Here is a 123508-nt window from a genome sequence, read left to right on the forward strand (position 1 = left end):
GGACTAAAAAAAAGTCCATTCCAACAATCGGTGCAGTGTGGGAAAATTACCAGATCTTGGTATCCCGGGCACTTACAAACATGAAAATGATACCTCAGGAACGCACGTGAGGAGGTGGAGACACTGGTGCATTCTAAAAGTCAGAATGATGTTCAAATACGTTGGAACGAGCAGTTTCTGGAATATTACATATGTAGACTCCACTCCAGTCGGACATGGCCCTTCCTATTGTAGCTAGAGAGTAGATGTAGTCACCTTAATTGCATTCCTTAGAATACATTAGACAGCCAATTAGTTCTCAATGACGTCTCCAGAGTCACAAGCGAACTCAATTCAGAGCTTTAGAAGACATCCGCACCTACTTTAGTCAGTAGTATTTCTGCAGCTGTTCTAGAATGCCATCACAAACTTGTAATACGTGTTTGTGTTTAGCAGACGTCATTGAGGTAGTTACACTATTCAATTTCCTATTTTCCCCACTAGACAGCCCAAACTCACGGAAGTCCACACCCACAATTCCCACACTGCACCTATTGTTGGAATGGACTTTTAGTACCCTGTCACGTACCTAGACCACATGTTTTCCTGCCTTAAAAGCATTTGTAAATAGCAGTCTTTTGACCCCTATAGATATTCCAAACGAAAAAACACTTCACGGAATGCTAGACTAATTTTAGAACGTTTAGCACTAAATAGTAGAGACACGGTTGTTGGAAATAGTTAAAAGTTTATGCGTAGGCATGCATTAGGCATGTCATCGAAAATATAATATATTGTATTATAAAAAATATAATATAATTAAATGTTGTTAATAATAAAATATATATGCAGCTTTCTACCAGCCATGGACAGTGACATCTGCTACCGACATCTGCTTAGAATATTACCGTAAACGAGCCACAAACGAAATTTTAGTGTAGCTAATCCGTCGAACTCATTCCGAGAGATACCGGCACTGAGTGCATGCAGGGCAGCAGTTCCTGTAAAGGGACACACCACACACATGCGCAACGTCTACACTGTCAACATGTCTAGCTAGATACGATGCAGTGCATGTACAAATCAAGTCACGACATCCATCTCTCTTTGGAAATCGTTCTACTCACACTACCGTGTATTTTGAACGCCAAAGCTCTCGCCTGGACGTCTCGCGCAGTGGATCTCGGTCGGCACCGGCCGGCGCTCGCGACTCCACCACTCAAAGGTACAGACCGAGTGCGCGGTCTCTGTTTGATGTCACAAGGCGCTCTCGCAATTGCGCGGTTCCAATAGACTCCATGCATCCGTACGGGTCGGTCTTCGACTATTGCTTTGAGATTCATGCGTGTTTCTAGACGCAGATCCATTATTCTAGACAGCCTTCAACATTTACGAGATTCCAAAATAGCTGTGCCTACCACACATCCATAAAACATTCAAGTCTGAGGTCAAACGTCTAGTATTAGAGTTTATGGTCTGCGTCTCTACTAGACTTGACCATGCACTTTGTCAAGCGACTTCCTCTATCAACCAACCACGCTAGCTACTTAGTTTCGACAAAAAAACACGTCAAAAACGAGCGTTTCCTTCGCCGCGCCTCGTTCTCTCTAAACTAGCTGTTTTGAATGCGAATGTAAATACACTATGTAGCGATAACTCCGTGTCAAAGCTACATGTAAAGCGACTCATCAACTATTCATGTGCAACCTAACCTACACGTATGCATTAGACACTAGATTTACACTAGATTTACACTAGAAAATGAGTCGACGACGGCGGCGCGAGTCGAGTAACGGAGACATCGAACTGTCAGACAGCAAAACCGAAACAGCAAAAAGGGTTAACATGTACAATTACACGACGCTAATGAAAATATGGTCACGTTACAATCATAATCAAATCTACGCATGCGCAGTCGTTCCGCGGTTTCTGCGGTTATTAAGTAAGTGTTTGCTAATTGCGGAAGTCCCTCCGAAAGCAAATAGTCATTAGATCTATTTTGGCAGTCGAAGGCGTGGCGCTGAGGCCTAATAGATACCAACACGGGCTTCACCTCTCCAGCGTCGGTCACTACAACCGCTTCACACGCGCTAGCGGCAACACCGCGACCTTCAGATTACAATCATCTCAACCCTAGGTACGCGAAAGCTGTCGAGAGAACACGTCCGCTCGAGTTGCGACGTCTCTTCGATACTGGATGCTAAATGCTAGAGCAATCCAATCACATAGACGGAATCACCTAATCTGCATCGTCATCCACTTACTCAGCAGCACCTTTGGAAAGTCGATGACATTGAATTGGTGGGCAGATGTGTCAATAAATTTGTTTATGTTATCAAGATGAAGTAAGTAAATTACAAAAGCACCCACAAAAGACTCTGAATTGCTAGCGGATCTAAAATCTAACAATTGTGACCGCGGCCTAGATTACGAACGAATGACGGTCGGGCATCGGCATTTTGCGTCTATTTCGAGACAGTTTCGATAACACGAGCCGTGTTTGAAGACCAGCTGCCTTTTACGATATCAGTTTTAGGTTCTTCGACCGGTTCGTTTGCTGCAAAATTTGCGGTTTCGCCCACGCCGCACGGGTTTCTTTTTGATGTAAATGAGGGTAAACGCATTTGCTACTCGTTCGGGAAAATATGCAGTAACCGACATCCTAGGAGCCACCCATAAACCATCGACCAATGAACGGTCGCGGTGGCTTTACGCCACTTGACACCATTTCATCCATCCGCTTTGTTAGCTAATAGCGCCTTATACCACTCGACTCGCATACTCTTTCATTACATCGCTCGAGCAAAGACGGTGACGGCACTTTCGTCGGCATGAATGCTCCTTCATTAGACATCAAACATGAGAAGTCGGAGAAGTCGTTCTCGATTAGCCATATTCTGAGCTTGCCGGAGAAGCTCGGATCGGATGGCGACGGGCGAATGAGTTCCGGGAGTCAAGAAGATGTCCTCAGCACCGATTCTACATCGAGAGACGAAGAAATCAAACCGATGGCAAACTGGATGCTTTCCAACGGTCAACCACACTCAGATTCGGAGAGTATACAAACGGAAGCCGGTAAGTCCACCATCTGATAGCTGCTGCAAGGTGTTGATAACGAGGCCATAACGAGCAAACAGTTTACCGCACGACTGTCGTGTCAGTCCAACGTTATTCTTCTTTTTCCGATTAGGCGAGCATAACAAGTCTACGAGGACTCGACCAGGAGATGTCAAACTCGGTGAGACGCAGAGCAAGAGACGGAAACCGCGCGCTCTCTTTAGCCACGTGCAGGTCTACGAACTCGAACGCCGCTTTCGCATACAGCGTTACATTTCGGCGCACGAGCGCCAAGAGCTCGCACGTCGTCTCAAGCTCAGCGAAACCCAAGTCAAGATCTGGTTTCAAAATCGGCGATACAAGTGGAAGCGCCAGCAGTCCGAGGAGTCTCAGATACTCGGACAATCGGGACTGCAAGGGGTAGCGACAGCGTCGGTCACACTACCTCACACGATGCAACCGTACAAAGACGCCGGCCTTCCAATGTCATTCATCGGCTATTCGCCGCACCTGCGCCAGAACGCATACACGCATTGTCCTTCGACCGTCAGAGCTTACAGCTTTTCTCTAGACCCTCGGCTGCGAACATGGCAAGGTGCCCATTGGTGGCCGTACCATTAAGTGTCGTGCGACGTTGACGTCCGGGACTGGCAAATACACCGCAGGACATGGTGGAAACATAGATTGTCTATTCTATATTCTATTCTAGTTGCCTTCAGTTGATCTGCTTGGTCAGACCGACTTGTATATACTAAATTCAGCGTCAGGCAGGGACTGTATCGGTATCATTTGTATATCTAGTGTGTATGTACACTTACTAAATACATCGACATCTTTTCCAGTGGAAGCTTTGCATCACAGTTCTGTGTAAAATCAAGTTTAAATAAAAGACATACTACACAGCTCGAGGGTGTGGTAGACGAGGTGCCGCTCTCAATCCGCTTTCAAGTCAATTTTGTTTCATCTAATTTACCCATCATCCAAAATTTGCCCATTGAAGGGCTACCACGTCAATTTGCGTCAGCTTCAATAACAAGAGTTTGCACAGCTGCAAAGATCTCGAAACAAGAAATTCATTGCCAAACTTCATGTCTCGATCGATCGCCCTTCCTAGGTCACCAACTGTCTGTTCTCAAGTAGAGCGGAACGGTGAGAACATCCAGAGGCAAACCTGCCTATTCACACCATAAACATACAGAGAAGGGCAGTATGTCAGTGTTTTGTGTTGAAATTCTTGCTTGAGAGTCAATAACGACATGTGTTTGAAAAAGTTGGCTAAACAGTACCAAGGATGCTATCACCACAAGGGACAACACCACTATGAAAAAAATATCAACATTTCTTTGAGTTCGCATGAAGACAAACAGCCACTGCCCAACACTTTCAACCCGCAAAACCCAGGGATTCTTACACCCGAAGCAACTAGAAGATGAAGAACAGCAAGGACTCACAATGCCTAATTTGTATACAACATTGCCTGTCTCACAGCTGTCACTACATTGTAACGGAGAAAATTCATACAAAATACATGGCCCTACAGCACCTCCAGTGGCCGGCCCTACCTTGAGCGACAAGCATGTCCCATACGATTACAGTAAGAACAAAGTAACATTTCAGTCGATACTAAAAGTCGCTCTCTTACGAGTAGCCGGTGTTGCTGATCGCCTTTCGACAACTTCCTTCACGTCCATTATTTCATCATCATTGATCTGACATAGAACCGGTGCCGATTCACTCCTCAACTTCAAAGTTGCCGAGTACTGTGCTTGCTGTTCTTCTTTCTCTTTGTCAAACTTTCTAGAGTATTGGTGTGGTCTCTTAGCTCGTTGAGGATCCCTACACCCAATAAATACTAAATCACACTGTACCATATCCTCACAATCGAGTCAGTCAAACACACCATTCTTCTTTATTCGCAAGAGCTATCGTTCTAGCAATATCCCGTTGCACCCGTCGAGCAAACATTGCAGAGTCCTCACCATCCTTCATTAGGTCACACAAAAGTGACAAGCCGGTTGCAAACAGATACTAAGCATTGTTCACCTGCATTCTTGTTGGTGGCAAGTACCATACTTCACAGACGAGTGCCCAGCTAGTGAGAATGTTCATCAAATGCTTGATCATTGACTGACGACTTGAGTTCCAAAACGGATCAGCAAACCGAGGATCATACTGCAACAACCAAACATTGCCCAATTTGCTTCATCCATGCAAGTCAGTCACGTCTAGACAAGTTATTCCAATACCATATGGATCAATTCCAACCCATTAGTGACAGGTCATAAATTCATAGCCTCGACTAAATCTTTGTCACTACCGATCACATGCAGTAAAGCTCGTCATGTCAGAGCTTGGCAGACGCAGATGCAAACAAACAAACACCACAATGGTAAGAAGTAGACACAAGCAGATTACAAGCAACCTACTAAAGTTACAATCACATGTAAACTAGCGCTACTACAAAGCATCAAATGCTTCACATAATTTCAGCAATCCCACACTTTATCTATGGACCCATACCAAACTAGCTACATTTGCACTCAGAAATCAGCTTTACTTAGTCATTAGTAAAACCACAAACACATGGTAGCACTTCCTGCTCATTACCTATCTGCTGCCTCACTTACACATGCTATCCTCTTACAAAATGCATCAGCTAGAAGAACCAACAGGCAAGTCCTCAGCCCACCCACTCAGGAACCAAAGGAGTGTTTACAGGTCTAACCACTACTTCCTATGGTTACTTTCTTTTCATACATAGTCTTGACAAAGACACACCATATGGCGCCTGTCCATTCATTACCATTCACAAAACAATTTCATCAGTTTCCATAATTCATTACTGTCAGCTATAAAGAAACAAAAATGACAACACCTTTCCAGTACCAACAAAATCCTAACCAACAAATGACACAACCCACTCTCAATGCAACAGTCCCTGACAACAAGACACACCAGACTATGCACCCAGCATCTCCCACTTACCGCAATCTCGGCTACTACAAGAAACCAGAGAAAAACATACCCACTTGGCTGGATGCCACAACCACTCAGGACAATTTAGGGTGAGTCAATTGTAACAGTATTGCTACTTCAATAAGCAGCAGTGTTGCACAAAAGGAGATAAGCATGTCATTTACATACACCCTAGATAAAGCCAACGTAATTGGATATTTAAGTGGGTACAGTACCTACCAACGCCAACACCAAATCACTCATCCTCCCTACCTTCATTGCCACTGGATAGACGGTTGCACCGACATCGAAGCATCCCTTCTTGAACATGAAAACGCCCTCATTGTTGATGCATGTACCTATGCGCCATTATGCAATGTGTGACCACAAAAACAACAATGTCACTACAGTGTAGTAACCCAGTGAGCATGCATGCAAACACACCTTCCGGAAATATCAGGATTGGGTTATTACCCGACGTGCTGACGTGCTGCTGCAATCTAGTATGCCAAACACACCCCAGACATTAGCCCTATAGCAAGGTTCCCGTCACCTGTTGCAAGACAATCTTACCTCATGGACACAAGACGTCGATCACTGGCTTCCGACCTTTCAAACCAAATATGAGACGGCTGAGCAAACAAGACAGCTTTCTCAAACAAGCCGATGACTCCACCCTGCTTTTGTCCCACCTGAAAACACAAGCTACCCTATTTAGTAGTCGATATGTTATGACCTACATTGTGGGGTGTGCACACCAGAGAGAAGTTATTGTCAGTAGCCAAAATGATGACGTCGATGGGTGACGTGTGATTGGCTACGCATAATCCGTCTCTCGCTCTGTTCTCTCTACAATAACAAGCGAAGTCGGTGTTGATATGTTTTCAAGCTGTAGTACAACCACGTGGATTACTTATTGTGTACGGTGATGGAGGCGGATAGAGCACGAGCGAACACACGAAAAAACAGTCTTTGACAAAAGTTCTGCCATTTCAGTTGTTTCCTATACAAGTTACAAAAAAATTGAGAGAAAGACTAATGAAAGACTATCAGACGACTAACCTGAGTGGAGGAACGATACCGAATGTGAACATGGTCAATACCAACCATGCGGCAGCCATCGTTGCTAGAACAAGTCTGCACGATCAAAAAAAAATGCAATTCGATTAGGTCCATGGTACAAACACTTGGACTGTAGCAGACCTCATTGGTAGAAGAACGAAGTATCTGAAGAGAAGACCGAGCACCCAGTAGAACTGTAGCTCCCACCTTGAGTACACAGTGAGCTTATTGCCAACGAAAACTAGACACACATTTTTACACGAGATACCCCAAGTTCTGGTCGTAGTGTTGCGTTCGTGACAACAGATTCCAGTATCTTAATTCTACCAACACAAGAAACGGTCAATTGTGAACACCCAGGCGCACTCTGGTGCACACACACACACACACACACACACACACACACACACACACACACACACACACACACACTGGCAGACTACTATAGCCATCGCTGTGCATGTTCACCAAGGTTAATTAACAACAATACATAAGCTCTACAGTTCCTCGTGTGCCTAAGTTCATATACCCCAAGATCAAGCAACCAGTTCAATTAAATCACCATCCACAACCCTATGCCACACATCACTAAAATTTTGTTACATTCCCATCATGCAAAACACTCACAATCTCCCTAAGCAATATACCACTCTGTACAAAACTACATTAAGCCGTACTACTATTTCCTGTTCCAAATGTATTTGTGGGACATGGCCCCATCTCGAGATACCAGATGCATCAATACAAGGGTTGAAAGCAATAAAGGCCGTCCTTAAATACATGCCACGCTATCACAAAGCATACCTACCGTTGTCTGTATTGAGAAGTAAAAGAAAAGTACTGTATTGGTATCCGTTTAGGTAGGAATAAAATGTGTCAGATGCTGAAGGCTAAAAGCAAACGCCACGATGTTTAATAAACAAGGAAATATGGTAATCCAAAAATCCCTAAATAGCTAACACTATACACACATCTAATTAATCTCAATTTCAGCAAACAAATACAACTGCAACCCCTCTCCCCAAAGCTACCAATTCATTCAATATAAGCCACACTGCTATACTTCACACAAGAAATCAGAGCAACGCAGAAAAATTAGCATTTAGAAACAAAATTCTTCCACAGCAGATACTGACACTCATGAACAGTTGATTGGGCAAACATTTCAAAGTAAGAAGGAAAAGAGCACAGAGAAGAGTTGGTCAATAGAGCAAGCTAACATCAAAATCATAATTCTTGATTAGCAATCCTTTATCAAACTGCCTCACAGACATCTCTAACAGCTGACGAAAGATATACTTGACGATAAACTATTTTATTAATATATTTTTACCAAACCAAACATACCTGAACAAGACTGTCTGTAACACTATACAGTGCACATCTACGGCGTATACAATTACAAAGAGACCATCGGATATCAAGTCTTCTTTAAAACCATTTCTTGCAAGGCAGGTGGGTAGATTAAAGCAACCTTCGTATTGCAAAATATCAAAATTTATCCAAAATCTGTCAACTATGTCCACGACTCGTGCCAGTATTAAGTATTCGTATAATGCTTTAATTTTAATCCACATGGTTAGAATCACACATGAAGATGGCTTCCTTCTTTTCCAACTTGGGAGTGTAATCTAGGACCGTAATCTAGGTTCGTACTATACTGTTACCAAGGCTCACTTGAAGCTGGATCCATCTGAAACCAGAACGTCCTTCGGTGAAAAAAGAAAGTATGAGAAAGATGACGTTAAAAGCTATTCGCAAAGGCATCTTCAATAGAAAGCCAAACAGACCTTGCACACACTGGTAGACCATTGTTTAACCAGTGCCCAGTAACAGACACGAGCATCGTTAGTATGTGCGATGTCCAGATGGCTGATGAGGCTACAGATGGTGAAGACGCCACTAAAAAATCAGAGCACCAAAGCTGCCAGTCTTCTTAGCCTGTAGCACTAGTAACGAGAGTTTGATTATGTTTTAGTGCAGACCTTGGTGTCTCAACAAGAGTTCTTTACGAAACAGCTTTACACGTCTTCAACATTTCTTGTTTCATATTTATGGGGTGGGTGGGGTGGGTAAACAAAAAAACATTTGTTTTGTTTGGAAAAGACAGTGTTATTATCAGAGACCCCATACCATCTTCATGACAAATATGTACATGATGTTACTAGCAAAATCAGCTGTTAAACATACTTGATTTACACATCTAACCATGGCAAGGGTTTCATTAAACATAGGTGCCATTGAACTACTACTACTACTACCCTAGTAGTGTTACATACAACAACAAATCTTAATACATCACAACTTCCATCACCTTTCACACTACTGACAAAACAATGAAAAATCTTACAACTGACATTCGTAATAGAGACTTAGCATGTTAGTGCATGCCTAAGTACAGCTGTCACTATCGAGTCTTGCATATCTAATCTAGAAAGCTGCACAAGAATAATCTGCCCCATGAACCAAGACCAACCATGACATGATTTCTAGTGTGTAACATAGCTGCTACCACTAAAAATTATTTGTAAGGTTGCTGACAGTCGCCAAGAACGACATCTAAACAGCTCTCAGAGAAACTGTGTTTTAACTGTTTGTTCTACATACAGTAGAAGGAGCTCACATTCAAAATCGTTGTCAGTTTTGAGACACTCCACCAATTTCATTCACCCTTTTGTGATGTGAGCACATCTACTCTGCTGATAATCGTGGTGTAGAAAGATGCACTGTTGCGTTTAACTAACACAAACAAATATGCCCACATTCTCATCTGTTTGATAAATTTAATATCGTCTCAGTTGTCCAACAATATTCATCTAGATATTTGAGGTAAAGCGGCTAAAGCAATAACGAATAGCTGAATCACCAACTCCTGAATCGGCTGCTAAATTCCATTAAAGAGTACTCTACAGATGGTCTGTGAGTCTCTGAGTGTTTTAACTCTTGTCACAATGGATCTCCCAACAAACACCTGCCTCATCATGGTCTCTCTAGTTGGTAGCATATGATCATAATCATTCCAAAATAGCTGTGGTAAAGATATCTTGCTATCGTAAACAAATAATTGCTGTGTAGAAAGTTTCCCTTTTAGACCTTTTGATTGCATATACATATAGCAGAATCTAAGATACATGCTCAAGACTCCAATAAACTAATGGTCACGTGCTAAGCAGGAAGAGCACCATTACATGTCGATGAGTCATGGTGCAGTGGTACACTGACCTCGCATAAATGTCTTCAACACTACCTGTACATTGGTAGTTATCTTCAACATACATCTCACACACCCAAATCTGTAACAACACCAACTGCCACTTTTTATAATACTTTGTGTTTATTAGACATATAAAGTTTTACGAAATTTTGCATTATAATACCTCTGATACCTCTGACAAATGGAACCTCATCATAAACAAGACAGTCCCACTTCTCTTGTCTTGATTCATCCTTAATTAAACCATTTAGACACCAGGCTCCATTATGTACTCAGACTAATACAACTATTCCAAGACATCTTACATTACCGTTAGCTGGCTTTGTCTGCCTTCCATTCTAGGGCTCTCCTCAATTAAAAACCAGTACCTTGCTAACTTACAGAAAGGATTCTAAAGCGGTTTGCCCCAAGGCACATTAGGCTCCAACTATTAATGCCACTGTTGATATTTTATGTCTTCACCAGATCACAAAAAGAGAGACTATCACCCAACCATACATAACTATTGAATACCACATAAAAGATATTCATCCACAAACAATATGAACTCCCACCAAGAAAGAATCGGTGATATATCCTACTATACAAACATTACACAAATTATCAGACCCCAGCAGTCCATTTACTATAAGTATCTATCCAAAATTATGTTTAGCACTGAATAGTCTTTAAATACCCCACTCTACCATTATTGCCTAAAGCAAACATCAACAGACTGTCTGACAACCCCAATAAGAGAAAACTGGCATCATACTGTCACAAATGTATTCGACTACTCGTTCCAATTATAGAACCAAAAACAATTATAATTGTTGAAAGTAAAGTGTTTCTAGCCAGACATCAGTTCTGAGACTAAACCTGAAATTTACTTAGGCATGTGTACCTACATGATACAGCATGGTTCAAGCTCCTCTAAAATTCGTTTCTGTACCAATCAGCAGCTCGTACCTTTCAGTTTGCCATATTGCATCAATTTTCTTGTCATATTCTGCTGGAAACTGAGAATAAATGTATGTACATGCTAAAATTTACTACAGATCTGCATTTGACTAACAAGATGAGCTAGTATTGTAAAATAGTCATAATTACCTTCCATAGACATTTCTATAGAAATTGCAATGAAAATTTTAATGAGCACCATTTCCTGTGTGTGGATGAAAGAGATTGTGTAAGCAAAAATCTTTCCTGTTCAATGTTGTGGTTTCCCCCCTGCCTTCATTCTCTTTAGTGCAGGTCTTATTACATGTAATGATGCATATAGATAATGATAACAATCATCAGAAATGCCATAATAGTATGATATGCACTTGAGAGTAATAGTAAGATCGACCAAATCCATGATGTCAACTAATCAAACATTTCAATGACATGATATAGTACTAACACAGACTGCTTGAAAAGCACATACCAGTATGAGTATTACTAAACATGTACACTGTTTGATGGGTACAACAGCAACATGCAAAAAAAGTTTCAGGTACAAAACCAGTTATCTTAAGAAAGCATCTACCCTAACAAAAAAAGTGAACTTAGGCTTCAGATCATCACTAAGCATGAAAAATGCACAGAAAAGCTGCAGAATCTAAAACTCTTCTCATGACTACCATATAAGATGAAACATTGGAGGGAATGTAATTTGGTGGTTTGCTAAGAATTTGATGGAAAAAAGCATTTTGGCGCATTTTGTTGTGCAGGTGGACGTAGCTGTCAGATTATTAATAAATGTACAATATTTCCTACTCACTAGTTAAGTGGCCGTGTCATGGAGAAATTTGCAATTGACAGCTGCATTCGTGGCCATCACATTTCCCTAACTTACTGATCTCCAACTACAGCATTGATAAAGAACTGCTGTGTAATTGCAAAGAGTAGCCCACATGACTCCTCCAGCTTCATTGATAGCTTCACAGCCTCATTCTCATGTTTAACTTCGCTGCTATAGACAGGGTATACTATAGGCACAACAGACGGCAAGCAGGGGATTACCATCTTGTAGCTTCATCAACAAGACATACCACCACATCACCAATAGATGCCTGCTCCATGAGGGTGACGACGTCAATACATCCCCTTGGCCAAATTAATGGCAGATTTTCTATCGGCGCTTGAAAACCTAACAATCCACCAAAATAATTTCCCTGCCAATATTTCATCTTATATGGTACTAGCTCACCACCCCGTTCTCTGCACAGGCAGATTAGCTATTAATATTACCAAATTTCTATTATTATTTGTTAGTTAATTAATTTAATGTTGTATGCAAATCTATATGTTGTTGCACAAGTATCCCGTTCTAAATTCTCATGAAGAATTTCATTCAGAGTTCTAGCTAGTATCCCATTGAAGACATAGAAAATGTAACGAAGTGTCCCATTTCCAAAAATCCCGTTGATTGGATTAGTGATTGGTAGTATCCCGTTGAAGCCTTTCGACAGTCCTGTTGGACGCCGAAGATGTTGCTGCTGTTGTGAGGAACAGGTGTATCAAACTTGGCATCCATTTGATGCGAATCCCATTTGGAAATATCCGAGCAGCAGGAACTTGGAAGTCATGTAGTTATGTACTCACCCAGATAATCTGTTCTCCGTATATATATCAAGTCACGACTCGTCGGACTCTCGCCATTTTGACAGTCCCTTCGTGTCGTTGACTTCGAAGATGTTGCTGGCTTTGCGGGGGAACAGATGTATCAAACGTGCAAGCTCTTCCACGAACGTAGACGGGCAAACAACTGTGGGCGTCTTTTTCAAGACCAGGATGACGTCGGGAACAGGCAAATTAAATTCAGTGGAGATCCCATACAACATTACGAAGACATTCTCACGAGAGCAGAGACGGTTCGAGGCGGGTTCCGTCCACACAAAATCGTGTCGTCGTTTCAGAAGTATGGAAGATGACGACAATCTCACTTTCGACCTATAGGGATTCAGCGTGCGCGAGCCAAATTCGGTAGAGATCAGACTCACCCTTCTTGGAGATCCTGATTTACACACATATACACATACAGACAACTCTCCTTTTATAGATGTCAAGATCCTATGACTAATGTAATGTAACAAGACATCAGAGTTGACATAAAAATCTCAATTTCTCTTTCATTGTGTCACAGTAGTTTCTCAATAAACGTAAGGCATTCATTATAATAGCCAACCAGTTAAAGTTTATAGCTGTCTCACATATTTGCTATCTTTGCCAAGTTTACATTGTAGACTAAGAATACAAGAATGACATTATTTGTGTGTTTAGAAATACCAACTGTTGCTTACATCTTACTGTCCTCTAAGCTTATCATAAATGAGAGTAAACAGAAGACACTTGAACCTCAGCCGTAAAGGTGCCTCAAATAGCACTCGGACCACAGTTGATCATATCCCTGTTTTTTCATACTAAACCAATTAAATTTCATAATGCTTGAATTTGCCGATCCAGGTGAAAGCTTGACCATGATAAAATAAAATTTGATGTGCATATGTGCAATGATGTTGTGCCTGCCATAGAAGGTATAGTAAAAATGTCCTACAAGCATATATATCAGTGACTCTAAACGGCATGTGGTCCAGTAACTGTTTCCCTGCTCTCTCAATGGCTCTTGCCATCTCCATCATACTTGGGCATGCTCAAAACATCATTCAGTCATTACAAAACATACCATTTTGCCTATCTCCTCCTTTCCCCAAAGCATATACATAAAATTGTTGACAATGACTACCTGTAGATATCAACATCTTTTAATATATTCAACTTTTACCAATAATCTGTTCAAGCTATGGGAGCATTGACACCAACTGGGTTCTCACTTCTAATGCAGACACATCTACATCTATACAGTATGTGCTTTGTGGCACGAATCTGTTTGAGCTTATGGCCACTAATTGACTGATGCTCTCACTGGTTTTATCAGGCATGCGTTTTCGTGCAATACTATGTCCTACTAATTGCACTGTAAGCTATCATAACCTGTTGACAAACAGATATTGGTACCATTGGCCTATGAATCACATCAAGCGGCTCACGGTGTCTTCCATTTTGCACTGATATGAAATCTATGGTACATAAAACTACGTCACACCTGCATCAAAACTACAATGTGTACTTGTTTGCATACTACGTGTGTGTACAGCATCATCAATGTCAACACCAGACTCATTGGGAAAAAAGCATGAACAGCATAAACTAGAGTTCATTGCAACTTCTGCACATGTAGGCAGAGCCTTCCTTTTCAAATGAATCTGGTGTTGACATTGATTACACAGTTGTACACATACGTCGTACACATTGATGTAGTTTTAAAACAGATGTGTCGTAGTTTTGTGTACAATAGATTTCATATCAGCACAAAATGGAAGAGACTATGAAACGTTCCATGTGATTCATAGGCCAATGGTACCAATATCTGTTTGTCAAAAAGTTATGATAGCTTACAGTGCAATTAGTAGGACACAGTGTTGCACCAAAGCACACCCCTGATATAAAACCAGTGAGAGCATCAACTAACTAGCGACAGCATCAACTAACTAGCGACAGCATCAACTAACTAGTCGACCAGACACAACAATACAACACAACAGAACTAACATTAATTAACATGGTTAGAAGCAGCCTTCCACCTCTCCCCTACGGTACCATTTCAGACAGAAAACATACCTTCATTAAATGTTAAATTTCCGACTCGTAGTTGGTCTGGCCTAAGTACTAAATCAGTCAAATGTTTTCATTTCACTTTGTCCAACAACCCACTTTTCTCAAACAATCACACAAACTATTAAAAAAATTTTTAACATCCTTATACATGTTATTCCTCCATACTGTGCTGTTGACACACGATGTATACACACAATCCAGTCCATTAATTAATGTCAGTGGAAGACTTAAACCTCTCAACAGGTTGTTTGCATTACAAAGCTATCAACAATATGTGCATTGTGGCTAATAAACACAGAGTTTATATATTATGTCTAGCCTACTCAGTCCAAGCAGATACTTTCATAACAGTCAACTCCTGAGGCCCTGGAATAGGCCAGAGACTCCTAATGAAATTCAAAGTCACCTCCCACAGTCAGTGACTCTCACGGAGTCTCTGAAATCTTCCAAAAGTTTTGCGTTACCCAATTTGACTGAAGTTGACCCGAGTCAATGACCAGATCAGGTAAGCTACATTGACATCCAGAATCTTCCACGAACATGCTGGCATTTCCAAACCAAAGTCAGGCGCAGATCTACCTTAAGGCCGGACGTGCCCGGGTACCAAGGTCCTTAAGGGGATGTAACTCATATACCCAATGTTTCGCAGTAATGGTTAAGCAGCAATCAAAGTTAGAGCATTTGGGATTAATTAATTAAAGCTATGACGCTAGTGTTGATAACTTTGCGAGGAAATGTCCGCATAGAATGGAATTTACAAATCCTTATTGATAAAGAATTCTTAATGGATGATTCTTGCTAATGGTAGGTGCTGTCGCATCCGATCGTTGTCATTTAATTGTAGTGATCATGAGATGTCTATTTCTGTATGCTACCGTTCCTCAAAGTTGCAAGCAACCGTTTGAGTGGCAACAATTAAACCAGTCTACGTAATACCTTACACAATGACGTTCAAATTGGCACACAGCAAGAATATCCTATGATTTGATTATCAGTGAAGAAGATTGCAATTACAAGTAGAAATGCTTTCCAAGTACAGCAAAGATTGTAACACTGTTCACTCACTTATGTCCCACATTTAAATGAAATGGTTTAAGCAGACAGATAACATAAAACAAATGACATTGCTGCATATGCACTTCTAAATTGGTCCATAAATTATATACTCTCCATGAGGGAATGTAAAATCAAGATGTAAATAATTTTTGTATTGGTACCAGAAGTTAACAAAGTGTGCTCATTATACCACTTCCTTGTCTATACTATTTATTCTATAATTTCATGCTCTATAGGAAGAGCTGTTGTTCCTAGCTAGTAAAGGAACGTCTACTGAGACTTTACGAGTTCAGGGTGTGACAATAAGGATAACACACTTTCATTATTGGCAAATTGCTGATCAGATAGCTATCTGTTCTAGTTGTAGTAACTAAACCCATTCTGACTGCACATCATGGCTTATTCAACAGTTCCTTGCAGTCTTCCTACCACCCCTTACTGTCTAACACAGCCACTTTTGACAACAAAGATTTGAGCACTTTGACATGCATTTCTCACACCCTCAGCTCAAACTTCACCAAGATGTCTGAACTGAGTTGCAAATACAAAGCACTATACCATCTGAACATACACCCTTTCATTGTTGCATTACCATAAACATGTCAGCAGTCCCACCAACAGAAAAAGCAGAACACCATTATTATGATAAACTAACAACTCCTCCCTTGACTAAACTAACACCAGGTGGTTAATTAATAAAAGTCAAATGATTAGACTAGTGGGAACTAATCATTTCTCATAGTAACAAGCTGATGATTAACTTAATTAAGTGACACATCATACTAATAGACGATATTGGGGGGCAAAGCTTGTAGAGCATGCGAAATCTCGAGGGTAACACGTGCCTTTCGCCAATGTCGCTGTACACAAAGTCCACGTTTCCTGGTCTGCTTCTGAACCGTAGATCATCTTGCCGTTGACTAGGCTTTGTAAGTAAGTTTACTACTTACCATTTGTGCATCTTGTGAGAGACTATGCCTGCATAGAGACGCATAGGAAGGCATTTCTTGAGTACACTGTACAGCTTCTCGAGGGTAAAGAGACTGCTGTTCAAGCTGAAGTCGCCTGATTCACATTCTGAACAGAAGCAAATGAAGAGGAAGCATGACTCTTCATTGCCTAGCAATGGATTAGTTTTGGCGAGTGAAATCATGCCACCTGGGAACCCATTTGGGGTAACCAGACATGTAGACGTTCCGCGTTGTTTCTGAGCAGTCTAGCTTGCTTCTGTATATATGTGATTGGCCAAGTCGAAGTTCTTACTGTGATAACTTGCACTTGATAAGTACACTGACGCGAATCAGAGTACAGTACATGTACTCTGCAGTCTGTTTACAATTAGCACTGCCAGTCTACAAGTCCCAGCAACAGTTATGTCTAAACTAACACAACACATACGCACTATTCCATAGCTGTAATGCCTAAATCAGAAAGCAGAGGCTGTTCTACCTCATCAACAGTTGATCAAGACATGTGTTTAGTAGTGATCTCAAAGTGAAGATGTTGATTGTCAAAAATGTCACTGTGGCGCTGAAGCTGATGGTTTTACGTCGGATAATTTGAACAGCAAGCAAATGAAATAGTGGAACTTCAAAACAAGATTAGAGTTCTCGAGCAAGACCTTGCATCTGCAGAGTCTAAGTTGCAAGGAAAGACATTCTCACTCAACACATACTGCCAAATGATAAAATCAAGTTTTACAGGTATTGTGTAGAGAAATGTGCTTGATACAGTATGGAGTTCGACTGAAAGCAGTCAAGACAATTACTCTGTATAGCAAACTAAGAATCAGGCCAAGGTACATCAAGTGATGTAAGCTCATGAGCTCATGCACCGCCTTCCATGACAAGTTGGATACTAGACGAATTATTGCTGACTCTAGTTCGACAAGATACATAGTTTCACAGTTCAAGAACGCTAAATAGGGAAAAAGTAGTCCTAGTATTCAGCCACACAGACAGTGACAGTGCGTCACGTTCGGTTATCCCAAACGGGTTCCCCTACCGCAAAATCTTCACCTAACAAAACTTCCATCACTAGACAATGAGTAGTCTGTCTTTCCACTCCACGTGTATCTGTTCAGAGTGTGACTCAGGCGACTTCAACTTAAACAGCCAGTGTCTTACCTTCGAGAAGCCATACTCAAGAAATGGCTTCCTACATGTCTCTATGCAGGCAAAGTCTCTCATAAGATGCACGAAATGGTAAGTAGTGAACTTACTTACAAAGCCTAGTCAATGGCAAGATGATCTACAGTTCAGGAGCAGACCTGGAAACGTGGACTTTGTGTACAGCGAAAGGTGCGTGTTACCCTCAAGATTGCGCATTTTCTAGAAGCTACACCCCCAAATATCGTCTATCTCAAAACTACTATACTGCATGGCAGCTTATCAATGCCTTAATTAGTATGTCCTGTCAACCCCAAAATGACTCTAAAGGTCTTACACAAAAATGCAAACAATACAGCTGACAATAAATATTAACACAATAGTAATGTATGCCTGTCTCTGTACTGCCATCTGAGTCATTCTTTAAATCCATCGTCACAACGTCAACAAAAGAAACAGAAAATAAATGTACACCTATCTAGGTAAACATGGCATGGGCGTGCACATAGAGATGGCAAGCAAAATACACGTAATTAGAAGAAAACATCCCTACCACTGTTTCTAACGAGTACACTTACTTTACGTAATATCTGAAACTAGCAACCACCTGATTACCTACCTGCAGCAGAAAAGTATTTTGTAACTTCATCTTCGACTACCGCCTAGGTCGAGAAATATTCACTTTCCAATAGGATATGACAGCGCTCCTGCACTCACGTTTATTCCGTTTACAGCGAAATCGCACGAGTCCGTCAAGTTGAACTCTCGTTTGAACGTTCCAAACGAGCGCGTTCGAGGAATCTTCCCAAGATCCGAGCGTACTCCTTCTTCTTCTTCGCATTGATTACCATCGCCCGTCTGATTTACACCATCGTCGAAAGACTCGGACTCTAAACAAGTCAAAGCAAAGTATTCTAAGCTAGACAGGCACACGTTCCAGCCAACACCAAAATCCTACCAGGTAACCTCTGCCGCTTTCTGATAACACGTTCTCTCTCCTTCTCCTCTATCCGTTTGCGACCCAACTAGATATGCGCACACAAACATCTAAGCACGTCGTAACTTTCCATTCCAGAGATGACATCCGACTGTCTCCCTCTTGAGGGGCCTCTCACTAACCTCGAACAAGTAGATTAGGGTCTCTACGTAACGACGACGAATTCCAAGAGAGAGTCCTAAAGCGCCTGTAAATACAATGGCTGCTAGAGCACTGGCGTACAGGCAAACGATTAGCCAAATCCAATCCGTCATCGATACCGTCTTACGGCAGCCTCGGGGTCCCACCGCGCACCTTCAGGTGAGTCCAGTGAGTAGCCATTCTGGGCGTCTGTCGTCGACTGTACGCAAATGGAGTGCGCTGATAAAAAAGGGGGGCTTCTACCAAACAGACGAAAGTCCGGCGACGTTTTTTACCAGCACGTGTTGCAGATACCGCAGCCAGCTCTACATGCACCGGTCATCTCCACATGAACCGGTCATCTCCACAGTCATCCATGATATGCATCGCAATCTTCAGCCGTTTATGAAAGCCTAATAGCTACAATTGATTGTTTCTATAAACGCTATACGTACGGTGAAACCATCTAACAAACTGTAGGTGTTTGTGCGGGTTATGCGCTAGCTAGCTGTTACAATTGAGTGTTGCTAATGGTATACAGTTGCTAATGGTATGCAGTTACATCCAACTTGTGAATGCTATTGCAAACAGTGAATATTAATGTTACACTAGTAAGACGTACGCGTCGAAAAGCTAAAGTGTAACGTCTACATGTCGCTTTGAGTCTCTATATTCACAATGCACGCGCGTTTGCCTGTCTACTGGATCAGTGAGTCTACCTCCGGTATCTTTGTCTTACTTGCGGTTGGTGAACGGCACATGTACATGACAATTATGGTAAGCACCAGAGTACCAACGAATGTTCCCAGGATGCTGCCAATCATAGCAAAGATTGAGACACGATCTTTGCAAGAGTCACCCTCAGGGTTGTCCACCAGATGACTTGCTTGCCCATAAAAGCCAGGCCGGCCACTTCCAACTTTATCACCGGCCGCGACTAAAGCAGCAGCACTCTGCTTTATTAATGTAGAAGAGCAAGACGATTGAGAAGCAACAGCATTGCCGACACTTTTGTACATTGTTGTAAGTGGGACCCACAATCTGGCAACGACTATTCTCGGCTTGAGCGTGTCTATCTTGCCTTGTCCGTTGTACGTCAACGGAAAGTAGAAAAGCTCTCTATTGAGAGTCAACTGATATTTATCCTGAAGCAACTGCACGGCCTCCTTTGCCACATCCGATACCGCTGCAGTCGTGAACTGCCAGTCGTCGTTCTCGTTCGCATCGATGTATAGTCTCATCGTTTCGACATTCTTCAAGTTCGTCTCCAACAAATCGAAGAAGTCGCGTCGGTTTGGGTCGAGATCCGGCCACGAAAATCGCGACGACATACAGATGGCTGTACTAAAACGATTGCTCAGTTTGAGAGCCGCATGACAGGCCATCATGCCGGCCAACCCGTACCCCATGATTCCCAACGATTTCCTATTTGTGTTTGTCCTATACTTAGTCGATAACTGGGGCAACACGACGTCTAGAACGCTACCGAGATAATGGTATCCTTGCCCCGGTACCGTCCATTTGCTGGCACATTTATTGATCTCGCGAAGAAATTCGAACTTATCGCACGGCTCGGTAAACTCGTCCGATAGACACTTGATACAGTAATCACATGTTCGATCGCCACGTTTCAAAGGACGGTGCTTGCATTTGAGAACGGGTGCATGAGTGGGTATAACATCACCTACGCTGTCCTTCACTTCCAGCCCAACAACTACAATTTCTTCCATCAGCCCTCGTCTGACTGTAGCGTCTGCTATGACTGTTTTCATCGACAGAACGGTGCTGTGTCCGTACGCAATCAGAGTCTTATATCTCTTAAACTTGTTTTCGTAGAAGCTAGGAGGCAGAAGTAGAGAAATCGTCCTCGCTCCGATGCCTTCCAGCTGATAGGACTTGGGCCGAATGACTGTACAGTTTCGTCCGTTAAACCAAGGATAGAAAGACACTTGTGGAATTTCGATGTCATTTTTTGGCATTAACGAACGAGACACGGGCAGATCGACACGAAAGTTTGAACCTAACATGTCCTTATTACCCAAGAAAACGCGAAATTCTAGATGTCGTTGCGTCGTTTCGCATTGAGATGGCACTTGACAGAGGACCGCTTTTCCGCCGCCGACGTATGACAGAGTCAGAAACCATTGGTTCCTCGGTCCCTTGCGTAGCTTCTTCTTCTTCTGCCAGCTCAGTTCTAGACCCTCTCCTACCACTAGCATTCCCTGTTGCCGTTCCTCTGTTGACAAGCTGTCTTCCGGATAAACAATGACCACCTTGAGCTTGAACGGCCGCTCTATGCTATGAATACATCTTGCATGAAAACAGAAACTGTCTTGTCGCCACTTCTCGGTCCCGCACGATGCACCCTCTCTCCTACCAGTGCCACACTCTTGTCCCAAGCATAGATGGATACAGACGACGACTAAGAGAACTCTAACAAATACCATTTCTACACATGGTTACACCCTGCCTACCTTTACGAATCCATCTATTTTGAGTGTGACGTCACACAGGCAAGTAGACAGGTAACTCTATATTGAGGAGTTACCCCACTGGCATGAATGCTGTAGGCGATATGATGCGGTGAGAGAGCCCAAACACTAAGCACGCGTGAACGCCCAGGTCTGTGTATGCGACTGTGAAACAAAGCTATCAAAGACTGTCAGAGCCAACTCGGCGGTCTCTCTGTTATTACAATTTAATTTAGACGTCTCTACTTCTCAAACTCTACGGTATATCTGTACAGTCACAACTTCCTCTAGTAATGAAATTGCTCAATTCTGTAATGACTCCAACTCAACTGATTGAGCCGGAGAACTACAGTCTGATGACCTGTCTGAGTTTTGCCTGTCACTTATGACTGACTCATTGACAGTTTCCAGTTCATCAATCTCCTTGCGGTCGACCTCGTCATCACCGCGAATCTTGGTCGCATTTTTCTTCTTCCATTTTGTTCTTCTGTTCTGAAACCAGATCTTTACTTGCGTTTCCGACATGCCCAACAACTTTGCCAATTCCGATCTTTCTGGAGCGGTCAGATATCGTTTTACCTTGAACTTTTTCTCCAGTTCGTAGACTTGGCGACTAGTAAATGCTGTCCGCGTTTTCTTTTTCCGTTTGTCTTTTCCAAAAAAAGACGAACGATCGTATCCTTCAGGTAGACGGGTCGTATACATCTCCTCCACCGAGCCATGATATCCAGCTAGATGATTGGAACCTAATAAGGCCAGCAAGAAACTATCAAGCAACCGCTATAGTGGGTCTGCGATGGCTTCCGCTAGATCTCATTAGTAACCACGCGTTGATGGCCACCAATACAAAGGCCACCTTGAACAGGTATGACAGCGCACGCATAAATGGTTCCACTCTAATAAAAGTAACAATGTTTGCAGGCAATTAATCCAATAAGTCTACTTCTTTTACAAATCGTGCCAGCTCTCTTTCCTAAGCAAACAAATGCTCACCTTTGTGTAGGGTTTCGTCTGCTCTCAGCCAGGGCGGCGTAAATATATTGTAACTGCACGGCGGCGGGGCTCCCGACGCAACCAAACGATAGGCAAGCGCCGCTGCCGTGCTCACGGGCGGACCGAGTCGTTGAAGATTGATGGGAGTGGGTTTGACGACGGCTGGCGTCGAAGACGAACGATGACGGTAACCGTTTGACCTCGAAGTCGCTTCCCGCGTTTCCTCATCGCATCCATGCCCGTCGTCGGTCAAAACCGAATCTCCGAGTATATCTCGAATCATGTGCGATCTCCTCGGTCGCTGCGAGCGTCTCGTCCCGGGCAGCTGACAGCACCAACTCGACCACAGACGAGCACGACTCGGTACGTGAGTCTGCTGAGGCAGCAATGAAGGCAACGGACAGTGAACTCGGTTTTCCATCAGAGCTTCCATACGAAACGCACCGGCGTGCGTCATGGAGCGAAGAGCGTCGTCGGGTGAACTGGCGAAAACGAGCTCACCAAAGAGCTTTTATCACCCAATGTGTTTGCGCGGTAGCAGCTATCTGGTGCTAATGAGTAAATCGAGTCTACGATTTGCATACTATGTACAACACACCATTGGCTAACGATAGGATCATTGAAACATCTGCGCTCCTTCCGATCGCCGCAGCTATTAACACTTCCTCATTACTCGTCGTCGATTGGCTACTTTCGAAGCAATCAATGTAGGATCGGGATGACCTAGGGCGATCAGTTAACTTCTAATCACCATCACTGGCCATTTAATCACAATCAAATAAACATTTGGTAAATCAATGCTTCAAGTACAGTGTTAGTTTAAGTACCAATTAGTCTAGACACGCGCAGTGGTTCGCGAAGCAGCCCACGCGGTCGAAAGTAAGAACGAGAAAAGCGCTTACATCATCGCAGAAAGCAAGATCGAGGTGACGAACAACGTGTCCTGGAGACGCCCGTAGAGCGTGAGTGCTAAAGCTCAATGCCATCGCAATCGTTAGCACTCTTTGAGCATTCATGACCTGTCCGTATCAGACCAGTCCGCTATCGGTTCCCCTCAGGCACAGTATGCAGCTGTGTGAACACGCGCTCCAATGACACCTTTACTGCAGTGGTCAGATGAATACGTCGCGATCGTCTCTTACTAGATCGTTAGTCTGTAGAGCCACCTTTGCGTGACTATTACATTCCACCTAATGCACACCCTCCCTCGCCCGAGTTGGCTCCCGACCCGGTGCAGACGACCGGTCTATTTGCAAAAACAGCGGATTCTCGAATGTTGCAATGCACTGATCACTTGCCGTAATTAGGGCGGGGTGATGAGCAATTAGAATGGATACTTATCAGTCTTGCTTGTTTACGACTTCACCTCAATGACTTTCTTAAACAGATGCTCGCTAGTTGAGAAGCGCCTTTCTGCGACATCCGACAGTGCAACTCGACACACAACCGTGGGGTACAACCGCATATGCACGTGGCGAACCCCCAACTCCCACCACGCACTTTCCACATCCTGCCTGGCAAATTCTCTAGTTTTCTCTTTGACTAAACCTACTCAAAGCACCAAAATCAATTTCTAGTACATATACTTACACCAAAATTTCCCGATAGCATACGAAAGTGACTTATGTGTAAACTAAAAGTTCATACTAAACTGCATGTCCCAACAATATGAATTAGTGAATTGCACTAATGATGAATTTATGCTTGATGCTAGAGACTTGGAAACATGGTGGCAAGCAGCACGGCCGAACATGCTATAGCGACTAGCATGAGAGTCAAATATGCTGGCTGTTGGTCTCCGGCAGAGTGGGCTGTGCGAGTTGAGTTACCTAGCACAGCAGAAGCCAAAGCAAAATAAGATTGTGCTCCTCACTGCCTTGGGCAGTAGGTAATACACATATGTACCAGTCACTATTCTATGACAATATTGAAAGGTATCCTGAAAACAATCTGGCTAATTCAACACACTGTTCCTTACATAGAACTGCACCAGACATGTGGTGCCCCTTATGATGATAGGGTCAGTCAAATTAAATGCTCTACTGGAATGAACCACTAATTTTACAAAGTAACACATGCATGTGGCCAGCTGGGAAAGACATCTAAGTATCATGCCAGCAAACGCTCAACACAGAAAAAGAATAAGGAAGAAAGCACCTCAGACAGAGAATGTGCGTCTATAGGACAATCGACCATCTACAATTGGGCATCCTGTAGTCGGTACAAGGTTAATTACAATAAACCTAGCTGCTTCAAATAGCCTGCTTTAGAGACAATGGATAATAACAATATGTGCAATTCCTTACCTAAACAAAAATCTAATAAGATGACATAGCTCCAAGAATTGAACACTTTATGACTTCAAGAAGGAAGTGGAATCTATTGGGATGCACACTTAGCCTAGCAGACCCAACCACATTAGACCTCTGTTACTGATGATTAAATGGATATGGGAACCAAGTGCAGTTAGCTCTCATTACCACAATTAGGCGCCATCATCTACATGTAGACATGGACCACAGCAGCTACTAGAAGATAAATGATCTTGTGTTGCAGAAGTCTGACATGTAATACTACAGATAGAACATGCAGCAAGCAACTGCCTAAATCTAAACAACCACATCTTCATTGGAATACAACATGCAAGCAACTCGTACAAAAAAGAGAAAGTAAGATTGAAAGAAAGTCATAAGAATGATAATTTCATTACATCTTACTGATGGCATGCAACTTTCATGACTGGCTCTCAAGACACCAGTATAAATAGGTGCCACTTTCTGTACTATTCGGAAAATAGTAAATATACAGCAAGGCTGTCCCCATAAAATATTTATTGCTCTCCCACAGAGGCCACAGATATAAGTATATAGAACGAGATAACATTTATCAACAAAAGCAACTGACTCTAAATTGGTGTAAATACAATAAACGCAAAAATTGAGTTTAATTAACACTTTCAACAAACAGTGGAAGCCTTGGCCACACAACCCCTTGTGCCAAGATAAATTCGTATCCAGAACATCAGTCACACCCCTCCATGGGAATTTACTTGGAAAGTTTCTATATGCAGGGAAAAGATATGTAATTACTCCATAATAATTATTAAACTAAATGTTATTCCAAGTAGCCATTCAGACCATCAGTTACAGCCTTCCAAAAAAGTTGGAAAGTTTCCTATCGTTAGTAGAAAATTCTCATTACTCAATAATTAAACTAATTGTTACACTCAGGTCTTACAGTACAACGTCAAAAATAAGAACACCAGACAACTGAAACAAACAGTTAAATTTGATCACCCTATGTAGCCACGCCCAGCTTTAAAGTTTAGAAGGCACAAGATAATGGATTGTTATTTTACTACTAAGGTTCAATATCACAGTTACTGTACTTCATGTGTTCATGGACCTTATCTGATACTTCCCATACAACCACAGAGCTCTTATTAGAATATTGTGGGACAATGTGCCTTTGTACAGTGTGGTTATAGGAAATACAGTGGAAGCCAAGGAATACCCAGGAGGATCAAAGACAAAGGAAGCCATTACCGATAGCCATGTTTCTGATGCTGATTTGGTTACTTCCTTCACAGACAGCTTTTCAGGTGGCAACTGCTCTCATGCATCAGTTACATATGCTGTAAACTTTCACAACTCTAGCTATCAATATCTTCCTTTCAAGTTTGTCTTCAATTCTTCAAGGAATTCCATGGTTTCTACCCTACATACCCTAACCACACTATACAAAGGCACATAACACCAAACGTTCTTATATAAGAGCTCTGCTGTTGTATGCGAGGCAATACGGTACTTTGTTAGCCATACAGTGTATTGTACTCCTGTTTTCAAAAGTTACATAATCACTGATACGGTGTACTATTGATACAGTGTACTATTGATACAGTGTACTATTGATACAGTGTACTATTGATACAGTGTATTATCAAACTTCAGAATTACAAAGCATTTCATAACTATGAAGACCCCAATTTCCTGATGTGTTCAAATCTCTGAAGTTCTACTGTATTAGAATAGTCATGCATAGTTATTCTAAACACAAAAAATGATTCCTTTCTTAACTAAAAAACACAGACTTTCCACATTAATTAAAGTATATCAAACGAAAAACCCTCATCAAAATATTCTTTGAAAAACTAAAGTTTTACGAAGATATATTACAGAAAGACTTGAGAACAAGATTGAAGAAAGAAAGATTGAAAACAAAAAACCAAAAACAAATATATACAACTGCAAAAACAATTGCTCCTCAATAGTGGCATCAAACTTACAACATTACTGCACTTACCACCATTACTTTGTCCTGCATTTCTTGGAAGTACAAACTGCATGAAAATTGGCTAAAAAAATCAACTGTGGGTAAAAATAAAGCCAACCAAGTTACTTTATGAAACTGTGCAGGTCTACTGCTACAGCTGTTACCAATTCCTCTTCAAATCAATCCACAAACAACCAGCCAATTCATCCCAAATCCATCCAGGTAAGAACAACACATGTAATTTCATATCATAATAAATCACAACATTTTTAGTAGTTCATCTCTACACTTAGTTCACAACAACTATCAGACATGCAGTAATCAAGGATAACCAATGTCACAACAACACAACCAAGCTAATACACACTCTGCTCCTTTCATACTCTGGGTCATAAACCTCCCATTTGTTTCTATTGTTAACAGGACATTCCTTTATTCAAATGACACTGATGTTGCAGGCTAGCTTGTGTTCTAGATGCATAAGTTGGACGGTATGTCTTGACATAGTCCCACACTAGATAACTGTATCCACAGATAATAACTAGCAAGTGTTGGTTAAGTGACCACCTAATGTACGCCTACAAGAGAAAGTGTAACACCAGTCCCTTTGATGCATAAATCTTTTGTGTAGAAGCTTTGTTATTAGCAACAACTACTACAGCTGTTGAGTAACCAATCAATTCAGTTTCTTTCATTATCAAAACCATGACAATCGTGGTCACTTCCAAAGCAGGCAGACAAACAGTGCTACTCCCTAAAATGCTACAGTTAATTAAGTACATTGTTTGTGCAGACATATTATAAATAATTCATTATAAAACTTCATTAAATGAAATTTTACAATGAATTATTTATTTCCTTATTTTATTATGAGAACTATTTCACTACAAACATGTTCAATTAAAAAGATGCAAGCTAGTCACCTCTTTCTTGTATTACATGATACAAATAACTATGTATACACTCAATGGTACTAAACAATCACCCCAATGTACTCTAGAAAGTCAAACCTTGTGATCTCCTGTACACACATTCCGACCAATCATTCCATATTCCAACTTGTTACAATGACTCTATCAGCAGGATAAAGCAGCCATATCAATATTCTAGCCATAAGCAACTCATATGTAGATTCATACAGCAAACGATAGATCCTGTTTCGCTTGGTTGTTGAAAAGCACTCTGTCACACCATGCAGGGCACCTATCAAACCCATAATGCATGACAACACGCAAACAAATATACCATTGGACTTACCTCGTTGTCAACAAATCTGTTCCTTCATGACTGTCCTCACTGTATGGGTAACTAAGAACCGCACCATCATAATAACCTCACATACTCAAAACAATAGTAGATGCACGAAACATTAAACGGACCTTGGTGGAAACGTCAAATCTAATTCATGCAAGTCTTTAAAGTACTGAGACTCCACATCGAATTCTAAAAACTGCAGAAGTTCACAGATTTTATTTCATGACACTCGTTAAACTACACAACAAAATACTAAATTTACGAAACAGTTACCTTTTCTCCACTATTGATCAAAAATTCTGAGCTGTTCTTATACTGAAACAACTTTTCCGCTATTGTCAGTACCTGCATAACAATACTCAACATGACTTGATGTTTTAATAATAAACTACACTTAAGTGTCATGTTTTTGTAGCTTATCATTTACATACAGTCTACAGGACAGCCTATATCACAAAATCACTTAAGTAACTTGCAAATAGTGACTACAGTACATAAACAATTTGCATACCTTCTGTGTTTTCTTCTAGCGCATGGGAGCAGCCCTACTGCTCGACTCAGCATGAGTCTCCCAAACTAAACTTTAGCTGTAGCGTTTGCTCACATATTTTTAACATTTGCCATACCTGGTCTCGTAAAAAGCAGTTACTACCTACCCTACAAACATTTGCCTAACTGTTACAGGTTTAACAGCCATACCATCATGATGAGCCAATTAATTAAACCATAGAGAAACAAGTTGCAGTTCAACACCACCCAAAAATACTATAATGTCATAGCAATCTTCAAACATTGTAATAGTGTATACATAATGTATCAACTAGTTTTATTCATGTGACAAAATAAATGATAATTGTAACATTTCTTGATTGCAAATTTTCTTGCACAGATGCATACACATACACAGCATAAAATGAGAAAACAACCAAACATACTGTATCTGAATTTTCGCCCTCTCGCCTGTACACTGCTTGGTAAACTTCACCCCCTGACTTTTTGGACCACTGTGGACTCATATCCCCACACAAACTCTATAAAAAACACAGTAACTGACAACCTCACCCATCACTACACACGAGTAATCTCACCTTAACTACATTTTGAAGATCTAATCGAAAGTTGAAATCACCAAAGTAAAAGGTAGAAACTGGCTGACTACCATCTTCTCTCGTTACCCTGCCGACAGGAAATTTACACATGACAAGTTGTGTACATATAGTAGCCACAATATGCATAATCTTACAGTTTCATGACATGTTCCATTGCTCTCCGTCTGTTTAGGCAGTATGGTGAAGGACTCTGAACAGTCACAAAATATTTCCATTGACATACACAGTGCTATACCAGCGCTTTGTACTTGCTCCAAAGCTCTCAAATTTGACGCATCATGAAACAGATGTACATTTACTAGATTAACAACTCTACATACATTGAAGACCTATTAACCAAATTCTAGACGCACCAGTAGTACTAATTATCACACCTGCCACACATATTCCACTTCGTATTCAGAAACCCTTTCCGTGACCACCTAAACTATGCAACAATATCAATATCATGCATCAATACCTGTACTGTAGGTTGCCAAAAGTCTTGGTAGTGTACACAAACACTAACTTTGTGAGATTTCTATATTCTCTACCTTACTCACAAGTTTCATAATGAGTACAACTGATAAGAAAGCCTTCTCAAATCAGATCACTCACTTTCCTTAAAGTTTGAGAAGACTGCTTTAAATTCTATTCTCAGCTTCTATGTAAGAGAGCTCATCACTAAAGAGCGATCAGAGACTGATGGCATGATGAAGATGGGGGATAAATGTCGGCTACGGCCATGAAGCCGAAGTAGCCATTGTCTATGATGGCAAACACACTGAAGAAGTACAAAGCAACTAGATCAGTGCCAACAAGACTAAAATGGGAAGAACTCGGAAAGCTTTGCAATGGGAACTGCATCACCTGCAAAGGCTTGCCAAGGAAAGCAAAAGATCTTCTAGCACGATCATCTCTCAAAAGGAGCCTATTGTCCCAAAAGTCATTATTAGCTAGAGGACAACCAGACAAAGATTTAAGGAATTGGGACATACAAAACAAGCAGCATGAAACAGCCCTTCATTAGCAATACAACCTTTACTGATGAGAGCAAGATAATGCAAGTGGAAGTGATGGTCAAGTATATGTATGGAGAAAATCTACAGAAGAGTGACTGCCCATGTACACTGGGAACAGTCCAAGGTGCGCTGTGGATGATCTAGAGAGTAATCTCAAAAGTGAAGCAGCAAAATGAAGATACATCGATACTCTCAATGAGCATTTTCCCCCTCTGGTAAGAACATGACAAGGTAATGGAAAACCAACATTTCTGTACAAAGACAATGCAGCTGCCACCGTGCAAACATAGTTTGTTACTAAACGGAAAGAGGTTCATGGAGTGGCCAGCTCAGAGTCCTGGCCTTATCCGATAGAAAACCATTGGGCAATGCTTAAGGAAACAGCTTGTAACAAGAGTCCAGGTCCATAAAACACAAAGGAATTAAAAGAAGAAATTAGATGTGAGTAGCACAAACCACCAGAGCTAATTCAACACTTACTGCCATCCATGAAAAGCAAAATTGCTACTGTAGTTAACATAAAGACATGTCCTTAAGTATTAAAATAGTATTTTGGAAATGGATAGGGTCATCCGGGGTAACTCCGCGACCGTGGTAACTCCGTGAATATCCAACCCTGTTCGAGCGTGAAGCATCTTACCTCCAGTTTAGGATTTGAATCTCTTCTACTGTTAGTAAACTACTTGATGTAGGAATACGAGTTTCATAGCAAGTTGATTGCTACTGAATAAGACATCCAGAACGGCAAAGCGATAGCAACAAAAATGCCTCCTACACCTCACAGAAACTTTGTTGAGCACAGCGAAAGATCTAATAGGTATGCCTTATTTGTCACTACCACCGTAGATGCAGTAGAGAAACATACCCAAGCAAGCAATAGTTATGACCATTCGTAAGTCGTAATTGCCAGAACAAAACTCTGTTCCGAAGTTACCCCACCCACAAGATTAGCAGTGCCCACAAAAGTCCCTAATTATCTTAAGAACGATTGAGATTTCAGAGATGGTCGCCCACATGCTGATTTGCAGAAGGCTACTGCTCCATACGGTAGCAAGATCAAGCGACTACAACACTCATATGTAGCATATGGGTGTGTATCAAATTACTCACAGAGTTACCCTGGATTACCCTACATTAATATTCACTGTCGATTTAATGCACAGACTACATCTTCTAGAAGTTGCAAGAGACACCTACCAAGACCTTTGGCAACCCAATGTATAATCACAATCACACAGCTGTTCTTACTTCAGGGAAAAAGTCAGCAGGAAATTTGACTTTCTGATGAGCTTCACTGCCTGATAGACTGCCACCAACAACAGTTTTCCCAGAAATGGGCTCAAACATCTGTTCTATTGAGCATCACAACTGTGTTGATACCACATATCATTTCCATAGTGTAACAGCCACAACTTACTCGTAAAACTCCACAATTGAATGTCTTTGAACGACTTGTGAATAAAATACAGAGAACCAAGAGCCTGTTTACATAATATACAAATATGTTACAAAAATTGTCTACAAACTTTGTAATCATTAATTAATAATTAGTTCAATCAAACTACACCATGTTCTATTACCACTTCAACCAGCTTAACTCCAAATTACTATTCTAAGTAAGACTAATTTCAGCTATTAAATTAAGCCAGAGAAACGAGACTTTGTAAATGTCACACCCACTGAGACTTTGTAAATGTCACACAGACTGAGCAAACACTGTATGTAAGTTAAATAGGGCTCAAGCACTTCTATGTCATTATGTCTGCTCAGGGGGTGTCATACTTCCAATCTGGTCAACAAGGTCTAATCACTGACAGTATTCATGCTTGGTTACATATGTGCAACCATAGACAATGGCAATTTGCCAATGTGTATGAGAAGAATTCACTTGGGCAATATAATCCATGTTTACAACTCATAAAGTTTTATTGACAATGCAGAATAGTCAGGAATGACTTCCATGTCCCATATGCCTTGGTCGAATCCTGCCATTTAACAACAAACAATATTTCGTTGTGAACAACAATGGCCTCATAGCTGTGAATGCAAGGGTGGAAACAGAGCTTTACTTACTGTACTATTCACTACTTATTATGGCTTACCATTACAACAATAATCAGACAAAATAACTACATGAACAAATATGCCAGAATGACTACATAGTATCAAAGATGCACTAACACACTGCATATACAGTAGCAACCACCTTTCTCAGTGCCCACCTGGTGTGAGCAAGGCTATTGCTAAGCATACAGCATTCTGTGATAACACAAAATACATTAGCACCCATTGAGACCATCTGTCCAACACAATTCGTAACCACCAATCTACTAGAGTGCTCATACAAGAAAGCACCCACAATCATCCCATCAAATATGTTCACTTCATAGCAGCTACCCTGCCAACTACATGTCTCAGAAACAATACAATGATACACATGGTGTTACAGTCCTTTAGATGACCCAGTGACAATACGCTCGGTAAATATTAGACATGTAAAGATATTCAACTATTTGATAAAAGAATCAGCACAACAGATAACACAAAATACATAGATGTGGACAAAATGCATTCAAAAAATACTGTAAAGACAAAATGCTATAAAGACAAGATGCCTAGCAATCAGTAATTAAATCTAATAAAGGAGCAAGGCAGAAAGACATAACAAAGGCATTATGTATCCAGATATGTATTTACATTATGTATGCAATGCAAGACAAAGATGTGGTACTACATGAGGTTGTACAGTAGTTACTCAGCAGCAATCACCTGCTGCAACTCCCAGTCTTTGAGGTTATCAATTAGAACAGGTTTCACTATATTCAAGAAAATATAGAAAGAAACCAAAGCAATCGAGTTGATAAAGCTATCTTCAATTGTGTAATTAGACTACTCATTTCCTTAGCCAACGTCTTATTAGGCATCAACAGCAGCAAAACTTAAGTCACACCTGTGCCTGGGAAAGTTGACTTTACATTCACTTCCAGCTTTAAAATATATAAAATCAATCATAGAATAATAATAATAAATATTCAAGAAAAAACTGAGTACAGTACACCCACAGTCCTCTTTTTTATAATTTCCTATTCCTACACAGTCTACCAAAACAGCACGTGCGTTATCTTTTAAAACAAGACCCAGATTATGTGCATCTCGTTGTGTTACAATGTCCCGTATTCAGGTGTTTGATATGTCAACTACTTTACTGATAATCTGTGTAGCCACCAGACCTTTTTCTTCTCCATTGTCACAACATGTAGTGAAAAGAAGGTTTGGAGCATAAATTCAACGATAGGTAGGATGCAACAGAGGACGAATTTCGTAGGAGAGGGACGGAAGTGGACGCGCTTTGATGCTGTCACCGCCATGGCGCCTCACTTCGTGATTTTCGTCCCAGGAAACGAGATGACCAGCTATTCTGTTTAGATCAGCATAGGATGCAGTGTATCTTAGTCGATTGCTAACAGCAGTTTTCGTTGGTCTCGTGATTTCTTTTGCACAGAAGAGGAAGATGAAACGGGCGGAAATGGCTGATCTTGAAATGCACGGTGTGCAGCAAGTACATTCACTACGAAGTACGGGCGCTTGTGTATGAATCGTCAGGCCTTCAGGTGTGCATTGATTCTTTTGGAGGCGATTTATTGTCGTTTAGGGTATAGGCAAGATGATCTATGTCTAGATGGTTTAGTGCCTTGCTGGTCCGGGGCCAACTTTTGAACCTTCTGTGCATTTAGCTCCACCGCTAGAAGGCAATTTGTTTCCCTCATGCTATTGCATTGATGTTTTTCTTTTCACTTTACAAGAGCAGCACCAAACCGTTGCTTGTGAGGGTATCTATCGGTTGCATGAAATACGAGTTTCGTCGACTTGGGTCAGCCCTTGTGACACAGCAGGTGGGGCTGATGGTGTAGTAGGCGGGACTTAGGCTTTTGAGCTTTGCCAGATGTGTAGCCGTACTCATTGTTCCGTGTATTCCAGTCAGTAAACGCTGTACAAGCACTCTGACAAGTTGTACAACGTTGTACACGCACATTTACTCTATTGTGCCTGTAGCTGAACGTCATTACATCAGGAAGAGAACGTCGAACACCTAAAGGGGTCCTTGTCGTGAAATCTTGCCATGGCAATGCAAGTAACCCAGTGTGAGCATTCACATTCAACAACAGCTATAAGTCAAGACAACTGATCGTTTTTGCTGATCTATTGCACTTTGGCATTATCCGGGTACTTTTGAAAGATAGACTACGTGGTTGTTCCGTAGACTGACAGTACCCTTCAGATGACCAAACGGAAAGTTTAAATGTGGAAAGTCAGTAAGATGGACATAATGATACGATTATTGACAGAATAAATGCAACTAGTTACCAAATCAACTATAATTACATTACCGTGAAGGTCTCTTTATTCTTCATATTCTCATCTAACAGAACCAGCATTCTGTCATAGTTCTTAAGCACATCTGAGTTCGTGATGGATCTGTAACACATCACCAATGTAAAATTACAATAACATTTATCACACCCCTTCCAAACACGCAGTATACTGTGACTTGGCAAAAGCAGCTACACACAAACACAAGCTAGTAGTTTGTAAGTCTCTCTAGTTTGCAAAGAAGTCATCAATTGCTGAGCCCATCTACTGTGTGTTGTGTGTTAATCCCTAATAAGTCCCAAGCAAACGTTGTGAACTCACACAATTCTGGGACCTGCACAACAAACTGTAGCATCAAGTTTCATTACCATACTAAACACTACTATTCTGGTAAGCATCAAATATATTGGCAAGCGAAGCAAGCCTCTCTCTTGTCATGTCAATTGAGGTCGAGATATATTATATTTATATATTTATATATTTATATGTATATACGTGCGTCAGCACTTGTCATATTGATTTACAGCAAAATGAAGAGTCGGATTAAAAAACAATGCCAGATGGTTGCAATTTTGACTCCGCAACACATGCGCTAAAAGTTGAATCAAGGGTAAATCAAGGGTACCCTTTCGAGGGCTCGACACAATTACAATTTCTTGGCGAGAAAAGTGAAACGACTCTCAATTTCGCTCCCGTATGTGACTAACGAGGAAAGGAGACTGATGCATGACAACCGGAATGAAAAGGAAAAGCTAAATGAAGAGAAAAGTCTGTTTTTTGAGTTTCCGCGTTACTTTGACAGAAATTACTACTACGCAACCATTATCACGTGGCTACGCGACCATTGTTATGCGACTATCTCAGCAAACGATCCAAGCGTGAACAAACAATGAAAGACAAAGCCACAAGAAGAGCCACTGACAGTCTGTTTTCTGACTTCCTGCATTTTGTTTGACAGAAATTATTGCTACTTAAAGATGCAACCATTGTTATGCGAATAAGTAAGACAGAACACCATCGCTCGCCTAACACAATGCTAACCGAGCATTTACTAGTATGAAGCTACTACGCCAGATTACCAAGATTCTGTAGGTTATCAGCTCTGTCAACCTCCTGACATACGGAATTGGAATCCAGCTAAGTTTAAACCCAAGTAGTAAAACCACAAACAATTCTGTTATCTTCATCGTATACCTAAGAAAAAGCTCACAAACAGTAACTGATAAACAAAAGGAATTTAAGGTAAGACAAATCTTATAAAATTATGATTGAAGAATTCAGCCTGGTTCACAATGCATGCTGCACAGCTGAAAGCCGGCCTCATCACTCTCTATTCACAATGTTTGCAACATGACACTACAGTTGCAGGCTGCACTATCGTGCGCAGTACAGTACAATTTCCAAAACAGCACCCCGGGTTGCAATATTTTTATGGAAGAAAATCTATTCCCAATAAGCGGCTGGGCACTTCATAGGAAACTATGAAAATTGGTAAAATGACTTGAGTACCGTACAATGTACCACAGAGTAGGCAAATGTGAGGCCCGTCCTGCATACTTGGTCTTTATTATAAACTTAGGAGTACGACCAGACCCAACTGCCCTCTTACACTTCTTGTCAGGTGTTTCTTTAGAGGGTAATTTATCTCTCCATTCTCGTACCCTAGTTTCGGTCAATACCCAGCTCACACGACACAAGGTTGACGTTGCTTCCGAATTCTACTTTCAGCCTTTTCGACAAAGCTCAACTTCTGTTCCACAGTAAGACTGCTATCTGGTTGCCATACCGGTACGTACACTGTAGTATATATAGTAAAGCACGTTACTAAAATGCAACCTCAGAATATCGACCAACTTCGATCTTCATGGTCGAATCGCACACCATAATCTTCAATCTTATTAGAAGCCCATGGGCTCTACATAAGAACAGTTTCTAAAAGATCGCCCAGTGGGGCTGGGTGCTGTTTCAGAAATTCCCGGTAATCCATTTTCCAAGCATTTTCCTTGGCCCTCTGATCTTTGTATGACTTTGACTTAAGCCTCCAAATGCAATAGTACTCTTGCACGATATCAATCAGAGTCTCTACTTCATCTACCATAATACTTCTCTAGACACCCCATGTGATAATAACTCTTGTCTGATTGGTCTATTTATTAACACACTCCCAAAAATGACAAGTGTGACTTCCATAAACGCAGTACAGTGCCACAAACCATTACTGTTAGTATCAGCATGTTCACAATAGGCATGATGCCACTGTTGTGGCATGGCATCACCAGCATTTGCTGTTACAAAAGGCATATCTACAAGTGACACTCACGCTTGTCTTCAACAAAAAGCAAATATAAAAAGTTTTGGCTATAATTTTAATTATAGATGAAGTGAGTACTTATTAATACTGATAGTAATAGTACTGGTAGACCCTAAAGTAACAAGTCTGAAAATACCAATACCATGGTCACGTGAGGTGCATCACAAGTGCGTATTGAGATGGTGTACATAATGTATTGCACAGCAAGTGTGCAATAAGTTACTTCCTGTTAATATTGCATTCTCACTTATACTTATACAAGTCACGTGACTAGTCTTGCGTAGCCAGACCTTAACCCCGCCCTCATGCCGCATGGGGGGAAGGTCTGGTGAGGTTCCTTTGATCTTGCCATGTTGCCGCATCACCGAATTCTGGTGAACTAAAGACCCTATAAATGTTAAAGAGGCAAGATAATATTACCACTTCTCATGCCTAGCACTCGCATGGGTGTTTACAGGATGTAATCATCAATGCTATCTTTAACTCTAGGCAAGCCACGAAAGAACGTTTCATGGCCTTACTGTTGAACAGCTATCGTGAGGTGAGTTCTTGTCTTCACTGTCGTCGAAATGGTGTGCGTGTGCGCCCTTTGCAGTCATTGATTTTCACTTACTAATGCCAGTGGTGACGACCACGTACGTGTTTGGTTAGTAAGTAGGCTAGTCCAGTGAGAAGCTAGACAGTAGGCTGTGTGGCGAAGCGATCATCTCCTATATTCTCAGGAGTTCACAGAAAACACGTCAAACACAAACTGACCGTGACTGCATGTGCAATGAAACCATCAGATGATCGCCTCACGATAAAGTCATGAAACACTCTTTCGTGGCTTGGCTAGAGTCGAAGATAGCATCGATGATTACATCCTGTAAACACCCAGCATATGTCAGAAGCAGCAATATTATCTTGTGTCTTCATAACACCAGAATTCGATGATGCTGCAACATGGCAAGGAACCTCACCAGACCTTCCCCCATGCAGCATGAGGGCGGGGTTAAGGTCTCACGTGACCATGGTATAAATGACTTATCGTATGATTAGCGTGCTATATGGCTTTTACCAGCACCCAGAGTGAGGTTAGAGCCCTGGCCTTGAGCGATATCCTTCCCCTCATGCTGGTAACAGCCATATAGAATGCTAATCATACAATAACCTATACTTGGTGGACATTTTCCGACCAATAGTGTTAGTTCTACTATATATTATGTTGTTTCAATGTCATCTTATTTCAGTAAATTTGGTGTCCCTTTCCTATACCTAAATTAAAAGCACACCCAAAATTTCTACGTAATAGTTAGAGCATAGTTTAGGGATCCATTAATGTTAGTGACTCAAAGCCTGAAGGCTTATCAACAAGATAATTGAGTGGCTAAGGGGTCAATAACATCATGATAGATCCCATTACAAACCATGCTCTAATTGCTTTGGAATATGTCACATGACCATAGATGTAGTGTGGTTGGTGAATTTAATCTGGTGGCAGTTTTGAATCTGTTGGTTGACAATGAAGAATGACATCCAAACATTTGCTGTGCCCCGTAGTCCTAGAGAGCAGGTAGATTAGTTACTACTAATTGCAGACCACCTTGTAGACTATCACACCTTGTAGATTAGCTAAATAGAGGGAGACATAAAAAAGTGTTTTATGTTGAGGTAAGTCAATTAATGAAATAATTGAGTAAGGTGTTGTTTGTTGAAATAGTTGCTCTTGACAACAATCGAACCTTGCTAATTCAAACCTTGCTAATTCAAACCTCACTAATTCAAACCTCACTAATCCAAATCCTCCTGATCCGGATTGCGGTTATCTAGTTTCAGCAAATGCGCATATCTGACTATTTTAAATCCTGACTGTGACAATATTTAGAAGTACATGTAGCTGTTGCAGCAGTGTCCTTCACCACAAACATAACACACTGTTGCATTTTAAGGAGGTATACCTACTACTTTAGACTAAAAAAATGTAACACAAACCAAAAAGCCCCCCAAAATGAGCATGTGTTAAACTGTTTGATGAATGTAATTACAAATGTCTTAAATTAGCTGGCCATCCATATTAGCATATTCGAAAAACTTGTTGGTTGTTGATTGAACAGTGCAAACAATCACGAAATCTGTCTAGTAATACTGCAAGATTAAATTAAAGATTATGATTATTAGTACACCCTTTACAACAAACTTATGAAATCATTCTAGAACACTGTTCATCAGGTGCAAGTCCACATCCTGGAAGATCTCATGATAATGAAAAAGCAGTTACCTAACAAATTATTTTTGTCAACATAGCAATTTTTTTCTGAAAAATCATTTATTTTCAGCAGGACACTAACCCACTTCCTAGAGATGTGGTTAGATTACCTTGACGTTACCAATACAAGAATATTGGCCTCCTGCTCAATCTCCAGACATAAACTCTACCAGCATACCAGCAGTAGGGTAATCCGGGGTAATTCCGTACACATTTGCCTTCGGTGACCCGTATCACGTAGACAATGCGTCGTTTTAACTTTTGTTGTATCTGCTGTTAGCATTGGTCACTGCACTATATACAGGAAATTTCGAGGTCATGTCCTTGCTCACCTCGATTAGAAACAGGATATAATGTGAGGGAAGGTCAGATTTGGTGGGTGGTGCAAGTCCGTACACTTACCAATACTCGCTTTTCTCAAAGGTTTGGGGTTTCTAGCACTGTTCAACGTGCACTAACACTTACAAATCGAGTCTGTGTGTCTTTCTGAGATGTACAATTAGCGTTTAGTCAACACAGCTTAGAAATACATGGTCGCTGAGATATACGACCTGGAAGCTAAACATACTCTATTGTCACCTATTTTACAGTTATCAGAGCTGGAAGATACAACATAGTCGTGATTGAGCGGAGCACCAGTAAAGCAGGTAGGGATACGCCCCGCAAAATAGCATGGATGGCTCGTTACTAGCAAGTCTTATCTCACGAGCGAGTTTACCGCTGACAGATCGTAGCAAGGAAGGCCAAATACTACGGCTACAAACAGATTTGCAAAACAAGATTTGTTCTTGAAAGTTAGAAACCAGACAAGTCAGCAGATGTGGTACCTTCGCTCAGAAATTGCTGTCTAGATTCTACAAACGATAACGCTGGCCGCTTCTTTTGTTCCATTTGGAGACCTAGACGATCAGCTATTCAACAAGTGCTTACTTACTAGAATAGAGCTTGGTTCAGAGCAGTGATCAGCCGTTGAAATCAAACTGTATGGAATGGAATTACCTTCTCCCAGTACTCGATTACCCTACTATAATATACCAGCCATCACTCTAACTGTTACACAATTTAATATATCATAAAGCGAAATCATCTACATTCAATGAACTTAAATAGCAACAATATTGGTGTGTGCAAAAGAGTGACTTCTTGATTGTTAGTCAGCATCAAATAGAGTGCACGTGGCATGATCATAATTTTTGTATGGTGCCAAAAATTGACACAAAGTATACATACAGTAACAACACAGGTACTGTACTCCTCCAACCACATGCATGGCTAGCACACAATTTATACCCACCCTCCATACCGACATTTGCATTGACTGACCGACCTCACAAGACTCTGTACATTCTTCATAGTTGACTCATAGTGCTTGCCTCCCAGCTCCTGCAGATGAACTGCTAGAAAATGAGGGTTGCCTTGCCGTACAGCCTAGAGCAAAACGTCGTGCTTCTACTGTACACACTTGTGCTGTCGTACATCACAACCTACCTCCAACAACTCGCACAACCAAATCTGTTGCACATCGTCAGGCTGTAAAGCAAACAGAGAACACGTAATCCTTCACGCACTAAATGCTCTCGGGCGAACACGGCCGACATGTAGTCGACGAGGAACTCGACGAACGCCCAAGGAACAGTCTAACTGCAGCCGGATGTCGGCCGCATTCTCTAGCTGCTCACGAACCTCTTCGAACGCAGAGCCGACGTTGGATGTGACTAGCATCACACAGACATGACCGTCCATCGCGAGACTAAAGAGCTAGAACAGCTGGTAAGAACAGACGGGAACAACAACGAGAAACAACAAACGGGAGTTAGGGTAGGCGGTCCCAAGTCGGGACATCGTTGGTCACATGACTAATTATCAGACAGCAAATCTACACAACATGATCGTCTACGTGTGATTGACTCGAATATCGGGATCAGTGCCCATCTTAGACTCGACTTTATTGTACAGTACAACCAATACAACAAACGACTCTGATGAGTGAAAGTGCATGATGTTGAAACATCCGGGATATTTAGTAAACTCAAAATTATCGCGTATTACCTGGTTATAGCACGTACACTGAACAATTGTGCATACCGGTTTCATGGTTGACTCTCTTATTGTGCCGTGGATGGGTCTGGGTGCCTGCCTCACTGCACTCTGTGTTGTTTGCTGTTACTGTATGTGCAGGTAAGTCATGCAGACAGACACGGAAACGCCTAGCTATTTGTTCATGACATGTCGTCGCTACTGCAGGGTACAACAGAACGAAAGACAAAGAGTGGATGGTTGCAGAAGAGTTAGTCTAATGTCGTAGATGTAGAACGTGGACTCTAAAACGTAGAACTGGAAATTAAATGGCAGCGGTGCACGAACAACGGATAGATACACCTAACAGCATGCGCAGAGAGTGTTCTGAAAATTGACTATGGAATTCGAATGAAAACGTTTTGTTGGGGCCTGGGCATGCGTGGGTGTGTTAAGATGTGTGCAGTGTATCTAATTGCATGGTGGGATATTGAGAGTGTTGGCTTACATTACTAACAAATAATAGCTGCATACACAACATATGTTAGAGCTTTCTAAACAATTTCCCGTATCCATCAGGCTATGTCATACTGGTTATGTATATGTCGCATGTGGTTTGTTTGATTAGTTAAGTTTTTAAAATATAGGGTTTAATTAGTTCCGAATACTCTTATGGCACATGCACATCTGGCAATGACACTGTGGTAAAGACAGGATAAATACTATAGGGTATGCAACAGTGAATTGGGAGGAAAGTGAGCGTTAATTGATTATCTAGCAGACATGATTGGGAAATGTGGTGGCCAACATGAATATGCAAGATTGTCTGGTTTAGACCTGTTTGTGTTCTCTGGCCAGGTTGGTTTACATATTGATGCTGACATCTATGTCAGCATTAGTATCAGCATTAGTGTCCGCATGATCTATTTATTGGTGCGATGGAGGTCAAGGTCAATTAATTAATGCTTGGACCTTAATATCTCATGCACTCAACTTGGAGATGATGTAGTGCTTCGTTTACCCTTCTGTTGTGTCATTGCCACAAAACGCTTACTAATTAGTAAGCTACTTGACAGAAGCTAATACACCGGCAAGAAAAATCTTCTAGTGACCCACCAGTGGCAGCAAGAATTTCTGCAAGATCTTTAATTAACTCCATGATTGAGATAGTTGTTTTACTGTTTGAAGATGTCTAGAAGTATGCTGACCAATTGGTAATCCGGAATGTGTTTTTGAGGAGTTAGAATGACTGGTGGTTGATGCATGTACTTCTGATAACTGACACTGCAATGGCACTTGCTTCTGTCCCCGAGTTCATTCTAGCATCATGATGCTGATGTCAATGTCAATGTTAATAACCCTGACACACTCACGTAATACAGACATAAATGTTTGCATTAGGAAAATTTGGAAATGTCATGAAACATTAGCATTACAAAATGGCATTGGTGCAGACATCAACTTCTGTCGACATTACACCAGCCATCATTGGCAGAAATGCTATTTGGCTGTTTAATTAATTGTTATCTTTTATTTAGGTTGATTTCTGCAGCATATTAGAGCTAATGCTGTGGTTGCTATATTCTGTTAATGTTGTTTACAAAGGTAGTTGCAGTAATTTTTCACACCCATGCACACATGCACAAATATGAACAAAATACTCTCTGCACGATTGGCAATGAAGTCAGCTCACACTACAGTACCGATGAATAATTCAACAAAATGTTTTGTGTAGGCAATAGGTACAAAAATTTTTAAGAAATTATCAAATTATACACAATGCAACAAATAGCAGTGAACTTGCTGTGCCATTGTCACTACTTTTTAGTAGTAAGACACATACATAGTTATTACAAAGTTCACAGACTTAATTACGCTATTGCTCCTAATGTTTTTCGAGTAATAATCTTTTCGAAAGTTTACCTTCAAAAATAGTAGGATAACTGAAAAAATAATATTCTGGTCTCGAAAATTGTCGGTTGTCCGGGGTTTTTGGTTTTTTGCATGTGTGCATGAAACATTGTCAAAAATGGCTGCTGGACAGAAGTGTGCAGCTCAAGATACCAACTAGAAATGTTTAGAGAATTGAATCAGTTGAAAGAATAAATAAACAAATAATTAAATCAAAAAATGACTGTATTGCACATCAAGACTTCGAAAAATTAGGATTCGTAAAACATTCTAAATTATTTTTGGAGTCTTGGAAAGAAAACAATTAGTCTTGAAAAACATTAGGAGCAGTAGCGTACTAGGGCCAGGATAAATGAATAGGCACAAAACATCAGAAGATACTTTATGTGTCACTGATTCTCGAGTGAATTGGAATGCTAACTGCGTGACAATACAATGATAGACGACCAACATACCTTGATGGTGCCAGTCTGTCTCTCTGTTGCTTACTGTTAAGCCATAAATGTCAGATAGTCTCAACCTTTGTATATTTTGTAGAAATGTGATTATTTATTTAGATTAGTCAGTAACATATTACATGTTATTGCGTTGATGTATCTGGCAGGAAGCCTTGAACTTCCAGACTAAGATCCTACCGTTACCCAGGAGGTAAACTCGGGGCCACTTCTCTCTCTGCCTGGAAGACTTAATGACATGATAACCAGTTGCTGCCAGTAAAACATTGTGTGAGTTGCTAATAATTGTGTGTGCATGTCTTTAGTTCCGATACAGTTCAAGCAAAAAACGATGTGCTAATGAGGTGAGTACAGTGTTTAAGGCCAGACATTAAATTTTTTGATGCTCGGATTCGCCGGTTCATTTTTGAGCTTAATTTTAATAGAATTTAAAAAAATAGAATTTGATATGCGCATGAGCAATGATAGTATGCTTGCTGTAAAATGACTTGGTAGTATATATATCCTATCAATGACTCTGCAATTCTTAACAGCGCATGTGGTTCAGCGTCTGTTTCCGCATTCCTCTGTCTCCACATACCTCTGTGTGTCTTTTATTTTAGTGTCCAATTTGTTGTCTCACATTTGTATGCAATCCAATGAAGACTGCACATGCTCAAAATATCACATGATCATTACTGTTTTATTGCAATCAGTCGGTCCTTCATATCCAAGCCTAAAAAATTTAGTTTAGTCTGACCTAAGTTATGAGATGACAATACATGTTCCTTGGTATACCTCAGAGTTCCAAACTCCCCCTCAATTTTCTTGATGTTATACATACTATGGACATGAACATTGTCATGTTTTGTTGCGTTCTGAATATGCATGTTTTCACACTGTTTTGGGAAGTGATGACTGCTCATTCAGCTTCCATGAAACATTGATTAAATGTTTAGTTGTAGCTGGTTTTGATTTACGTTAATTAAATCTTGACAGAATGTCCTAGTGCCATGGTTTGTGTCTGATTATGCATCCTGGATGCCTATATCGGCAGAGACGCTTATTAGCAAAACTGCACTACTTACTAACACGAGGTCTTCAGAAATATTGACTATATGGGACTATATGGACTTGTCATATCAAACCACACCTGTCAACACCTCTGTGCAGCCTGAATACACCAATTCGGCCAGATCTCCTTTGCAACATTACCTTACAACAGTGCAGACAATAATGAAGAACAAGAAGGGGCGCTTATTTGGGAATAGCTGCTTACAAAAATCTGATGCTCAAGTTGTTTTGTGTTCTATTTACCACCCAGACCCAGGGGTGACATTATGGACAGGCACTTCGATCATTTACGCTATTATTAATCTGTTATCTTAGACTGTAGTTGCTCCATGTAAATCCTGAGTGACTATCAGTAGTCATAAGTACCTACTATTCTTAGTAAACGGTAACGGTAGATTGCGTTTGCATCACTTTCAATTTGAGATTGAGACGATGTACTTTATGTTTGATTTCGTATAGACGTGTCCGGTATGTTTGGAAGAATTTCAAAACAAGGAGTGGCTGCAAGTTTGCCACTGTCGGCATGCATATCACAAACAGTAAGACAACACATTGACACCCAAATAATGCTTTCCTGAAAACGTTTTGGCTACCTGAAGGTGCATCTCGAGCTGGTTAGAACGAAGTACCTATTGCCCTATATGCAAAGCTCAAGTCCGACCACCAACCTCCAACGAGCAATCTTACCTCCTAGATGGGTAACAAGATTTCGACTACATAATTCAGCTGTAAACAAAGTAAGGAACATCTCAGTCTAAAACCTAGAGTCCGGGTTAGAAAATGGATGAAGGTTCAATTTACATAAACTCTTTGAGTAGTTGCTGTGGAAATGCCACAACCATTGATTGTCCTTGTTATCGGGACTGCTACACATGTAGTGTAACAAAAGAATGGGGTAGACGTTACGTACTGATGTATAGAAAACTGCCATATTCACAAAATACATTAACGATAATTGGAAAGCATAAAGAACCTGACTCGGTGATTAACTCGACGTGAAATAATGAATTGAACGATGGGAGACTCTCGTTTTGTCGAGGTCGACGACAAGCAGTTGAAGCATCTCGGTCCTACGCAGACTGGACAAACATGTAACAAACTGTCTCTGTCCTGTTTATTATATGCTGAACACAAGCTTTAACTCTAAACAAATTAATTCCGCTCTACCTATTCACATAATAATTGAGCTACTGAGTTCCAATTACATATTCAACAAAACATGAATTAATTAATTAATCAATTAATTTAAACAATCTGTGTGGACAAACTGCTGTGTGGTTACAACTAATCGGTGTACTTGCTGTGTATACAGCTAAACCGTATTTGCTTCAAATAGAGTGCCATAAACTTCAAAGCCACTAAGGCACAGATGATAGCCACCAGACGAATTAGGACCTGTTTGTAATATCCTCAGGAAGCGCATTGCAGGGTGGTTGTGAGGTATATCTACAGGCCAAGATGCCGTTGCATACTTTGCTTTCAGTGCTGTGTCATTGACATGGTTCTTGAGAGGAATCCACGTTGCTCCATCCACAGATCCTTCTAAATCCCACGACCGCAGTGCCGACCACTTTCCTGCGGCTCCGTGACGAAGAGAGTAATAGCTGGGAACAACCGAACGTTGGGATCCCAAATCAAAGCTATACCAAGAATTGGGAACATTCGTTGTACAGCAAGTCACCGCTTTCTTTCTGTTCAAAGCATCCGATGATTTACCACGGGCCAGACTCTCGTCCCCCGAACGTGCCACTTTGATAATACCCGACAAAGCAGGATTTGCCCACGAGTGGGAGGAATCGCTTGTTCCAAGATAGTAAACAATGCCATTCTTATCAAATGTCTTGTTGAAGCGAAACATTCCTATAACACATAGTAAGTAGTTGGAGATATTGCAAGATCGACACATCAGTGTAAATGAACTTACTTGACCACACTGGGAAATGTCCTGCACTACGAACTGGGCGCATCAATAAACTTCTCGGCGTCCTGCGTGCACCATGAGATGAAGGAATCGTTCTGCTTCGTGTGTGTGGATCAGGAATAGGTAGAATGGCAGGCGAGTAGGAAGGGACCAATGTATTTGACGACTGTTGCCCTACACATTCCAGGCATCAAACCAAATATTTCATACAAATGAAGTCACAACAAATCCCACCTTGCTGCGGTGGCTGTGAACTATAAGGATGTGTCTGAATAGGTTCGTATGGTGGTGGAGCTTCATCCATTGGCGGCAGTTGCTCAGCAACCACAGGAGAATCACAAGGGGGGATTACCTTTCTCTTCACTGGAGACGGAGACAAATCTGGATCAGTTGACAATAAGAATGATGCATCAAATGTCAAACGTCTTGATGCTGCTACATCTCCTATATCAAGTGTTGTAGTAAAGTTACTCGCTGCTTGAGCTTGAGCTTGAGCATGGGCTTCAGTGTGAGTACACACTTTGTTCTGTTCATAATTAACTGGGAGAGCTGATACAACACTGCTATTAATCTGTCTTAGTGATTGAATTTCATGAATAGAATGGGGACGAACATTGTCCTCCTACAATAGTAAGCACGAGATAGTTACAAACACTAGATGGTACGCACAAAGACCTTACCCGTGGCTGCTGATCATAGTTTGCTATTTGATTATCCAAAGACTCAAATTCGTGTTGAATCCTGGTAAGAAATCGATGGACAGTGTCTCGTTCTTCGTACGTGCTTGGAGTGCTCTCATGAGACTCGGACGATCTCTGCGTCGATGATCCATCAATGTCCTCTACTATCTGTAACTCACACGCTACACTTGGCAAAGGCTGTCCAAAGACTACGGTTGAATCGTCAACCACACCTGATGTACCCGGCTGCTGAGCAAAGGGAAGTACATTTCCCTCATCAGCTATAACCAAATTACCATTTACAAGTGGCAAAGGTAGCTGCTCTCCAAGTGGATGACCGACAACTGTTTGCTGTGAATCATATGCAAGCCTGTTTTCACCAGAAGGTAGTGACTGTGGTGACTCGGTATCTATGTGTCCCAAGTCAACTATGATCTCTTCAAGCTGTACTTGTGCCTCGGTCAGCGAATGCGTATCAGGTAGCTGAGACAGACTTTGAGATGCTGATGCGTGCCCTGTAAACAGTGAGCTTCTTTCAATGTTTCCATCAATCAGCTGAATGTCAGAATTTTTACGGTCCGAATTAACATGTATATTTTGTTCGACAGTATCATCTGCTTCGGTCTCTTCCACATTACCCGAAACAGCTGTCCTACCTCTACTGATGCTGCCAGTGTTATCTGACACTCTGCCGAATCGATAAGTGGAGTGTAGCAATCTGTGATCACGTGGCGGTAATTCATAACGATTTTCAAATCCCATTTCTTGCACATTCTCCATCATCATATCATAACTTGCAGTGCCATAGCCACTCTCTCCGCCTGTCGAGTCTGCATATGTTTGGGCATCAGACGAAAAAACGGCTAGAGCCTTGTCACCGACACCCATCCACTGCCTCAGATATCTGTTCTGATCACTGAGTATTTGCAGTTGATGTTGTAAGCTCATTGTTACTTTCTTATGCTCCATGACCGTCTTATGTAACGCATACTGCAATTGTCCAACATCTTCCTGTAATTTTGAGACGACAGTATCAGTGTTGCGCAACTGAGACTCCAACTGTACGACTCTTCCAGCAAGAGGCTCCGTTTCCATGCTGCTAACATACCTATCAGACTGTTTCTCGTCTTCCAGCAGTGCAGCCAGCTCAGAAGGCGAAGGACAGTTTGGAGGGGGTTCCATACTTCGCTTCAATACGCTGTGGAAAGGATGACTCGAACCAAGAGCTTGTAAACCTCGATTGTATTGATCGAGACTTTGCGAACTATTAACTCCTGTGCACATTTGCAGAAGAAGACTGGATGTCGAGAAGGTACAGAAGTGCTCACAACGTGGTGGAAGAAATTTGCTGTTCCTGGTAGTGTCTGCCTCACTGAGAACTCCTACAGTGACATCACTCAGCTTTGCACAGCCACTAGGAAGAAGCAGCACGCTATCAGCAGACAAACAGTGGCTACCAGTCACTAGAGGATGGTCTCTGCTATTCAAGTATCTCAAACCAGCCAACACGTCACAGGAAATGTTTACTATCTCCCTGTACGTAATCGGCAACGAGCTGCAACGCAGACGCGAAGCTAATGAACACCGCTCCTTCAGAGAGTCTTCATACACAAGAAACGGCTCGTTGACGCCACCACACGCACACACGCCGTAAAAAGCGACAACATTCGGATGCTGCAAGGTCTGTAGATACGCAAACTTGTCTGCGAGTTTGCCGGCAGACCACTTGCCACCATCAGACCAATTCGCCTCGCATGGTACACCGACATAGCATCTTCTCACGGTCACGACGGCCCCGTTCCATCGCCCCTCGCACATTCCACTCTCCAGCAATTTACCTCTCTGCTCGTCACTCACATCAACCGACGTCAGCAGCTCCATCTTACGACTAAAAGCTCCTACACAGACAGTCGGCTGTGAGTTTTACACGCCTGCCGCTACGTGTTAGCTAGTGTTGACATGTTGCTAGCCACGCCAAAACACGAAAACACCAGAAAAATCTCAAGCTGCGGAAGAAGGGGGAGGAGAGTGACTCGACTTACTTCACACTTTTTTTGTCGTTTCGGGACACGTGCATGCACATTAGATACACCCACTATCATTGAAATGACTTACTAGTATGAACAACCACTGGGGCTTACGTTCAAGTTACGTCTCCATTTCGAGCCGTAGCTTGTAGACTAGTGTAACAATCTGAAGCTAGCAATTGTGAATGTCGAACGTACCTCACGAGCGTCCCGAGTATCTCCTGTTGTACACAGAACTGAGTCACCTCACAACGCAGCTACGTTAACGCGCGTTAGGGCAGACGACGGCTGTACAGTACTCGTGCAGTACGATAGCAGGGACTCTTTACGCTACGTTACATGCAGCCAAACAATACATACGCGCTCTTGCCAGGCTTGGAGGCAATCACATAGACTATACACACGTTGTAGACAAGCCTAGGCCTAATGTAAGTACAATTAATTAACCCGTTAGACCAGATGAGGATTGAATCCAACGGCACGCGCGTCCGTCTTCCTCTGGCTTCTGACATCATTTACCCTCCATTTCCTAGTAGCGGATAATATTCCTAAATAGCTATTTCAGTAGACCATATCCTGGATATACATGTACTGTTCCTAGACGTGGGAAGACTACAACGTGACAGGGCTCAGACTTCACCCTACACTGTCTGTCTGTCTGCCTGTCTATCTGCCTGTCTATATATCTGTCTGTGTGCCTAGTAGCTGTCTATCTGTGGAATACACAGTTTAGATTCACGTGCACACTATAATACCATGGCAAATAGCTAATTACCATATTTCTTTGATTAAACGCCTCGCATTTATGTCTGTCTGTCTGTCTGTCTGTCTGTCTGTCTGTCTGTCAATACATCTATTTCTTATACAAAACATTATTACAGTCTACGCTAAAATCAGCAAGTTCTAAGAGAACTAGGACCCAAGAGCTCCCTAAGTACGACTAAGAGTCAAACAGTAAGCTAACAGAGTTACTAATGGCACCAACTGAGTCACCACTATACTGGACTCTGCTCATCTTCTGCAGTAACACTCTTGATTGCACTAACTGCTGCATCGCAATTGAGAATTGCGTCCTCCAGTAGTTCTTGAACTTGTCCTGTCTGCACTCAGTTGTCCATGTTGCTGTTGATGAGAGCAGGTTGAGATATTTTTGAACCTGTTGCCCCCACCGACCAAAGTGCTCCATTACCAGAGGAATGAAATTCAGTGTAGTTCCACAAGGACGTGCCTTTTTGGCGTATTTGTCATTTTCAGCATTTCTCTTCGACTTGTTGCTGTCCCATCTTCTAGGGCTACCTTTGGAAGAGCGTCAAGTGCCCATGGACGTGCCAAAGAGATGTCTAACTCAACTTCTTTACTGGAGTCAGGATCCCCACATATATGTCAGGTCTTCTGTCACAATCCAGAAAATGGTGTTTTGGTTCAATCTTGTGAACAACATGCAGCTGGCTGAGGCACTCAGACCATGTTCAAACTATTGTGTTATGAGTCCAGACAGGCCCTCTGTCATACTTACATGTGATGGGGTGGTACCCATCCCCATCAAGTGGCTTCCCCAGTCACATTTGACTATCCATTTGGCAATTCTATCTGTCTGTCTGTCTGTTTGTCACATTTATTCATACAACAACTACATACACAGATAGCATGGATACTTACTAAACTAGACAAACTACACTAGCAAAAATGTCTCTGTCTGTGATGACCTCAAATGTCCTCTGCAAACAGAAATTGTTCAAAAGTATCAAAGCTGTTAGCAATGACAGTTATGTACTTAGTCTTATGCAATTAACCCTGACCCACCCTGGTCCTGCCGTTCTCTACCTCTAACCCACTAAAATACCAGAAATTGGCTCTGTTAACATTAGTAAAGTCTCTGCAGCCCAACAATGACTGTAATTAGATCCAGCGAATAAAGAGCCTTCGATTGATACCAATATCCACCCAGAGGGCAACACCCTTGTCGTGCAATGGCCACATTCCACAGTCCAACTAATAATGAGTGAACGCACTCTATGTGTGAGTCAAAAGGTGAAATTAGCAGCAAACACACAAACTAATGATCACACAGCAGAAATAAACATAGCAAGAGTTTAGAAGGCCTTCCTATTCAAAGTGAGCTCTGCTGCTCCTGTTTATGGTGGTGTATACCAATAGCTGTTCTACACAACCAAACATCTCCTTCAGTTCTACCTGCATGTCACACGATTGATGCGAGGGCAGGTACACAGACACATCCAGTTGTGGTAAGCTAAATAACAGCCACAGAATTCAAGTGAAATCTGACGCTGCTCATGCACTAGCATTTTACAAGTGTAGGGCAAGTGTAAACCAGTCTCTCCTGGCCTCATCCTCATGCCCACTTTTCGCTTGCATGTGTTTTGCCACACGTTAAAAAGCCATGTGGTGAATCATGTGTACGTCTCCCTGCAAAGCAAAAGTTGGTGTTAATCTTGGAGACCAAGCCAACTTTTCTCTTTGCACAGAAGTGTACACGTGGTCCACCACATGGCACAGTAACATATGGCAAAACACATGCAAGCAAAAAGTGGGCTTGGGAACAAGGCTATGGTTTGTAAAAATGCCGAAAATGAGCAACCCTAATTGATCTCCAGTTCCATAAATACATAACCCAAACATGTATGCAGGTACATCTACACAAACAAACAAAAACAAACAAACAAACAAGCAAACACACTACTATAAATTTTAGTAATACACTGTGTTAATAATGAACAACAAAAGTAGGCAATTTGCTCATTGACTACAATGAAGTAGCAACTACCTCCAATTCTACAATCACGTTTGCAACAAACCTCAACATTTACTCAAGTAGGATCTTACAAATGCACAATGACACCCGTCCAACATCTTTCATTCCAGCACACAACCACACCGAATGTCAAGAAATATCTCATCAGCTCATTTCCAGTCAACACTATCATTCAAATTTATTACATTATACACCACTATACACACACACTGGTGTTGTACTAAAAGAACAGTGAGTAAGTGAGACATGCTAAACAGTCACCAGAGATCCTTACAAAAATTGGCTGATTGAGGCTATAGTATGGTGCAGCATGAGTTTGCCCTCTTTGCCTATAAGCAAACACAACTTTAGCAGTCAAAACATCAAAATTCATCACCACAAATTGCACAACTACTCATAATCAGACTAGCACCTCTTTATAGAATGCTTTCGATGCTATACTGAGATCATCAGATTTCTTGACTATATCGTCAAGTTTTTCACCCCTTTGCAGAACGGCATCAATAGTGTCGTACTGCCACATCACCATCACCAAATGAAATACAAAAACAAACATACAATATCATTTCCTACCAAAATTATCTTCGTTTCATCCAGTTCGGACTGAAGTCGCATCATTGCATCAGCTTCACGAGGATTCTGTCAACAAATGCCCTTGCATAAGAGTGTCTAGCTAAACCTGGTGACCTACTTGATATTTCTTCAGCCACTGATCCAAAACTGGCCACGAGCGGCTAAAACAAGTCAATACAGTGTCAGTTCAATACATGTATCACGTAGATCCTAACTAAAAGGCGTGGAAGTAAACACGTAGAGAGATGATGCAGACAGAAAAAGATCTACATTAGTAATGCCTAGAATTATAATGACAGAATGTGAAAGTCAGATATCCTAGACCTAGACTCTACGAATCCAAGCATCTCTATATGTACCAACGTAATTAATTAAGCGGTTGTCATTACTACTACACTATAACATACATAGCAAAAGCCAAAGCTAACAGAGTTTTGTTTGCTGGTTATACATATACTGTAATAGTCTATAATAAACCCAGTGTGAGCACACTGATCAAACTAAGGGGTGGTTCACTAGGCCTGCTGTTGTCGGTAACAAAACAGTAAGCACAAACTAGGTAAACTATACTCGTCATGCACCTGCCTAATACTGCATACCAGTACGTTATCATGCATGTAGCATCTGATGACAAGTAGACTACAGAAGACACAGCCAGCAATGATACAAATTAAGAATACCATTACAGCAATCAATCAAAAATGACTAAGTTCAACCACACACGTTTACAGCATGCAGCAGTAGTGCATTATTATCATATCCAGAGACGACAGAAACCATTGACAATGAACTGATATGACAGCAGTGCATGACAACACGTAAACTAAGCTCTTTCTTACTTTCCACCGGGATTGCTCCAATTTACTGAGTGTTTGGGATGGTCTTCGGCGTACTGGTCTAGAACTTTGTTCAAGAAGGTGAATGCGACTCGCGGGGGATACTCCTGATCGGCAATTACAGTACCACCCAAATTGTCAGAGCGAACATAAACGTGACATCGATAATCTAGAAAAACAAACATAAAATATTGCTCCAACTATGATCAACATTGTTGTTGTTGTTGTTGTTATTGTTTGTTATTGTTTGTTGTTGTTGTTATGTATTCAAAGTACTACATGATATGTCAAAAAATTAATGAGTTAGATCATCAGTCGTTGTTGTATGGTAACAACCAAACAACCTTAGCTGTGATATCAAAAAGTGTCAAGCAATTGAGTTAACAATTTCAGACAACAAAGGTATTCTACTAAGTGCCCATGTGTCTTCTTTTAGTTAGAGACGGTTCAAAACATATTTTCCACATCGTAGTACCACCCTGCTGCTCCTAATGTTTTTCGAGTAATAATATTTCAAAAATTTTGCCTTTGAAAAACAATAGGATAACAAAAATAATATTTTGGTCTCGAAAATTGTCGGTTGTCCAGGCTTTGGTTTTTGTGCGTGCGCATGAAACACCATCAAAAATGGCCGCTAGACAGAAGTGCAGCTCAAGATGCCAACTAGAAATGTTTAGAGAATTGAATCAGTTTGAAAGAATAAATAAACAAAAAATTTAATCAAAAATGACTACTATTGCACATCAATACCTCAAAAATTAGGATTCGTAAAAAGATCTAAAATATTTTTGGAGTCTCGAAAAGAATTAGTCTCGAAAAACATTAGGAGCAGTAGGGTATATAAATTCATGAACATTGATCGAAAATGCTAACACTCATAACAGCATATACTGCTGTGTTCTGCGCAGCATTGCAAAGTGCCATTTCGTAGACAATATAAGATCATGGCATGTTATAGTCCATACACAAATTCACCACTTGTAGCCCACCCAACTAAATAAACACTTCAGCAATGAGCATGGAGATATGTAGCCCGTCATATCTCCTCATCACTATCAGAACATGGAAAATCGTTACATTGTTTCTCAGTGTATCATGAATAACCTAGTCTGTTCTATAATTCTAATTCTCTTTAGACTTCCTAGAGAACAATGGGAGATCAACAAACCTCTTTCAGCAGATATCTATTTACTGAGCAGCTTAGTCTTGTCATGAACTAATGACATAGATTCAGTGGAGTTGCGCTTCCATTGCAATATCTCAACATGAAAGCAAATCCACTGTAATTGTTAAGAAGTAAGACTGTGCATGAGTTTTCTGATCCTACTGAACCCCATGTAAGCACCCAGTGCTATCCTGGTAAATGAAACAGAAGACACCAATGGTAACTGTCAATTGTGCGAAGTTTACAACTAGTCTACAGTACAACGTCACTTAACCTGAATTGAACATCATGTCAAGAAATTTTGTTTACATTAATTAACTTAATTAAGCAGAAACACCTAATAGCCAAAATGGCATCTCAACAGACACTGTGAGCATTTCTAGTTAGTACACAATACACTCAGAGTTGGCTTCCTCAACTTAATTACCTATAATTCTAAAAATTACAAAGTCAACCATCCAAATGATGACTGAATTCCACTGATTTACCTGAAAACTACTAGATGTGTAAGCATTACACTTCCTTCTACTCTATACATTAGCATAAATTCAAATGATGTACTGAACACTGCAGCTACATCAATCACCACCCATGCCACGAACACGACAGACACCCACATCACTTGGATATGATGCCAACAATAATCGATTCAGAAGGCACTGACTCAAGAGTGCAGTACGTTCAACCGCTTGCAGTTTTGCAATCAATGTATTGTCAGCTGCAGCATGTATGCTTGCACCACTTGTACACAAGAGAAACAAAGTAATCTTATTTAGTCACACCTAGAAACAATGCATAATAACTTGAGCGTATTTTTATTTTGGCAAGGCAGTTTAGCTAGCCAACTGGGCTGATTTAGGTTGACATAACTATACACACAAGTTTTCTTGCTGCTAGAAGGCATCTGTACACTACAATGAAACTGCCATGTCACTCATGATGCAGTAAATATAAGCACCTTGTTCTTTAACTGTCTTTCTGTCTCCAGGATTTGTGCGCTCGACAAGCACTTGACTCGTAAACAGCATAAACTCTTGAACACTAGAGCCAAAATACACTCAATCGTACCTCAAACTCAAAGCCATTATGTTCCAAACAGTTAGCACATAGACAAATTACATATATCACTGTCTAGCACGATCAGACTTCAATTCTACTTCACATACCAAAATATCAAAATTAAATACTGGGTTTCATCTGCCCTTTCTGACTAGAATTATAAGGTCAAGATGACTGTCACTTGGCAAAATTTTTGTCATGCTTCAACGGTGTCACCAGCCTTTCATGGTTGGGGGGCAAGGTAGGACTGCCAGTGGACATCAAACTCAATTAATTTAGACTGCCTCCATAAAACAGTGCTAGAAGTTCTTTGAATCGAAAACAAACAAGAGCAATAACTGGAGAGATGGGTTTACTGTATGCATATGCATGTACTTTATACATAGACTGCATATTTTTGTGCCAACGCCTACAAGCATACCTTTCATTTTAAGCAGATTCTCAAAGACCCTTATCTCCATTGCTGCTGTGAGCTGCTCATTTAGCATCAATTCAAAAATAAAGACAAACAGGGCTTGTACTGTCAGAAAAGCCACTTCCCTCAAAGTTTTGGGGTACCCAGCTCCCAATGGATCTCCTCACAATGAGGGCACTGTATACTTGGTAATGCAATTTGAGCAGCAATTGATAAAAATATTCTATACACTATAACCGGCTATTTCTGCAATCATGATATTTCTGCAAATTCTGAAATTTTGCAGATGTTTAGACTTATCCTCGAAGTCCCAGGAAGTCACTCTTTGGACACATGTACATGTGTGTGTGTGTGTGTGTGTGTGTGTGTGTGTGTGTGTGTGTGTGTGTGTGCCAGTAACCGTCTTCCTGGTTAGAACGCAGAAATTTAATCCGCAGTAACTAAAACTTTTGTCTAAATCCTCAAATCATAGAAATTTAAGACCACAGAAACAACCGGTTATACAGTATCACTAAGATACTTGCCATCTCATTAATCAATATTATTATTTATAAATAATTGAAAATAGTTGTTGAAGGTAATAGTGCGTAATTTAGGCACCAAGTAGGAGTCACAAGTATCAAGGTGCTGCGCATTCCACATCCACATCCTAGCTATTTCAAGTGCATGTCAAAATTAATTAACTCACAACGAAACGTCTACACCAAAATACACGGTCTGACTAGGAGCGAATGATTATTTATTTCATCTTGTTCTTCCGTTGTTTCTCGTCTCTCCGGGCTCATCTAGATCAACTAGACTTGAGATTTCACTCGTTCGGATACCTCACAAGGGCAAGTCTGAACTGTCACACGTCTACGTATCCACATATCGTAGCCCTGTAACAGCTAAAACCTTCCTTTGTCCACACACTTAATACTACTGCTATTTGTTGTTTACACAAGCAGTTAGCTTAGACTTGTAGTTCTACTCGACTCTCCCACCTACATGTCCAGCACCTCTCCAACCGTAACTTACCTCGACCGTTGAAAAAATCCAAACGAAGAAAGGTCTACAGCAGATTTCTGCAGCACCGGCTTTCCTCCTGAAGTCACGTAGTAAACGGTGACGGAGAAGAGTTTCATTATCGGTCAGTGTTTGATATTAACGTCTCTGTAATGATGACGTCATGATGCAGTACGACCGGAAGTGTATGATTTGACACATGTATTGACGAGGTAAACACAACAGAAACGTGTGCATGCATCGGCAATAGAATACGGTCAAAGAGTTGTGATTGATCTTTATTTGTGCTTGCAATCTGACAGAACAGAGAAGTTTCATTGTAGACTACACATTACATAATTCTACAACATAATGTTAATGCTGCATGGCATCTCTTACAACAACACCGAATCGGCGATTACAAATAACACGCAGTCCAACAACAATAGTGACGACAAATACACTGCCTCATAGCTACACCGACACAAGCTGTCAAACTTAACTCAAAACCAGCTCACCTAGAAGTCTATTTCTATCAGTTACCTCACTCTCAATGTTAAAACAACATAAAAGACACCATCATAACTAGCAGGCTGAACAAGTACGACGTATGATGCAAGAAATCAGCTCCACTCGGAGTGCTGGTGGCGGTTGTTTGAATAAGACAATTGTTGTCCACCTCGTACTCACCAAACATTCTATTTCCAGTTACCAATGATGACTCGAAATCACTCTTCAATGTATTGGCAACAGTGCCTATAATAGTATACATAATACATTGCTGTGTATGAAAGCAATGATCTAGATTACTAGTATAACTGTCTGTCAGTTATAATCCACCTTGTTCACGCTGATGTTTACATAGTCTCACTTCAGCATCATACTGGTGTGGTGCTCAGTCCATGCAACTTAGACCTCTCAACTCTTCTTCACACCAAATCGTGAGACTGTCTTTTTAAATGACTACGTCCATTAAACGTGTTCCAAAGAAGGCGTGGTTATCAGCCGATACGTGGCCTTGTTTTACATTTCTGTGCCTCCAAGGCCTGGCCTCGAACTTCCAACGTTACTTTTACTGCAGGAAGATACCCCAAAATACCCATGCAGATACAAGCAAGCAGAGCCGTACGGAGAGTCTAGTTCAAAGAATCTGCTATCTCCGAAAAGACGGGACTAACTAGTCTGTGCAAAGCAACTGTCAGAGTGTCTCACAGTAGGCTTGTCAGGTTAAAGGACTGGCAATCGTGAGAATTGGGCGCAAATCATGAGATCGTGAGAGTTGAAAGGTCTGAACTTAATTTCTACCCTAGAGCTGATCATGAGACTGTTGTGCATGGACAACAACAATTTAAGACTAATATCCATTCAGTCTGCTTGTCAGTTCATGCTGGCTCTACGTACAGTACAAGATTATTTATCATCAATCTGAGTTACATACCAAGGACGGCAAATGAGGCACTAGCACACACGTCTTGAGTGTGAACAGTCAGATACATCACATCTGCCGTTTGAATACCAAGACCACTAGCAATGGCTTCTTGAATTTTCATCCTACAAAAATATTTAATACAATTAGCAATAGACCTATATATGCTTCCTGACAAACCATACATACTTGTTAACAGTAGTCGGTTTCATAAAAGTCACAGCATATGGTCGATAACCATCAGGATAAAGTGTAGCACAAACAAGACGAGGATCACCAGCATTAGGATCGTGGATTACAATAGAACGAAAAGCCACTGACCAAGAATGCAACAATATGCCAAATTTACTTCAAATGCTTCACTATGTGAAATACAGACCTGAGGTTGGACCAAAAAGAGGGAGATCTATGTCTTGACTCAGCTGTCTCCCTTTGTTGCTGGATACAGATTCAATTGTGTATCTGCCATGTTTTCCGCTTAGGTCGCCTAGCTCACATCGAAGCTGGTTCTGTTTATTACAGTCAACTAAGTAATTTCCCTGTAGACATTAATATCTTGACACTGCTATGTTGTAATTCACACAACTACATCACGTACCATCAAATATACATTATGAGGATTGTAATGACCTCCAGTGTAACCACCACCACAGTTTGCTCTTCCATTGTCGGCAAATCCTGCCGTAGGAGTCTGATGGATATGCCAGTTGTGACCAGTCGTCTACAAGGACAAAACACTGAAATAGCACAATCACTACCAACTGAAAATGATGCAGTACAACTTACAGCACTCCCAGTTTTACGAACATCAATATCAACTATTGTATTTGTCAATTGTCCAGTACTCAATTGCCACTGTGTCTACAAATACAACATATGTTTGAATGTTCTGTGTGATGTGCGTAACTGACAAGACCATGCAGGTACTAACCAGTCTGATGAAGCCACTGTACATACCAGTAAACTGTGCTACACTTGATTTTTTAGTCGTGGAAACGTCCGATGGCACCATTGGTTCAAAAGAAGCACATTGCCACAAAGTGCCATCCGTGCGATGAATTCCAACAGACTGTCCCAAAATCCCAGACCACCCATCACAACGTAGATTGGGACTAAATTTACTGGTATCAACTGACATCTTGCTTTCTAATGATTCCATTCCCAAGAGATCACCAAACTGATCCAAGTGATCTCCAGATCCAGTACAACTATTACCGTCAACTGGATAGGAATGTATATCGAGATCGGTTGCTTGTCCATTTAGTCCTGTCAAACTCACTTGAAGCGTAGATCCACCTTCACCAGGAGTACATCTTACATATCCTTTAATACTTCCAGTAAAATTAGCTATGACACCAAGTCGACGCTCAACATTGCCACATGATAAACGTCCCATGGAGTCTTTAACAACCAATACCATGTTAGAAATAGCTTGAAGCTGCAAGGTGGTATCAGTAAAAAACAATCTTTTTCCTTGCCCTTGGTTAATTGTCAAACGGCCATGCCTAGTAGAAAGGTCTGCGTCTGATCGTAAAGATGGAGGCGAACTGAATGAAGAGCAATTGTATGAGTTGGACAGCTAAAATTCAGAATTGAAACATTTACAATACTACAGTATGTATGCATCAACAAGAAAAACAACTGACTTGTCCACTGGCAAAGTACCATGTGTAGTTGCCTCTACTAGCTGATCCATCATTTGAGTGCAAATCTGCTAGAATGGCAACGTCATATCCCATGCCAGTGCTACTGTTCACCACTTGTTTGAACGACACCAATCCACCTACAGGTGAGAATAGCTTCGCATAAAAGTTTATCTCTTGCATATCTTTATCAAAGTTGGGTCTAATAAGACCACAGGCTAATGGACCTCCATCGCTTCCGTACATAACCAAAGAGCGGCCAATAATACTGTCTACACCACTCAGATACCACTTGCTATTGAGAAAATTGGTAGTTTTAGCTTCAAAGTTTCCAATCACACCTGCAGAACATAACCAAGATGCATCAATAGCATGCCAAGTGTAAAAAGAGAATTTTGTCTTTACGTTTACTATAGATTTTCACTTACCAAGGCGACGTATCAAGTCACCAACAGCACAAGTTTCTTTGTTCATCATACAGCTACTGCTATAGCTTGCTGAATTTAAAGCACCAGTTGGATCGTACACATCTCCAACATCTGATCCAGTGCAACTGCTCTGGTATGAAGGAGGCAGCTGGTGTACAGCAATCGTAATGTTACTCAGTTTGACATCATTTGATGAGTTGAATGATGTGAATTGGAAAGACACCATGCCACTTCCCTTAGTGCCAGTTATGTCTACATTTGCTGTTATACCTCCTGCTTCGATAGTTACAATTGCAGGGGCTTGGTGTAATGACTGAACTACTGAAAAATTATATTCAATTACACAAAAACTAGCAATAACATCAGTCAAAAGCAAAATAATTGCAAGCTCCTTTGTCATGCAATTATCATGTAACAAATACCTATCTGCAACAGTTCAAGACAGAAGAGTATTGAGAGATACATGTATATACTAGGCCATGACTACTCAATGTGAAGTGCACATGCAGGTTGCCATATACAAGCTCTAGTTTCATTTGACACACAGACACACGCGCGCGCGCGCGCACGCACACACACACACACACACACACACACACACACACACCACGCACGCACGTACGCACGCACGCACGTACGCACGCACGCACGCACGTACGCACGCACGCACACACACACACACACACACACACACACACACACACACCACGCACGCACGCACGCACGCACGCACACACACACACACACACACACACACACACACGCACACACCACGCACGCACGCACGCACACACACACACACACACACACACACACACACACACACACACGTGCAGACTTGCGCAATACGCAACTGTACAATTCGCGTATGTACAGTCTACAGAACCCTCTCAAGACACTCACGTAAAGCAGTACGTCAGTATACATGAACGTAGATCGACGTCGACGTAGTACGGTACAACCTCCTCTACACAACAACAACTCATCCCTGTTTACATTACATGGCGGGTAGGATTTCGGCAAGCACACTGCTTCTGATCCTGCATAAGCAAAGCGATATACTACCTTTCCAATGTCATATAGTGCAGTTTTGCCAAATGCATCTTGTCTAATTAATCACCTCTCTTATTTCGGAAACTCTCAATCGGCTAGGACAGTAATTTCCCTAATGATAGCTAATTAACCAGCACACAAAACTACGTCATTTGTCTTTCGTGGATTTGAGAGGTCTGTCGTCACACACCGTACACCACTGGAACGACTCCACCCAACGTGGGAGAGCGGTATTCGCCATGCCGCCAACTTCACACACCTGTTAAAGATGCACGTGTCTCGATACCTTCGATCCTGGACTAGGCGATTGGTCTAGATTTGCCAGCGTGTTGCGAGAACAGAACAGTGGGACTGCTCTCGTCGAACTGCAGCGCAAGGATTAGTCTCTACGGGCTAATTTCGCCCTCACCCGCAATCCGTAGATCGTAACATCACCTTTACTGCTCACCTGACACCAACAGGTAGAGACTCACGAGAGTCACCAGTTGCGACATCTGGATACACGTTCGAGATGCTCTTCACGCGAACGAGTTAGAGAGCGTTGTGATTGGTTGGGTACGGACTGCTCACGTTCTTCTCACGTTACTTATCGCACCACATAATCTCTACACCTCCTACGAACAAATGGTTAGGCAGGTGCTATAACTGTCACCTTTCCACGAACGACTTCAACAAACGACTTCACGTTAGAATTTGAGACTCACTTCACTACCGTCACTAGACGGCTAGGAACCATCGAGCTGTCTAGACGCTAGCTTGCTCAGAAAAAGCAAAATTTTGTGTGTTAGACTTACTATATAGATACAAACTCTCTACGGAGGTTTGCTAATACATCAACTTAACAAATTTAAATGGCTATTTAGATGTCATTTACTGCATTAATTAATTAGCGTTTGCCACGTGAAAACTCGTTAGCCTCGAAGTTCCAGACCGTCGCCCAAATGTTGCGGTGTCGAAGATCCTGGAATGTACATAGAGACATGGATGGAAATACAGGACGGACACAGTATGTAGATCTGGCTACGCGAAATATGACACATTGACAATTAGGAAGACTCGAGACTAGGTTAATTAAATTTGTTCCTACTCTGCTCTACTAACCTGGACAATGCCATTTTTTACTTTTGCAAGAAATGTCCACTTATTTTATCTTCTAAATCGCTTCTAGACATTTCTAGCCTGTCGTCAAGCTTACGATTGAACTAAATTATTTGGTTATAAATAGACTGTTAATTAAGCCCTGTATTCAGTGTATGAAACGTCCATTCAATTTTCAATTTTGGTTTTGGAAATTGGATATTAATAAAATGGTCTTCAATAACTGCTAAATCAATTTCTTAAATAAAATGAAAAAACAAGAATTAAATTTTGAATTCACATTGGCAGGAACCATTTTTGTTTGCAATTGAAAATTAAAAATCGATTCACATCCGGGACCACGTGAATGGCGCCTTGCGGTAATTGATAACGCTCTTAGTTTAATTCATTAATTAAGGCGGTGCTGTGTTGCCGTAAAACCTAGATTCTTGTAATTATGTTAAATCTCCGAAGTGTCTAGAGAAGTGTTCCCTGGAATTTGCGCTAGATAAAAATGTAAATGCATGTCTAGACAACGGATGAAGACAAGACAATGGATCGATTGAACAAGAACTCTTTCCATGCTGTTCAGTCCGACAGATATACTAATTAGCTACATCAGTTTAACGTTTATCTGAGCGGTCTGCTATACACTTCAATTATCACTTTTGTGTATACGTAGGCATTGCGTTGAGTAATTTGTGCTACAAAAAGCTGATCAACCTAGCGCCTAGAGCAAGTGCAGGTACAGCGTACTTCCCTAGAAAATTCTGTAAATCTTTACCGCTTTTTTACTAATTTACCACTATTATTTAATTAAGTGTGTGGGCGGTTTGTTTGTCAATGTGTGACAGTCACCTAGAGTGCACCTAGTATGTGCACTACGGTACAGAGGTGCCAAGAAGATGCTGCCAAGGCGCCTATACATTACCCAACCGGAAGCCTACTATTTTCAATTTTCATTTTAGAACAAAACGGAAATGAACATAGAACACTAAACATTTGTTTTTCAAATACTCAGTCTTAAATTTGGATTAATTGGCGTTACAATAGCAATTTGTGCTGTTTCTTTTTCTGAGATATTCTAGAAATTTCTTATGTCAAATTTCAATAAATTGAAAATAAAATTTTATGTTGTATTCAATTATCAATTTTCAATTCAAATTAAAAATTGAATAAACGTCCCATAGATGCAAATATCAATAAATTGAAATTCAAATTTTAATGTTGCATTCAATTTTATGGACGGTCCACACTGGCAACTGGATCGCGATCCGAAGCTGCTGCAGACACACGACTTGGCACAGCTTACTGTATTTGCCCGCTCGATTCACTATGGGCTATAGTTCGTAATGTCATATCTAATTAATTAAGGCTATTCATTAGTTGTGGGCTTACCTAGGCTAGTGTGACGTCGCGCACGTCGAATCGTAGTAAAGTGTCGTTGTCTTCTGGATTCTTGCCGATCGAACCGGCGAATTCACTAGCGCGCAAATTTCTCTAGAACGGCGCATCGGATCTCGTGCCCATTGCCTGACCTCGGACGGTATGTACGAAGCATGTCATTTGTTCTGTCATCGCTACAGTAGGAGCAATGTATTTCCCATATCCGGGTCTTTAAAATACGATTACCCGTGCATGCTCGTCGAATAGCTGCCACGTTAGCTACACCCGTTTCCTGCAACGTCGGCGTCTTCGAAATGACGGCGTAGAATGGAACTGTCGAAATAGCTGCAAGATAGACATAACTTGTTCACATATACGGGTTACAAATTATCCGGGAGTTTGTGCTGTCTCCGCGCAACGACGTATGGGAAATGACGTGGTTGGAAGATACATGTACGTAGGAAGTTTGTGCTAGTAATTTGCTCGACAAAGAACGGGCAAATTAGCTAGCAACGGCAGCAACATCTTCGAAGTGACGACGTCCAACGATGTCGAAAGTTTCTAGCTGCGGTCTAGACGTAATTTGGTCTGGTCACACAGATTATCCAGGATTTTGCATTTTTTCCTCCCAATAACTGGCTAGAGCGGGAATTTGTGTTAGCAGATTGCATGAATTAGCTGACGTACAGTACCCACTTCTCAGTGGAAACGTGGCCACGCCCTGAACGTATATAGAGCGTTTTCACGTGACGTCGCAATGCCGAAAGTCGCCATTTTTGTGTCCAACCTGCGCATGGTTCTTGTGCACACACACACACACACACGTACGCACGCACGCACGCACGCACGCACACACACACACACACACACACACACACACACACACACACCACACACACACACGCGCGCGCGCGCACGCACACTCGTAGCTCTGAAGCAACGGTGTAAACACAGCTTCATTTACTAGTGTATAGTCATATATAGAGTGATGCTTCAGGGGAAGAAGAAGAAACTGACACAAAATGTTGAGGAGCTCAGCCAGTTAATTCTTTGCTGGACGTTCCTACAGACGATCAGATGTCAGCCAGTGACTTCGTCAGTGTTGACTCAGATGCTGAAACAAGCCACTCCCTGACTAATGAGGAAATTGTGGAATTGGTTACTGCTACAGATATGGACGATAGAGACGAAGATGAAGATGATGACAGTGATCCACCACCTGCTGTCACCTTGTCTGATGCACTTGTTGCAGTTCACACTATAACAACCTTTATGGAACGAGATTTCCTATCTTTCAAGGATGAGACTCGTGCTGTCCAATCTTTGCATAGTAAACTGCAACATATTAGTGTTGTACGTGTCCAGCAACCGCCAACGTAAAATTGATTTGTATTGTAAGTAACCACGTGTCATTATGAGTTTTATCAGCAGATTAAGAGCTTCATTCTTACCTTTCCCTTATAGGGTACCTGGAAGATCGGGGCTATACTGAAGGTTTTCCCTGGATAAAGGAAACATCTATCTATCTATCTATCTATCTATCTATCTATTGCACTTCAGAAAGGCAATGCTAAAGTTATTCTAAGGAAGCTGGAAAGACTAATTTATGCTTTTTCTTCGCTTGACCTTGCTTTCACAGACGTTCAGTCTTACGTTCATTAGAATAGACAGCAGTTTTCATTAGTCTTTTGTGCTAGAGAAAGAAATTATTCAATAAAATCTATCTATCTATCTATCTATCTATCTATCTACAAGCAATTTCACCATCCAGGAGGACAACGTCCAGATGTCATCCCCTTGGTACATGAACATTTTGGGAGATGGGGCAAGGAAGCCATTAACTTCCTCAAGTCCCTAGGGGATCGCTCCAAGGATGAATATGGTCAATACAACAAAAAGGATTTTATGTCAGTGTCTAGACGCCGGATTAGCGTTGCACTTCAGAAAGGCAATGCTAAAGTTATTCTAAGGAAGCTGGAAAGACTAATTTATGCTTTTTCTTCGCTTGACCTTGCTTTCACAGACGTTCAGTCTTACGTTCATTAGAATAGACAGCAGTTTTCATTAGTCTTTTGTGCTAGAGAAAGAAATTATTCAATAAAATCTATCTATCTATCTATCTATCTATAACTTAGATAATGAGGTTTGATGTCGGATTATCCGATAATCCGACACCCTCGCTAATCTGACAAAAAGCAGCCAGACCGACGTGGTCGGAATAACAAGGTCTGACTGTACCCTATCCGGCAACGGAAGAGTCAAAGAAGACTGCATCAAAAAAAGCATGCAGCCATCAATTATTTTTAAGTAAGTCTGGTTAAGGTCAACAACCGGATTGACCGGAGAATGGAATTTCCTGCGGCTCCGCTACCTAGTGATTTGCTTGCACTCCACGGTACTTTCTCCACAGGTTATTCTAGCTAATTAGCTAACCTATATTGCTCGCTATATTACGAAATGCTAAAATTGGTCAACGTCGTTTGCACTGAATTGGTCTTTTAGATTCTATTGTCATCGAAATGCCATTTAATTTGCAATTGACCATCGCAGCGAGCCATGAAAACATTTTTGGCACGGACTGTAACAGTGTTTCCGCTCCTTCATACGCACACTGACGGCACTCAGTGCAGCAGCTTGTTTGTAACCTGAAATTTATAATATTTACTTAGTTAGATGTATACAAACTGCGAGCTGGAAAAGTAGAAAATGGGCGTGGCTTTGCATGTGAGAATTAGCCGTGGTTTTCAGCCTAATTATTAGCCCCCTCAAACATGAGGACCACGCTACGCCGGTGTGTAGTACTATTGGTATTATAGTTGTTGGATGTTCCAGCAGATCAGGGCGCGATAAAGACATGTCTTTCTTCCGTATTACTCTACCGGTCGTTCTAGGAGGAAGAACTCTAGGAGCGATAGTTGAGCAGTGCTAGCTAGCTAGAAGAGACGGCCAAATAGCAGCGATTTCGCAAGAAGACCTAACAGAAACCAAGCTGGTAAATGAACGAATCTTTGTAGGCCCTTTAGTTTCGGCAGACCAGCCGATCTGTTTGATGAACTGATCCAGACTGTTACCAACGCAGAATCAAAGAGACGCGCAATTGCAGACGCGCAAGAGAGGTTTGTTGTAGCAATCGCATTGTCAATTTTCTTCTGTTGGCTTTTGACAGATGGCATATCTAATTCTTTTACTGGTCTGTAAGGTTTGTCCTTCTGAATAAATTGGAATGGCGCCTCTATTGTGTGCAAATTAAGTATATATATGCATGCTTCAAAGAACAACCGAATACAGCAACATGTGTGCAAGCTTCTCCAAGTCCAGCCATGCACGCGCAGTTGCAATGTGCACGACATCTCCTGTCTTAATTCTCACAAATCAATCACGAAGTGAGGTGTTTTATTGCATTCTTGAGAATGAGGAACCTGTAAAAAATTTTCAGACTGTGGGTGTCTAATAATATTCTACACTTACAGGACTTACTCTACAGTACTATAGCACAATGCTATGCTATTCATGTTACATTATCATAGCATGTTCACTTTCTTTACATTTCCAAGTATGTAGCACAGACATTGTCACACAAACAATTAGTGAACATTAATTAAGAAGAAAACTTGGATCTCATTTCAGTCGATTGTCTACCAAAGACTATTGAACTCTCACATTAGATTGCAACATATATGACTGTATTCTCTTTCACAATCCTCTCACCTAGAGCTGACAAAGATTGTCCGACAGGATCTAAACTGTAGGTGAAATTTAAACTCTAACAAAAAATCTTTACTATAAATTACCACATAATTACTACTGAGGTTTCCACAACACTTCTAGCTTCCACAACATGCGCACGGACATCTTTCACCCAGCCAATTCTAGACTGGTTGTAGTAAACTTCCAAAGATTTGCATTTGCTGACTCTAAACTGCTTGGCTGTTATGAAGCTCGTCTGAAGGACTAAATAGGAGACAATATGTCCGAACTGTAGACAGGAGGAAACGTGGTGTTCTGTGTAGTGTATTGCGCGTCTACGTACTACGTACTGGTTGTTAGTAAAGGGGCGTGGCCTATAGCTCTACCATTTGATTGTCCTGATTACTTGGCACTTGCGCGTCCGTTGTTGTTGTGTTCATATAATAAGCTGAATAGAGTATCTAAAGGAACTCACTGTCTAAAGGACCCAGAAACAATAACAAGTGGCGACGAGGATCGAATGATACTTTGCTTGACCGTGTCTGCAGAGGTACGGTTCGGTGTAGGCCGAATTGAAGAGATCGACAGTAACAAGGATTACTGGGTCGAATACAAGGAGCGACGCGATCAATCCTTTAATTAAGGCAAATGGTCTTGACAAGGAGGCATTAATTGTCACTGGTGTTTGGCGTAAAGCGTTTTCACCACTAGCTAGATGACAGGAAATTTGTTCTTATCACTGATCACAATCCGCTGACAACTATTCTGGGTCAGAAACAGAAGGTACCATCGATAGCAGCGGCACGGCTACAGAGGTGGGCCTTACTGTTATCTGCATACAAATGCGACTTAAAGTATCGAGGATCCGCAAAAACATGGGAATGCTGATTGCCTATCGAGGTCGCCTCTAGATAACTGTGTGCCAAATGAGGTGAGCTCAGCAGAAGCTAGGAAGGTGAATCTCACTCAGCTTACAGCTCTTCCTGTTACTAGCAAGGAATTAGCAAGAGAAACCAAGAAGGACCTATTGTTGTCCAAGGTTTTCAGGTATACGATGCAAGGCTGGCCTCCCACAGTAGGATCCGACTTACTACCGTTTTTCCGGAAACGAGTCGAGATATCGATAGAAGATGGTTGTCTTTTATGGGGAATAAGGGCAATAATTCCCTCTAGCTTGCAAGACCAATTCTTAGATGAACTCCATGTATCCCATATTGGAATGGTCAAAATGAAAGCATTAGCTCGACAGTACATGTGGTAGCCGAAGATTGATGCTGCTATAGAGCAACAAGCAAGGCCTTGTCAGGCATGTCAAGTAACTGGAAAGTTACCTTCGCAGGTAACCCCACGTCCATGGAACTGGCCAAGCAAACCATTCCAACGCATTCACGTGGATTTTGTGGGACCATTCATGGGTCACATGTTTTCGTTAATAATTGATGCGTATTCGAAATGGCTGGAGGTTTAGAGAATGTCCAGCACAACCACTGAAAGGACAATCGACGTGTTTCGAGATGTTTTTGCTCGATTTGGCATACCAGAAGTGCTTGTTTCGGACAATGGTCCACAATTCGTTTCAGAAGAAATGGCAAGATTTCTTCTATCAATGGGAGTAGAACACATGTATTCGGCACCCTATCACCCACAGTCAAATGGGGAGGCAGAGAGATCGGTACAAACGTTTAACTCATGCAGCCATGAAATCTATGAAAGGGGGAGAAGGAACATTGTCTCAGAAGTTAGCAACACTTGTATCGCAATACCCCAATGTCACTACAGGAATCACCCCTTCAGAGTTGTTTCTGGGCAGGCGAGTTCGTACTAGGTTATCTTTACTGGCCCCGGATATTGCTGCCTGCAAGAGTCCGGAAGAAGCAAGCACAGAGCACTTACTCTGATGTGAATAGAAATTTTGAGGTAGGAGATCCTGTCTGGGCTAAGGCCTATGGGAAGGGTCAAGATGGGAGAAAGGTTTGATAACCAAGAAGCAAGGAGGAGCAGATTATGAAGTCCTGGTTGATAAACAGTTATGGCATCGCCATGCTGACCAGCTGAAGAAGAGGATGTGCCCGTGCCAGACAAAGCAAGGAATTCCATGGAATTTCCATAAAAATTTCATGGCAAAATTTCCATGGAAGCATAATATTTTTACCATGGTTACCCTAAAATCAGGGGAGAAATTTTCTATGGTAATCAGGGTTATTATTTCTGTGCAAGTATGGTACATTTCAACGGAATTATTTCTTGCTTCCATGGATCCATGGAAATAACGGTGGTGCTAAAACTAGGGGCAGTATAGCTGTTCATATGGATCAGACATTTGTTCACACGCTGGAACTCTATTTGGCACAAGAAATGGTGATTGGAAATCTCTGTATTGCACAATTAACATCTCAACATACTCTTCTAGCTATAATACGCATTCATGCAATGTCATTGGTTGCCTTGTACTCTCAAATACTTCATTTTGTCTCCCAGGATTTGGTTGCTCTTTCCACTGGAAATGTCATGGTACTTCTTGATAATGACTAGGCACACAAACCAAGATCAGCTTCTGGCATTTAGCCACATTGCACAATATAGCAACACAAACTTATTACATTGTATTTTTACTTTTTGTGACTCGATTATTGAATGCTACCATGAGCATGCGGTATACAGTGCACAGGTAGTCTCTATCAACTGACTTGCTATTGTAATTAATTAAGGCGTAGTGTACTTGTACGTGTGCGTTAATAATCTTGCTGAGACTAGACTTTCTTGTTGCTTGCATATAATGACTTTAAAACAAATTATATTATTATGAGAGCATGGAACTTATAGTCATTAAGCGATGATACTATTATATGGAGTGTTGCTTCAATTGTACGTACACATGTTGACTATTCTAGCTGCATGAATTCCAGACTGAAAACTTACAAGCAATTTAGTTCGCTATAAAGGGTGTACGTGCCATGCATGGAGTATATATTATTCAAAAAGTAGCTTTTTTTGTAAACTGTGCTCATAATGCATGTCTATATAAGTACTCACTGTGTAATTTTTCAAGCTTCTTTGGTGGCAGGCAAGACTTTGCTTGTTTATCTTTGTGGGTTTTCAGACCACGTACACTGCTGCTAATTAATTCGTCTTTTGTAAAGACAATTGCAGCTAACTCTCTCACAGCGACGGAAGCGGATGATGCAGCTCTGCATTTTCTTTTCAACAAAGACTAGAACGACATCAATCATGAAATCTCTGAATTTCTGTTAACAATGACGAAAAACCACAAACCATGTCTATATTGTTGCCATCTTCATTCTCCTAAAACAATTAACACATTATTTAACTTAATTGTAATAAATTAAAGACAGGATGAAGTTTAATTGAGAAGACTTACGTTGTCACTCCCTAATTCTTCATTTCTAGTTCTTCTATTAATGATCTAAAAGAATAAAAGCGTTGATTTAGTAATTGAAAAAATGTTTTGTGACGTAATTAATTGTTTATCTAGAGTTTATCATGCAACACGTACAACAAATTGCACGCAGGGTGTTCTCTTAATTAAAGCAGTGAGCAGCAATTGAATCTTACCTTTTTCAAGTTATCTACCATCTTTCTCACAGTGTCTTCCAGCCGTTGTACTCGTTCTCGTAAATTTAATTGTTCAGAGGGTTGATCTTGCTGTCAAAACAACAGTAAATAATTAGCTTATGGCCTCAATCAAGTTAATCTAATTATAACATGACTATGCCATATTAATTAGTAAAAGGCAATCTTGCATGTCTAGCTAAACCAACTGACAAATTTAGTTTCCTAATGATATTGTACACGAGAGTATACGCCTATACCTGAGCGCAGTCATGCGTGATGCTTTCAATATTGATCTCTTCTGAATCTTTGTCAGGCTCGCTGCAGTTACGTAGAAATATATCAAAAACACAATCAATCGCGAACATTTCTTAAGTCAAGACTTCAGCTAACCAATGCTGTTCCAAGTCTGCAGCTGCAGGTGAATCCGGGTCCATTCTTTCTGACACCATTAGTCCACATTGATACCGAGCAGTTGAACGTGCTCGGTTAGATCTGGCCAGCTGCAAAGAAATTTTAATTAAAGATATAACACCAGACTGCTACTTATTTAGCCCGTCAATTCAACCAACCGGACAGGATACGGCAGCATGCAGAAGAAGACCTAAGATAATGACTTACTTTCTTAGCGGGTGGGGGATCGTCATCATCAACTGACGTAGAGCTGGAGAAGACGTCGACCTCTGTAAACAACCGCTTTTTCGGTCGTCTTTTTTCGTTTCCCTGCTCCATTTCCAGATTCTTCACGAGCACGTCGACCTCGTGTGCAAGAGGGCCTCGCCTATCTATTGACATTGTACACAAAATCGACTTCAGGCTCGTACAGTTGATGGGCACAAATAATTGATACCTGAAACTTTCAGAATTTTTGCTGGATACACAGAGCCTCCCCAGCGAACCATAGTCGTTTCACCAACTTCTGCCCTTCTGTCGACCAGGTCACTAGATTCCACGACAGAGTACTGCCGTTCTTCGGGCCAGAATACTAGAGCAATTTTTTTTCGGGGGGATGGCCATTTCTTTCACCGAGCTTGACTAATATTGTCGGCAACTTGCCTAGTCTTACACTCAGTCAAAATACCGGTACTAGTTGATCCCACGTTGAAACAAGCGCGCCATCATGAGTACATAATTCAATGAGTACGTTGTCCAACGTATTGGTACTCGACTACGTCAAACTTGATGGGGATTCTTGTTGGACATGTTTGCGCTGTTTCAAGACCTATATTAGTAAATATAATGTACAAAGACATCTGGCACTGAGTCACGTCAAATCTTCAAGACCGACGACTAGTTACGGTATATCTAGTAGATCTAGAGATGGGCAGCACATACTCGGATCTTTGTGGAATGCATTCGTTTGCCTTTGTAGTCAATTCTTCTACCTGTCCCGTCGCTCCCAAGCGTACGCAATGTATGGACAAGTGTGCAGGACAATTGCGATCTAACATGCCGGTAATGTTTGTCAGTATAGTGTTGAAGCCTATTCTAAGCATACAACAGACAGGCAGCCGAGACGTGTAGGTGGTACGACATGCAGATACTATAGCAGTCTATAAAGAAGTTTAAACTTGCTTTGTTGTTGTTGTTATTGTTGTTGTTGCTGTTGTTGTCGTCAAAGGTTCAATTTAGAAACGCTGAAGTTATTAAATAAATTTACATTATTTGTAAAATTTAAATATTTATACTTAATTAATTAGACAAAAATTTGATTAAAGCTTATGGAAGAGGTACAGTCAATGGACAGCACGTATTGTGAAGATGTAGAAATGAGGTTAGCTTGTTTGTTAATTAAGGTGGAAAGTACAGTCTTCCTTATATATAATATTTGGTAGCTCGTTTGAAACAGACTGTGAAATATCTTATCAATCTTCTGAAGAACTAGATAATTCGTCTACAGACTCAGAAATTGACATTGATAGTTTCTCTTCCGACATGGACAAGCCTTTGTACGACGGCCGTCCTATTAATAAGTCAGAGCACTTCACTGCCGTACTTGCTTTCATCACGCACCATAGCTGCAATCAGCGAATGACAACAGATCTCTTACACTTAATCAGACTACACTGCCCTACAGAAAACTCTTGTGAAAAAACCTGAGATGGTCTTTCATCTAAGAGTCAGAAGCTGCTTGATCTTCGAACTGATCACACCTTGCACGACGTTTGTAGTGAGTGTGGAATTTTGTTTCCTGAAGACTGTTCCATCGTTTCTTGCCCAACAGCACATTGTACAGGGTAGAAAATTATTCTGGTCATCAATATTTATGTATCTATAGAGTCAGTCTGAATGTTGTTGGAACAGACTTAGGTACAAAGGCACGCTTGAAGATCAGATGTTTCGAAGAAGACATTCATTCATTGCAACCACATCGTTGGAAGATGAGATTCGCCTTGTTTTGGAAAGTAAACCTAATTAAGTGATCATAATAGAACTTGACTTTTTAAGACTTGTTATCTTTGTGATCTATATATAGAACCGGGTGTTTGGGACCTCATGCTTGATTACAAACGAGAGCAGTCTTCCAGCTCTACGATCAATGACATATGTCATGGAATGTGTTACAAGGAAACACAAAACTCTCTCACAGGCTCTGCAGTGACTCTACTTTTTAATACCGATGGTGTACTACTGTACAAGTCCTCATCAACCAACGTCTGGCCTATTTTTGCCGTAATCAATGAGTTGCCACCATCCATACGGTAATGTACTAGGCGTTTATCAGACAAACTACTAGTAATTACTCTTTTCGTTCTAAAGATTTCAACGCAAAAATTGCATTTAGTGTGGGCTGTGGCAAGGGCAAGGCAAACCGCCTATGACATCGCTCGTAATGCTGTTTGTAGAAGGTATGAACAATCTAAGCCGCAAAGGTTAGAGAACAGTATACCTATGATCGAGCTAGGACACGCTGAGAAATGTTTCTAATTAATTAATCATTATACACTGTATTTAGGCTTTGACTGCAAGCCTTTCGGAAATGCTCATCATGTTCATTGCACAGCTAAATGCATTGCTTGTGTCGCAGACTTACCTGCAAAAGCTGACGTTTTATGCATGTCTCATCACTCTGGCAATTACAGCTATCTACTCTGCGAACAAAAAGGTGTGCATGTTTCGAGACGACGCGGGCACGTCCATGTCTTTCCCTTCTCGGAAGAAGCTCCAGCAAGAACGAAAGAGTCCTTTAAACGAAATGCACGAGAAGCAGTGCGATTGCAACAACAGGTATGCATGCATAGTTAGTCCTCTAGCTATTCCATGCAGTTATTTTCTTTCATGTAATTTTACGAGTACATATTAGACTGCAGGAGTAAAGACCGCTTCACCGCTGCTTCTTTTGTGCCATTTTGACCCAGTGAGAGGCACTGTCATCGACTACATGCACGGTATTCTGTTAGGAGTCACAAAAACGCTGTTGCACCGTTGGATTGATAACGAGCACAAAGGAGAACGATTTTATATTGGAAATAAGGTGGCAAGTGTTCTATTTGTTTTTGCTCATGTCTCGATTGGCATAAATTTAGAAAGTTATCTTTCGTTTCTAGAGAGAGCTGATAGACCAATGCCTTTGTAACATTAAGCCTCCCGACTATGTGAAGAGAATGCCTCGAGGTCTACAGTGGTTAGGACGCTGGAAAGGTCTGCATATATACATAGATACAAAGTGGCTAGACATGCGTTGAAGTATAAATCTTCGTCTTGCAGCGTCAGAGTTCAGATCTTGGCTTTTGTTTTACGGTATTCCCTGTCTTTGGGGAATTTTGCCCAGTTGCTACTTGAATCACTTTGCCTTGTTGACGGAGGGAATTTTTATCTTTCTTAGTGCAAAATTATCTGAAGACGCTATTAAGAGAGCAGAAACCGTCTTACAGGCCTTTGTGAGCAACTAGAGCCATTATATGGTATTTCAACAAATTTTTACTCAATTTGTCTTTAATAATTAAATGTTTTTTTTATAATTTTAAAGGTGTTAACATCTGGGGTTTAAATTTTCATAATCTTAGACACCTTTCACAACAGGTGAGAAATTGGGGGCCTCTTTGGACTCATTCTTGCTTCTCGTTTGAAGACATGAATGGATGTATCAAAAAGTTGGCCCATGGCACGGGCAATGTCATCTGCCAGGTATAATGTGAAAGAATGATTGCAATTGTTTGTTCTGTTTTATTTGAAAAGATGATTTTATTATTGAAACAGATTGCACGGATGTTGTCCTATGCAAGAGCAAGTGAAATGAGTTTCAGTCCAAAAACATCTACCTCCGGCAAATCTGCCACCAGAAGTTTACCATTCTCTTCAGAGTACTCAACGTGAGAACTTAAATTAACTTAACTTAGGCTTCGTGGTTTTGATCTACAAGCTTGCGTACGATATTTCAATCAGGTCTAGAACGCTCGGACCTGTTACAGAAATTGACAAAGAAGACACAGTGCTAGCTTTAGCTAGAGAGTTAGGCGTTTTATGGGAAAATCTACGTGAGTGTTCTAGGATTCAACGCCGGAATACCGTCTTCTTTGCTAGAACTTACCAAGCTTTCCAGCGAAGGGACCCGACCGTTGTTTCTCTTGAAACAAATATGTGCGCCATAGTGCAGAGGTGGCTTGTTGATGTCAGCAAAAACAAGCTGTACGCAGTTGTGGAGATGCTGACAATTGTGAAGAGAGAGCTTCCCCAAGAAGACAGATATCCGATGCTGTTAGCTGTCTGCAAAAATAGCGAAGCCAGTCAGAGGTGACACAATATGTGTTTTACGTTCGTGCATGCATGTGTTCAAGTGTACATTATCAGCATGCATGTGTACGTGATTAAATGAGAATGTCTGTAATGAGACTACCAATTATGTAAGACTTACTTGTTTCGTTTTCTCTATGCCTAGAATTGTCAGTCTAGAAGACGTTCACGACAAAATCGTCTTTATCAAGACAAGCAGACATTGCCCCCACAACTTCGTAGTAGGGAGACCAAACTCCTACGAAACTTTTTGAATATATTACAGGGATCGAGTCAGGGGAGCGATGGCCAAATTACACGAAACGACAGGGAGTCACACGGAATCACAAATAATTATAACGAGTTTGTTAATATGACTTGGATGCATGTTACAATAATAATGGGAATCACGCAGACTACTCTACATGTGCGAGAGATTACGCTGATGATATTGTTTGTTTGTGTTTTATAGTAATATATGATGTCGGAAGATGATAATGATGATGATAATGATAATCATGATGATGCCATAAAGTAGGATATGAGTAAAATTCTTTAAATTTGTGTATCATATAATTATTACATATTGCTATGGAAGAGCATACAATATGTGGCTTGAGCAAAACTATCATGATTTCTATCTTGCCACGAAAGCATAGAAAGTAAGGTTGGCATCATACCCTGTTTACCATAAATTTTACCTTGCCATGAAAGCATGGAATCTAGGGTGACCATGAATGCCCAGTTCTTACCATGCCTTGAAAGCACGGTAATCATGGTTTACCTTGCTTTTCCTTGCAATTCCCATGTTCTCAAAGCACGGTAAACATGGTGTAACCTTGAATTCCCTGCTATTTCCTTACTACACCTGGCACGGGTCAACGAAGGGAAAGATGCAAGTAGTTCTTGAACCTGCAGCCCCATCTGAATCAGCATTTTCAGAGACTGCTCCAGTAGAGGCTTTACTGGATAAAACAGTATCACCATCAGAATCTGTCTCAGGTTTTGCCACATCTGGAAACTCGACCTCCTCTACTGAAGCTCCTAGTTCAGACATCACTCATGAAGAAACACTACCACAGAATACACCAGTTTCACCAAGAAGAAATCCGCCGAAAGAACGTAGACCTCTACAACGTTTGGATTTGTAAGAATTAGCGGGAGGGCGTGTAGTAGTACGTCTACGTACTACTGGTTGTTAGTAAAGGGGCGTAGCCTATAGCTATTTAGCATTTGATTGTTTTGATTACTTGACACTTGAGCGTCCGTTGTTGTGTGTTCATATACTAAGCTGAATAGAGTATCTAAAGGAACTCACTGTCTAAAGGACCCAGAAACATAACATTCTGTAGCAACGGTCTCTCCAACTGCAGTGGATCAATTAACTCCTCCAATCAGTTCCAGCTTGGCTAAATAGCGAGGTTTTGCATCAGATAGCAGATTGTCGGAGTACTTTGATAGTTTCCTGCTGGCAGGAAGTGTAGTAGAGGCGAGGGTGGTCAAAATTTGCTTATACACCCACACAAGTATCACATGGACACTAAAATGGCCGACACTAACGTGCGTTAGAAAAATGTGACGTCGATGAAAACGCTCTATACACTTTGACTTGCCCGTTAGTACAGTACACTGTAGGCTACTAAAATTTACATTATAAAATTATGATTGTGGCGCGTCCTAAGCTTTTTTACGCAGTAACGTTAAATAACGGAGAAAACCACAATTTTGACAAGACTTCTATCAAAAACAAACGTTACGATGAATTTTTAGTTACTAATCTTTTCGAGTGAGTAATAAAATAATAATCTAATCATCGCTGATCGTGTCAAGTGCTTACATCAACAAATGGCGGGCTTCCGAGGTCTACATAATTTAATACGGGAACTCATGTAAACTGACCGTTTCGACGAACGCTAGATGCCATACAGAGACAAGGACGGCCGCCTCTGTGGCTATTTGGATCAAGAAATTGACAATACACGATGGTCTAGCAGATTCTTCATACTAGACGGACCTCTTTTGAGGATTTATCGGAAGGAGCCGCAAGTGAGGATTGCAACAGTCCTGCAGCGTAGCACGCATGAGGAATCCTGCAAATTGAACATAATAGTCGTGGGTCGTGTTTTGGTAGTCTATCCTTTGCGTGCTTGTAGTCTCATATTGTAGGAGGTGTGTTTGGTAGTATAGTGTGGTTGTTGTGAGGGTGTGTCTTGTCTGTTGGTGTAGAATTTGATACAAGAAAAGGAATTTCTCTCCGAACTCAATACCAAATATGTTACTAAGGTGGATGGGTGACATGATGTTCGTAGTCGAGTTGTGCTGATTTGTTTTGCTATTGCAGATTGCTGTTTGTAAAGTTCGACCGAAGAAACAGTATTGTTTTGGTAGAAATGCTCATTCTCTTGTTTTAATTAACTACAATGAACGTGCACAAAATTTTATGATATAGAAAACGAAAGGGAACTGGTGGGATTATAATGGGAATAGGAGAAAAACCATTGTTTCGGATACCTGGAATGCATAATTGCACAAGACAATCATAATCTTAGTAAGAGGGTGTATGTAACATAACAAGCTCTAGCTAGCAATTTTATGACATCACAGAGGGCTCAAAGAAGATCCGACTTTCTGATCAGATTTTAGCACTCCTGTCAGTGTGTATGTACTTTTGTACAGGATTGTTGTACACACACACACACACACACACACACACACACACAAACACAAGTATATGACATGTTTGTATTGGTTTGTGTTTGTTAACTGCTTTTAGTGAGTTTGACCACACCTGGTAATCAGTGTAAAGCTTTACTACAATTTGGTTAGATAGATACGCAGTGAGGGGTTTTTGGTGTTACTTTGTCTAAAATGAAGTTCAGACCTGATTTGTTTGTGGCTCACGATTCTAATCAAATCTGTTTATGTTCTATGTTGTGAATTTGTGCCCATTGTTGTGTGCATGTAACTTTTTGTTAGTTGTTGTTGTATTACGACTGTATGTTGTATTACGATTGATTAGAAATAGGCACACCACAACAGACGAACTACTTTGAATGTGAAAGTCACACTGAAATGGACGAGTGGATTGAAGCTCTCAAACAGGCTACAGTGAGTTAATTTAGCTAGTACGCTAGAGTAGCTAGACTACATCATTTTGACACAACAAGAACAATTGATAACTTTATTGTATGGACTCACTGTATAACAGGAACATTGGGTTTTGTTGAAATTACCGATAGTTTTATGTTAGTGGACTGAGACATTTAATGGTGGTAACAGTTCTTGTACAGTATAATTAAGGTTTGAAGAGCTGTTAAGGCTACTGTACAATTTAAATCACATATATCTAAATAATGGAGTGGCCTCTATGGCGGTCAGATATATTGCACTTACATGCTAAAATGCTATACACTAGCAATAAATGCCCATTGATCGATTGTATCTAAAGTTAGATTGAAACTACAGATACATACATAATTTGTAGTTTTATAGTGAATATAAACATAAAATGACAGAAATACAGATTGACATGGGACTAGATCATCTATATAATGATGCGGCGATACAACCAACTGTTAAGGAAGTTATGCCAGCTGTCAGGAAGTTGTGTCATTCTATAAACATCCGTCAGGGAAGTTGCATCATTGCATAAACACTTGGAAATAGAGTTCTAGGGTCAGTTGACACCCTCACGAAAGTTGTGTCATTCTCTATTCAATATGCATATGCTGCAACAACACAATATATACAGTTGTATAATGTGCAGAGCAACCGTGGAATTTTCCACACGTCTCAACTACTAGTAGTTGGTATAAATATACCTAGACACTTCAACAATTTAGTTACCTGATGATTCATAGATGATCTTAGTTTAAAGAGCTGTAGAAATGGCTATCTACTTGACAGAATTTTAGTAGTGACTTGGCTTGGTGCTGGCCATCAAGTTTTGTTAGTGTAATTTTTTGGACAGCAACGCGGTATTTGATGCATTTGGTTATGTTGCTGATTATGTCAACCTCAGGTTCCTAAAAGATCTGGCAGTACAAAGATTGGAGCAAGTGCTACAGCATCAAATAGCGGCACAGAGACAAAACCTGCTGACGTGAAAAAGGCAGATGTCAACTATCAGACAAAAGTCGTCGGTGGTGTAGTAGTTCGGACACCAATACGAACAGTTAGTCATCACCTGCACAGTTATGTAGGATGGTGTGGTAATTGTGATTTACGCTTCAGTCGTGTGAAGACTCAGATGAAACGTTGACCACTAAGCCAGATATCGGCTTATTAAAGAGACCAGACAGACTACGAATTATCAAAGCAGGTTACTGTGTAAAGCTGGGAGCGAAGGTGCAATCGATGAATGCATAGTTAGTTCTTCCCGTGCAACAGATTTTGTGTCAGGTGAAAAACTGGAAGCAACGGTACTTTATCCTCGATCCAGTTCATTTCTCATATTACAAGACACCAGAGGTAGTCGGTTGTGAAAAATGAACAGTAACATTGTAAATTAATTTACATTATATTTATGTTGTCGTAGGACAGAGAAGCAATTCGTAGTGTACCCGTTAATGACATTAAGGATGCCAAGCAGTTGATAGGGTAAATCTAAAGCAGCATTATGGCTCAATTGTTTTTATACATTGTTTTGTTGATGTACAGATTTCAGAATAAAGATAATTTGTTTGAAGTTGTAACTCCTGGAAGAACGTTTCTTATTCAAGTGATTTTCTCTTTGCATTAATTCGATCTGTTTGTTTGTAACGGGTGTTGATACCTTCAGGCAGAGAGCCAAGAAGAACTTCATGGTTGGTTGAAAGCATTGTCATCAACTATAACAGGACGACGAGGACAATTGTCATCATCGGTGAGAGAACTTGTTGTCCTTTTGTGCATGTCAGAATGCATATGGTGTTGACAATTCGTAAAATACTTTTGACCAGGCACCATACGTAATCGAGACAAGAATATAAAATGCTAAAATAAATGCTAAATATGAAGATTTAAATGTAGTTGTAGTATGAATGTAATTGAACAACTATGCTGTAGATGTTTAGTAGGAGTAATGCAGTTAAGCGAGTGTGTTTTAGTTAATTGTCATTTAATATTGGAGGCATTTTGCATGATGGCATGATATTGAACTTGCAGTGAATGTTAACGAGTAGAGTAACCCAGTCAACATTATTCAAATTCCACTTTATTAAATACATCAATCAATTGGGCAGCCCAGATCACAATATCGTCACTTGACTACCATGTGTGGGGAAAGAGCTGGCTGACCGACCACAGGTTGCAGTGTCAGTCACAAGTGAAAAAATTGAAATTGTTCTTTCTAATCTATTACCAACATTTATGTTCATTGTATGTGTATGTGACAACGACACTACAAGCGAGGTTAAAGTCTAAATGTGTCTCCGGTCAAATGCAACTACATGTTGATTGAGGCTAGAATCTGTGCTATACTCTAATGGAAATCATTGTAGAAATAGAGAAAATCCTTTTCTTGATGAAAGTTATGTAAGCAGCAAATGTACTTGTTTAGGTTTCCATGCTTTTATCTCAAAATCACTCTTTGGATGTTGAAACATAGCTGGTAGAGATATGTCAACAAACAAGGGGAATTGGCTCTAGTGTGTAAACAGAACTAAAGCACTACCAATTGCATGACCATTTGGACAAACCATCAACCCAATAGAGTGACACCAGTCTGTTGTCACACTCCAATTTATAAGGATCTAATGTAATTTTAAGTGATAACGTTTTACAAGTTGATAGCACGAATATGGCCATGTTAGATGTTTCATTGTGTGAATGTGCGTCAATCTGAAGTTTGACTTTGTGGATGTTTACAGGGCGTCTTGTAATAGCAGCCAATGGTCGCACAACCTGAAGTTGACTTGTTGTGACTTATTAGATGTACTTCTCTACTCTACTACTCATTACTTGCGTGCACTGAATTTTTCAATTACGATCTAAGGGCAGGGATGCTACTGTTAGCTGGTACTGTGTTGTAATTGCCAGCTTATAGGTGATGTATTTTACTTTCAGTACACATGAAACAGAACTAAACTTTTTTGATCATAATAAATGGTTGGTCTGGACTGTCTTTCCGTGCCTCAACTTTGTACAATTGAATGTGGAAATAATGTAGTTGTGCCCCTCCATGATGAGAGATTGGGGTCTCTACTCCCATGTGGGTGTTTGCCAACCCAGCAGGTAAACCCAGAAAGTACATGTTTCTGTGCAGTCGGTCCAGATGGTAATCAATGACAAGCCAGATTGATACAAACTGAAACTCTGAAACAGCACCACTGAATGGGTAAGTGGGTACTAACTAGGAAAGCACTGAAATCATCATTGTCAAATAGACGTTTGCACAAACCACTCACTGCCAGAAATGAGTGTTGTAGTCTCATGCACATCAGTAATCATATAATCATGCTGCATGATTTAGGTTTACCAGCTATGGTATTAGCTGTTACACTACAATATCTCTTCAACAATTGATAGCAATTTCACAACATTACTGCCAATTACAACATAATTCAACAATTGTAGTACCAGTCGAATAATGGTTGTGATTAAACCATGAAATTAATTATTTAGCACAGCTGTACACGTATGCATTCATACATACATACATACATACATACATACATACAGACGTACAGCACAAATGAGACTGTGAAACCTGATGTTGCACACTATGGAGAACTGTGCAAGATGAGCACGTGTTCACATTACATTTGTATCAGTGATCGAAACATCTAGCTAAGCAGACTCCTGTAGTCTATTGTAGTCAGCGATGCTTCCCTTCTGTGCAAACTGAACTCCAGTTCCTTTCCTTTTCTTCTTTGGTACCTCCATAGATGTCTGCCCAAATCCTCCTCCACCTGGAGTTTTCAACAAGAAAACGTCCTGCAATAGTAAAACTATCAATACTGTGAACAGACGAGAGTTGACAATGACATGCCCCAGGTTCAAGCTGAGCTGTGTTTTTCCCTCCCAAGTTTTCTTCTTCGCCATTTCGTCGAAGTACCCAGTTCTCACCAATGTGACCAGGACTGCCGCCTTAGTTGCAAACATTTAAGTGTCCTACAATGCATATCAGTAAATTCATCTCACTCTGTACCATTCATTCCGTATGGCTTGTATTGACCACGTCTCTCAGACAGCACACACAGAGTGAGGGGACGGCGGAACAGCAGTTCTCTTGTAACACCGTTGCCTCCAACATACAGACCGTCTCCTCCTGATCCAACATTAACAGCAAACTGCTTCACAACAACAGGATATCTGTATGGTAAGTACAAGTCAGTCAACACATACGTCACCAAAATTTCTTAAACCGTTTACCGTTTCTCGAGAATCTCGGGGTCTGTAATGCGAGTGTTAGTCATGTGAGTGTGAACACCGCTTCGTCCATGCCAAGATGGACCCTCGGAATAGAAAAGACCATGACATTAGTTCACAGTAAATTTAGAACAGTATTCAACAATTCGTGAAGTGGTGATCAATGAGTGTGAAAGATTAATGAAGTAATTTTGATGTGTTTTATTTATTCTGTCAAACTGTATTGATACAGATGGCACATAATAAGCCTATGAATCGTGGTTTGCTGCAGCATAGTTCTGTGCAAAACAGTGAATCTCTAGTGATTGCATTGTATTAGCACATCAGCAATGAGAATTTCATACAACAACTCATAAAGGTGTACCGGGTACATAAAATTTGTAGTTGAAATGACAAAGTCATGTTTCAGTCACAACATAAAAAAATTGCAAGTGACCCAGCCACCTAGTCTGGTTTTAATGGGAATTTGAGTGAGTACAGTACCCAAATGTAAGTGAGAACTTCCATAGAAGAACTGTGCTGACCCTCCACAGGCTACTTCAGGTAATGCAACTGGTTTACTCGGGTCTAAAAACTGTTGGCTTTAGGCATAATCACGATAGAGAAAGTAAATCAACTTGCTCCCACCATTCCACTGTCAACACCTTTGAAGGGGTTCGACCAACTTCAAAACTAGTCGACCAGCTTCAAAGATAGATGTATGACATATATACTATGAATTACTTCCTGTAAACAAAAAAAATCACTTACTGCTCCAGCACCACCGGCTACTGTCTCATAGTAAGCAAACGAATCATCACCAAATGTTGTGTTGTTCATACAACCCTGAGCAATGATATGCACACTACTACATATAGTTTAGGCTTCTAAAGACGATGTGCAATGTACCTGAGATGCTGCACAAGTACTAAATGCTTTGAATATGACATCAACAATTCGTTGTGACGTCAAAACGTTGCCACCAATGACTGCTGCCTGCTCAGAGGGATCCAACAGACTACCAGACGGAATAATAGTGGTGATGGGCACAAGGCAGCCCTACATATACAGCAAACCATGTCTGACTGTTAGAAAGCATAGCAGACTGAGAGTTTCCACCTGATTGAGAGGTACATCATGGCCAACCATGCAACGAAGACAATAGATTAGCGCTGAAAACACAACTGCATGAGGAGCATTCCAGTTGCCCTTCACTTCATTGCCAGTGCCCGAGAAATCAAACACTGCAGTTCCCTTACGCAGAAGGAATATTACAACTGTACAGTCTAGTGAATGACAAATAACCTCTGAACTAACATCTTGCTTATTAATTGTTATCTTCAGACAGAGCGGCGTTCCATCATCCATATGATCTTCTGCTTCCAAAACGGTGAGCTCCACCTGTTTTTCTCCCAAATGCTACAGTGCAGAAATCAAGAATGAAAACAGTTTAATGAGATTTCTAAAAGCAATTAAGGTAACTTGGTCTCATTGGAAATAAACATTCTATCAATAAGGCAGTACAAAGGCAATAAACACATGGACATACAAGTGTGTGTGTGTGTGTGTGTGTGTGTGTGTGTGTGTGTGTGTGTGTGTGTGTGTGTGTGTGTGTGTGTGTGTGTGTGTTAGAGAGTGCATTCGGAGAATGAAAACATCCAGGACCTTGCAGGGTTGCCAGTTCAAGTCACAGTGATGGTGAGATGGCATAATTTCCTTGAGCAAGAAACTTACACACAATTGCCTCTCTCGACTCAGAAGTATAAATGAGTACCTGGTCTTTGACTGGGGTGGCAAAGGCCTCCGACTGCGATAAAGTCCATCAGCCACTGGGGTCCGGGTGGACTTCGGGTGGGACTTCAGGTGCCCACACCACAGTTGGCGTCACAGTCTGTGCTCCTGCAAGCACCTGGCCAGGCTCCAGGAGATTGTTTAGCACGGTCCATAGCTCCTACTTAGTGCACAGGAACCCAGCCATCTGGCTGGGGACATTACCGTTTAACGGCAGATCCTTATCCATTTGCCATTTGCCATTTGTGTGTGTGTGTGTGTGTGTGTGTGTGTGTGTGTGTGTGTGTGTGTGTGTGTGTGTGTGTGTGTGTGTGTATGTGTGTTTGTGTGTGATCAATACAAATTTAGTACATACGTCCATGGTTACTAATACAACCGGAATGTACAGCTGTGACTATACATGCACTACTGCAATATGACATAGTTGTTTAAACCTCGGTCTTTGTTGCTATCTCTTGCAACATCTGTCGAACGGCAACCTCTGCATTTTCCTGAACATGGACAGTAGAATTTGGACAGACAAAGACAATACATTACATATTACCTGTATGTAATGCATATACGCTTGAACCACTTCCAGACTGTATTCCTCTATGAGCTGCCCAACCAAAGTGATACCCTAGAACATTAAATACTGCAAACTAAAGTATTGCATTCTCTTACAGAGCATATAATGATACAATTCAACCAAGCATACCATCTCGTTAGCAGCAACCTGTGCTCTCAGGTCTGACAGGTTGTCTTCAAGATTACGAGTGCCACTGCTGTTAGGGTATTGAGCGGGAGACATCAACAAGTCAACGATGCCTGATCACATTCATTAGTGTATTTGCTAAATTCAACTCAACGCACACACACACACACACACACACACACACACACACACACACACACACACACACACACACACACACACACACACACACACACACACACTTTTCTCTTGAAACACTCCTCCTTCCACCAGCTTGAAAGACATGACAGCCATGCCTTCTTCCCACAGCGCCTTCGAATGTGGAGGCATTGAACCTAATTTCATATCATTTACCTATCCATAGCATTGTACTACCAATTGTATACAAACCAGGAGTTGTCCCACCAATGTCAGCATGGTGGCCTCGATTTGCAACAAAAAATATCGGCTTTGGCTGTCCCTCTGTAAAAACCTACATAACAGACCATGACAACAGGTCTGTAACACTATAAGGATATCTTACTGGGGTAACAACTGTTAGATCAGGTAAATGGCTGCCGCCTGCAGCTGGATGGTTAGTAAGTATCACATCACCTTTATGGAGGTTGTCTCCATAAAATCTTATCTACAGTAAACCATGGTTTGGTCAAGGACATGTCGTGTAGTGTATAACACATACTGTTAATCACCTGCCACCGAACCGCTTCTTGCATTGCACCAAGATGAACAGGAATGTGAGGAGCGTTTGCTACCAGACCACCATCGGGACCAAACAATGCACACGAGAAATCAAGACGCTCCTAAAACATGCAACCACCACAACTTCCACTACAACCACATAATGATACACAAACATGATATATAATATTACACAAATTGACTAAATTAGCTCGATACCACATGCTGCCTATAGAATTAAAGTTGCTACATACTACATATTCTGTTAACATCGATTAATAAAAAGAACTAAATGCACTAACATATTCAAGTTTTTACCTTAATATTTGTTGAAATGGCTGTTCGTTGAAGAACCCTATACAAAGAAGTACAAAACTAAAAGTTGGCAAAAGAGTGGTGACTGTCTTTTATCAACCAGACAACGCACCTTCCCATTTGTTCAGCAATGCTCATAAATCTGTGTGAAAAGATGGAAAGCTATAAAATCGAAACACAACATTGGCAGTGAAACCACATTACTGTAAGCTCACAACTCACTTGAATTGACTCCATCTCAAGTCCTATCTGCTGTTGATTGACACTGCCAATCTAATGCAATAAGTTGACAACAAGATCGACCTGATCTATTCTACAACTAACTCACTTCTATCTCAATATCTCCTTTGTCAGTGACGGCAGCACAGCAGCCAGGCTCGACCAGGATTGTGCTGCAAAACCAAAACTATAGATCCAATCAATAATTCCAGTTGCAATCATTGCTATTTTATGAATACTAAACACCAAGTCACGTGTGCAACACCATTCATTATACCTGTTGGTCTCCATGAGAATAGCAGGCCCACTGACTGAATGACCTGTTCCCAGTGACTCCAGGTGATAAACATTGGTGTCGTAGTAAGAATTTTCAAAGAAACATTGAACTACCTGCATAGAGTTCGCATCCAATATCCACTAGTTGATCACAATTATTCCAAATGTGTACAGCAATGGGAGAAGCCGTCTGCTCTGCTTTTTTCACAGCTTCTGGGCTCTGAACTTGTGAATGACCCGTCGCACGCACACGAATGTCATCAACAAACACACGCCGACCAGACAACGTAAACCCAAACTCACGCTTGTATCTGAGTAATAAAAAACAGTTAACAGATTTCACTACGATAATAGCAGAATGATAGTGCAAGATTTTACATAAAAGAAAAAACTGCATGCAAGAAACTAAGATTACAAAGGAATACGAAAATCTACTACCATGTGCAATTGTACACAAATACACATGTGTGCACACAATATTACACGTAGTTTTAATATTATTAACAGTAACTATCAACCACACAGCACACTGTGCATTTAAACTAGAATATTTTGGAATTAAGTAATTGTCAATATAAATGGCCAAGCCTAATGCATTTCACAACAGAAAGACAACATCAAACCTGCTGATAAATGAGTAAAGAAAGTCTCCATGCCGACACCCATTACCCGTGTCCTTCTACATTCAATGATTAGGCATTCATTACTAGTTTGTATCCACAAATGTTACACGACCAACTTACAGAGATAGGAGGACACATCAATGCGCAATCTGTACCATGATAACGCATATTTAAGTAAGGAGTGACTGTGATGTTGCTCCTTAATAGCATCAACAAGATGTTATAACATTTGTCACTTTAACTAACAAGTTGGCTGCTGACTCTGTAAACCCTTGATTTTTCAACTCCTCTGTTGACCTTTTGATCAGTACATCTAATCTCTCATCAATTAAGTTGAATGATGATTCTGAAATGCCAGCATTCAGTACTAGAAATGACATATATGGATTGTCTCTTTGCCTTCATAAACTTGGGCACATGGCTCCTGGCACTCATGGATTACATCAGCCATTGCAAGTCCATATGCAGACAAAATACCAGCATATCTGCAACATCAACCAGCTATTAAACACGTTCTTTTTATTTTCTGCTGTTTTATGAGCAATGCATCACCTGTGAATGAAAACTTTTTTCATTCCCAAGTTACGTGCAATCGCACAAGCATGTTGGCCTCCGGCTCCACCAAAGCAAGCCAATACATGACGAGCAGTGTCATAACCTTTGCCCTAGCAAAATGTTACTCGCTTCTTAAACAGAACCGAGACACACCAACACACAAATGGTAACGAGAGATAGAAAAACAGACAAACAGGCAGACAGACAGACAGACAACTAAGCAAATGCAAACAGAAAAACAAGCAAATGAGCAAGCAATTAAGTGTACAAGCAACCAAGCAGAGTGTCAGACAAGCATACAATTTACAGCAATGCAATGACATACAACCTTCATTCACCTGTGTCAGTGCTCGTATTGGACGACACATAGCCTCATTAGCAACCCTGATGAAACCCATGGCAACATCTTCTTGTGTCATCAGCCGAGAAGACTCCGGCTGTGCAGCCAGAAAAGCATTAACTTGGCTTGTCAGATCATCGAAAGCAATACGTGTTGCATCCTTGTCAAGTGGTAGGCCTTTACTCTTACCAAAAATGTGAGGAAAGTAACTGAACATGCAAAGTATAAAGAACATTGGTATAATACGCTAAGTCCATACACAAAAATACTGAGTACTCGGGTATCAGCCTTCCTAACAACAAGTTGGCATCAGTCACAGTGAGAGGGCCACCTGGAACAATAACTGTCAGTTGTTGTATTGTAAACAATCAAAAAAGCATGATCACCGTTTCGATAACATGTTGGTCCAGGATGTGCACCTGCCGACTCAGGGCCAACAACAAATAAGCCAGCACGAAAGAACAGCTGAGAGCCACCACCAGCAGCCACTGTATTAATGTCCAGCTACAACAGTAACAACAAACGGTACATCAAATACCCACTATACTAAATATTCTAATTAGATCCAATTTTCCAAAACTCTACATAGATTAAAGAAGTCATGTCTAAATTACCAACTGACAAAAAATCGAATACGTATAAAAACCACTTTTCTTAGAGTCAGTCCATCTGTCTGCAACAACAATTTTAGTGATCAAATTGCAAGATCCATCAGCAAGCTCACTGTGGTGTAACTGTTGCCAAGCAGTCTACTCTAACCTACAAATTGCCATACTTCTTTTCTATATCTGTGTCAATAAGTATTTTATAACGGTCCAAGAAGGTAAGCAAATTGCCTCAATAATACAGATTACCGCTGTCATATAATTGATTTCCGGTATTAACTACTAGTAACTAGTAATTAACTAGTAAGGTGAACACCAGCTAAGTAATGAATGAAATAATTATATCTATTACAGTGTGTAACTAATTACAGTGCTTACTATAAACTTCCTGTTAATTAAACGGTAACTTGTATGACAAGTGAAATGCCCTTTCTATTAGAGAGGTCCTAATGCAAATGTGGCTTGTGTGACCTACTGTACACACTATCATTGTCAGTACAACCAATCTGCTAAAAGTAATAATTGTGTATGTTGGGCAAAATAACTCTAACAAATTAATTCAATTGATTGCAATACAATTAATTATCAAGTTTCCAATTTAAGCACACGCATTATATATTCTAATTAAATTTTAGATCAGTTCAGACTACAAATAGGTAACCCATTGTAAATACCACATACAACTATTTCTAAATTAGGCCATAGATAAAGCGTTTTGAAAAATCTCAATGTTGTAGATCACCTCTTTATACAGTAAAAGTAACAGCAACTAACATAATTAAGCCTAGTTTACACTAGAACCAGTTCAAATAAACCCATGTTGAAACCAGATCGAACCAGAATTGAGGCCGATCTATGTGCACCGTTTACACTTTCGTATTAAATTGTTTACCATGTAAATGCTACGTTTCATGTTTAGATAGGAATAGTAGTGTGCACTAACAGTGTGTGAACTAAATTTAGTACTTAAGGTTTTTGCATCATGGAAAAATGACAGCAATTAATTTTATCTGGTGTGTTGTCAAGATGTCTTTCATTAAATCAGGAGTCTCACTTTCTCAGCTGACCAAGTATTCCTCTTTCTTGTCTTGCCATGACTCGTGTGCTTCCAGTAGTGCACACAATTGTAGCTGGTATTGGCATGGGCAGTACTAGTGTTAATTATCACTTCGTTTCAAGTCACATAAGCATTTACACCTTAGCTATAATGCGCATTCAAAGTGATTTTAAATCACTTCCTGAGAAGGTTTAGTTAATTGGTTTCAAACCCATTGGGAATCCTTACTACAGCATTTATAGTCGAATCGAATTATAAAACAATGCACCTATTGAAAGGGAAGGTTTGAAACCGTTTCAAAACTATAGTGTAAACAACCCTATAGAGACAAGTAGTACCTATTTAACCAGAATTTTGTAGGCTAAGTTTCACCAAGAGGACATGCAATAGCGGATGACTGACCTGTGGAGCTTGAATTGTCACTCCAGCTGTTGTAGTTTCAAAAACGTGTTCATATACACCAGCATATCGTGACACATCAGTTGACGTCCCTACAGCAACATTACCCGTGAGAAGTGCTATGAGTAGCCATAACCTTTCCACACACCTCCCATATCAAATCCAATAACAGGCTGACTGTTATATGCCGTCATGGCATAACCCACCTACACAGATAAAATAAACAGTATTGTTGACATCACAAGTCTCATGTTGCAAATTACCACTCCACCAGCAGGACCTGATAAAATGGCTCTCGATCCACTGAATCTGTAATATCACTACTGTACTAACTGTATTAATTGCAATATCGTGTCAAATGTCTACAAAAACCTTTGAACTTCCGTGAGTCCTCCATCAGACTGCATGAACAGCACTTTAATGTTCTATGACATACAAACAATTATACTAAGGAAAAAACCTGCACCAAAGATTATAACTGTCAAACAATCCAATGGCACAAGCATAGTTGTCATACATGTGCATACCAACATATTTTGCGACACTTAACATGAAGTTTAGCAATATGTATAAAAACAATCATACCAATAAATTACAAGAAGTGAAGACTACTCAACTTCCCTTCTGTTTCAATACTTTACGTATCAAGAATGTTAAAAAAAGAATGTCTATATTTTAAATACAAATCCTGGCTTTTATCACCAAAGTGCTAGTGTCGTGACATACATATGTCAAACATCATCTGATCAAGTGCTTTACTACACCTAAATATCATGCATTTACGACTCCCTGAAAAACGGAAGTGACCAAATTATGGCAATAAACAACTGCCTAAAAACTGGTGTTGCTTAATATTAACACCTAGCCTTGTACCAGACCCTCTCGTGCCGTCATGCCCGGTTTCCGTATGACACGACAATTCCACGGAGAACCGGGCATGACAGCACGAGAGGGTCTGGTATGAGGCCAGTAACACCTACATAATGCAAATTATGTTGGACTATTGATAACAGCATTAAAATATAATCATTGTCACACTAAAAGACAATGAAACCAAGCAGAACTCATAGTTCATACCAGCTGTTGAAGTAGTACCAAAATAGTCATATGCTGTATGAAAACTGTTCAAACATGTGTATGTCATTGTGGTTGGAAAAACTGAAAAGACCTAACAATTTTAACAAAAATGTTATGACAACACATGTGTAAGCAAACCACTGACTGTGCCCCAACTCATACATAACATTAGCCTGTATGTACAGTAATCAAGCCTCATGATCAACATACAAATGTCTACACACACACACACACACACACACACACACACACACACACACACACACACACACACACACACACACACACACACACACACACAGCGTTTTCACACTAGGGTTAGGTTAACTACAGGATGTATGAAACACAATGCTTAATTGGTGTGGGGTTAGCTAACCTGCGTTCTCACTTGTCTCTTGAGAACATACCTGTACATAAATTATGTCCCATTCGCATGCGTGAAAAAACAGCACTACAATTGATCATGAAAAGAGCATGAAGCTCTAGCTGTCCGTGGACAGAGGCTGCAGGTACCTTCTATGGCGGTAATGAACAGCAGTGGGGTTGGCATAAGCCCCCGGGCTAACTGTTAGTGAATCCACCGTCTAGGCAAAGTGAGAGTGCTGACCTTCAGCAAGGTCACCAGTCACAACAGAATGTCAAAAAGGAGGTCAATGTACAGAATGCGATGACCAGACAGAGATCGGCACACAAACGCAAGAACGTTGTTTTTGTCATTCTGAAGTTTTTCTTCCACTCCCCGTCATTCCAAACCAGACGTGCTTGATCCCACCACCTGCAGCTGCGAAGCTTCATCCACTCTATTCGTCCTCGGCGTGATTGTTCAGTTTTTCTAAGCAGGAGCTGATAAGTACTGCAAATATTTGCAGAAACTTCCTGCAAAAAACCAGCATCAATGCCAGTAGTCGTAGCTGCTTTTTGTTGCACTGTAACGCAATGATTTGTCGACGCCGTCGGGCTATGGCTGCATACTGCCGACGACAAAGAAGTAACAAGACCACAGTCTGTAGTACACACCAATTGCATGCCAATGTTGCTAACCTTGCGCTAACCATGCTTGCTAGTCTGGTTAGTGCTAACCAAGAATATGACACCTAAATGCTCTCAGGAGGTCTGCAAAATGGTAGTTATCTATAACTAAGTTTGCTAACCAAGGTCGCTAACCGTAGTGTGAAAATGCCAACACACACACACACAAACACACACACACACACACACACACACACACACACACACACAAACAAACAAACAAACAAACACAAGCAGCACAATAGAAATAGTCAGGTTTAAACAAGACATCAACCAATGCATTTTCACAGTCATACCTACCTTCAGACCACTATCAAACCCTGACTGAAATCCATGAATGTATTGCTGGATGCAGGGTGTCAGGTAGGCATCAGCACAAGCTGAAAACAACCACACAGTTAATATGACAATTAACTATATGTATATACTATCAAAGCAAACATATTATTAACCTGTGTAGCCACGTGGAACAATTTTCACCATAGGCATGACAGCTGAAGAAAGAGACACATGCTCAAAACCCAATGATTTGGCCATGCTGGCCACCTCTTTCTCGTGTCCATCAAACCTAAAATGTAGTGATGTGTTAAACTAGACAGATTGACTAACAAAAGACCACGGATGTACGTGTATGAATGCATCAGAGCAACTGCAAGACTCGTAATGCCTTTGTCAAGTAAAGTCTAAACAAGACCCAGTAACTGGTTACAATCAACTAATCAACTGTACAACAAAATGAATGCCTTGAGATCTTCTTCCAGTTTGATTTTGTTTATTTTCTCAACGACAACCAGCTATCATGTAGCACCACAACACTCACACAATACAGCTCTTGTGATGCTCATCGCGATGACACACCTTTTCTCCTGTAATTCCCACTATTTCTTCTCCATCGAGTCCCAGTTGACAAGACTCTTGCTGTAATACAACTCTTTCCTCGACCTCAATAACATGCTCATACAAAACTTCAGGGCACACAATTTCCTGGCAAAAGTGTTCACAATCTCAGTGAGTTGAAATTATGTGTACATGCTTGTACTACTAGCTAACACAACTGAGCAATAAATCCTAGAATCTGTCTAAATCAATCTGTGCTGCGTCATTGCTGTGGTGGATATAGGTATGTAATAGACGTTTTAGAGCTATTCCACACAGAACTAAAAAATATCTTCAAAATGTTTTGGTCTGTGGACCTTTGTCAGTTGAAATATGACTATGAGACATAATGCTGTGTGTTAGCTCTTTAAGTCTAATACAATCTATCTAAATTTTAACCACATTACCAATATCATATATTTATCTAAATTGTAACTGTGTTACTAATATCATATACTCTGTTAGTATACTATGTTCTACTTGAATTTGCATGCAAAATTACCAGCTTTCATATCTATGTCATATACCATGTAGTTAAAATGTGCAAATTAGCAACATCAACCCAACATGCCTCAATTTAAGTAGACTCATACCCAGGTCTTCTTCATGAATATGTTTTACCACATGTAAGGTGAGTTCGTAAGCACGAAAAAGGCCTGGTAACATTTTAAGTCATGTGATCATGACCACTTCATTAATTAACAGTTTGGCTGAATCCTCCTATTTTACTAAAGTCTTTCCACCGTTAGTTAGAGCTAACCGAAACATCTGCCGCAACATTGCTCTCTACAGAAAATGCCTCAATGGTAAACATTTTTTAAATTTTGGAAATGCAGTTGACACTGTACACTCGATATGTAAATGTAGTTGATATCAAAATTGAAACATATTCTAGATCTAAAACAAGACACAGGATAGAATGAATGGGAATCCCAAAAATTTGCGAAACATCTGCAGATTTTGCAAGACACAGCACAGTCTAATAGAATCAGACATCCACTCCATAACTTAAAACATTGGTTGCTACGTCCTTCTTCCTGACCATCTTTCTCCAAGGAAACTATGAATTAGTAGACATTGTTGTAAATGTCACCGGAGGTCAGCAAATAACGTCTGTTGGGTTGGACAATAACCTAAGAATCGCTAATGACTTACCGTAAGTATGCCTATCATGAAGCTAAAACTGACAACAAAATTTAGTTAGCGATAGAGCCAACCAATGTACCATGCAAGGCTTGGTCATATGACTAAACTACCAGGGGCGTAGCCATGCAGGCACTCACACAAACTCTTTACGGCATGTGACGGCTTGCTGTTTTGGGTGTAATTAGGAAAGGTGCCCTAGGAATAGGTGCACAATACTCAGCTCATTCATTCAGAGTTGCCAACTCACACGCAACTTGCGTGAGTCTCACGCAAGTTCCTCCAGGTCACACGCTCACACGCAAGGAACCCAGATCTCACGCAACTTTTAGATTGCTGGAACTAGATCCAGGCACACGTGTACAGTGAAACTGTAGGTACACCATAGATTCACGTAAAAATCCGTAGTGTGTGATATAAATATAAAATCTAACGAGACTGCCGTAAAGCGATCGATCATTACGAATAACCAACCCCAGGCAAGTCTAGTTCTGAAGCTGTCAAACATGTTCAGCCAATTCTACTACTGTACTAGTCCGCGCATCCTTAATTTCCCTCCTCCTTTTCAACTTCCGGACGTCGTCAGGAAGTCCAAAAGAGAGAGGGGCTGATTACGCAAGACTGATTTACTGCATGCGTAAACTATATTGGTTTATCGTTACTAGCAGAAATTCTAATTCTGCAAATACTTGCTAGTTAATTATTGTCTAATGCGTATTGACACACTGTATTGTTTTTAGTTATCTAGGTATTAGTTTTGTGGCCACACCCATATGCAGATGGTAGTACTGATGAAAATCTGAAATCTTACGCATTTTCAGTATTCCTGGTTGGCAACTCTGCTCATTAGTGCTTCAAGCACTTTACAACTAGAAATCCATCAACTGTCCATTTCAAATTAACGAAAGGTCTGCATTTACCTCCTCATTGGACAGCACCATGCAAAGTGGCAGATCGATCAACAATTTGGTCAATATCAACTACATGCTGTCGGTGACTCGAGCCAGTCTCTTTCCGCCTTCGTCATTCTCCGGATTGTCAATCCTCGCCCCGCTCCAGAATGACAATCTGGGAAAAGACTGGGTCTATGTAGGTGCACTTGCATGCATGAGTGCCAAACCATTCAAACAGTTTTGGCCCGAATATATGTCTCCATCAACCCAAGACCAATCAATGTTTGTCTCTCATATCAGCGATTCGCAAAACCAAATGTAAGACCAGAATCAATAGCGCTAATACGCATTTTCATTTATACTCCGAGCAGTCACCAGCTTGAGGTTGATAACTGGCTGAAGCTTAAGTCAATGGCGCTTGTTACAATGTAGGCTCAACTGCTGATCCAACAGTCGAGGCTCATCGTCATGTGCAGACAGCTGCATGGCTATGCCCCTGCCAGTGAGAGAAGTCTTCACAGGCAACATGTGAAGACAGCTGGCTACGACATCGACTACCAGGTAGTTTGTCACATGACTTAGTGTGTTACCAAGCATTGCTTGTAGTTACAGACTTTATCTTACAGACTCTTCTATGGTGAAATTAACACATGCATGAAGACCTGGAATGAGACTACTACTACTAGATAAGCAGGCCTAAACAATACTAAAGCTTAATTAATAAAGAGACAAAGGAGACCTGTCATGTACATGTCTTCAGTACTATATACAGTAAAACTGTAAGACAATGTCACCAACGTTGTTGTACTAAATTAATTAACTTGTACAGTAAAAGTCATTGTAATATTGACTTTACAACTTTCAGGTGGAGAGGTCCTTATTTACTAACTACATAACGTCATGAAAATTGAAAAGCACTAAAATTAATGAATTTATAGTATTTCGATATTTGATCATAAAACCGTCCCCACCACTAAAACATGTAGCTGGACTATTGATTTCAACAACTTACCAGATCAAAAATGTTGGGTCGAGCCTGATTTCCAATGTAGAGCAAATCCTCGAATCCTTTAGTAATCAGCAACGCCATACGTTTTCCTTTCCTTTCAAGGAGAGCGTTGGTAGCCACGGTAGTCCCCATTCTAATCCATTCAATGTGACGTGTGTCAATCTCGTTTTTGCACGAAACTTTTAGCTCCTTTAGAAAGCAGCGACAAATGACTCTGACGTATTGGACGTGTGATGATGAACACGATCAAAAACCTCTTCTAGAATGCGACGTATCGCTTCACGCGGAGCATCTGCGTAGTTGGTTGGATCTTCTGACAACAGCTTCAACACTCGAATCTTTCCTCCCGGACATTCGGCGTATACGTCTGTGAAGGTTCCACCACGATCAATAGCAAAACGAAATTTGTCCTCCATGTATGAGAGTTGCGCAGACAGACGCATGTACACCAAGCCTTTCGGAGCCGTGCACGTGATAGAGAGCAGAGCCTAGAGCCTCCCTTTTGACATCCGGGTGGTCGAAAAGGCTGGCTGCGACTCCACTAGTAGCTAGACAGCGAAGTATTGAATTGCTGATGTTGTCTGGATTAAAACCACTTATTAGCGTGACTCAATTCTTTGTAGTAATGTAAGACTGCTTCCAATTGCAACCTAGCTCTATCTGTTAATTAATTGTCACTATAGTCCCAATTCTAACCATAACACGCACGCACGCATGCACGCACGCACACACACACACACACGCACACACACACACAACTACACGTACATACGCTCATAGCTCTGAACTAGTAAAAAACTAGAAACAAAAACTCTAATGTAATAATGTAAAGTCCGCTAAACACCTTGCAACAGTTAGCATCTGCATGGTAAAGGACAGTACTACTTCAAGCCAATATTACTAGAGTAGACATGACTACAGCGCGTGCACTCTTAACATAATAACATGCTATAGCAATAGCAGTTTACTCACAACACATCAAACCGCGCGTTGATTCCATCATCACTAGGTTGATTTTCAGTTGTGAGAAAAAACTCCTCCACACAGATCAATTCTGTTGATGGAGGAGTAGCGTAACTCTTCTTTGAAACGTCAGTTTTAGTGGTGGGGAAGTCAGAACCAGAGTCAGTCATTTTCAACATAGGTTGATTGTGATCAGCAGACTTAGGTTGATACTTAATGACTTTGAGCCATTCATTTCGAACCTCTTCTCGACGTACACAGTAGACAATAAAAATAAGAAATCCTTGAGTAGAAACAGTCACAGCAAATAAGTACTGAAAGACCAGCCGGACAGTGTTCCCAGTTCCTGTTTCTGTTCCCATGACAGCAAAGATCCATGTTAGACCGAGCAAGATAGTTATGGAGGCAGCAGCTTTCAGCTGACGGGGCAAGGTAGTTATGGATACAGCAGCTGCCTTCTGTTGCTTCCCAGTTTTACTTTGATTTTTTGCTGCTGAAACTCCCGAAGTACGCCGATTAAGTTGTCGAAGCACCAAGCCAAACACAACAAAATTTCCAGCCAACAGTACCCCAATCACACTGTAAAATGCATAGTAAAATGCTGGAGTGCTCAACAGACATCTAAAACATAAACATGCAAAGCCACATAGCTTTGAGCATATACATACACAAAAATATCAAGTTCACATTGTATCAGATTCATCCTTCTCATAGGCATCAAAATCAGCTCCCATTGTCACTGCAACTACTACTAGCGGAACACCTAAAACCAGAAAGCGTAACTACAATAATGACAAGAAGATGGTATAAATCCCTTACCCCATGCAAACACAGATGCTTTTAGCATAAACCGATGTATGTACATGCCAAGCACCCTGACCAGACTGATGTACATGTTCACTCCTTCTACCATCATCCAGCAGATAGTTGTCAGCCAAAAGTAATGCAATAGCACAGCAGACGCTGTACACATAGCAGCATTCCCACGATTCTCAGCATAAGCAATGAAGAACAACAATCCAATAGCCATGGAAATGCATAAGTTTATGAGAATTTTACCAGGACGCTCATTTCTAAATCGTCTAAATACAAATATACACCATAAACATCCATGTTTCTAACAGTTACTGTGAAACAACCAACTTGGAAAGACCATAGGCTGCAACAGTAAGCACAAGGCCAACCAAAGACAATGAACAGCCTATATACGAAATAACAGAGAGAGCTGTCTGGTGCTCCTCTGATATCCCTCGGCCTTGGTATGGATCCTAAATGCACAGCAAGCACTGCAGTTCACTTAGGTGCTGTTACACCAATTATGAAATCTTACCACAAGCACACCAAAATTTGTCAGATGGTCACATTCACAAGATGAAAGTCCATTTATATCTGAAACCAACTTGCAGCCCTCCCTACTCCAGCCACCATACCCACCTATACAATAAATAACCCAATCTATTGATATATTCGGATAAGCAACCAAAATGAAATAAAAAATGACCTCCAGCTGCAAAGTCCCAAAATACACACGTTGTATTTGAGTATGTCTACACAATTACACAAGTTGGATTACTCTCCAAAATAAATGACGTCGTTTTACCTACTTACTTTGTTGAAATGAAGAAATCTCAGAGAAGACGACATTAACAGTGGGAAAGTGTCATAGCCTCCCAGTCTAGCCGCAATTATTCTACTGTCCAGCTGTTTGTCATCAGATTGTCCTCGTTGAGAGACATCTACAGGCTGAAAGAGCTTAGCGTTCTGAAATAAAAAGAACTGCAAACGACTCTCAAGGCCAGCAGGAAAAGCTGATTTTGGTATACTAATAGATGCTTCTACACTTTTATCTGCACTCAGTGCATCACTTCTTGAAATCGACACAATTTGTGAAGACTGCAGCTCCATGTTTAAATCCACAGTGTCATCGTCGTCAAGTTGTAAAGAAGCAAATGTGTGTCCTTGAAATTCATCCGTTGTTTGGGACACTGAAACTGCAACGTTGGGTGATGTTACTGTGAGGCCAACAGTGTCATTGTCCAAATCGACACCCAAGGCAGCATCCTCAATTGACCGCAAAATTCTACATACAAAATGCATGAACAATCAGTAGTACTACTACCACAGCTCACAATAAGACATGATGTCAATCACTTTGAACTGGCATTGGTTTTCAATTGACTTGACTTGACTACTTCAGCTGAAGTAACCAATGTATTACTGATTGTTTGCACTACTGAATCAAAAACCTAAAACAAATTTATCTATCAAAGCAAAAATTTAAAAGATACAATTGACCACTTACCACTGGAGTAACGGCCATCTTTTTAGCAACTACATTCCCGACTATGTCTGCTACAAAACCTATATCTTCATCTGTCAATGTAGTGTTAGACGTCAATAATTGAGTTTCCTTGATGACTTCTGTAACATTTTCTTCATCCTTGGAAATCTATGAACATATACTAATAAAATGTTTCATTATTCCACAATTCCAAGAAAACCACTCCATTACCTCTGACAGATCTCGTAATCGTCGAGTAGCAACAGACTCATACTCACAGTTTGTGGTGTCAGCAATGTTCCAGTAAGAACCATCTATATAAGATCCATCACAATGCCTATTTGCAAAGCCAGTGTTTGATGAATTTCCAACGCTTCCATATCGACAGCGATGAGTTGCAGACTCGCCAATCCTAGTCTCTGGCCAGTTGAATGGGCCCTTCGAGTCAGTAACATTTTCTGCAGGGCATTTATCTAAAGAAATTATGGCAATACAAACTTCACGATTGAAGCCTGTAGAGTCACCAACATAACAAAACCTCACCAAATCGCTTCACAGCAACTAGCAGAATGTCAAGTAGAGCTGATGCTGCACTTTCTGACTTAATTTGAGACTTAATCTGACCTTCTGACAATGTAGTCTTAAATAAGTCTAATAAAACTTCAGCCACCACACTGCCATTCCTGGATATAGCAATTAAAGTTACTTGGTAAATATATCCATAATAGCAGACAGGTTAATACATACTTAAATGTACACACAAACAAACAAACAAATAAATAAACAAGTAAACACACAACTGTATACAAACAGTCTGTTCTATTTATAAAAGTTTACAAAGCTTACTACAAATAAATGTATGATACATTGGTGCTGACATTCATTGCAGGTTTACACTATCAATTCATGTAAAATTATCCATCTGAATGCATGTCAAAGCTAATGACACAATCATGTTACTACCCTGAAGCGATTGCTGCATTTTTAGATGCCATAGCAAATGCTTATACTCTACATAATTCACACATATTATTTTCCACTTGGTGGTCATGCAATACTGAATGTGTGTGTGTGTGTGTGTGTGTGTGTGTGTGTGTGTGTGTGTGTGTGTGCATGTGTTGCCAAACAACTCGGATTACCTAAATGCCTTCAGCCTAGAGAAATCAAACCGTCCAAAACTGATACTTCTTTGAATCTAGTATGAATATCCATAAAACATTAGAAATCATTAAATAAACAAATATCAGACAAACCAAATTAAATAGATTGTTTCTTAGAGATGTTGCATATGGACTGCTGATATTGTCCAACTGAGAGCTATAGACCTGATTAATGGTCAGAGAGACAAGAAATGTTTTCACATCTTCATAATGAACAACACAAAATCACACACACACTCGTTATGAAAACAAGTGATGAAAAAGAATGTTTACCTTTGACACTAACCAACAGATTGGGAGAACATGTTTTAATAATTGTACTTGATGATCCACATAAAACACAGCAACTGTAACGACCTTGTCTTGCAGCTGAAACTTCAGACAATTGCAACTTCGAATCAGAAATTCGTTTAACAAATCCTTCATTTTCCCAAGTCCCCACAATGTCTTGCAGTCCCTCAAACAGCCACACAATAGTGGTCTCGTCTGAATTTGTCGTTTGAACATTGCATGTAAGTGTCACTAAAGTTTCTGGTAATGGTAATGGTAAGACATCACTGGCAGACACAGATGGTTGTGAAAAAACATGATCTCGCTCAATAGCTGCATCATGTCATTAGACAGAAGAAATAAACCATATACCAAAAAAGCAAACATGAGGATATACACATTGCTAGAACACCAAATGTACTCACTGATATTCTCAACGTTGACGCAATCTTCAGCAAGTCGATATACCTCATCAACAAGATGAGTCTTAAACAACAGTGGATTGTAGACACATCTTTGACCAAAAGCAGCAGCTAGTCTTTCCTGTTGTTTAAACAAGATCAGACTGTCTTTACATTGTCTAGACAGTCCACAGCCTGTCGGCACTCTATTTCCTACCAAATACATTGGATCTGGTTTCTCCTCTGAAAAATCATCAGATGTGCGAGGTTGGACTAACGTTGTCAGTCCATCAACAGAAATAGTTATGTTAAGTAAGATGGCTGCTCCACCTAAGGGCACAAATAATGGGCTGATGATGTTCCAATACACAAAGTCATCTGTCAGTTGTGCCAGCTGAAGCAAATGTTGACCCGCATAACTCTGTCTGTCTTGAGATTGTAAAAAGTACACATCAATCCATCCTGTTCTATTGCCATGATGCAAAATAATATTAGTCATGAACAAAGAAATCTTCAGAGTATCATAATAGACCCTCGGTGGAACATTAAATATCCACTGAGTTGCATTCACCACTAATTCTGCATTGTATGCCATTCCAGAAGAAAATTGAGAATAAAAGCTACAATAAAAACCGTCTAGAATAGATCTAACACGTTTCTGTATCGCTGAGCATTCATCAAAAATGTACACAGAAACCACAGTGTTGCCGTCCTTTCCATCCTGATCAACTGCTTTAACTGTCAAGTTTAGAAATTGCCCTACCAATGAAGTGAGTGGCGAAATAACTGTAATGGCCCCAGATGTTTCGTTGATGAAGAAATAACACGTGTAGTCGAGTAAATGCAAACTCACAATAGATTTTTTGTCTTTATCTGTTGCTGTCAGCTGCAAAGAGTAATCGTCAAAGGTGATCTTATTAAACAATGGGTTATTGGGTATAGCCAAGCTTGACACGTTGGCAAAGTATAATTGACTTGAAAACATTGGTGAAAACTCATTAATGTCAACTACATTAACAGTAATGGTGGTACAGTCAATCCCTTGATTGTGACCAAGGCAGGTTCTGTTTGTGTTGTAGCCATCAAGAGTAGCAATGACAGTCAATTGATATACCTCAAGAAATTGATCCGATGTAAATTGTCCAGGATCAATTGGTTTTGATACCAACAAAACACCAGTTGTACGATTCAGTGTAAAAGGATGGTCAACATTCCTTTCTGCAAATTCAATCTCATAGTTTACGACTAGGTAGTTTGCAGAGTACGCATCCACTTTGAGAATTTCTGAACCAACACTAGCGTTCTCATACACAGAAGCTGTGTACTGTCTTTTATTAAACCGAGGAATATCTACATAACACAACATTACACAATGTAAATACAATATAATAATATATTCATATTTATAGTTTGTGCATAATGTGCTATACATCGAGCACAACATCTGCAACATAATTAATGCTCATACTGATCACTTCCCAACAAACATATTATGTGACAACGCATACAAGTGAGAACACCAAGTTATATTAATCAGTACATGCAGCCACAATAGTCAGCAACAAAGTTTCTTACCATACACCTCAACTTGTACTGATGTACTATTGACAGACCCAAAGTAACTCCGAACTTGGCACATGTACTGCCCGTTGTCAGCAGCTGTAAACAAGCTGAATGTAGAGTTTACTCTGTTCCAGTGTCCACCATCGTTCCTGTACCACACAACATTCATCTCCAAAAATCCAGAGTAGTTGGAGCGTGCAGCACAACCAACACTTTTGCTGAGATCAATGTTAGCTTTAGTACCGTCAACAATGTAGTCCGATGGTGTAATATAAAGCTGAGGTGCTGTAGAACACACAAAAAAGATTATATGTATGAAGTATACACAGACTAACACGACCATTAACTACCATATCGAGATTCCAAAATGTTGACCGCGTAAGCTGCAATGTCTGAGTCAGGCTCATGTGTGGTACAGGAAATGGCCCGCCCTTTGGCTTTATCATCTGACATTCTGTACAGAACATATGCATCAGCACACAGTAAATCTGCCACTGCTTCAACTCCATAAAGAAAGATGATGTTAGCTGTGCTGTTTCCAGTTGTCTGTGGCATCACAACCCCTGTGTCTGTTGTGTTCTCCTTTGTCACAATAATTCTAGCAATAAGAATGTTTTGTCTCTCAAATCTCAAATTCAAAGGAACAGAAACCAACTGATACAACAAAACAATTTTGACTTGTCCCACTACCATACCACTCTTAAGACCAATGCCATCAGCAGTAGACAAATTGAGTGATATGACACTCGACACACGATCTAAGGGAGTTGTGCCATTTGTAAACCATTCTATTCTTGTGTACTTTGAGTTGCTGGCTACAACAAAGGGCCATTCAAGCAAACTATGTCCCATTCTTGGCAAATGTAAGTTTCCTGATTTGATTGACCTGGTGCAGTTTTCAACATAAAAACGAAACGTAGTTTCAACGAGGGAACACGTACTATCATCCCGTATGTAGATCTCAATTGTGGCATTAGCTGTCTGCTTAAAGTCAGATACATACACAATAAATGAAATTGTTTGTGTTCTCAGATTTCGGAGAGATGCATTGACGATGACATCAGAAAAGTTAATGGCAAACGGTTGAACCTGAGAATCTACGTATGGCTGCCCAAATGGTCCTGTGTCCTTGTCAGTTACTTGAACTTGCAGCACAGACGTTCCAAATGCTGCAAGATCAGAAACGGTAGCATGATAAATCAATGATGAGAAAACTGGTGGATTGTCATTGTAGTCAATAATGCTAACAGTAACTGGAATCACCAATTGTCGTTTACTGCCATCCATCTTGTTTGCTGTAAAGGTTGCATTAAATTGGTACCCAGTTGTTAACTCAAAATCTAATGGTTCTTTAACAAATAAAGCAGCAATACTTCCATTTAACTTCATAAGAAAAGGAACAGTTGAATAATTCAATTCAACAGAAATTGCCAGCCCAGCAGGATTTGTTACTTCAAATGACTGTATTTCAAATCCAACATGGACGTGCTCAGAAACGGTAAGGCCTGTAATAGAGCGAAGACTTGTTTGATTGGAAATGCTTCGTACATCTATATATAAGCTTCTCACCACATCTAGAACAACGACCGCAACACCTTACCGTTAACACAAATCTTAACAAACATTAATGAAATGATTGCAACAAACCTTCACACTTATCCACAGCATTTAGAGAAATGTTCTGTATATATGAAATAGAACTGAAAGGAGATCTGCAGCTGTCTCCTCCCTTCATGGCCTCCCGGTATGTAGCTTGCAAGTTCGTGTACATCAACAGACACTCAACGCCACATGTATTCTGAGGTGCAGTTACCACCAGAGTCATCAAATTTGCTGTAGTTTGCAAAGATAATGAAGGTTTGAGTACAAAGATGGTGCCATTAGATTTAGCCATAACAACGACGTTCAGCATAAAACCACTGACAATGACAGGATAGTTGAACTGAATTCGCATCAAGTTGCCATCAATAAAAGTCACATTTGAGCTAAGAAGAGAGATGTTGCGATGAGCATCTCTTAATTCTACTGACTCGATATCCAGATTAGTTAGTTGATTTCCAAGATCTGACCACTGCAGCTCATTCACAGCAACAAAACCATTAATGCTGAATGGCCATACTCCTGTTGACATTTGTAATTCACCAACACCAACAGCAGGTACAACTAAATTCCTTATAGATTTAGGTTCATCACAAGTACCATCAAGATTTTGAGTTAGGAAGCTCAAGCTATAGCAATACGCTGAGAAATCAATTTCAACTGTAGTTGACTTGAAATGCAACCCATCAGTAACACTTGCAGTAAGATAAAATGTGTTAGATTGAATAGTCATAGGATTTGTTGCCATGGAAATTGCACCTGTCACACTGTCTATTGTAAATAATGTACGCTCAAAACCCTCACTAAAAATGTGATATGACAAAACAGCAGAAGCATCACGATCTGTGGCTGATACAGTGACTAAAACTGTGCCAATTGGTGTTGTATCTGTTGCAGTAGCGCTGTATGGCTCCCCAATAAACACAGGCACATTATCATTGACATCAAGAACAGTTATAAATACACTTGTAGTATTGCTTGGATCTGGTAGATTCTTACTTGAAAGTCTCAAGCTTGCTTTCACCATCAACACATAGGTGGTTTGAATCTCGAAATCAAGACTTGATAGTAGAAGCAGTTTTCCTGTACTGTTGTTAATGAAAAAGAATGTTGCATCACTTGAGTTGTCCAATTCATACTGTATAGGGCAAATACTCTGAGTAGTTGCACTGACTAGCACAACAACTGTGCCTCTAGATGCATCCTCTGACACTGTCACATTATAAGGACTGCCCAAGAAGTGTATTGAGGAGTTGACATCTTAATTTAAAATGCAATTAGATAGCAAGTAAACATTAGTCTGGTTGAACTAACCTGACAGTCCACAAGTATGATTTGTTAAAGGCACAATATTGCCTTCACCTGAATATGATTGCAAGAACAAGTTACAATCATTACAACAGCTACATACCACTCATTGTATGTATAAGAGTATACTGTGTGTGGTGTGGTGGTGGTGGTAGTGGTGTGCGTGTGTGTGTGTGTGTGTGTGTGTGTGTGTGCACATGTGCGTTGTAAGGCAGAAAGCAAACAAATAAATAGGAAAGAAAAAGACTTAAATCTACCCACCAAAAATTGTACTACTCTTGGTAGTCGGTTAGCTGCTTAGAGAGGCTGAAACTAAATTGGACTGAGTCTGCACTAAAACTTTTAGATCTGCTCTAAATCAGTGGCGCATCCAGACTGGAGAAAAGGTGGTGCAAACTTAGACAATTTAGCAAGGTTTCACTAAAATTTTGTGAATACCATAAGGTATACACAAATGTCTTATTACCAGATGAATTTCATATTTACATCATAGCATCATATTGTATGTGTACTCATGAGGAACATGAAATATACGTTCATTATGTCCTGTATGTTCAAGAAAGACATTCTGAGAGGTTGTTGGTAGTTAACAAACGTATCCAAGGTTGTATCCTAATCAACTACTGGGCTAACAGACCTAGAAGCAACTGGTTACAAACGAGAGTAAGAATGTCAGGAATATGATTTTTGTCACATTGTTTGATGAGATTCCATAGGAATGATGGTTGTTTCAGTTTGCTGTCCAGCACAACAGTTCTGACTAGGTTATAGTGCATTTCCAAGAATTACGTAATTTAAAGTCCAGAAATTTTAAGAACATGCTTACAAATTATGAGGGGCTACAGCTCGGTCTAGCCCATGCCACGCCACGCCCCTGTGTTTAGCAAAAGTTGTCTAAGGGACCTGATCACCAACTGACAAAATAAAATCATTATAATTCATGACATAACTATTAAATATAAACTATCAGTTAAAAAGTTCCAAAATTTACCACTTGTTAATGCTAGTGGAGTTTGAACGGTCTAACGGTTATTTTATCTCCATGGTAACAAGTCACGCCTCTTAATTACACGCATTCGTTCCGGTTTAGCTAAGTAGGTTTTTTTGATTTTGGTAACTGGGCGCTACCAAATCAATTACGACTATGGCACTGAAGTACTGTACTTCAGAGCTCTCACAATCCGTCCAGATTGCTGGTAACTCTACTCGAAACGTCGCGCGAGCACAAACCGTCGAATGTACATGTACCACACCCTTCTCTCTGGTTACGCCCTCTTTCCAACAAAACGACGCGTGTGTGGTGTTTTACAGCTTTAGCGCAGCGATAAAAGATTGCAAAAGAAAATACTGCACAAATGAAGACAAAATATTTATAAAATTTGTGTGCAGCTATGCTAAAAACAATCAAACCGTATACGCCCTCTACAAGCTAGGCTTACAGCTGCAACATTGATTTTGTACAATTATAGCCAAAGCAAGACAAGCCAACCGACGACGATAACTTCTTTGCGTATCCTCCAACATCTTGCTGTGTAGCCTAGCGGTCTTCATACAGGACGCAGATCAAACTAAAATTGATTGCAAAAACGCGCGCACCCCAAGAAGGGCTTCCGAGGCTGTACCTTTACATAGTTTTACTGAGACTCAGCTCTTTCATATAATAGAACCATATCAGTGTTGCCGGTCGAATTTGACAATGGGCCCCAAGTTGTGGCCTCAAGGGTACAACTGTTGATACTAATCTAGGTCTACATCTTTGACATTAATTAAATATGGTAAATATCAAGAGTTGCTGTAGAATACAGAATAGCCAAATACATCTATGCCACTTTGCTGCTACAAAAATTCATGGATAAATGATCTTATAAATTAGTCAGTCCCTCAAACAATGCGCTTCTGTTGGTATCAGAAGCAATTGCCAGATGGGCATTACCTGGTGACCTTTGTTATCGACACGACGACGCCTTGCTGTGTCCTAATAACGGTATGAAAGTTGAATTTACACTCTGCCATTACAAATCGAAGTGTGGGCAAGCAAGGCTGTCACAGTAAAGCAGCAGTGCCAGCTCATTTCTAGTTGCAAATGTACAAAGTCTTCCACCGACTTGAACCTCTTGATGGTACAGCACATTACAAGTTTCATCGAATGAGTATGGTATCAACTGTCTAAGTCTTTAATTGCACCAACTTTTGAACAATTAATTATCTTGCGATGCAATATTAACGTTCTTCAGAAAACAGAATCCATTAATTAAGTGCATGATATTCTCAACAAAACAGTCAATCTCCGAAAACCTTGTCAAACTGATAACTATTATAAATAAATAATTACTTTTATCTTTTGTCTGGGGCCGCAACTTGCCCCATCACCATGGAACCGCAACATTGCATACATGGGCTATCCTCCTGCACAAATCTGGCACACTAGACTCTTACAGTTCTGAGTTTGAAACTGAAAACAATGAAATTGCGGATCGAAATTGTAACTGCAACTCTCTCCCCAAGAAGTCCTGGATGTGAACCCTAGAACTGCAGCTGAGATTACAATTTGGAAGCGTACGTTCCTAAGGGCAATATCAAATGTAACTGAATTACCAGTATAGTCTATATTTACGAGACCTTGAACGCCAGTGTAAATTTAGATGAGGTCGAAAAAACTATGAACTGGATGGCAACTGATTGCATGAAATGTATAAAAAACGCCCCTGTTGCAAAAATTTCTCTTGCTGCTAGAGTTTTGTCTGTCATTGACGCAAACACTTGGAGATTGTGCATTGAAAAAATGTTAATGATTAATAAGGTGGAGCTGATCCCACCCACGCAAACGATGCTGAATTTCCACTTGTCACAAAAAATAAAACTAACCAACTCAAAACATAGCCATACCATTCAGCAACAACACCCCGAAAGGAGTCCTTCTAATTTGGACGACGCGAAGAGCTTTAGGAAGTCGAAGAAGACTACATGTATCACGTGTCACCACTTCAACATGTACCATGCCCTAGCAATGCCAAACGTCTACGTAGCTCGAGATCTTTGTATCCGCACTGTACACCTAACACTGCAGGCTTGACTTTATACTTTATATAAGAAGCGTTGCCAAGCAATGAAAGGACAGTTGCCCTCTGAATCTCTGCACCTCACTCCACACAGCCGCTAACAGGCCGCTACTGTAGTCTCGCTTTGCCAGACCCTCTCCCGCCGCGTCATACAGTAATTCCGGGCTGTCGTGACAATCAAATGTGCAGCCATTCACCTGTCTAAAAAATAAATTTCCCAACTTCTTGTGCAAACATGTGTACTTACGGACCAGCTACACCCTTCCCACCCAGAAGTAGGAAGTCAGACATCTAAAAAAAAAATAGATGTACAGTGCATGTACACTACCCCGCCCTATGGGCGGTGGCAATCTGGGCGGTGGCAATAGATATCGTTGTACGCCACTTCCGCAATGAATGAGAGACTTTATTTATTTTGGTTAGCGTATTATAGCTAGGATTAGATTGAGGCGAACAATTTACAATTACTATGTATTCACCTTCATCACACTAGGAAAGCGAAAATCAGTTATCATCTCTAGGACAACCAGAATGCCCGCGAGAATCAACCAACGTACGAACACAGCCAGACTGTCGTCTTCCGCAAGTTTTCCCAAACTATTAACTACTTCCAGTAGTGCAGTCTGACTCTCCCGGTGAATTACCGCCCGATGTCAAGGATGTGGATGCCCGAACTCGCGCTAGAGGTCATTATACGGGACCCACACTGACTGGGATCACACGTTGGCGTTGGTGCCGTTCTTCGAAGTATATATCTCAATGAAATAGCAACAGAAAGCAATGGCAAGCCAAGAACGCGTCTCAACGACCGAACGAGTGATCACTTGTGAGTTTCCTCTCGCTTCTTTTCTCTCTCCGTTGCTTGTAACACTGTGAGCACGTGATGTCTGTCTAACTCTTGACTTATCTTTCCTCCAGCCATTCCTTTTCCTCCTCGCCGTCGTTTGACGATGGACGAGGTGTACGACAGTAGCGGGCGACCCCAACATGACGTTTTGCGTCAACATTTCATAAACGAGGGAAGAGTCGAGATTGACGTAGCGCGACGCATCGTACACGAGGGCACCGACCTGCTGCGGCAAGAGGACACGATGTTGGAGGTCGAGGCGCCAGTTACAGGTCTGTTGAGCGGAATGTAATGACGTCGCGAGGCGAGGACACGACAGTTGCAGAGCTGTGATGGCCACTCGGTTTTTTTTTTGCTTCCGTGCCGTGCGTCCTGTATGGTTCTGCTGCTGTTCGCCTTGTCTTTATCAGAATTGCGACCTGACGGGATTGTATGTATTCTGAGGAAACTGTACTCGACGTTTTTTTTTTGTTCTCTACAGTGTGTGGCGATATCCACGGCCAGTTCTTCGATCTAATGAAGCTGTTTGAAGTAGGAGGGATGCCAGAGACGACGACGTATCTCTTTTTAGGAGATTACGTAGATAGAGGCTACTTCTCGATAGAGGTATTTCCTTTGCATGTTTATTGTCATCGGTTTTCTTGTCTTCAATTGTTCTTCGGCTTAGTGTGTACTCTATTTGTGGGTATTGAAGAAGCTCTTTCCAAAGACGGTTTATTTGTTACGTGGCAATCATGAGTGTCGACACTTAACTGAATATTTCACTTTTAAGCAAGAATGTGTGACAGATTTGCAGTATGGTAATAAGAATTAGTTGTTTATCGTTTTTTTACTTTTTCTAGGCAAAATCAAATATGATGAAGATGTGTATGATGACTGTATGGACTCTTTTGATTGTTTGCCTCTTGCTGCATTGATGAATGGTCAGTTCCTGTGTGTTCATGGTGGACTATCACCAGAGGTACATACACTGGATGATATTCGAAGGGTAAGCATGAGCCTATCGGTGCTGCTGTAGCTTTTGAACTTTGCTCTCTCTGTTGTATGCAGTTGGATCGTTTCAGAGAGCCTCCTGCATTTGGTGCTATGTGTGATCTTTTGTGGTCCGATCCATTGGAAGAATTCGGCAATGAGAGAACACCTGAACATTTTAGTCACAACAGTGTTCGTGGCTGCTCGTACTTCTACAGGTTTGTCATGTCCTTGCTAGTTTGAGGTCTGAAGTTTTGTGCTTGGTTGACGGTTTGTTTCACTCTTTGTGCAGTTACATTGCTGTATGCGAGTTTCTGCAGCAGAACAATCTGTTGTCTCTTATAAGAGCCCACGAGGCACAAGATGCAGGGTATGGCTTGTGCTAGTTTTGTTTTCTAGCTGGGTGTGATGCCGAGCGTGCGATCTGTTTACTGTCCTGCATGTCCTGTGTTAGATATCGAATGTACAAAAAGAGTCAAGCAACAGGGTTTCCTTCTCTCATTACTATCTTTTCTGCTCCTAACTACCTGGATGTTTATAACAACAAAGGTACATATGCCCCTGTGTATGTTGCTTGTTTGTTTGTGTGCAAGCATATGTGCATGCGCAAACATGCAAATGCTGTGTTACATGTGTCAGTCAGTGTGTTGCTCTCATGATACTGTTCTGATCTGGCAGCTGCTGTTCTTAAGTATGAGAACAATGTGATGAACATTCGACAGTTTAACTGCTCTCCTCATCCTTACTGGTTGCCGAACTTTATGGATGTGTTCACTTGGTCTCTACCTTTTGTAGGAGAAAAAGGTGATTATCACATATACGAGGCAGTTGTCTATAGAGGCAATGGATATACAAATGTTATCTTTGGTAGTAACCGAAATGTTGGTAAATATTTTGAATATTTGTACTGACGAAGAACTAGACGAAGAGGAACAAGACAAATGTATGAAGTCAGCTTTGCGCTTGTCTAAAAATCCTCAACAGTTTGTGTTGTAGCGACGGCGTCAGCGTTGACGCCACAACGGAAAGAAGTCATCAGAAACAAGATACGAGCAATTGGACGGATGGCACGAGTTTTCACAGTACTGAGGTATGGACAGTTTGTTTCATTTTTATTAGCTAATTAATTAATCATCGTTTCTGCGTGTATCGTCTGTTTTGTGGTCAGTCTCCATGGTTAGTCATAGCAGTGGTGGAAATTGAATGGTGTGTATGGACTAGTGTGTGTATACCAGTGGTCCACAGATGATTAAATAGTTTAATATATTTTGGACATGGATTAATGTCTATATATATATATATATATATATATATATGCCGGCAGTACAACTGGCATTGTCGATTGTTTTACAGAGAGAACAGTGAGACTGTTGTGCAGTTGAAGGGTCTTACTCCGTCCGGTAGTCTTCCCTTTGGCACTTTGGCAGGTGGTAGTGATAGCCTACAGTCCGGTAACGATACCGTTTGAGTGCATCCTTGACCGCTTGTTTATGACACTCTGTTTCAATTGCAGCTCTGCAGCAGACGCGCATGCCGCACCAAAAGATCAAAGGTTTTGAGGACGCCAAACGACTCGACCGCGACAACGAACGCATGCCACCACGACGAGATTCTATACCAACTCTTCACACTACAGAAGCACCGTAGACTATCGATCAATGACCTCAAACAGTAAATTTGGGAAATGAAGTCACTGGCCTGTGGGCATTTTATTACGTTATCTGATTCTCCATTTTGTAGTTAGTCTGTTCCGTCTGTAACAACTAGTGGTTGGACCTACCGGTTGAGTGACTGTCGTGGCCCTGTTTCTTTCGAGGAGGAATTTGGGTTGGTATTACGGGATACAAGAATTATGTGCTGCTATGCGTCTTGGTACTCAATATAAGGGGAAATAATGACACAGCATCGTTCTGTTGCGCTTGCATGTGCCTGGAAGTTGTTTGATCTCACACTTTTTATGTTTTGGTTGTCCATGCTGTAATGTGTCCTGTTTGTTCCATGTTAGTAGTTTCCCCGTGATATTTAAGTAATGCTTTGAGAGGGAATCGCACCTATTATGTTGGTGTGCAACAAAGTAGAAGGCCATTAGAACCTGGTAGGTGTAGCATGGTAGATCCAGGTTGTGATACCCAGAGGTGTTTGTCTGTGGGTCTGTCTAAACATACTATCTTTTGATAGGTGTAACATATCAATACGAAATTTTCAGAATATGAAGGTCTTGCCAAAATCTTGGACGAGTTCAAAATCGGGTACCCCTCTGAATAGAACCCCACAAAGAAGGAATTAGCAAAAAATGGCATGCATGTTGTGCATCCTACCCATGGTAGCTTCTACCGTACTGATCCTATTTTTTTTATCGAATCAGGTTTTTTCAGAGTCGCGAAATCTTTTCTATTTCTTTATCAAATCAAGTTATTTTCGAAGTGCACCTTCCCTAAGTATTTTTCGAATTAATCTCTGTTTGTCTTTTGTCATCTTTGTCACCAACGATTCACTGTACCTGATTGGCTTTGGTGTAGGCAAACTCAAACCCAGGAGACGTAATTCTCTTCTACTGCATAATAAAAAGGTGCACGCGCAAAAAGAAACTCTTGTATATAGAAAGTTTCTTGAGGCGGAAAAACTATTTTCTTTAGGAAGCAGTAGTTTTACGAGAACAAAAGTCTCGAAAAGAAAATTATTTGATAAAAATAGGACCAGTAGAGTAGTTTCTAGTAATTTTCAGCTCGCTTTTATTTGGATTTGGATAATTGCTCACTCAATTTGCTGATTAGTCTGCTGTACAGTGTCTGGACAATACCAACATAAGTACATGGGCTGGCAGAAGAACAAACAGTCCATTAAGATACATAAGTATGAAAAACGTTGGCGAGTTAATTAATGACCCTTTGAAGAATACCTATACTAACACAACATCCATTTTCTATTGTCTATGTGTCAAGCGAGTCATTGTGGCTGTGGACAAAGACTGTCATAGTTTGGCAGTAGTGGTTACTATCTGTATCCCATATTGGGAGTTGCACAGATATATTAACTGTGTAGACAGCAGATGGCCAATGGCCAAAGGAAGTGGTGAAGTGATCCAAGTGGAGAATGACATGCCAAGCATAATAATCAGAGGGTAGATTATGGATATTACATTGTTAGCATTGGTGTCAATGTTGTGCTGATGCTTTGTGTTTGTTCATGAACTCTACAGCCTAACAGAGACAGTAGGCTCTACTACACTGTACCATGTGCTTGTATCAACTGCTATGGCAATATTGTACAAGACCACAAGACATGCATTTGTAGTGGGTCTTTAGCTCTGCCATGCCTTCCTACAGTATTGTAGTACTCCCTATGTTGACACCTGCATGGGTTGAGCTGTTAACAGGATTCCCTAATTTGATAAAACTTGATGTCTTGCATGTTCAGCAATACATGTAGATATTCGGACTCTGCAAAATCTATGTGCATACTGTACTACACCTTTTTTCATAAGAAAAGGTTGTGGGATCTCAGAGGTGATCTCAGTATAGCTTGTGGTCCATAGATTCAAATCAGTTATTTATTATTGATTAAAATCAGCAGTTGCTGTTGCGTTGGCTTCTCAGTGTGATTACAGCATATTTCATGAGTTGAAGGGTTCTACAAACAGTTGCTATGTAGAATACATTATTCCTGATATATGCCTCACACACAATATGACACCGAAGCAAGTAGGTCAGTAAAATACAAGCAAGAAAAATAATCAACACATTTATTAAAGTTAATAAATACAGTATGTAGTTGTTTAATTTTAATAAATTGGCACAATTTAGTTATTTTCTCAGCACTGTTACTCAACTACAAACCATATTTAGAACACATTGCATCAACAGTGGTCCCACTTGTTTTGTCACGTGATCACCGAAAGCGTTGCACTGGCACGGACAGCACGTGTGCAGGTCCTTCAAGTGTGGCAATAAGATGCTACATTCTGATTACGTAAGCGATCCCACGTCAGGGTGGTCTAACAATGATAAATCGGACTCCACCCACGATCACGTGTGCTGCGTGCATGTCGTCAGCAAGCAATGTGTGCGTATGACAAACCCTTTGTCTTCACGCTGATTGCTACAGGTGTAATAGCATTCTCTAGCAGACACGCTCCGATAACCCTTCATTAGATGTTCTAAGACGACCAACCACAAGCAGTGTTTGTTTATTAGCTAATTATTACAACTAACCAGTGGCCTAGCCACACATGTCGAAATTTTAAAAAATAAAAATATTTTAACACTAGGCATCAGGCCGGTCTCCGATTCGTATCACCAGTTGGATTGCATTGTCAGCTCACAAGCACACTCAATTTCTCGTTTGTCTGTTTGCCGCTAGACTGCAGCGTGCCTATCATCAGCTCACCGAGTCCCGTTAACCAGCACGTGTTCCCACGCAAATCTAATTACGCACACGTCACCTATTGGCCGACGAAACATATTCCTGTCGGAAGTCGAACGATCCACCTTCGATGACGTCACAACAAGCGTGCGTTGATAAACACAGCTGAAGAGGTTGCTTCCATACCAGTAGAATCTAGTAGCAGTCGACGGCCGCGAATTTTGCGAGATTGGAAATGTCTCTGGCTTTGCTTCTCGAGGCCGTACGGGTCGTCGAGGAGAACAAGAACGGTGAGTCGAGCGTGCGCAGCATGTGTGGCGCGCGACAAGTCGACGCACAAACTTGGCACAAACCCTGATGAATGGCATTCTCTCTTGTCAGGTTCGTTACCGCACGACGCGCGCGCCAAACGCAAAGAGAACAAGCGCAGCAACAGCTACAGGTAGGAAAAAAACTCCGTCGACGTGCGACGTCGCGCGCGATTTTCGTGTCGTCGCGTCCGCGAAAGCGTCGTCGTCTGTCGAGATCGTCGCCGTTTCGACGCTCGTTCGCGCCACCGCACGTCGTCATGTGCGCTTCATGCTGTCGTTTTGCCAAATGAAAAACCGGTGGAGTGACTGAAATCAGCAAGCTGATCATGCCCAGGCATTGCGGGTCGCGCTCACGTGGCGGTTTGCTGACGGTTGCGCAAGTGCGCGCTCGTTTCGCTCACTTATCTCGTTCGTTTCGTTGCAGGTCGACGCACAATCAGCTGGAGAAGAACCGGTGAGTCGGTCGTGTTCGAAATTCGTTTCGTTGGGGCTTTGTAGAGTGCCAGGCGTGGGCGCAGCTCGTTTGATTTGATTACCATGATGTGAACGCTGGGACAGAAGAGTGCGCTCGTTTTGCTTGCCGCGTTGACGTTTCCGATTGTCCTCGGGTCGCGTACGGTCGCTCGTCGTATTGAGTTGTTTGGGGCGATATCAGGGTCTGTGTTTGGGACTTGTTGGGAATATGCCAATTTCTTTTTACTTCCCCCTTTGTCAGCTCACGTGCGTTTGACGTCAGCACTTGGACGACGGCCAATATCGTTTTGCAAGGTTTGGGCGTGGCATGCGTGATGAAACGCTTGCCCCTACGTGCGAGGCCACCTTCGAAACGGTTACTCTCCGCGTCGCGACGGATTGTAGCGACCGGACGCACGCATGATGAGATTGCTGATCGCTTGCAGACGTTGCTTGTGTGAGGAAGTGGTGAGCGATAGGCGTGGTCGGTCGCGTGCCGGCAGGGAAGCCCGAAGGGTTCTATCTCTCGCTGTGTTTGTTGTTTGAATGACCATTGTTCTCTGCGCTGTGTCGACAGACGAGCTCATCTCAAACACCTACTAGACCACTTGAGAGCGACGGTTCCGGCCAAGGGCGAGATGAAGCAAACGACTCTGAACCTCCTGCAGTCGGCTCGCTGCTACATCAAGGTGAGTGAGCATCATAGTCACGAATAGTGATGACACACCACGCTAGTATCATTGTAGGGATTCGCTGATTAGACGAATGGAGGGCATGCTGGTTGCATACCTCGCGTTTTGGTGGTTTGGCTGCATATGTTTGGGTCAACCTTTTGACCTGCACTGCATGGCCAACATGGTGATCTCACATAGTGAGTCTGGCCTTCCTGCTTAGGCCTGACCTGTTGCGTAATGATGACCTGTGAGACTCTGGATTCAGAAAAGACAATTAACTAGTTAATTAAATCTGGCAATAAATAGATGGAAATGATGATCAGAGTGATCACGTGACTTGGAGTGGTAGAGTATGAATGGTCTGGTTGTTCCCACCCATTCAGCCTCCTGATAATTATATAGTATGATGATTCAATTAGCTGTGCACTGAAACTGCAGTTGTGCGGTGTCTAACCGGGTTCTCTGTGCTTCCGTTCCTAGCAACTCGAGACCGAGCAACGGAAGATGGCACTCGAACGGGACCAAGTGTGTCAGAAAAATCGTTTGCTCACGCAGATGCTGCTCAACTTGGGTGGAAACGCGCCCATTTCGAGTCCGAGAAAGCGTCTAGAAATGAGAGGTTGTGGACATCCTCCTTCGAAACTACTGAAACTCGAGTCTCAAGAATCAGACAGCGACGTCGATATTGAGAACGACTCGGACGACTGCAGTAGCATGGTGAGCACTGGCAGCGACGGGACGGCGGTAGACAGCAAGTAAAACGCTGCAGTGCGGTACCAGGGTCTATACTATATAATTATGCCCTTCATAAACAGCTTGTGGTAGGTGTTCCAACCGCATAAATTGTACAGTTTTAGTTCCACTAAGATGCTAAGCATCCTTAGGTCTTTCCCTTTTCACTCTTGAGGTTTGTATATGTACAGTGTGCTGTATATTGGCTTTTGGGATTTCGCCATGTGCTTGCGAACTCACAGAAATCTACATAGTTACGATGAACTGTGTGTGTAGTGATTATTAATTAAACAGGAATCTGTCTTCAAACCGACTCGTTATTATGTGAGATCTAGAGTGTACATAGTACAACATGCATTAGCTCCAAGTGTATTACTAGTAGTGTCTGTTCCTATTGTTTGATAATTGAGCCCAAGTGCATGACAGATGAATTATTAATACTCTGCATTGATTCTAATACCCTGTTTACAGTGTAAACACTGAGCATGCATAGCGAGCGAGCTCAGCCAGAGCTGCACCAGCCCATGCTGGCCTGTGTTTACATGCCGCAGTCTTAGAATCGAGCCAATGCTACTGATGGGCATGTTAGCGTGTGTTATTTACTTAAAATTGACATAGCTCTTGTTATCTCATGCTTAGCAACCAGTAGAAGTCAAGCTGCTCGCGTTTTCTTTACAACAGTCAAATCAGGAAATTTATAGGACATTTATGAGGCAACGTCCTATTTATAGGAAGCATATGCACGTAGGTCTACCGCCAGTCAGCTGCATGCTGCAGCAATGAAGTTCAAGGTCTTTGTTCCTCGCTGTCGTTGGCTGAGTATTTTCTTTTGATTTTACTTCTCTAGAAAGGTATAAAATCAGCATGCGTGGCTCTCGTCTCTGCATGGGTAGCGTACACACAACATGCCTAACCCGAGTCAGCTCTGGCTGGCCCATCTAGAAATGCCAATCCAAGTCGGCATGGCTCAGCCCACGTGTACACGTGCCTTGCAAAGGGAGCCAGCACGGGCAGGCCCGCTTACAAGTGCTTGTGTAAACGGGGTATTAGTGTAAGTGAGTGTGGGCTTCATACGTTTCATGCATTACCTAGTGAGAATCCTACCTATTTGATGCACTATTGTGTTCCATCTCTATGTTGTTTATAGACATTGTAATGGGAATCTGGCTGATACTCAAGAGATTATAAATACTCACTTCTAAAGATAACACTTGAGTCTTCTCACTCTTTCGCCAGGCTAATTTACTGTATTATTATTGAGGAATTTGTTACTTAACTCAGTTTACCGAGTTCTGCCTTTCGAAATATTTCAGCGGCTGTGAAGACCAATGAATCGATGATGCCTGCGACCGTAAACGTGCCCCCGACGATCGCACAGACCTAAACGAGAATGCAGGCTCAATACTACAACTGGTGGAAACAATGTCTAATCTCATTACTGTTGTGATGAAGTGATAGAATGGCTGCCTTGTCACCGTGTACTTGACAGTAATGGGACTGAGATCATACCGAAACCACACGGCTACAGAGAAAGGTAACTGCAAATGACTTAACAAATTGAATTTGTCAGACGCACCTGGCAGGACTCGATGTCCATGTGCATGCTGTGCATAATGCTATAAAACATTGATATTAACCATTTATTGATATTGACCCAACCAACGATGCAACCTTGTTAGCAAACGTGTATTGATATGAATACTGTTTCTGACCGTCCAGGTTCTCGTAGATTGTTGGCACTAGCTTCATGTAGTAATCGAATGATGAGTCAGCTAATAGACGGAATCACACTCAATGCGTCTTATCACATACTCAGTACTCACCATTCTTATCATCCATTGTTATGTTGGACAATGCAGTGAAAGCGCCTGGTACACTGCTTCCCTAGACGTCACAGATTTCAGTACAGATTTAAGAAATAGTGACCAACAGACTGACTCTGATGTCTTCTCCGAATGATAGGCTGTGGATAATGTGAGCAAAGTCTGTGTTATGAGGCTACCAGAAACAGATATCTAGGTGACCAGGGATCGATACGAGAATAGAATATGCTTGGCTACAGCGTACCTGTAGTCTAGCTGAATGAGTAGACAAGTGAAAGTTGCCAGGGACCTGTAATACACGTCATTGGTAACACAAAATGTCTGCATCGTTATCTGAATTTTGGTCTATTTTAATTAGATTGTTTGAGCTATAGAAATATGGTCACATGAATCACAATTTTCCACTCTCCGAGCTCTAATTGGTTTCTACCTGTAGTGTCCGGTAGCCACACGTCTGTATGACAAAGTCGCGAGGACACTACAAGTAAGTACGTAAGTACAGACGTGCATCACAGTCTCTACTGTAACGAAATGCACGACTGTCATGCCTGTCAACTGAAACAAGAACTTTAGTTCAACTAAGTCCCAGACTATCAGACTAGGTACTGTACTAGCAGGGGTGTAGTCTCACTAGCCACGCCCATTTCACAAAAGAAAAGTAGTGATCAATTTCTATTAAAACTTTCTTTCATAAAAGGGCGTGGTTAGTGAGATTAGGGTGTATAGGCATGTCCCTGTGTTGCCTGAAACCCCCTCAGAGCTAGACATGTTCGATAATTTTTGATCCTGCATGAGCTGCACAAACAACTACTGACTAGATCTTGTATACTGCATCATAGGACCTAAGGTTGTAACTGTAGTTGCTAGGTTGGGAGGGACAGAAGTCACATTGGAGCCCTTTTTGGAATAAATGCATGCATTTAGTGGGTATAAATAATCATCATTTGGAAACCTTATAACAGAGATCCTTAATAAGTTCACACACACACACACACACACACACACACACACACACACACACACACACACACCACACACACCACACCACACACACACACACACACACACACACACACACAAGCAGAACAGAAATACACACAGCAACACAAACAAACAATGAAGAAGCACTGAAGTGCTAAACCCTTGGCTGCTATCCAGTTCTCTTACTGGAGTTCTAGACTAATTGTCTTCTCACTAACAGTTTAGTCTAAGTGACTTTACTGTTTAGCTCTTGGTGATAACAGCTGTGTTGTGTTGTTGACATAGCAAAATTAGAGTATACTGGCCTCATTATTGCAATACTTAGCTAAATAGAAGGTCCTGTTGACCTTAACAACAGATTACCAGCAATATGATCACATCACACCAGCTCACATTACAATGCAATTACAGCATTTGGTGCCATGGGCTCTTTAGCACATAACCTTACATGCCACACCAATTAAATTTGATGCTCGGGATTCACCAGTCCAGTTTTGAGCTTGATCAAAATAAAAAATAAAATTTGATGTGTGCATGCGCAGTGATATCGTGATCGGTGTAAATGACTTGGTAGTACCATATTTCTGCGCATTTAGCTGCATGCTGGTATATATAAGTGGGGATTACCAGAAACATGCTTGTCGGACTCGTAACGATACCGGCATGCCGGTATAGCACAAGGGAGCAACTACACATGCGTGATAATTCTACTGCATGGTAATTGATTCGTTGACCTAGAGAATGCAGCTTCCCCCCTCAAAGCCCAGCTAGAAAAGAGAAAAGTTGAACATCCAGAAGGTATCGAGAATGGATCTTCGCAGTGTGGCAGAAGATCACACACAATCGAAACAGCTACTACACATGTACGACGAGTTCGGTGGAAACAAAGTGAAAATCGCCAGGGAATGTGGAGTGTCTTGTCAGTGCGTACAGGATTAGGTTTGAACAAGCAGAAGAACACACAGGGCTGACAGAGAAGGAAGACAATGAAGAAGAGGAGGATGAAGACAGAGAAAATCAAACATTATAGGGTCGATTATATAATTACATCTAGATGAAAAAGGAGAAGTTTCAGTGTTTATTTATGTTAGTTCAATCAATATCTAAGATCGGATGCAGCATAGATCTATGGATCCAGTCTATAGGGAGGTTGGTCTTTCCCCTGGCATGCCAGTATACCCCGGGGTATACGGGAACCCTGGTAATCCCAGGCTTAAACCAGCATGCAGCTAAATGCACGGAAATACGGTATATACATCGTACGACTACCTGTGAATGACTCCACAAGTGTTAACAATCCATGTGGTCCAGTGATCGTTTCCTCGTTCCACTCGGTATCAGCGTCTTTTGTTTTAGTGTCCATTTTGTTATCTCACGTTTGAATGCGGTGCATTGAAAACTGTACATGCTTAAAATGTCACATGATCATTACTTTTTATTTCGATTGGTCGGTCCAGGTCTCATGTCCAAATATCTGAGCATCAAAACTTTAGTTGGTCTGGCCTTACCATAACAACAAGGCTAACTGTGCTATTGGGGAAAAATGCGAGAGTTATTGGGATTTTTGTAAGTCTAAAGTGAGAGTGAACACTTCAACAAAGAGTAGACTGACAGATGCAGGTTTATAGTGTGATGTTAAGAATAAATAATATAATTAACACCAGTGATAACAATGAGCGCATGTGCAATTGCTGGACTTGTTGGTTGTGCAGTACAATTGGTCGTTGGGTCATTGTTCTACATCAGTATTACTATAAGCCAACGCATGCTCGCCTTGGGTTAACAACAACAACAGTCTCACCACTAACAACATCACCACACAGAATCGGACATGTAGATATTTGTCTTTCTTATAATTAACTGCGTCACTAGGATTGAGTGCATGCATTGCCACATGTCATTCTACTGGAGCGGTACTAGTTTACCTTATGAATGTAGAATTCGCCTTCAAACCGACAACCATCTAGACAGACAACAACATCCAATAAACATGCAGCTACTCATTACCACCACGCTGACCTCCATTGTCCAACGGAATCTTTTGCGTATTCTCAGCAAATCCGATTTCGTGTCTGCAAAAGAGAACGATAAACACCAAGTTGTGAATTATGTAAAGCAACACACACCGCCCCATTTCATCTTGAATATCCAACCCGATGTCTGAAATTACAAACGAGACTGAGAAGACAACATTCTAGTACATTGGCTTATGACTGACATTCACAGCGTAACTTCAGGAGGCTAACATTTAGTCGAACCAAAAGCTTATCGTCTGGATGTGCTTCATCCACAAAAAGTTCATTCTTCCTGTCAACACGGACATGGTCGGGTCAAAATGATGTATGATGATCTGACATTACTAATCAGCATACATGTATACTACCAGTATATCATCAACATACTGAGTTATCACGTCTTCTAATGCTAGCAAGACCACTTGCAGAGTAATTTAATTAAGTTAATTAGAACGACCAATCTAGAGAGACAACAATGGTGTCCTGCACCTCCAAAATTGGAGAAGCCACCTGCTGCGGTTTAACATTTATGGGTATGAGACCTTGTCTATTGTCACTATGGTCAGACCTCATTATTCCCACATCCTAACTTTCTGAGAAGGTACAGTACACATGAAACCAATTTACATGGTCACCGTGTATTTGTCACTTGGTTGCTATTTTTCATGTTACAGCTACTGTAGCATCTATTTGAGTGTGTATAATACACCCTGGCAGCTTTGTACCGTTCGCACATAGTAGCGAAACTGACTGAACTAG

General features: G+C 41.0%; 16 protein-coding genes and 2 long non-coding RNA genes across 28 annotated transcripts in view; 7 read left to right on the forward strand and 11 right to left on the reverse strand.

Moving 5' to 3' along the window:
- Nucleotides 1–2421: 2421 nt before the first annotated feature.
- LOC134179525 (homeobox protein koza-like) lies at nucleotides 2422–3959 on the forward strand. The gene is made up of 2 exons (XM_062646449.1): nucleotides 2422–3054; nucleotides 3170–3959. Exons 1-2 carry the CDS (start codon nucleotides 2811–2813, stop codon nucleotides 3655–3657), a joined length of 732 nt encoding a protein of 243 aa, XP_062502433.1. The 5' UTR covers nucleotides 2422–2810; the 3' UTR covers nucleotides 3658–3959.
- A 550-nt stretch (nucleotides 3960–4509) lies between these two features.
- On the reverse strand, nucleotides 4510–10346 carry LOC134182585 (glycerol-3-phosphate acyltransferase 3-like). Of its 2 annotated transcripts, none has more exons than XM_062650014.1 (12): nucleotides 10276–10346; nucleotides 7322–7376; nucleotides 7195–7260; nucleotides 7054–7128; nucleotides 6905–6994; nucleotides 6750–6840; nucleotides 6565–6683; nucleotides 6436–6491; nucleotides 6265–6350; nucleotides 5080–5208; nucleotides 4937–5019; nucleotides 4510–4872 (listed from the first exon to the last, which is right to left on the reverse strand). In XM_062650014.1, the coding sequence occupies exons 1-12, from the start codon at nucleotides 10325–10327 to the stop codon at nucleotides 4650–4652; spliced, it is 1125 nt and encodes a 374-aa protein (XP_062505998.1). In that variant the 5' UTR covers nucleotides 10328–10346; the 3' UTR covers nucleotides 4510–4649. The 2 variants fall into 2 exon arrangements, with proteins under 2 accessions (XP_062505998.1, XP_062506007.1); XM_062650023.1 differs by lacking the exon at nucleotides 10276–10346 and adding an exon at nucleotides 9677–9718.
- Nucleotides 10347–12281: 1935 nt separating this feature from the next.
- Nucleotides 12282–21732, reverse strand: LOC134182578 (uncharacterized). The gene is made up of 5 exons (XM_062650002.1): nucleotides 19192–21732; nucleotides 19031–19097; nucleotides 18790–18962; nucleotides 18692–18734; nucleotides 12282–12380 (listed from the first exon to the last, which is right to left on the reverse strand). The coding sequence occupies exon 1, from the start codon at nucleotides 21634–21636 to the stop codon at nucleotides 19888–19890; it is 1749 nt and encodes a 582-aa protein (XP_062505986.1). The 5' UTR covers nucleotides 21637–21732; the 3' UTR covers nucleotides 12282–12380; nucleotides 18692–18734; nucleotides 18790–18962; nucleotides 19031–19097; nucleotides 19192–19887.
- A 124-nt stretch (nucleotides 21733–21856) lies between these two features.
- Nucleotides 21857–23303, reverse strand: LOC134195847 (homeobox protein HMX1-like). Its single transcript, XM_062664935.1, has 2 exons — nucleotides 22654–23303; nucleotides 21857–22406 (listed from the first exon to the last, which is right to left on the reverse strand). The coding sequence occupies exons 1-2, from the start codon at nucleotides 23108–23110 to the stop codon at nucleotides 21964–21966; spliced, it is 900 nt and encodes a 299-aa protein (XP_062520919.1). The 5' UTR covers nucleotides 23111–23303; the 3' UTR covers nucleotides 21857–21963.
- An 837-nt stretch (nucleotides 23304–24140) lies between these two features.
- Nucleotides 24141–41076, reverse strand: LOC134195836 (inositol polyphosphate-5-phosphatase A-like). The gene is made up of 18 exons (XM_062664926.1): nucleotides 40900–41076; nucleotides 40705–40746; nucleotides 40544–40644; nucleotides 34678–34765; nucleotides 31707–31770; nucleotides 31538–31641; nucleotides 29663–29715; nucleotides 29537–29600; nucleotides 29423–29478; nucleotides 29268–29355; nucleotides 29115–29210; nucleotides 28453–28524; nucleotides 28305–28375; nucleotides 28183–28233; nucleotides 28065–28128; nucleotides 27936–27998; nucleotides 26956–27007; nucleotides 24141–24482 (listed from the first exon to the last, which is right to left on the reverse strand). Exons 1-18 carry the CDS (start codon nucleotides 40957–40959, stop codon nucleotides 24364–24366), a joined length of 1308 nt encoding a protein of 435 aa, XP_062520910.1. The 5' UTR covers nucleotides 40960–41076; the 3' UTR covers nucleotides 24141–24363.
- A 110-nt stretch (nucleotides 41077–41186) lies between these two features.
- Nucleotides 41187–45615, forward strand: LOC134195856 (RING finger protein 122-like). The gene is made up of 5 exons (XM_062664946.1): nucleotides 41187–41394; nucleotides 41461–41503; nucleotides 43904–43942; nucleotides 45111–45190; nucleotides 45251–45615. Exons 1-5 carry the CDS (start codon nucleotides 41309–41311, stop codon nucleotides 45351–45353), a joined length of 351 nt encoding a protein of 116 aa, XP_062520930.1. The 5' UTR covers nucleotides 41187–41308; the 3' UTR covers nucleotides 45354–45615.
- A 128-nt stretch (nucleotides 45616–45743) lies between these two features.
- Nucleotides 45744–49520, reverse strand: LOC134183183 (uncharacterized). Its single transcript, XM_062650668.1, has 5 exons — nucleotides 49478–49520; nucleotides 47253–49150; nucleotides 46807–47194; nucleotides 46576–46746; nucleotides 45744–46511 (listed from the first exon to the last, which is right to left on the reverse strand). The coding sequence occupies exons 2-5, from the start codon at nucleotides 49131–49133 to the stop codon at nucleotides 45964–45966; spliced, it is 2988 nt and encodes a 995-aa protein (XP_062506652.1). The 5' UTR covers nucleotides 49134–49150; nucleotides 49478–49520; the 3' UTR covers nucleotides 45744–45963.
- Nucleotides 49521–52027: 2507 nt separating this feature from the next.
- Nucleotides 52028–57240, reverse strand: LOC134195865 (synaptobrevin homolog YKT6-like). Its single transcript, XM_062664957.1, has 7 exons — nucleotides 57118–57240; nucleotides 55585–55667; nucleotides 53465–53630; nucleotides 52744–52786; nucleotides 52626–52691; nucleotides 52465–52566; nucleotides 52028–52381 (listed from the first exon to the last, which is right to left on the reverse strand). The coding sequence occupies exons 1-7, from the start codon at nucleotides 57222–57224 to the stop codon at nucleotides 52346–52348; spliced, it is 603 nt and encodes a 200-aa protein (XP_062520941.1). The 5' UTR covers nucleotides 57225–57240; the 3' UTR covers nucleotides 52028–52345.
- A 130-nt stretch (nucleotides 57241–57370) lies between these two features.
- Nucleotides 57371–62186, reverse strand: LOC134187802 (uncharacterized). 3 transcript variants are annotated; one of them, XM_062655973.1, is made up of 10 exons: nucleotides 62083–62186; nucleotides 60582–60902; nucleotides 60157–60494; nucleotides 59442–60089; nucleotides 59297–59371; nucleotides 59109–59231; nucleotides 58890–59049; nucleotides 58700–58826; nucleotides 58523–58635; nucleotides 57371–57840 (listed from the first exon to the last, which is right to left on the reverse strand). In XM_062655973.1, exons 1-10 carry the CDS (start codon nucleotides 62126–62128, stop codon nucleotides 57641–57643), a joined length of 2151 nt encoding a protein of 716 aa, XP_062511957.1. In that variant the 5' UTR covers nucleotides 62129–62186; the 3' UTR covers nucleotides 57371–57640. The 3 variants fall into 3 exon arrangements, with proteins under 3 accessions (XP_062511957.1, XP_062511965.1, XP_062511949.1); XM_062655981.1 differs by having other exon boundaries at nucleotides 60582–60899; nucleotides 62083–62178; XM_062655965.1 differs by lacking the exon at nucleotides 62083–62186 and having other exon boundaries at nucleotides 60582–61166.
- A 7967-nt stretch (nucleotides 62187–70153) lies between these two features.
- Nucleotides 70154–71848, reverse strand: LOC134196558 (uncharacterized). Of its 2 annotated transcripts, none has more exons than XM_062665723.1 (7): nucleotides 71748–71848; nucleotides 71615–71675; nucleotides 71358–71447; nucleotides 71164–71208; nucleotides 71058–71087; nucleotides 70818–70995; nucleotides 70154–70312 (listed from the first exon to the last, which is right to left on the reverse strand). In XM_062665723.1, exons 1-7 carry the CDS (start codon nucleotides 71804–71806, stop codon nucleotides 70218–70220), a joined length of 558 nt encoding a protein of 185 aa, XP_062521707.1. In that variant the 5' UTR covers nucleotides 71807–71848; the 3' UTR covers nucleotides 70154–70217. The 2 variants fall into 2 exon arrangements, with proteins under 2 accessions (XP_062521707.1, XP_062521716.1); XM_062665732.1 differs by having other exon boundaries at nucleotides 70168–70312; nucleotides 70894–70995.
- Nucleotides 71849–74463: 2615 nt separating this feature from the next.
- Nucleotides 74464–75144, forward strand: LOC134194111 (uncharacterized). Its single transcript, XR_009972147.1, has 3 exons — nucleotides 74464–74829; nucleotides 74903–74996; nucleotides 75063–75144. It is a non-coding gene; the product is annotated as an uncharacterized LOC134194111 (long non-coding RNA).
- Nucleotides 75145–75333: 189 nt separating this feature from the next.
- Nucleotides 75334–76550, forward strand: LOC134194104 (uncharacterized). The gene is made up of 3 exons (XR_009972146.1): nucleotides 75334–75482; nucleotides 75555–76088; nucleotides 76234–76550. It is a non-coding gene; the product is annotated as an uncharacterized LOC134194104 (long non-coding RNA).
- A 1409-nt stretch (nucleotides 76551–77959) lies between these two features.
- Nucleotides 77960–82172, forward strand: LOC134192537 (pleckstrin homology domain-containing family A member 1-like). Its single transcript, XM_062661279.1, has 11 exons — nucleotides 77960–78113; nucleotides 78294–78350; nucleotides 78409–78451; nucleotides 79087–79175; nucleotides 80089–80241; nucleotides 80301–80414; nucleotides 80469–80537; nucleotides 80605–80666; nucleotides 80727–80787; nucleotides 80848–80931; nucleotides 81917–82172. The coding sequence occupies exons 1-11, from the start codon at nucleotides 77985–77987 to the stop codon at nucleotides 81926–81928; spliced, it is 873 nt and encodes a 290-aa protein (XP_062517263.1). The 5' UTR covers nucleotides 77960–77984; the 3' UTR covers nucleotides 81929–82172.
- A 620-nt stretch (nucleotides 82173–82792) lies between these two features.
- On the reverse strand, nucleotides 82793–97394 carry LOC134178255 (5-oxoprolinase-like). Of its 6 annotated transcripts, XM_062645109.1 has the most exons (40): nucleotides 97230–97394; nucleotides 96979–97164; nucleotides 93913–94038; nucleotides 93798–93848; nucleotides 93682–93737; nucleotides 93507–93622; nucleotides 93355–93434; nucleotides 91321–91373; nucleotides 91212–91257; nucleotides 91097–91154; nucleotides 90952–91040; nucleotides 89274–89391; nucleotides 89164–89218; nucleotides 88886–89096; nucleotides 88545–88657; nucleotides 88392–88477; nucleotides 88254–88338; nucleotides 88113–88191; nucleotides 87993–88048; nucleotides 87542–87680; nucleotides 87371–87483; nucleotides 87203–87266; nucleotides 87097–87147; nucleotides 86987–87036; nucleotides 86878–86914; nucleotides 86571–86681; nucleotides 86405–86506; nucleotides 86272–86353; nucleotides 86124–86216; nucleotides 85885–85994; nucleotides 85732–85806; nucleotides 85622–85678; nucleotides 84714–84815; nucleotides 84516–84650; nucleotides 84306–84455; nucleotides 84168–84242; nucleotides 83421–83503; nucleotides 83197–83360; nucleotides 83038–83135; nucleotides 82793–82982 (listed from the first exon to the last, which is right to left on the reverse strand). In XM_062645109.1, the coding sequence occupies exons 1-40, from the start codon at nucleotides 97389–97391 to the stop codon at nucleotides 82836–82838; spliced, it is 3864 nt and encodes a 1287-aa protein (XP_062501093.1). In that variant the 5' UTR covers nucleotides 97392–97394; the 3' UTR covers nucleotides 82793–82835. The 6 variants fall into 6 exon arrangements, 4 of the variants coding, with proteins under 4 accessions (XP_062501093.1, XP_062501100.1, XP_062501109.1 ...); XM_062645101.1 differs by lacking the exon at nucleotides 82793–82982 and having other exon boundaries at nucleotides 83041–83159; nucleotides 83224–83360; nucleotides 97230–97391; XM_062645116.1 differs by lacking the exons at nucleotides 93682–93737; nucleotides 93798–93848; nucleotides 93913–94038; nucleotides 97230–97394 and having other exon boundaries at nucleotides 96979–97052.
- A 230-nt stretch (nucleotides 97395–97624) lies between these two features.
- On the reverse strand, nucleotides 97625–106239 carry LOC134198125 (uncharacterized). The gene is made up of 18 exons (XM_062667467.1): nucleotides 105261–106239; nucleotides 103964–105187; nucleotides 103626–103898; nucleotides 102075–103400; nucleotides 101653–101982; nucleotides 101473–101582; nucleotides 101359–101414; nucleotides 100763–100902; nucleotides 100451–100692; nucleotides 100241–100387; nucleotides 100090–100184; nucleotides 99547–100018; nucleotides 99440–99485; nucleotides 99269–99372; nucleotides 99082–99206; nucleotides 98758–99020; nucleotides 98626–98701; nucleotides 97625–98559 (listed from the first exon to the last, which is right to left on the reverse strand). Exons 1-18 carry the CDS (start codon nucleotides 106237–106239, stop codon nucleotides 97944–97946), a joined length of 6624 nt encoding a protein of 2207 aa, XP_062523451.1. The 3' UTR covers nucleotides 97625–97943.
- A 4031-nt stretch (nucleotides 106240–110270) lies between these two features.
- LOC134178844 (protein phosphatase 3 catalytic subunit alpha-like) lies at nucleotides 110271–113298 on the forward strand. Its single transcript, XM_062645753.1, has 13 exons — nucleotides 110271–110405; nucleotides 110498–110698; nucleotides 110908–111032; nucleotides 111094–111205; nucleotides 111269–111414; nucleotides 111477–111616; nucleotides 111691–111768; nucleotides 111853–111947; nucleotides 112077–112202; nucleotides 112270–112341; nucleotides 112395–112488; nucleotides 112752–112849; nucleotides 112912–113298. Exons 1-13 carry the CDS (start codon nucleotides 110360–110362, stop codon nucleotides 113043–113045), a joined length of 1467 nt encoding a protein of 488 aa, XP_062501737.1. The 5' UTR covers nucleotides 110271–110359; the 3' UTR covers nucleotides 113046–113298.
- A 2624-nt stretch (nucleotides 113299–115922) lies between these two features.
- Nucleotides 115923–119201, forward strand: LOC134180745 (max dimerization protein 1-like). Of its 2 annotated transcripts, none has more exons than XM_062647940.1 (5): nucleotides 115923–116050; nucleotides 116142–116202; nucleotides 116496–116525; nucleotides 117102–117213; nucleotides 119078–119201. In XM_062647940.1, the coding sequence occupies exons 1-5, from the start codon at nucleotides 115996–115998 to the stop codon at nucleotides 119084–119086; spliced, it is 267 nt and encodes an 88-aa protein (XP_062503924.1). In that variant the 5' UTR covers nucleotides 115923–115995; the 3' UTR covers nucleotides 119087–119201. The 2 variants fall into 2 exon arrangements, with proteins under 2 accessions (XP_062503924.1, XP_062503917.1); XM_062647933.1 differs by lacking the exon at nucleotides 119078–119201 and adding an exon at nucleotides 117679–118243.
- LOC134180736 (endoplasmic reticulum-Golgi intermediate compartment protein 1-like) overlaps nucleotides 119171–123508 on the reverse strand; it is a 6267-nt gene continuing 1929 nt past the window's right edge. The window contains exons 4-14 of the mRNA XM_062647924.1: nucleotides 122953–123041; nucleotides 122861–122894; nucleotides 122754–122806; nucleotides 122660–122697; nucleotides 119998–120042; nucleotides 119869–119928; nucleotides 119754–119814; nucleotides 119602–119702; nucleotides 119507–119546; nucleotides 119370–119452; nucleotides 119171–119310 (exon numbers count right to left, since the gene is read on the reverse strand). Coding sequence (XP_062503908.1) covers nucleotides 119203–119310; nucleotides 119370–119452; nucleotides 119507–119546; nucleotides 119602–119702; nucleotides 119754–119814; nucleotides 119869–119928; nucleotides 119998–120042; nucleotides 122660–122697; nucleotides 122754–122806; nucleotides 122861–122894; nucleotides 122953–123041 — 712 coding nt within the window. The 3' untranslated portion in view covers nucleotides 119171–119202. The remainder of the gene's footprint in view (nucleotides 119311–119369; nucleotides 119453–119506; nucleotides 119547–119601; nucleotides 119703–119753; nucleotides 119815–119868; nucleotides 119929–119997; nucleotides 120043–122659; nucleotides 122698–122753; nucleotides 122807–122860; nucleotides 122895–122952; nucleotides 123042–123508) is intronic.

The sequence above is a fragment of the Corticium candelabrum genome, chromosome 1, assembly GCF_963422355.1.
Source record: "Corticium candelabrum chromosome 1, ooCorCand1.1, whole genome shotgun sequence".
NCBI lineage: Eukaryota > Metazoa > Porifera > Homoscleromorpha > Homosclerophorida > Plakinidae > Corticium > Corticium candelabrum.

Excerpts from the sequence above, each read along its gene's own strand:
- LOC134179525 (XM_062646449.1), top strand. The coding sequence starts at position 2,811 with ATGAATGCTCCTTCATTAGACATCAAACATGAGAAGTCGGAGAAGTCG. Across the intron at positions 3,055-3,169 it reads GAGTATACAAACGGAAGCCG|GCGAGCATAACAAGTCTACG; the intron begins GTAAGTCCACCA and ends TTTTCCGATTAG.
- LOC134183183 (XM_062650668.1), bottom strand. The coding sequence starts at position 49,133 with ATGGAGCTGCTGACGTCGGTTGATGTGAGTGACGAGCAGAGAGGTAAA. Across the intron at positions 47,195-47,252 it reads ACTATGATCAGCAGCCACGG|GAGGACAATGTTCGTCCCCA; the intron begins GTAAGGTCTTTG and ends TTACTATTGTAG. Across the intron at positions 46,512-46,575 it reads ACATTTCCCAGTGTGGTCAA|GAATGTTTCGCTTCAACAAG; the intron begins GTAAGTTCATTT and ends TATGTGTTATAG.
- LOC134195865 (XM_062664957.1), bottom strand. The coding sequence starts at position 57,224 with ATGAAACTCTTCTCCGTCACCGTTTACTACGTGACTTCAGGAGGAAAG. Across the intron at positions 53,631-55,584 it reads AAAGACAGTTAAAGAACAAG|ATTATCGATGTCACGTTTAT; the intron begins GTGCTTATATTT and ends TTGTTTTTCTAG. Across the intron at positions 52,787-53,464 it reads TGGAGCAATCCCGGTGGAAA|CCGCTCGTGGCCAGTTTTGG; the intron begins GTAAGAAAGAGC and ends GACTTGTTTTAG.
- LOC134198125 (XM_062667467.1), bottom strand. The coding sequence starts at position 106,239 with ATGGTGAAAGCAAGCTTGAGACTTTCAAGTAAGAATCTACCAGATCCA. Across the intron at positions 101,983-102,074 it reads CGTCAACGTTGAGAATATCA|CTATTGAGCGAGATCATGTT; the intron begins GTGAGTACATTT and ends GACATGATGCAG. Across the intron at positions 100,903-101,358 it reads TCTAGGCTGAAGGCATTTAG|GAATGGCAGTGTGGTGGCTG; the intron begins GTAATCCGAGTT and ends TGCTATATCCAG.
- LOC134182585 (XM_062650014.1), bottom strand. The coding sequence starts at position 10,327 with ATGTTGAAGATAACTACCAATGTACAGGTAGTGTTGAAGACATTTATG. Across the intron at positions 6,492-6,564 it reads CGACGTCTTGTGTCCATGAG|ATTGCAGCAGCACGTCAGCA; the intron begins GTAAGATTGTCT and ends TTGGCATACTAG. Across the intron at positions 4,873-4,936 it reads CTTGCGAATAAAGAAGAATG|GGATCCTCAACGAGCTAAGA; the intron begins GTGTGTTTGACT and ends TATTGGGTGTAG.
- LOC134195836 (XM_062664926.1), bottom strand. The coding sequence starts at position 40,959 with ATGGACGGTCATGTCTGTGTGATGCTAGTCACATCCAACGTCGGCTCT. Across the intron at positions 34,766-40,543 it reads AATGTACAGAGTCTTGTGAG|ATCCATCACGAACTCAGATG; the intron begins GTCGGTCAGTCA and ends GATGTGTTACAG. Across the intron at positions 28,376-28,452 it reads TGATCAATAGTGGAGAAAAG|TTTTTAGAATTCGATGTGGA; the intron begins GTAACTGTTTCG and ends GAACTTCTGCAG.
- LOC134192537 (XM_062661279.1), top strand. The coding sequence starts at position 77,985 with ATGCCATACAGAGACAAGGACGGCCGCCTCTGTGGCTATTTGGATCAA. Across the intron at positions 78,114-78,293 it reads TTTATCGGAAGGAGCCGCAA|AATTTGATACAAGAAAAGGA; the intron begins GTGAGGATTGCA and ends CTGTTGGTGTAG. Across the intron at positions 80,538-80,604 it reads CATATTACAAGACACCAGAG|GACAGAGAAGCAATTCGTAG; the intron begins GTAGTCGGTTGT and ends ATGTTGTCGTAG.
- LOC134178844 (XM_062645753.1), top strand. The coding sequence starts at position 110,360 with ATGGCAAGCCAAGAACGCGTCTCAACGACCGAACGAGTGATCACTT. Across the intron at positions 111,206-111,268 it reads TTTCACTTTTAAGCAAGAAT|GCAAAATCAAATATGATGAA; the intron begins GTGTGACAGATT and ends TACTTTTTCTAG. Across the intron at positions 112,203-112,269 it reads ACCTTTTGTAGGAGAAAAAG|TAACCGAAATGTTGGTAAAT; the intron begins GTGATTATCACA and ends TATCTTTGGTAG.
- LOC134180745 (XM_062647933.1), top strand. The coding sequence starts at position 115,996 with ATGTCTCTGGCTTTGCTTCTCGAGGCCGTACGGGTCGTCGAGGAGAAC. Across the intron at positions 116,051-116,141 it reads CGTCGAGGAGAACAAGAACG|GTTCGTTACCGCACGACGCG; the intron begins GTGAGTCGAGCG and ends CTCTCTTGTCAG. Across the intron at positions 116,203-116,495 it reads AAGCGCAGCAACAGCTACAG|GTCGACGCACAATCAGCTGG; the intron begins GTAGGAAAAAAA and ends GTTTCGTTGCAG.
- LOC134182578 (XM_062650002.1), bottom strand. The coding sequence starts at position 21,636 with ATGGTATTTGTTAGAGTTCTCTTAGTCGTCGTCTGTATCCATCTATGC.
- LOC134178255 (XM_062645109.1), bottom strand. The coding sequence starts at position 97,391 with ATGGAGGACAAATTTCGTTTTGCTATTGATCGTGGTGGAACCTTCACA. Across the intron at positions 91,374-93,354 it reads GGTTTGATAGTGGTCTGAAG|AACATTAAAGTGCTGTTCAT; the intron begins GTAGGTATGACT and ends TGTATGTCATAG. Across the intron at positions 84,243-84,305 it reads GTACTTGTGCAGCATCTCAG|GGTTGTATGAACAACACAAC; the intron begins GTACATTGCACA and ends ATCATTGCTCAG.
- LOC134195847 (XM_062664935.1), bottom strand. The coding sequence starts at position 23,110 with ATGACGCACGCCGGTGCGTTTCGTATGGAAGCTCTGATGGAAAACCGA. Across the intron at positions 22,407-22,653 it reads AGACGAAACCCTACACAAAG|GTTCCAATCATCTAGCTGGA; the intron begins GTGAGCATTTGT and ends TGGCCTTATTAG.
- LOC134195856 (XM_062664946.1), top strand. The coding sequence starts at position 41,309 with ATGGTTGACTCTCTTATTGTGCCGTGGATGGGTCTGGGTGCCTGCCTC. Across the intron at positions 41,395-41,460 it reads TGCTGTTACTGTATGTGCAG|GGTACAACAGAACGAAAGAC; the intron begins GTAAGTCATGCA and ends TCGCTACTGCAG. Across the intron at positions 43,943-45,110 it reads AAAAACGATGTGCTAATGAG|ACGTGTCCGGTATGTTTGGA; the intron begins GTGAGTACAGTG and ends GATTTCGTATAG.
- LOC134187802 (XM_062655965.1), bottom strand. The coding sequence starts at position 60,981 with ATGACAAAGGAGCTTGCAATTATTTTGCTTTTGACTGATGTTATTGCT. Across the intron at positions 58,827-58,889 it reads TCTTTTTGGTCCAACCTCAG|TGGCTTTTCGTTCTATTGTA; the intron begins GTCTGTATTTCA and ends ATTCTTGGTCAG. Across the intron at positions 57,841-58,522 it reads TGCCTCATTTGCCGTCCTTG|GCACTGTTGCCAATACATTG; the intron begins GTATGTAACTCA and ends ATACTATTATAG.
- LOC134196558 (XM_062665723.1), bottom strand. The coding sequence starts at position 71,806 with ATGGTGTCAGAAAGAATGGACCCGGATTCACCTGCAGCTGCAGACTTG. Across the intron at positions 71,676-71,747 it reads GCAGACTTGGAACAGCATTG|CGAGCCTGACAAAGATTCAG; the intron begins GTTAGCTGAAGT and ends ACGTAACTGCAG. Across the intron at positions 71,448-71,614 it reads TCACGCATGACTGCGCTCAG|CAAGATCAACCCTCTGAACA; the intron begins GTATAGGCGTAT and ends TTGTTTTGACAG.